This window comes from Urocitellus parryii, chromosome 10, assembly GCF_045843805.1.
Source record: "Urocitellus parryii isolate mUroPar1 chromosome 10, mUroPar1.hap1, whole genome shotgun sequence".
Classification (NCBI taxonomy): Eukaryota; Metazoa; Chordata; class Mammalia; order Rodentia; family Sciuridae; genus Urocitellus; species Urocitellus parryii.
Genome location: NC_135540.1, coordinates 32247478 through 32352480, shown reverse-complemented (window position 1 = coordinate 32352480; position 105003 = coordinate 32247478). Strand labels below are relative to the sequence as shown.

The following is a 105003-nucleotide window of genomic DNA, read 5'->3' as shown; positions in this document are numbered from 1 at the left end:
AAAAGGGAATTTTGCCTGACACCCATTGAACTGGGAATTGGCTCTTCCTGGTTCTACAACAATTTCCCATCCTTCAGACTTGAACTGGGTCATCAGCCACCAAAATCACAGGAGTCAATTCCTTGTAATTCTTTCAAATACACACAATTTAGATGCATATACATATATATTTTTTCCTACAGAGAACTTAGTAATATACTATTCAAAAATAAAATGGTTGTATTTGTATAACATTCAATTTTTCCCTGAGATGACTTTATTTTTGAGAACTCTAAAAACCTATAAGAATCACTTGATGAAATAAGAGCTTAAGATACAAAGACTTGTTAAAGATATTTGCAAATATCCCCATGAGACATGATGGTCCAAAGTAGGTACTGGAAATTGGGATAGACAAGTGAAAAGATTTAGATGTTTTGCAAGGTTGCCCAGGCAGCCTTCAAATCTGTGATTCTCCTGTCTCAGCCTTCTGAACCACTGGGATTACAGAATGCATGTACTACCTGTATTTGAATTAACTTGGTGCTTCTATTGCACTTCCTATGGAAGCTAGTAGAAGCTAGTTATATGGAACCTTAGTAATTACTTATCAAGTTAAATATAAGTTACTCTGGGGGGGGGGAAGGGTGACATCTAGAAAATCCTCTAAAACATTTTAAATATAAAAAGTTTCAGATGAATATTTTTGTAAATCCTTTGCGTTTCTAAGACATTTAAACAGGTTAGGTTCATGATTTTTGTAGGATTAAATTTTTTCTGCCTTTTTTCCATGATTATTGCTTTTCTTCCATTTTAGAATTGTGTGTGTGTGTGTGTGTGTGTGTGTGTGTGTGCTCGCGTGTGCGCATGCGCACACACTTTAGGGATCATTCTCAGGCTCTCAGGCATGCTAGGCAAACTACCACTGAGCTACATCTCCAGTCCTAGATATTTAAAAAAAAATTTTAATATGATTTAGAACTTTTCTATTATTTAGAAGTTCTATTTAGAAGTTAGAACTTCTAAATAATGAGTAATGAATAATCCTAAAATAATCTTATAAAAGAATGTAAATGTGTTAATTTGTAGAGATTTTATTATTTTTTGTAGGCTATTTTAATATTTATTATAATTAAAATACTAGTAGTTATATTATTTAATGTTATAAGCAGAACTATAGCTTTCTAATATGTTCTGATTTTTGTTGAAAGTGTTTCACATTTTTCGTATAGAAAATTTACTGTGATCATTCTGAGATAGGAATTTGGGGATACAAAAAAAGGGAGAAATACTGAATCTCAAAGTAAGGGCCCATAAACCATTGAAAATGCAGAAAACATCCTTGAACAGTTGCAATTCCTGAGCAACCCAACCCTTGCCCTTGACCCAAGAGATGGCCTGCAAAAAGTAACTGGGGCAATGCCAAGTGCAGGGAAAACAAGTGAGATATTGTGTAACTTGGCCATGACTCCTCCTTTAGTCCAACCCCTAGCAATTGTCCCTGTATAAATATTAACATGATATACTGACAGTTTGCTGTTTCTCCTTATTGAGATGGTCCATATTCTGCTTTGAATGTGTATTCCTTGGTTTACCTCCAAAAATTCTTGCTCTTACGATAGCCCACATTATGCCTTGAAAGTGCCTCTGCTTTCCTAAATAAATGTCTCTGACTGGCACATGCTGAAATTCACATTTTTTTTGTGTGTGTTTGTTTGTGTTTTTGGTACTGGGGATTGAACCTAGGGACGCTTTACCAGTGAGCTACATCCCAGCCCTTTTTATTTTTTAAATTTTAAAAATTTTTAAATTTTTAATCAGCATCTTGCTGAATTGCTTAGGGCCTCATTAAATTGTCCTCAGACTTTTAATCCTCCTGCCTCAGTCTCCGGAGTTGCTGGGATTATAGGTGTGTGCCCCCTGGCTACGTGTTGAAATTCTTTCTAGAACGAATGCCAAGGACCCCACTATCTTGAGTGGAGTTTCCCCTTCTCTCCAGGAATTCCTCAGACTTTCCCTCAGAAATATCTCTTCTCCTGTGACAATTCCAAGTACAAACAGTAGGAACTCCAAAGTAATCCACGTTTTTAGGTAGTTTATTTTCAAAATGATTCTACACAATTATATATTCAATAAATGCAAATATTTTTGCTTCCCATATTTTTATGTTTCAATCATTTTTGCTGTATTTAAAACTACATGAACATTCCAACTTGTTTAAAGGTTTCAAATTATGAAAGCAAGAAATTCTAATAGACCAATTAGAGACCACAGAAGAACAAGTAGCTAAAAAGTTATATCTTATGAACTGGTTGTGCAAATAGAAGGTAAAGCTATCTTTTGATGACAACTATTTTCTCCTTGGTATGAAACATCTAAGTGCAAACCTTTCCTGAAGTTAGGTTCCTGAATCAGTGCAGTCTACCTCTTTTTTTCTTTTAACCCTTCTACTGAGACATAATTCACATACCCATAAAATTTACCCATCCAAAGGATACAATCCAATGGCTTTTAGCATAATTGCAAAATCATTTATCCATCCTCACAATCTTAGAACATTTTTTTTTTAAGCCCAGGAAGTTATCCTGCAATTCTTAGCACATTCTCAATCCCCACCCATCCCTTAGCAATCTTTCTGTCTCTTATGAATTTGCTTACTCTAGATATTTCAAGTAAGTAGAATCATACTGTACTTGTCCTTTTATATCCAGCTTATATTCTTCATGTTGTAGCATGTATCAGAACTTCATTTCTTTTAATGGCTGAATGATATTCCATTGTATGTATATATACTACATTTCGTTTATCCATTCATTGATTGATAGGCACTTGAGTTGTTTCCATCATATGACTAGTATTAGTAATGCTGCAATTAATATTTGCATGAAAGTATATATTTGAGTCCTCTTTTAATTTTTGGGGGAGGTTTGTATCTAAGAATGAAATTTCTGGATTATGGTAATTTTAAAAAAATATATTTATTTTTTAGTTTTAGGTGGACAAAATACCTTTATTTTACATTCATGTGGTTCTGAGGATTGAACCCAGTGCCTCCTGCATGCTAGGTGAGCACTCTACCACTGAGCCACAATCCCAGCCCCTGAGTTATGGTAATTTTATTTTTAAATATTTTTGAGGAGTTGCCAAGCTTTTCCATGGGGGCTGCACCATTTACATTTTCTACATGCCTCTCCAACACTTACTTAATTTTTATTGGTTGATAACTATCCATTCTAGTAGGTGTGAAGTGTTTTCTCATTGTGGTTTTAATTTGCATTTCCCTGATAATTAGTGATGTTGAACATCTTTTCATGTTCTTATTGACCAGTTTTTATGTTTCTATGGAGAAATGTTTATTATAATCCTCTGTCCATTTAAAAATTTTCATTGTTGCATAAGTTGTAAGAATTTTTCATGTATTCTGGATATTAAGCTCTTTTCAGATATATAATGCTCAATATTTTCTTTTATCTTGGAAGGTTGTCTTTTCACTGTTGATAACCTTTGATGCACAGCAAATTTTAAAGTGGATGAAATTCAAATTATTTTCTTCTTTTGTTGTTCATGCTTTTGTTGTCGTATATTTAAGGATCCTTTGCTGAATTCGAAGTCTTGAAGATTTACCCCTATGTTTTCTTGTAAGAATTTTTATGGCGTTAGCTCTTACATTTGGGTTTCTGATTCATTTTGAATTGCTTTATATATATTTTGTGAAGTTTGGGTCCAACTTTATTCTTTGGCATGTGAATATCCAGCCAGTACACCATCTTTTGTTGAAAAGACTGTTCTTCATGTGACAATCTTGACACTCTTCTTGAAAATCAATTGACTAAATAAGTGAGGGTTTATTTGTGAACTCCCAATTCTGTTCCATTGATCTGTTTATCAATGCTAGCTTTCCGCCTTTACTCCTTTGCAACATTCTCATTCCTCTTCCAATCCCACGCGATGACTTTCATTTAAACCAAAGCACAAAGTGTGCAGGAAGTGACAGAGAGGTGCTGTTTTTGGATTTATAGCAAAACATCCTTTGTTTGAAATAATAAAGGTGTTTTATTGGAGTGTATGAAGACTTGAGAAATAATAAGTATTCTTTTTTTCCCCCTAGTGCTGGTGATCAAACCCAAGGCCTTGTGCATGCCAGGCAAATGCACTACCAGCAAGTTATACCCGCCCCCCCCATCAAGAAGGATCCTTAAAAAAAATACTAATATTTTGGAAACAATTAAACATTTTCTTTGATGCTGTTATATTGAGTATTCCAAAGCCTTAAATCTTTACTTAAAAATGTCTATGATTCTTAAGTTTGCTTATGCATGACAGATGAAGCTCTAAACTAGGAACGGCTGACGGGCTTTGTGTGGCCTTTGTAGTTAAACACAATTTACAGATTGAAGAGATTCTGTACTGTCTACTTCTGGCAATTTACTGCAATGCAATGTGCACTGTGGGTACTGAATAAATGTATCTTAGAAGAATTAATCTCTCTGAGTATATATCTCTTAATTTTCTGTGCAAAATGTATATCTAATATGTATGCAATATAATTACCTCCCTTTGTATGAGCATTAGCTTCTTTATTTTTCCTTGTGTCCTTGTATACTAATTTGTCTTAGACATTATTATAAATTATTAACTTTTTGGTATTTGTTTCACACTAGAAAATGCCTCCTGAAGCATTCTACAGTATTCTCTGAGAAGAAGTGGGTTTCAGGGTTGGTTAGGAAAAGGAATTGAGTCGAGTTGATTGAGAAATTAGTGACATTTCACAGGGGTCTGTGAAAGCAGCAGGCCTCTTTGACTCAGGTGGTATCTCCCGCAGTGGCCACATTTCCACCCAGAATGAGGAAGTGTATATTTTCTGACTTCCTTTGCTCTTGAAAGACCTTCTTTGTCTGTAGTTATACCAAAACTGATGGATCATTTCTTTGAATGGTCTTGTGGTCAGAGTATAAAGAATTGGGTTCAAAGCACTGTTGATAGGCAGAATAAAAATCACAACCCAAGAATTTATGGTATCTGGAAGAGAGAAATTAAATAGACTGAGTGTGTATATATGTTTACAAGGTATAGAAACCCCCTTTCCAGTATCTTCTACCCTCAACCCCTTTTGAGTCTTATTTTTTTCCTTTGATGACACATAATTAATTATCAAGTGCACATTGTTTTCAGGTGTATTTCTTGAACACCAATATTTGATGGGGGTGCTGGTGACTCAAAGAAACAGTTTTACTTGCTAAGTAGCTTTTCCCAGGTAGATCAACAGAAGTACTCCAATAGGTAGGAAAATTTGCCACAAAGTCATGACATAGTAGTATGATTCCATTTTAGGAAGCACTAGCCTTCAGTATTTAAATTATACCTTTTCAAATGTTTTAATTACTAGGTGGCACATACAGTATTCCTCAGAATATGTAGACTTTTCTTTAATAGATTCCTTTTGATTATTTGATTTAAAAACTAGATATGAATGTTTAGGCTTTTGACCAAATATTCATTCCAGTAAAAACATCTCTGGATAAACTCATTGTAAAAGTCATCTTAGCAGCTGGGATGTAGCTCAGAGGTAGATTGCTTGCACAGCATGCATAGGCTCTGGGTTTGATCCCTAGTCCTGGAAAAAATAAATCACCTTAGCATAAATGCAACTACCAAATACTCATTTTCTTAAAACTATTTTGTGGTACTGGGGATTGAACCTAGGGCCTTGCATATACTAGGCAAGTGCTCTGCCACTGACGTACATGCCTAGTCCTCAGATGTTTATTATAATTTAATTGATGTTGTCTTTTTTTTGGTTCATAAATACTATAAGATAAACAAAATTAAAATTTTATGTGCATATCTCTATGCATTTATATAAATTTCAATTTTATAATTTAGTATATAAAACACATTTTAAAAACATGAATATATATGGCATATATTACCATTAACAAGGCTTTTTAAATTATGGTTAAATATGCATAATGAAATTTACCATTTAAACCCTTTTAAATATATAGTTCAGTAGCATGAAAGATGTTCATGTTGTTGTACAATAATCACCACAATCCATTTCCAGAACTTTTTCAACTTTCCATGTGAAAACTACCCCTGTTTAGCAATGACTTTCCATTCCACATCCCCAAACCCTGGCAACAACCATTCTAGGTTCTATGCATTTATTCATGTAAGAGGGATGATAAAGTATTTGTCCTTTTGTGTTTGGCTTATTTCATTTTCCATAAGGTCTTCAAGGTTCATCCATATTGTAGCCTGTGTCAGAATATCCTTCCTTTGTAATGCTGCAGAATAATCTGTTGTGTATATCCATTACATCTTGTTTATCCATTTATCTATGTATGGACACTGGTATTGCTTCTTTTTTTGACTTTTGTCAATAATGCTGCTATGAATGTAGACATACAAATATCTATTTGGGTCCCTGCTTTATATTATTTAGGGTATTTTTCCAGAAGTGGAATCTCTGGACTATATGATATATCTATGTTTAATTTTTGGTAGAATCACTACATACTGTTTTCTATTTCTGTCGCACCATTATGTTCCTGTCAACAATGCACAAGTGTTCCAATTTCTCCACATCCTTGCTAACACTTGTAATTTTCTATGTGTTTGAAAATAATAACCACCCTAATGGATGTGATATACATTCTTTTAAAATGATAACAGTGTTTTCTTCTATTATTCCTCACACTCTAGGGTAATGTTCTCTAAATTACATATATTACAGGATAAAAAATTTCTTACATTCTGAAAAAAACGAGGTAATTATTTTGCTATTTCTGTTTTCCTTGTTGGGCATGTGATTGATCTCAACCTTGCATGTCATAGATATTGGTTATTGTCCCTTGTTGCCCCCACAGTCATTTTATTGAAACCGGAGATTGAACTCAGGGGTGTTTAACCACTGGACCACACCCCCAGCCCATTTTTATTTTTTATTTTGAGACAGAGTCTTACTAAATTGCTTAGGGCCTTGCTAAATTGCTGAGGCTGGCTTTAAACTTGTGATGCTCCTGCCTTAGCCTCCTGAGCTGCTGTCCCAGGCTTTTCCCCCTAGTAACTGTATCATTAGACTTTTATGGAAAGAATGGAACAGCTTCCTCTCAGGAAACATTTTAGTGATGAGCGGAGTGTAAGTACATAAAACCTTCACTCATAATTCTTGAAACTAGTTAGTGTTAGGAATTTTAATTGCCTTTCTCAGAAGAACACTGCACAGATTTATTATTTCTTTACAGAAAGAAAAAAAAAAACTTTGTACCTGGTATTTCTATCTGAAGAAGTGAAAGAAATTTCAGTATAAAAATGGGTATCCAGCATAATGCATCAGTAAATACAATAAAGAAAAAACGCTTGGCAAGAATCATCTCTTTTTTAACTTGATTCCGTAATTCAGTTGCTGTTACAGTGCTTTGATGAACACTGTAAAACATTCTTCCATAGGAAAAAACTATAATTATAAATGCCACCAAGTTAATACCTGTTTAGAAAACAAAGAATAGTAATAATGTATATGAACATTCTTTCAAAACAAGCAAATAAAACATGCCCTTAGGTGTTATTACTGAATATACAAAGGCCATGCTTTTTTTTTTTCCATACAGAATTATTAAGGTGCACAAAAACCTTGAGTTTCCTTTCTTGCAGCTCTGTGTATGAAACCCAGGATCAAGCACTCTGTTGATGAGCTACATCTCCAGTCCATCATGAATTTTTTTTTAAGTTGAAGTATTATTGAAATGATAAAGAATGATAAGATGTTTAATTTTAAAATGGCATATTGAGGTAAAATTCTGGTTATTCAATAAATATCTTGGGCCTTTAACTTTCTGTATTAGTAATTTTTTCATAATTCAATTACATTGTACTACACTCAAGAATATTTTTATATTGCTAGTTTAGAACAGTTGTATGTATAATCTTAGGCCAAGATTGTGTGGCTACAATCCTGAATTTGAAAAGATAATAAATACCATTATGTTCATATTGTAAATCTATGTGTCAAAGAGCTCAAACATTTTGCTTAGTGATATTAGGGTGAATACATGAAACTCTAGTGTTTAGTTCCTTTTACTGAGTGCATCAGATTGACAGTTATATGATAAAAAAGCGATTTGGAGGAAAAAAGAACACCTATTGGGGATTCTGATAGAATTTAAATCCTCACTAAGAAAAACGAATGAGAGGATTTGAAATAAAAATTTGGAAACATTAGAAGGCACAATGAATTTCTTATTGTGAATTATCTCAAAATTTAATAAAGGGGCATATAAAATAAAGTTTCTTACCAAGAAAAATTGTCACTGAATAAATCTGGGCTCCAATATTTTCTGTGTCTTCTGAATGGAGAGGGAAACATACTCCATTGGTGCCATAGTAGTTTTTGAAAAAGTCCTTATTGCTTAGTGGAATGAGAGCCACTATGAACCCAGTCATCCAAATGAGAATCAGAACTGTAACTGTTCTGCATTTTCGAGGTCCTAAACATCTAAAAGGATACACAATGCAGATGTACTTTTCCAATGTCAGAAATGTTAAGAGTAAAACGGATACTTCTGTGGACAGAATGGCCAGAGATCCGGTAAGCTGACAGTGAATACTTTCTCTCCACAGCTGAGCATGCTTATTGTATTCTCCTCGAAACTTGAGATCAAATGCTCCGATCACAAATAAATAGATTCCCATTAGGCAGTCAGCACCTAGAGGGATCAAGAGGTTTCATAAATTTAGAGAAATAATAGGCATAATGGATTCATCAAGAAGCAAGAATTTTTTGTGTGTAACGTTGGAGTGGAACCCAGGGCCTGAGTCACAAACCCATCCCAGTAATAATATTTTTAATATTGGAAAAAATAAACCATTTTTTTTCTGTCTTAGGAGGAGGTAATTTTCCTCTCCTAATATTTCACCAGCTGGGGGTGTAGCTCAGTGGCAGAGTGCATGCTTAGCATGAGGGAGGCCCTGGGTTCATTTCCAGCCCCACCAAAACCAAAATTCATTTACTGATGAGGACCAATTCATCAACTGCCTTTGTTAACCACACTTAGAACCATCTACTGTTAATTATCAAAGCATTTCTCCATTTTCCTTTAAAACACAAATCAATAACAGCAAGAACTTGTCTATTTTGTTCTGCATTATAGACCCATCACCTGAAAGTGTAGAATAAATGAATAAAGTCCAATTTTGTTGAATGTTCAGTCAGGGACTGGGGTAGGGACGCATTCTTTGTTTCAGCTTTTCCACTGAAATTGTCCTTGCTCAACAAGCTGAGGATATTATCCAAAAACTCAAAGAAAGTAATTCAGGAGTTTCTGGGATGGAGTTATGACTATGAATTTTGAAGTCTATCAATTTAGAAGATACAAATAATTACAGAGGGTTTCATAGTCGGTCCAATTTAGGAGGCTTAAATTACTTACTAGAGCTGTCCTAAGCAAAACTGTCCTCTCTTCCCATTTTACAACCTTCTTTGTCTACTTTTAGGTTCTCTCATTCCCTAAATCAGCTCTCAGTGTGCATACTACTTGGCATTTTTGCTTTTTAAGCAAATAGAAAGTGCTTGAAATATTTTGACTGTGTAAACATTCTGCACTAAGTCCCTAAAATCACATCATTATATAAATCACAAGGCTAGCCCTAATTCTTTAACACTGAAGTTAGACTGTAGCCTTCATTAGGAAAATTGAACTTAACTCAAACTTTTGTAAAAGAGTACAAGGTGGTAAACATTTGGACTTCTGCTTCCTACATAGTTTGTAAGGAAAAAAGCAATTAGCCATTAGACTTTGAATAAGCTTGGGGGTAGTTCATGTGACAGAACACATAAAACAATGAACATCTTGACATTTTACTTGCTTAAGGGATCCTAAATAGGTTCTATACTATGTGACCCAAACTGTAAACATCCTGAGGGCAGGTTTCTTGCTTGTTTTTCTTTGTAATCCTCATTAACAAAATATCTTGTAATCATATTTCAAAAACATTTTAAAAGTTAGTACTTATCTGAAAGCATTTTTATTTACATATTTCAAGTTATAAATGGAAAAGCTTCTAGTAGCTCAGAGACCAGAAAAAGAACTAGCTGCTAAGTCACTGTCTATGAACTAGACATGCAAACAAAAATGTAAGCATCACTGTGGGTGTAAAAATGTGACCATAGAAGGCTACAATTTCACTTGTAGTAAAAGATTCTAAATGCTTTAACAAAATATCCCTTCAGAATCACTATATGAGAGAAAACTAGTGAATGAAAGCTTCATTAATCTATGTAAGGTGACTGAATATTTTTACTTTAAAACCTAAAGCTTTCTTATCACTAAAGTAATTCTATTTTTATTGTAGAAAATGTGAAAATGACACATAAACAATAAGAAGAAAAATTAAAATTCCACAATTATATCAATGCTTTTGTTTATTTCAAAACTATAATTTCTCTTTAACCAGGATATACTCACAGCACAGAGAAATGATTGATATGGCATGCAGCTTGTTCTCAGATCTGATATAAGGTCGCATACAAATGACAAAAATATTTCCAAAGCAAGTAACCACAGATACAACCCAGACAAACACTCTCTGAATGATGCTTGCCAAAAGATTCTCAAGGGATGAGATTCCATCAGTGTTTGGTTTACAGCTGCGAACATGTGGTGCATATCCACAATATTGGAATTTCTTAAAATATCTGGTATACAAAGGCAAGACAAAATAAGATTTTAGATTTAATTCAGTGTCATCATACACTAACATTTATTTTCAGCATTTTCTCAGTAGATGGAAGATATCTTAATATGAGATTCAGAGGAACGCAAAGCACTAGAGATCCTGAAGTTTTAAATTTAATTCTCTTAAACTTGATTTCACTGTCAAAGAATATGTGAGTGAGAGTAGCAAAGAAGCATGATGAATATACAAGTGTTAAACATGTCTTAGAATATAAATGAAGTGTTAGCTTGTGAGCAAACTAATTTAGTCAAATAAACTATCAGCATTCATTCTATAAATGCACTGTTTGACAGCTCCATTGCTTACTCCATTGCATTGATCTTGCTTTTTAGCCCACAGGTGAAAAAATTAAGCGCTTTCTCTTTTGTGCACCTGTGTCCTTCCTTCCTTTCTTCTTTCTGTACTGTGCACTGAACTCAGGTGCACTTCTCCACTGAGCTATATACCCAGCTCTATTTATTTTTTATTTCAAGACAGAGTCTCACTAAGTTGCTTAGGGTCTAAGTTGCTGGCCTCAAACTTGGAATCCTCCTGCTTCAGCCTCCCAAGCCACTGGATCACAGGTTTGCTCCAGGCTTCCATGACTTTTCTGTTGTAGAAGTTATTATGGTATCTGTAATTACCTGGTGACATGCTTATCTTTCACACTGGAACAAAATTAAGGGTTCAATGACTATTTGTTGAGTAAATGCTTTCATCAGTAGAGAACTCGCTTCTTGATAAAGACATCACCTGGGGCTGGGGTTGTGGCTCAGTGGTAGAGAGCTTGCCTAGCATGTGTGAGGCACTGGGTTCAATCCTGAGCACCACATATAAATAAATAAAATAAAGGTCCACTGACAACTAAAAAAAGAAATTGAAAAAAAGGACATCACCTGGATAATTAATAAGTACTACTGTGTTGCTAACAACTCCAACACCATTTATTGAGCATTTTTTTAGGCAACAGGAATGCATTCTCAAACAAACTCCACATATAGGTGTCGGTATTCCCATGAAAGGAGATGAATCTTCAACAGAGGCAAATTATTTCCTAAGAAATTTTCTAGTAATTGTAGAAATTTGGATTCAAATTAGATCTATTTGGCTCTAAAGCCATGTGTGCTGGCAAAACATAGAAAGTATCTTTACACTTTAAATCTATTAATATGTTCAATGAATTTGCCAGCTATATACTGAACATTTGCATCCCCCTCACTCCAACAAAATTCATGTGTTGCTTTCCTAACCCCAATGCTTTTTGCATTCTAAATACACTTTCAAGAGCCATAGTAATGAAAGACAAAAACTTGATGATTACCATTTATCCCATCTCACTCAAGTTTGATTGCTGATAGTTCCATCCTGTGAACTTTTCTCTGTGCACTTTGATGGCAATGAGAGCAGAATGTGAGGGAAGAAGGAGTGTTGACTGCCCTTTTCCTTTGCTTTATGTATTTTAGGCCTAAGTTTTGTTTTTAATCAATAACATTATTGTAGATCTTTGTTTTCTAGTTTGGGAGCTTAGCCTGAAGTCACCCATCTAGTAATAGTATACTGATTTCCTTTGAGGGAATTACTTCTTCTCCCTATGAGAAGTCATATGGAAACTTCAATGAGGCATTCCTTTATCCCCAAGCAAGATCAATTAGACTCTTTCTCCTGGAAATCTGAGTCGCACTGACAATATTTAGACAGATCAGCAGTGCCTGGAGGAGACTGCTGTTTAACTCTTCTGCCTTTGGTTCCTACCCAATTCAAGCTTGCTTTTTTAGTTACTTCTTAGCTTTCATGAGCTACACTATTTTTTTCCCTAATAAACTGTTTTGGTTAATTTAGCAGACTGTTTTGTGGGCAATCAATACAGAGCACTCTCTGAAGAATCATGGAAAACAAAAACAGTACCCTGTGTAGACTTAAAGTATAAGCAAAATTACAGAGTTGGTAGTGACTGATAAGACACTTCTTACTGAAAATTAATTATCATGGTATGGAGATTATTTTAATGCTTTCGATAAGGTGGAAATCAATTAAAAATATTTTTAAAGCATATAATCAAAGGCACAACCAGACACACCATTTGAATAAAAATTTTCAAGGTTTCCATTTCAGGTATGCTTGCTCTGATCATGCTTGGACATTGGGGACCCTTTTCAATGAGAAGTCCTCCCTTCCTTCTTTCTTTTACAGCAATTATTTATTTATGATTATTTTATATTGTTATATATGTATATGTATACACACATATATATTTCTACTTCTTCTGATACCATGTGTACAAATTCTTAGCTCACTAGGCCAATGTCAATGTCTCTGACTGTATTATCAGAGCTAAGAGCTTCTTACAAGAATGAGTAGGTTCCTCCTATACTCATGTTCTCTGATGCTCACAAAGTCTCCTATGAAATTCTTTATGACTGTGGAAAACTAAAAATCATCCACCCAATGTCAAAGTTTTTAGGGTTAATTATTGTTTGTATATATGTGAGTCTGTTTAGGCTGCTGTAACAAAAACGCTACATATTGAGTGGCTTAAACAATAATTTCTCATAGTTCTGGAGGCTGGGAAGTTCAAGATCAAGGTGCCAACAGTTTCTGTGTCTAGTGAGGGTGAGGTTCTGCTCCCTGGTTCATAGATGGCTGTCTTCTTGCTATGTTTCACATCATGGAAGGGGCAAGGGAGGTGTCTGGAGTGCCCTTTTTAGGAGCACAAATCTTATTCATGAAGGCTTTGCTGTAATAACCTAGGAATATATATATATATATATATATATATATATATATATATATATATTTTTTTTTTTTTTTTGGCGGGGGGCAGTGCTGGGGATTGAACGCAAGGCAAACACTCTACCAACTGAGCTATATCCCCAGCCCCTGCCTTAATAACCTAATCACCTCCCAAAGGCTTACCTCTTAATACTGTCACATTGGGGTTAGGATAGCAACACATGAATTTTGTTGGAGTGAATGGGATGCAAATGTTCAGTATATAGCTGGCAAATTAACTAACATATTAATAGATTTAATGCATTGGGTACAGATATATTATCACAATACATGTGCGAACTTAAAGAGTTAAATAAAGTTGAAGAGCAAGAATATCAACTTACATGTGAGAAAGATTAAGAGGTCTAAACATTCTTTGTTGGATATTTGAAATTTCAATTCCTTCTAGGCTGCTAAAAATACCAAATTAATAGTCAATCAAAAAACATATGTTAAACATGATATAATAAAATAATTTTTTTGAAGGACAACTTAATAAAATGTTTTAGTAAACACAATATAAATGAAATATTCATAATCAGCTTATCCTAGTCACCTCCCCAGCTCCTCCTTTTGATTGTGTTATGCATAAACATATATTTCCCCTATTTGAGTGTTTTGGATCCTCACAAGTCATGGCACAATGCTTTTTGCATTCTAAATACTCAATAAATACTTGTAGAATAAGTGAACAAGCACTACTGTCTGGAAAACATTGCCATAGACTTTAGCATTTGAAAATTTTCTAATAATTTTTGGTAACAATTTTTTTTCTAAAAAATATTTCACTGAGAGCACACAAATTAAATGAACTAAAGTTGATATTTTTAAGGCAATTCTTAGATGTTAACAGAATTTTGTCTTTTTGTGTGTGTGTTTGGTGCAAGTTATGATTTACATGATATAGAATATTCCCTCTTAGAGTAAGGATGCCTTTAATAAATTCTTAAACACCCAGAACTAAAAGAGCAATATGCACAGATACCTTCATAAAGTCAAAGCAAACAATTTAAGTTCTTAGTGACTTACAGAAAAATATAAAATGAGTTATCATTACTCATTTTTTTTTCAGTACTAGGGATTGAACCCAGGGCCTAGCATATACTAGGCAAGTGCTCTACCATTGAGCTACATCCCCAGCCCCTTATTATTTAGTTTTTACTTTAATTAACATGTAATACAAAAGTAATGCCTGTCTGCTTGTTCCCATCAAACACTCATCTTTATATTTTTATAGAGATTTACTAAAATCCCTGAAATAAAGCTCATAAGAAAGTTTCTAAAACATATACGTTGTTAGTACTGAAATAATGATTTTATCATAAAACTATCCCCAATGTGTATACTTACAGAGACTTGAGTTTGACTAGATAATCAAATTGATCTGCTTGAATTTCCTGGATCGGGTTGTAGGAAATATTCCTGTTTTTTAAAAAAGGCAACATTCTAAAAATGGCTGAGTAAAGAAAGTATATCTATTGACCTCAAATTACTAAATATTCACCAAGAAAATAAAAAGTATAGCACCACTCAGAATGAATAAAAGGCTTAAATGTAACACCTGAAACTGTAAAACTACTAGAAGAAAACATAGTGAGAAGCTCCATGATGTTGGTCTGGGCAATGGCTTTTTGGATATGATCCCCAAAACATAGGCAATAAAAACAAACATAGACAAATGAGACCAATTTAAACCAAAAAGCTTCTGCACAATCAAGGTAAAAACTCATCAGAGTGAAGAGACAATCACTAGAACAGGAGAAGATATTTGAAAATATGGGGAGAGGTTAATATTCAAAATGTATAAGGTACTCAAACAACTCAACAGCAAGAAAACAAATAATTGAATTAAAAACAGACAAAGGGCCTGAACAGACACACAATTGGCCAACAGATACATAAAAACACTTAACATCACTAATCATCCGAGAAATGCAAATTAAAACCACAATGAGATCTATAACCTCACATTATAGCTCATTGTGTCTTTAAAAAATGGTAAAATTAGGGCTGATGAGGATATGGAGAAAAGGGAATCTTTTTACACTGTTGGTGGGAATGTAAATTAGTATGATCATATGGTAATTAGTATGGAGATGCCTCAAAAAATTAAAAATAGAACTATCATATGATCCTAGCTATATATCCTAAGGAAATGAAGTACCTATGTTGAAGAGGCATTCCCAAGTTCATTACAGCATTATTGACAATAGCCAAGGTACAGAATCAATCTACATGTCCATCAACAGATGATGGATGTTTGGTATGCTCTAGCCAATTCCATAAACCAAAGGCTGAAATGTTCTCTCGCATAAGTGGATGCTGATTCATAATGGTGGGGGTATGGAAAGAATGGAGGAAATTTTTTTTTTTTAAAGATTGAATTTTTTTAACATTTATTTTTTAGTTCTCGGCAGACACAAGATCTTTGTTTGTATGTGGTGCTGAGGGTCGAACCCGGGCTGCACGCATGCCAGGTGAGCGTGCTACCACTTGAGCCACATCCCCAGCCCGAATGGAGGAAATTTGATTGGGCAAAGGGGAGGGACAGGGCATGGGGGCAGGAAAGATGGTGAAGATGAGATGGACACCATTACTGTAGGTATATGTTTGACTGCACATATGGTGTGACTCTACATGGTGTACAACCAGAGAAACGAAAAGTTGTGCTCCATTTGAGTACAATGAATTGAAATGCATCCTGCTGTCATATATACCTAATTAGAATACATTTTTTAAAAAAGAAAATAGTATGGTGTACATACACAATTAAATTCCTTAAGAAAGAAGGAAATCCTAGCATTTGGAACAATGTGGATGAACCCGGAGAACATGACTCTGAGTGAAAAAAGTCAGGTACATGATCTCACTTATCTAAAAAAGTTGAACTCACAGAAGTAGAAAGTAGAATATTGGTTTTCCCAGGGGCTGAAAGCAGGAGCAGGCAGGGGGAGGGAGGGATTGGGAAGGCATTTGCCAAAGGGTACAGAGTTTCAGTTAGAAAGAACAAGCGCAAAAGATCTGTTGCACAACATGGTGATGATAGTAATGATGTATTGTGTTCTAAAAATTGCTGAATGTTTTTGAATGTTATCATTAAAAATGCTAAAGATTTTGAATGTTATCTCCACACACACTCACCAAGTGATAAGTACCCAAGGTAATACATATGTTAATGAACTCAATTTAGCTGTTCCACAATGTACACATATTTCAAAACATCATGTAGTACATGATAAATATGCACAATTTTTATATATCAGTTAAAAATGTGTAGGAAGTACACTTGCCTCATATAGTTGATTGTACATTTAAGTGAATGGATGGAGATAAACACTTAGAACAATGCCTGGCTGATAATAAGTACTTCATGGCAAGAGCTAATACAACTTGGGAAGAGGCGGAGCTGTCAAGAGGGCCTGGCCAGAGAAGTGATGGGCCACCCAGAGAGAGCCATACCTACTTCATATTTTGCCTAGGATTCGATGTGGTTTATATAAAACAAAAAGTATTTCATTTAATCAAAATTTGAATTAAAAGAATCACATTGTGTATCTTTTACAATAAATTTTATGTCAAAGAGTGACATACTGTATTTGCAGTTTGTGAAGCATAAAATGAAAACTAGGCTTTTCACTTCATGTAGCTACTATTAGGCTATATCTAGGGACAAAGAGAGATAAGAGTGAAAGTATAGCTGAGTCCATAGGGAGGACATATCAGAATCTGTTTTCCCCTCCAGCTGCACTCCCACTCACCATCAAGATTCTTTGTAAAATACTTTGAAACAGAAAGCATTGATTAAGGGAGTTTCTCAGAGAAGTTCTAAGTTTAAGAAATTTACTCAGTGCTATAGGGACACAGCTACAACAATGTTCATAGCAGCACAATTCACAATAGCTAGACTGTGGAATCAACCTAGATGCCCTTTGATAGATGAATGGATAAAAAGAATGTGGCATTTATACACAATGGAGTATTACTCTGCACTAAAAAATGACAAAATCATGGAATTTGCAGGGAAATGGATGGCACTAGAGCAGATTATGCTAAGTGAAGCTAGCCAATCCCTAAAAAAATAAATGCCAAATGTCTTCTTTGATATAAGGAGAGCAACTAAGAACAGAATAGAGAGGAAGAGCATGAGAAGATCACCACTAAACAGGGATGAGAGGGGGGAGGGAAAGAGAGAGAGAAGGGAAATTGCATGGTAAAGGAAGGAGACCCTCATTGTTACACAAAATTACATATAAGAGGAAGTGAGGGGAAAGGGGGGAAAAACAAGAGAGAGAAACGAATTACAGTAGATGGGGTAGGGAGAGAAGATGGGAAGGGAGGGAATGGGAGGAAAGGTGAGGGGAGGGGAGGGGGGATAGTAGAGGTTAGGAAAGGCAGCAGAGTATAACATACACTAGTATAGCAGTAGGTAAAAAAGTGGATGTGTAACCAATGTGAATCTGCATTATGTATATAGGGTAAAAATGGGAGTTCATAATCCACTTGAATCAAATGTATGAAATATGATATGTCAAGAACTTTGTAATGTTTTGAACAACTAATAAAGAAAGAAATACTATTAATGTTATAGATTGCAAAGTAACATCTATAATATTGATTTTGACTTTGACCAAATTCTAGAATTCGAGTTTTTAATTGGGGAGCAGTTTAATCCCTTTATATTTCTTATAGTAACTGATGAAGAGTATTCTTATTTTTGTGATTTGGTTTTTTTTTTGTTGTATGCTGTTTTCTTGTCATTTGTATCATGCTTTATCTCTTATTTTGATTTTATATCCTATAGTGTTTAAAGATAGAAATCTTATTTTTAATTTGATTTTATAAATAATCAGTCTGATTTTTAAAAATAAATAAATTGCATTTGGCAATGAGGAACAATTAATGACTTTCAAATTCTTGTAGACATAAGAATTGTCACCTACATTTTTTTATTCATTACAGTTCTGTATTTCCTACAGTTCATGATTTTCTCCTGAATAATATAGTGAGCCGCAGTTCATCCAGCAGACTCCTGTGTACCTGGAATGGCTGGTGTCCAATCTCAGATCTCATTACTTTTAAAACTAGTAATATCACTGAGTATGGAACTATATTATTACTATATTATAATAGATTTATAATTAAAACTATCCCCATTAAGCATCAGTTTTAGCTTTTACAATGTAGACCTGCAATCATCGTATCAAGAAAATCCCACACACACATCATGTGCTTTAGGTTGCTGTCATTTCATATGTCTTTCAGTCCTTTCAGGCAAAACTAGACTGGAAACACTGGATAACACTTCTAAATTACTTGTTTGTTTTAGGTCAGTTTAATAGTAGTTCACTATCTTTTAAGATGAGAGAGAATACCTTATTGTTGCCTTTTGACATAAGGAACAACGTGACTTGGCAAGGAATCCCCTTTGTGTTTAAGGAAAGAAATATTTGAGAAGACAAGTGTTTAAGAAAAAAGTAAGCCTGATTATAGTTCACATTATGAAACTGATTTACTTTGCTGTTATGCATCTCTCCTTGCTCCTTAAGATGAAAAGCCTTGACAGAACCTGACTAGTCGTCTTTTCCATTGCATTTATTCACTATTCAATAAGTCTATTTGTGTTACAGAGTCACACTTTCCTTTTGTTCAAGGACAACTTGTACATCACCTTCAATACTTGCCTCTATTTGTATAATATGAGCTTCTTTCTTTAGAATAAATAAAAATTTGGCTTAATCTCTAAAAAAAAAGAAATTTACTCAAATGTCATGTATAACAAAAGGAAGTGGACTCAGCAAACTAGGAATAAACAGAAACTACCTCACATAATAAAGGCCATAGGTCAACTCCATAAATAATAGACTGGATGGTGGGCTGGAGTTGTGGCTTAGCGGTAGAGTGCTTGCCTCGTATGTGGGAGGCCCTGGGTTCAACCACATGAAAATAAATAAATGAAAATGAAGGTATCGTGTCCAACTACAACTAAAAAATAAATATTTAAAAAAAATATGGGCTGGTGTTGGGGATTAGTGGCAGAGTGCTTGCTTGCACATGTGAGGCACTGGGTTGATCCTCAGCACCACATAAAAATAAACAAAATAAAGATATTGCATACATCTATAACGAAAAAATATTTTATATTTATACCCAAATGACTTAAAAACAGCCTACTACAGGGACAGAGCCATATCAATGTTTATAGCAGCACAATTCACAATAGCTTAACTGTGGAACCAACCTAGATGCCCTTCAGTAGATGAGTGGATAAAAATAAAGGTGGCATATCTACATAATGAAATATTACTCAGCAATAAAAGAGAACAAAATTGTGGCATCTTCAGGTAAATGGATGGAGTTAGAGGAGATAATGCTAAGTGAAGTTAGCCAATCCCCCAAAAAACAAATGCCGAATATTTTCTTTGATATAAGGAGTCTGATTCATAGTGAGATAGGGAGGGAAGCATGGGAGAAATAGATGAACTCTAGATAGGGCAGAGGGGTTGGAGGGGAAGGGAGGGGGCATGGGGTTATTAATGATGGTGGAATGTGATGGACATTATTATCCAAAGTACAGGTATGAAGACACGAATTAGTGTGAATATACTGGGTATACAACCAGAGATATGAAAGATTGTGCTCTATATGTGTAATAAAAATTGTAATGCATTCCACTGTCATACATAAATAAAAATATTTTAATAATATTTATATATTATATATATTTTATTTTTTTAAGTTATAGATGGATGCAATATCTTTATTTTGTTGGGAAAATACCAGAAGCTTTTCCTTTAAGAACAGCTTCTTTCTTTTCATCACTTCTAACTCACATCATATTCAAAGTCCTAGCCAGAGCAATTAGAGAAAAAAAGAAAAAAAAAAAGGATCCAAATTGGAAAAGAAGATAGATAATTTCTGTTCACAGATGATGTGATCTTTTATTTATTTATTTATTTATTTTTATGTGGTGCTGAGGATAGAACCCAGGGCCTCATCGGTACTAGGCGAGCGCTCTACCGCTGAGCCACAACCTCAGCCCAGATGCTGTGATCTTAAATGTAGAAAACTCTAAATACTTAACAAAAACAACAAAAATGTCAACACTACTAAATCCAGCAAAGTGGTAGGACACAAAATCAACACATAAGAATCAGTTGTGTTTCTCTACCCAGCAAACAATCCCCAAAAGGAATTTAGGAAAATAACCTCATTTACATTAATATCAAATGAGTAAAGTACTTAAAGATACTTAAGAAGGTGAAAGATATGTTGTATACTGAAAACCACAACACATGGCTGAAAGAAATTAATGACATTTTTAATGACTGTTTCCTCCAAAACTTAGGTTGAAGTTTAATTGCCTTTGCAACAGTGTTGAGAGATGGGGCCTTTAAGAGGTGATAAGTCCATGAGGGCTCTGCCTCAAGCATGGATTCATTCCATTATTGCAGAAGCAGGCTTCTGATTGCAGGATAAATTTACCTTCAGCTGCTCCCCCATCCACTCTTTTCCCATGTGGTACATTCTGCTATGTTATGTTGCTGCAAGAAGGCCTTCACTAGATGTGGCCCTTCAGTTTTGTATTTCCCAGTCTCTAGAACTGTGAGCCAAAGAAGCTTCTATGGTTTATAAATTACCCAGTCTGTGGTATTTTGTTATAAGCAGCAAAAAATGGATTAAGTCAACATCAATGGAAGGAAAAACATCCTATGTTCATATGGAAATTCAAGGGAGCCCAAATGACCAAAAATCTTGAAAAAAAAAAAAGAAGAATAAAGCTAGATATCTCATACTAACTGATATCAAAACAGTATAAAGAGATAGTAATTAAACACTATGGTACTGGCATAAAGACAGACATGCAGAGCAATGGAATAGGAGGCAGAGCCCACGAACAAACCCACACATAAATAGTCAAATGATTTTTGACAAGAGCGCCCAGGGCCAGTCAATAGGGAAAGGAGAGTCTTTTCAACAAATTGTGTTGGGAAAACTGAATATTCACAACCCAAAGAAAGCAGTTAGACTTTCATCTTATACCATATACATAATTAACTCAAGATTGGTCAAAGGCCTCAACATCAAACCATAAATCTCCTAGAAGAAAATAGGTGGAAACATTTCATGATTTTGGATTTGGCAATAATTTCTTTATTATGGCAGCAAAAGCATGGGAACAAAAAAAAATTGTAAGAACTGGATGATATCAAAATGAAAATCTTATGCATCAAAGGACAGTCTAACAGAAATAAAATACAAATAAAGGGCTTGCAAATCTTATATCTGAAATGGGGTTAATATCCAAAATGTATGCAAAGAGCTCCAAAAAATCAGTAACAACAAAATAATTCAATTAAAAGATGGGCAAAGGACTTGAGTACATCTTTCTCCAAAAAACTGTACAAGTGATCAATAAACACATGAAAAGAAACTCAGCATCACTAATCATTAGAGAAATGCAGATGAAAACCATAAGGAGGTTCAATTTCATATCCATTAGGATGTCTATTATCAAAAAACCAAAATTATTACATGTTTGGAGGACATAAAGAAATTGGAACCCTTGTGCACTGATAACGGAAATGTCAAATGGCTCAAATCCTATGGAAAATAGAATCAAAGGTAGAATAAAAATGGAATTGACATATGATCTAGCAATTCTACTTCTGGGGGTATACAGGTGGTCTCTGACTTAACATGGTTTGACTTGTGATTTTTCACTGTATATAGCATAAAAGCAATTCACCTTTGAATTTTGATTTTGGTCTCTTCTTGGGTCAGCAGTATGTGGTAGGGATAATTGTAGTGAGCTGCAGCACCCATGCATTCACAGGGTAAAAAAAGGATAGTCTACAGTTTTTAATGTTGGTAAATGATGCTGTGTAGTAGTTTATGTGTATTAAGTGCATTTTTTAACTTACGATATTTTCAATTTATGATGGGTTTATTGGGATGACATATAACCTTATTGTAACTGAGAAACAAAGAATTTTTTTTTTTAGAGAGAGAGAGAGAGAGAGAGAGAGAGAATTTTTAATATTTATTTTTTAGTTCTCGGCAGACACAACATCTTTGTTGGTATGTGGTGCTGAGGATCGAACCCGGGCCGCACGCATGCCAGGCGAGCGAGCTACCGCTGAGCCACATCTCCAGCCCACAAAGAATTAAAAGTAGAAACTCAAACAGGTATTTGTACACCCACGTTCATAACATGATTATGCACATAGCCAAAAGGTAGATGCAATCCTTTTCCATTAATTGATGAATGAATAAACACAATGTGTGGTATATAGGTACAATGGAATATTATTCAGCCTTTAAAAGGAAGGAGATTCTGACACATGCTACAAGATGAATAAAATTTGGAGACCTCATGATAATTGAAACAAGCCAGCTACAAAATGACAATTACTGAGTGATTTCAACTGGATGAGGTACTTAGGCTAGTCAAATTCATGGAGATGGAAAGTAGAATGGTAGTTTCCCAGGGCTGTCGGGGAAGGGTGAATGGGGATTTAGTAATTCATGGTTACGGAGTTTCAGTTTTGCAAGTTGAAAAAAATAAATTCTGGAGGAGGTTGGTGGTGATGATTACAGACCAATGTGAATGTAGTTGATGACATTCAACTGTACACCTACCAATGGCTAATTTTACTTTATGCTTATTTTATCACAATTAAAAACATAATAAAATAAAGCAATGAGGTGGGGAAATTAATAGAAGTCTTACAATTGTGACAGCTCCTTCAGATCCTTAAATATACGTGGTGGAAGATTTTCAATCTTATTACAACCTAAATCCCTAGGGAAACAATTGCAAACGTTATTTTCTGAAGATTTTATTTGTTGTTCTGATGTATGTTATGAAATCATCATATAACTTCTCAACAATGTTGTTGGTGAGTTGTGTTAATTCACAAAAGTTTAAGAGTGTATTTTTGGTGCTGGGGATTGAACCTAGGGGCCTTTTGCATGCTGAGCCTATGACTTACCACTGAGCTAAACCCCCAATCCTGTGAAGCCAAAGTGATTTTAAAAAATGGATAAAATGAGAAAATATTTAACAAACATTTTATCCCATTTCAGCACTTCATCAGAAACAAATACTTACGATTATTTAATCTGGTTTTAATAGTTTCAATGTTCTGAGTTTTCACTGTACAATAGTGTAAAAGCAATTTACCTTTGAGTTTTGAGTTTGGTCTCTTCCTGGGTCAGCAATATGTGGTATGGTACAGCAGTGGGCTGCAGCACCCAACCGGCCATGCAGTCACAAGGGTATGTATGTATCACAATCTTTATTCCTCCCCTCCCCTTCTTTTTGTGTTAGAGTAAGAATATGGTTTGGAGTCTTATTTTTTTTTCTTCTGCTTGAGTTTATTGTGATTATCAAATGGAAGTCTATTATTTCAAAAGCAAGTTTCTTTCCCGGTGAAATGCATGGGATCTCACATTCTCCTGGGTAGGATTCTTTGTGATCTCATGTATGTCTAGGAGGTCTCCCTAATAGGGTAAGACCTTGAAGCTTAGTTGTAAGATTTTAACTGCAGAACCTCTCATGGAAGCTTTGACAGTGGCAGATTCCATGAGAAAGGACTCAGATTCTTGGAAACAGACAGTTTCAGCAAGCTTGAGCTCTCTAAGGTGATGGGGAGACGGAAAAGGAAGCCTACCCATTTCCCCTCTCCACCTCCAAATTAGTTACCATGGTGATTGATAGGAGAACAGATTTACTTGTTACATATACTGGTTGGTTTATAAATCAAAATTCAGGTTACTCAACTTTGGGGGACAGGATGATTTTAGGTAGAGTTCTAAACACTAAAAGTAAGTGGATAATACAATCTGACAAATGCTAATTTGCCGTGAATGCCTATTTTCATACTGCAAACTAAACCTGGTGATTATTTTTGTCGTTTACATATTTATGGGCAAATTGTCTATGCAGATGAGTTGTTCTGCTTTGATGATCCAATGAATCTTTCTAAAATTTCATTCCTTTCATAAAATCTCACAGTAGCTTCTTGTTGCCTAGATGATAAATTCAAAACTGCTTGGTGTGACATGAGATGTATATCAATATCTGTCATTCTGACGTCAGTCTTTCCAGTCTCCTTTCCCATCACTTGCTGTTCACTGTAACTTACACCATGGTCTGAAAGCACTCCAGTGTTCTGACCTCTGCACTCTGGCCTGGGTGCTTTTCTTTTGCCTATCCTGGCCTTTCCTCCTTGCCCTTTTGGTGATCTCAAATCATCCTTCAAGATTCCATTCAAATGACATTCCCTTTTAACCTCCAGTGCCTAGGAGGTTAGGTCTTCTGTCCCTATGCATTCTCCTACATATTCTATCCCAGCATACACGACACATATGGTACATGGAGCATCAGGTGAACATTGCTTCTGTATACACGTCTGCTTCCCTTCTGAAAGATTTGTGAGCCCCTTGAGGATACGAACTATACCCACTCAGTGTGGGCTATCCCGTGCCTCACTCAGTTTTGGACTAGCTGTTTTTTCCATCCTGGTAAGAAGACTCTTAATAGGCTGAGTCTGCCTCATATTTAGGTAAGAGTGGATATGATTAAGTTCCTTGAACAGGAAGCCAAGTAAAATATTGATCATCTTAGAAAGGCGACGTGCAAAATTTAAAGTAGTCCTCTAGGTATTAAAACTCAAAAAATACGTTTAACAATTTCTGGTGGAAGTGTGAGTTTTGGCTCTCAGAGCAAATTCTAATATATAGTTTTTTATAGCGGGAATTATGTAATGAGATAGTATTGGCCTCAATCCTAAGTGACATGTAAAAGTTTAATTTTCTTAGCTTTAATTTAGGACAGCTGGGATAAACTTAATTGGACTCAAGGTTCATTTCTGAATGGGTTCGGGAAACATCTACTGTAGTTGTTGACTTTATTTATTTATTTATTATTATTATTTTTTGGGTGCTGGAGATTGAACTCAGGTCTCACCCATGCTAGGCTAGTGCTTTGCTACTGAGCTATGCTCCCAGCCCATTAGCAGTTCACTGTAAACCATAAATAAAAGTAAGCACACGGCAAAGATTTCCTGTCACAGGAATAAGTTCAAGTCCTCTGTGACAAGTGAATCCTGTGTTGTCAATATATTTACCTTCATTAGCTCTATTGATGTGTTAAGGGCCTGGGAGAACACACAGTAGAGCCCAACCCTCCTATGAAGGGGAAGTTGAGACCTAGACAGAAACCTTGCCATTTTTCTCCTTATAAATCTGAATTTTCAAGCAAGTGTCTACTATGGGATCGGGCAGGCCACAGGTAGGACTCATCATTGGCCTGTTACCCTCTTTGCAGCTTTGGTTATTCTTTCTTTTACCTCTGAACCTAGATTAGCACTGGTTATGGATTAAGCTACTTGTGTTCCATATTCTTGGTCTTTAGGGATATATAAAATCTGCACCTGGTTGCCACCAGGAAGACTAGGTTGTGTAGTAATTGTCCTCTAGTGCTTTCAAGTTGGATAAAACAGGAGAAATATGGATCCCTTGACTAGCTTGTATTTTAACAGTTAAATAATATCTTTGGATCATCTAGATGGATTTTCCCTGTTACTGAAAATAATTTCCTATGTGCTGATGATAAGGTTCAGTTGCCATATGCCAGAAGTCCTCACAACAGGCTGGTTCTAATTATCTATTGAGATTTTCTTGCATGTTTGTGAATGATTGGGTATTGCCTACTAAAAAGTGTTTCAAGCTAATAATTACAGAAAAATGTTGGATTTTTTCTTTCCTCCTTCCCCCCTCCTTCCTTTCTTTCATTCATACTGGGTGTTAAACCCAGGAGTGCTTTACTACTGAGCCATATCCCCATTTCTTTTTATGTTTTTATTTTGAGACAGTGTCTTGCTAAGTTGCTGAGGGTCTCGTTAAGTTGCTGAGGCTGGCTTTGAACTTGTGATCTTCCTGCCTCCAGAGTCACTGGGTTGACAGTGTCCTACTAAAAATGTTTGGTTTTTCAATGGCTTGTTTGAACGTGTTTTGAAGCAGAATGCAAGATTGTTTTCTGATGGATGCTCCTGCTCAGGAATAGGTATTCTCTCTACCTGTTTCAGTGCTTAGCTTAGGTATCCAGGTGTCATTTCATAACATTCTAGTTATGTTCATTATGTTTCATGAAAAAACTTTAATAAACCAGTATTTTGCCCAGATAATTGTCAAAACACACAGATCTGTCCATACTTTGGATTTTCCCCCAGAAAATTGATATTAAAAAATAAACATTTTTCTGAAGGGTGTGCACTTCATTCATTGTTCCATATTTATTTTATCTTGACAACCAACTATTCTGTGGTTGGGCCATAAGGCTTTGCTTCACCTTTATTTAGTCATTGGTATTTAAGCAGAAACATTATAAAAATACTTTTAAAATTATCTCTTTCTTCTGTTATTATAGATAGGGATGTTATTCATGGCAGTATCTAGTTTCCTTATGAATCCAAGGTTATCCTTTAGTTTCAGAATCAGCAAATTGAGGACTTTTAGTCTTTTTTTTTTTTGTACTGGAGATTGAATCAAGGGGTGCTTTACCACTGAATCACTTCCCAGCCCCCTTTTTTTGAAGCTCTCGCCTAAGTTGCTTAGGGCATCACTGAGTTGCTGAGGCTGGTCTCAAATTTGTGATTCTCCTCTCTCAGCTTCCTTAGCCACAGTAATAACAGGTATGTACCACCATGCCCAGCTGGTGTCTTTTAATCTTATGATCCCTGAATACTAACCCTCTAGGAAACTTAAATACAAAATTGTGTCCCCTTTGAAACATTGGAACACGGTGGTATAGAATATATTTATTTATTCATTTTTCCCTGGCCTTATACTTTCTCTACAGCTGTGTTTCCTTTATCCCACTTTTCTCAAATATTTATTTCATCTTTATTTTTGAAATCTGAATTCCTTTGTGACCCAAGGTACATATAAATAACGTTCAGAGAGGATGTTAATATGTTTAAAATATTTTCATGTATAACAAATATGAAATAAAATAATGGTAAAAAATTCTTAACAATTCTTTTAGTCAAACTTACAATTCATCTAGTTTCTGGAGATGTGCAAAACTATTTTCACTTAAGTGATTAATTTTGTTTTTCCTCATTACCCTGAAATAAAAAAAGAAAAATACATTTTTACATCCTGAGGTACTTATTGCTTAAATTACTAAAGACATTATCAGTATGCAAAGATAAAGGTAATGAATATACAGTGCATGTTTCACATGAGATATTTTGAAGTAGTATGATTAATGATCTAATTCAATTTTGATATAAAGTTCCCAAGTTATCCCTACATCTCTCCCTACTTCTCTTTTCATTCGTCCTTTCTGTGCTGGGGATTGAACAGAGGGCCTGTTGCATGTTGGGCATGTGCTCTACCAGTGGGCTACATCCCCAGGCCTGCCATCCCAAATCTTTTAATGAGGATAATAAAATATACTTCTAATTTTTTTTAAAAAAATATTTTTCTTACTTGTAGATAGACACAATACCTTTTATTTAACTTTTTTTTTATGTGGTGCTAAAGATGGAACCCAGTGCCTTCCACATTCGAGGTGAGTGCTCTACCACTGAGCTACAACCCCAGTCCTATACTTGTAATTTTTAATTAGAAGTATAATTATAAGCAGAAAAGTGTGTCTAACATAATACTCTAAGCATGCTTACTCATTTGGAAGTTGATGGGATTTAGGGTGGAGCTGAGTAAGGATGGGAAAGTGATCTAAGTTAGATGATATCAGAAGAGTCTCAAGTTTGGCATGCTGAATGCTGAATCAGACTGTAACTCTTGATGGTTTCTTTTCCTTCCTTCCTCCCTTCCTCCCTCCTTCCCTCCTTCCATCTCTCTCTTCCTCCCTCCCTTCCTTCCTTCCTTGCTTCCTTTTTTCTTCTTTCTTTCTTTTTTTTTTTGGTACTGAAGATGGAAGCCAGGGTATCGTGCATGCTAAGCACACTCTTTACCACTGAGCCACACCCCTAGCCTCCTGACAATTCATTTTGCACTGATCTCATGTGTTACCAACTAGCATAAAGGACTACTCATGGGAAATCTTTAAGGGGTTTCAATTCTTTAAACACTGTGTGACATGCCTTAAATTTGACCTTGTCTCATCTATAAATATTTAACTCCTCCTGGTACTCCAAACCATTACCACAGTCTCCTAATGACCCTGGGCCAAAAAAAGCACAAACACTTGCCAAGAAGAAACCCACAGATTATTTCTTCATACAGAAGTTTCACTAAAAAAGAAATGCAAACAGAACAGAAAAGATGTTATTAGCATTTCAGATATCTATTTGTTCTGTGTTCTTTAGGTGCTCATTGGTTTCCTTTTGGGTAATTAGTATGAATGTCTTGCATAGCTGAATATGAAGCATCCTAAATCTGAAGATTAACTCAGTGGAAGAATTAAAAAATTTCAGTGACTTTGAACCCATATGGATGGAAGGGTGTATAATTGGATAAAACACATTGTTACATTAGTGGTAGCTATGGTATAGCTTATATACAGGGTCCTCTAGGATGATGGTTTTAAGAGTTTTCTCATGGTAACCTCTAGTGAAATATGTTTACTCCTAGTAAAAATGCATTTTATATTGGGACATAAAATATGTATACACACCCATAGCCTGAGTCTCATTTCATGCTACATTATCTACATTGTACTATGATATAATCAATTAAATTCTATTTTATTTATAAATGCTGATCAGGACATTCTAAATTGATTGAGCTATACTGATTTCATTGCCTACTCATGAGTTGCAACCAAGAGTTTGAAAAATATTTAGGCAAAGTAAACTGTGAATAAAGGAATTGGATTTTATTTTTGTGTATGTATATATGTACACCACTGGGTACCAAACCCAGGGCCTCATGCATGCTAGGCAAATGCCCTACCACTGAGTTACACCCCCAGCCTGGAAGTTGGATATTTATATTGAAGGAAGTCTCCCTGTCCTTTACTTTCACAGGAAGGAAAGGTCATGTGAACTTAAAATAGGCAAGAGGAGGAAGAAGAAATTATACTCAGCAATATTCAAAGCTTTATCCTGGGCCTGGGGTTGTGGCTCAGTGGCAGAGCACTTTCCTAGCATGCATGAGGCATTGAGTTCTATTCTCAGAACCACATATAAATAAATAAAAAATAAAAGTACATCAACAACTAAAAAATATTAGAAAAAAAGCTTTATCCTTATGTTCATAATGACATCCTCAGGGGTTTCAGATAATACAGTGTCATTGTAATGCTTCATGTATGGTTAAATCTGTGGTTACCCTTGATTTGAACTTGGAGTCCTTCAGTTTCAACAAATGTGAATTCCAGGGTGGATGTTTGCCATAATCACAACGCATGTGTTGGGGCTCAAAAAAATGATACCCCGAAGTATGGCACTTTGGTGTGCTGTGTACTTGAACTGAAGGACATTAGAAGGATCTCGGAAGCAAGATCTTAACTGCCATTCTTCTGCCCTTCTGTTGCTCCCTTTTTTTCTCCAAGGTGGGCCATAGAATTTAGAGCCCGTCTCCCCCAATTCAGCCATAAAACCTAGAAATACTACTCTGGTCTTCTGCCAGCTTTCTGTGTAGGAGCTGGTCTTAAGGACATTCTCTGACCTGCCTTGTCTGATGGAAGGTCATAAGATCCTTGTTCCAGGAAGGGTACTGCCCCACACCTGACAGGAAGGAATACCAAATACAGAAGCAAAGAAGAATCTGGACAGGCCTGTCTGGGTTTCCTCTCTCAGTCTCTTACTAGTAGGTCACACCCTTTCATCCAATCACATTTCTATACTGCCGTCTGGTTTTCACTGAACCTAAGCATTAAAAAGGTCAGTTTCCCCACGGATCTTTGGGTCTTCCTAAGGCTCCTGGGCCATGCTAAATTTTGATTAAATAAGGTCTGTTCTACTTTTCTCCTGTTAATTTGTATTTTGTTATAGGAGCATTGGTAGAGGCTGTTGTGGTGGACAGAAATCATACTTTTCTTACCCTACAAGTGTTGAGGCTGGCTTTTGTCCATTTAAGGGCTTCATTTGGTTTGTAAGGAGACATAATACCACTTCAAAAGCACAAAAATATTACTTACAAAACAGTTAAATTACTGCAGGAACTAAACGTCAAATTTCTTAAATTATGGATATGGTTGCCTTCAAAGTCCCTGAAATATAAAACATAAAACATGATCAAGCTAAATTTTAATTGCAGATAGAAATAAGTTGATTAAGAATTATTTGTGTTCTAATAAAACATATTGTTCTTTTACATTCTGTTTATTTCATGTAGACCTTCACTTGTAGCCACTTACATAATACCATAAATTATAATATGCATGTATGTAGGCATATATTAGCACTCTTACTGTTTTTTTCTTTATTAATAATAACAATGTTTTGAGTCACTCCTGTATCTTATGTTCTTGGAGACATGTTATTCTGAGAAATTAAAGAGAATGAGAAATCAAAGTGAAAACCTTTATTATGATAAATACCTAATTTATTAACAGATATTTAATAGTGAACACATTAAACAATTATTCAGAGTTACCAAGTGGCATTTCCCTAAGTGATATGATTTCATTTTGCTATAGGCTGTGTGAGATTCTATTATTGCTGCAAAGCTGCTACTGCCAAGATAATATTAAGCACCCGCCTTGTTAGTCTAAATACTCCCCAGAAAAAAAATCTTCAGTAGCTTTTTTGCCCCTGGGATTATACTCTTTTTATTTTTTTTCTTTCTTTTTTAATATTGTCACAAAGAGCACACCTTACCACCACAAGGAATCCTATCTGAACAACAAAATCTTATCAAAAAGTTTATTTATTTGTTATGGTGATAATGATCAAACTTAGGACCTCTTGCATTCCAGGAAAGTGCTCTACCATTGAACTATATTCCCTACCCTTTCATTTACAAGCAGATATATGTTAGAAGTTTGTAGAGACGACAGCTGAGGTTTAAGGAGACGCTGCATTTCCAAGTTAAATCCTGGCCCTTAAGTCTACTTCGTGTGTCCCAACACTTAATTTACTGGTTACTAAGCTATTCACAAATTATTGTGATTGAAATACAGGGGTGGAGGTGTGATATAATTCCTAAAATCTCGAAGGAAAACATGGGGAGCATTAATAGATATGCCTGTAGTCTGTCAGTGAGTCTGTGGTGGGAATGCTCAGTTTTATTTTGGGCACTGCATTAAAAATAGACACTGACAAAGCAAAATATATCAGGAAGATTTGTAAAACTGGGATTAAGTGATCTTGAAACCATACCAACTGAAGAAAAGGGAGTATGTATTACAGCAAAGAATAAGTTAAGAGATATATTTGAAGTCAGGCTATGAAAGAGATTAGAGTTCTTCTCTGTTTCATCAGAACACAAAATTAAATTTACTGGCTGAAGATACAAGTCATTTCAAACAGAAGCTCAACCTCTGTAGCAAGTTATGGCATTCCGAGAATGCTTCTCACCGGCATCTAGCAAAGGCAATATATCATATCTTGATAATTTTGTAGATAAGATTTCTGTACTGCAAGGAATATTGTATTAGAATCAGAAATCTTTATTCTAGATAACACCTACAAAGAAAAAGTTTTGATATTCCATTAAAGTGAAGGTAAGTGCTTATGGTATTACTTTCTTGGTCTTGGGTTTGGCCCAGGCTTTTGGCTTCTCAATGTCTATGGTCAATGACAAAGGCTATGGTTTCCTTTTATTTTATTGTTGTTACCATGAAACTCCCACCAGGTGGCGATGTTCTTTCAAACTTCACAAAGTGTAGAGTTGAGCTACATAGGTAACTGCTTTTTTTTGCAAGGGGGGGATAGATTTTTTTTTAATTACTTTAAGAATTTTGTTCTAATTAGTTAAATATTTTTAATGTATATTCTTAGTTGTATATGGACACAATACCTTCATTTTATTTATTTATTTTTATATAGTGCTGAGGATCCAACTCACTGAATTACAACCCTAGCCTATGTAACTTTTTTAAGCTTTAAGCAAAAATATTTATTAGTACTAATTTACTACTTTGTAAAATTCAATAAGAGGCGCACACTGAAGCACTAATTAGGAAGTTTTTTAAAAAATATTTTTCAGTTTTCAATGGACCTTTTATTTATATGCAATGCTTCGAATCAAACCCAGTGCCTCACATCTGCTAGGCAGGCGCTCTACCACTGAACCACCACCCCAGCCCCCAAATAGGCAGATTTGATTACATTTTTGTTTAATTTGATTTTGAGTTTATTTTAACCTTGAGTTATAAATTTGCTTTGGCTTTGTTCCTAAAATAAGGGAATCTGGTTTGTGAATATATATTAACCAAGGCAACAACAGCAACAACCAAAGAACAAAACAAAACAAAAATCTGCTTCTTGCTTCAAGGTCTAAGGGACAAGAGGTCATTTTCCCACAGAATGTCTAGACCACCTTTCCTCATTAGCAAGTCTATGAATGTGACAATTTTATTTTTCCCTTTTTACATTGTAGAGCTGTATCAAAATGAAAAATTCACTATTTCTTTTTCTTTAAAATTTTTTTTTTAGTTGTTGATGGACACAATACCATTTTTTAAAATTCATTTTTTTTGTGTGGTGTCGAGAATTGAACCCAGTGCCTCACACATGCTAGGCAAGCTCTCTACCACTAAGCTACAACTGCCTACTCCCTTCACCAGTTCCTTCTTCCTCTCTCTCTCTCCCTGGCATGTGATGTAAATACTTTTGCTCTGCGTGTACTCTCACCATGATGTGCCACTACAGAGCCAAAAATGCGACAATTGATCATGGACTGGAAACTGTGAGCCCAAACAACCCTTTTCTCATTTTATAAGTTAATAATATCATGTATTTTGCTACCAGGACAGAAAGCTAACTAAATATAGGGAGTTTCTATTTTTATTTTTTTGAGCAACATCTATCCTATTTTCCACAATGGCTTTGTTCCCTTTTCTCCACATCCTTGCTAACGCTTATAGTCTTTTGATCAGATTTCCTAAGAGGTGTCAGGTAATATCTCATCGTGTTTTTAATTTGCATTTTCTGATATCTGGAAGCCTTTTAAAATTTTTTTTGGTACTGGTGATTGAACCCAGGGATACTTAACTACTGACCACATCCTCAGCAATTTTTTTAATGTTTTATTTTGAGACAGGGTCTCACTAAGTTGCTGATGGCCTTGCTAAATTGCTGTGGCTGGCCTTGAACTTGTTAAAGGTTTGATAGAGCCCTTTCTGCTTCTGCCTCCTGAGTGGCTGAGATTACAGGTGTGCATAACCATTCCTGGTACCTTTTTTTTTTTTTTTTAAAGAGAGAAAGAGAGAGAGAGAGAGAGAATTTTTAATATTTATTTTTTAGTTCTCGGCGGACACAACATCTTTGTTTGTATGTGGTGCTGAGGATTGAACCCGGGCCCCACGCATGCCAGGCGAGCGCGCTACCGCTTGAGCCGCATCCCCAGCCCCCTGGTACCTTTTTGAGTCTTGAGAAATATCTATATGAGTCTTTGCCCAGTTTTCTTTCTTTTTAATATGACTAATATAGTTGGCCTTAGTTTGTTATTTTAAAATACATTATTATATGCTTTCATAGGTTAAAAACTTTCATTAGATTTTTTTAATGTATTTCTTCTGATATTTAGCCAAATTTGAAAATTCTTGGTTGCCTTCATCATAACTTTACCCAATGCACTGAATCTTCGGTTTCTTTCAACAATACTATTTAATTTCCTATTATCAGATATGATGAGATTAGTATATATTGTCTACGTTTTTGGTCCTCTACCTCTCTCTTGTCATATGATTTTGGTCATTTATATGCTATTCTTTTTTGGAGTTCACCTTCAGAATATCAAATATTCTTTCTAACATCCATCCATCTATGCATCATCTTATTTTCAAGGACATCTCCTGATTCCTAGCTAATTTCTTTATAGTTCTATGGTTTTCATTTTCATTTTGTGTTTTGCTTTATAAATTTTTTTACTCATCTAGGATTAGTATGTCTTTTTAAACAACTCTTTTATCCTTATATTCTTATTTATCCTTAATATTCTGAAATCTACTTTTCCCATATTAGCATAGGCCCTCTAGCTTTTTTTTTTTTTTTTTAAATCACTGTTACATTTCCATCTCTATTTTGCAGTATGAGATATTTCTATTTTATTTTCTGGTTGCCGTATGAATTTTTTCTTTAGGTTTTTAGCAGTTTGGTGATGGTTTTTTTAGTGTTTTTCCTACTCTGCTTGAGGTTCCTACATTCCTGGATTATTGTATTACTTTAAGTTTGGAAAATACTGGGCCTTTCTTTCTTTCATTTTTTAAAATAGTTTGCTTAGTTGTAAATGGACACAATACCTTTATTTTGTTTATTTATTTGTATGTGGTGCTGAGGATCGAACCCAGTGCCTTACATGTGTGAGGCAAGTGCTCTACCGCTGACCCCAGCCCCAGCCCCTGGGTCATTATTTCTTTAGCCATTTCTTCTGTCCAGTTCTTCCTTTCTTCTTTTTCTGTGGTTTTACCTATACTTTTGTTAGACATTCTATATTTTCCTGCAGCTTTGGATTCTCTGTTTGGACTTTAACCACATTTTTGTTTTGATTTGAAAGTTTTCAATTGGCCTGTTTTCAAAGTCATTGGTTCTTTTCTCAGCTGTGTTCTACTGCTAAGCCTGTTGATATCATCTTCCAACGTAATTTTATAATTTCCGTCTCTTTGATGACGTTTTCCATATGTTCATACATTTTGTTCGCTTTTCCACTTATTTTATTAATCATAAGTATTTTACTATCCCAATTTGGAAACTGTAATATCTGAGCTATTGCCAGGTTGGGTTTTCAGTTTATTGATTACTTTATAATTTTACATTGGACTTAGTTTTTCCTTTTTTAGGAAGTGGGACTTTCTCAGCATGGCTTCCTTTCATCCCCAGAAGCCAGTCTTATAAGACTATGGCTTGGATAGCATCCCCCAAAAGCCCATGTGTTAAAGGCTTGGTACCCAAGTGATGGTGTTATTGGGAGGTGGTGAAACCTTTAGGAGGTGTGGCCTAGGGAGAGGAAGTTAGGTCTTTGGGGGTATACCCTTGGAGGGGATATTGTGACTCCAGTTCTTTCCTTTTTCTCTTTTGATTCCTGGCTACTATAAATTGAGTAGCTTTGTTCCATCAAGTATTCCCTGCCATGACATACTGCCTTGGTGCAGGCCCAAAAGCTATGGAACCAACTGACCATAGACTGAAACCTCTGAAACCATGAACCAAATAAAACTTTCCTCTTTGTAAGTTGATTCTCTCAGGTATTTTGTCACAATGACAGGAGGTTGACTAACAGACAATTTCCTGCCCTGACCTAGAAGCTTTGTATCAGTGCGAGATCCTGGGATACAGAGGTTTGCTGCCAGTACCCCAGGACAGAGTGTTCTAGTCTCTCCCTCTCCTTTTGTAACAGTGGATCTTTCCCTAATTCCTGGGTGCAGGAGGGTTTCCTGTTACTCTTCCAAAACTTCTTAAGAGATGGTTTTTAGTCAAGAGAATCGGGTGGGGGAGGGGAGGATAAGGTTATATCTCCTGGGGGGGTAGGCAGGTTTTATATCTGTGTGTTGTCAAGGAGAGCTGTCTAGTTTTTTGTGTGAGCTGGTGAGGCCAGTCAAAAGCAGCCTGTTATGGATAGTGGACTCCCCTGAATGCAGGGTTCTCAGTTACTCTAAAGTGTTACACTAACCCATGCTTAACTGTATACGTTTATTAAAATTTTAGCAGTTTTCTTTGCACCTGCTCTCTTGATAGCCAACTCTTATCCCTACACTCTGCCAAAGGTGAGATACAATATATGTCCCAGCTCTCTTTGTAACTCCTTAGAATTCCAGTTACTTGGTTGTCTTATAGCTCTCTGATGGGCTCTTGAAAATTAGGATTTTGTAGATTATAAAGCTCTTTCTTATTGGGAGAGAGAGAGCAATATTGTCTTGTAGCTTTCTAAATCCTAAGCACAATATTGCTGTAATGGAATTGCAATCTAGTATATGTACTAGTCTGTGAATTTCTCTCTATGAACCATATTATGTTCTTGAAATTGAGCCATGTTGACTGAAGTAGTGCTGTTTTATTAATTATCATGCTGTGCATGTGTGTGTATCATGTTTTATTTCTCCATGTTTATCTGTTTTCTACTGCCTTCCTTGCCTGCATTTTCAAATTTTTCATATTGGCTTAGTCTGCCAATGGATAAATGACTTAGCTTCATCTCAGGATAAAAGTTTACTTCACTCTCTTGACCTTTGGGAGAGTACATTGGCTATTGCCCTATGTTCATCTGTTTTTAATTAATTTTATGTTTTACTTTTTGAATTTTCCAAACTTTATTGAGGTTTTTACATTTCATCCCTTTGAGAGAACTATATTAAAGATTTTAATCTATTATCTGTCAAGTATTGTGAAGCTAATTTCCTGAGCTGTTCTGTGTCTTTTTATTTTAATGTATTTTTTTCCCTGAAATCTGAGTTAAAAATTTAGTTTTGGCCAACAAATTGGTTTTTTAATTGCTTTGCAAACTGGAAACTCATATGCAAAATAAAGATATTGTAATTGGTTTTAAAGTAGATGAATGTTTATGAAGCAAAAAACTATTAATAATATTAAAATTGGGCTAATATTTACTATCAGTTACTTTTGATAGCTAAAATTTATAGATAATAACAAAAATTATAAAGTTCATCCTTTTAGTAATCAATCTTAATCATTTTGATTATCTGATACATGATATATATATTTTGCTGCCTTTTTAAAGGCAAAAGAAATATTTATTGTGATATGCATATAATAACTCTCATATTTGTTTCTGATCCTAATGCACAAGTTTTTTTCTTAATGATGGGGACAGAACCCAGGGCCTTGCTCATGCTTGGCAAGTGCTTTACCACTGATCCACACCCCCATTCCCACAACGCACAAATTTTTAATTGCTAATTTACTTATGTGAATGCTGATCAATTGTGCTTCATTATTAGGTTTGGATTGCTAGGCATGTAATAGCTGTTAATGTACTTCTCTGAAACAAAATTCAATTACAATGAAGAATACTGAATAAATTTGCCTGCCCTTTTATGACTAGCTTGTCATCAATGTTAACTGTCATACCAAGGTATCTCCTGGACTTAAAACTCCAAAAAGACTTTTTTTACTAAAATCATCTCTTAATCAAATTTCTAAGGCTATTTATAGTTCTAACAATTTTTAAAAATTGTAGTGGACACAATACCTTTATTTATGTGGTGCTAAGGATCAAACCCAGGGCCTCACATATGAGAGGAGAGTGTTCTACCAATGAGCCACAATCCCAGCCCCTAATTCTAACAATTTTATAAAACATTTTGTTATCTACACTGTCAGGCCATCAAAACCGAATATAGTCTCACTATTGCATTTTATGGAAATGTTTTTAAGTACATCATTACTGCCGTATATTACTCTCAGTAAAGGGAAAAATCATTCATGTTAAAATCACCTCTCACAACCCATTGTAGATAGGCCCATGATGATTGGCCAGTAATTATTTTTGTGAAGTTTCTTTTTCCCAAAGTGGTTCCAAGTTAGTATATTTTGAAAAAAATATCTTTGCTTTTCATGCATGTCTCACTTGTGTTCTATTATCAACTTGAGAGTTGATACTTCTCACTACCATCAATGTTTCTGACTCTAACTTTTACCCTTCCTTTTATTGGGTACTTCTAAACTGCTGTGAAGATAGAGATCAAACAACCACTTCTGGGAATTTCTTATAAAACAAGAGGCAGAAGGAGTTTTTATATATGTAAATTAGTTTGTTGATTAGCCTTTTAAATAGTTATTTTGGTTATTTTTAAAATTTTATATTTTTAGAGAGAGAGAGATGAGACAGAGGGAGAGAAGAGAAAGAGAGAGTGAGGGAGAGGAGAAGGGAGAAAAAGAGAGAGAGAGAGAGAGAGAGAGAGAGAAGAGGGGGTTATTTCTTTATTTTTTTTAAACCTATATTCTAAGTAGACCAATTTACTGGATAATAAAATTAAATTCTGGATAGCAGAGTGACACTCATTATTAAAAGCAAAGCTATTGTATAAAAGTCCCACGGAATGCGATGGACATTATTACCCTAAGTACATGTATGAAGACAAGAATGGTGTGACTATACTTTGTATACAACCAGAGACATGAAAATTGTGCTCTATATGTGTAATATGAATTATAATACACTCTGCTGTCATATATGACAAAATAAAAAAACCAAGCACCAAAAAAAAAAAAATGTTCCATGGCACCTATTCTAATTAGCCTTGAAAGATAAGTACTACATATCATATTCTCAATATTCAGATTAAATTCTTAAATGAATGGAACTAAAATGATCTAGTCTTTTTGTAACAACTTAATAGGTAAGATTGGTGGGGGAAGGGAGAAATATTATGTAGATCCCATAACATCCCTTTTGCCTTTCTTTTTCCTGGTTCTCAAGTTGTTGTTTTGAGATATTTCATTTTGGTGAGAGTTTAGAGAAGTTAGATCATGGGGATATAAAATACAAAAATAGGCCAAAGTAATTTGAAAAAATGTGATGTGATAATAGCAGTACAAGATGAATATACAAGATGAATCAGGCAACGTAGAGATTTTAGTCGACTTCTTTCAAATGAGATACCATCACTTACAGCCAATGTAGCTTTGGCATGTGCTGACAAAGTTTATCTGGCAAATGTGTCAGGACATTATTCATCAGCACCCTGAAAAAGAAAAGAAACCAAAGATGTCACATTTTTTTTTCTGGTTCTTTTCTTAAGGTACACATGGTATTATAATTATTCTTATAAAACCATGCAAATCTACGAAGTTAGTTGTCTTCTCTATTTACTCTGTGAGTCTTGTTATATTTAAATGCTTGATACTAATAAAATTTCTACAAATAGCAGTTATCATATGGAGGAAGCAACAAAGTTAGTAACTGAAAAAAGATGATTTTAAGTGAATTTGCTTTTCTTTACCGAGATCAATGTGTGGTGGTAATGGTATGCTTAAGAATAGTTCAACAAAATGTGATAGACTATATTCAGTTTTGACAGACTGACATTCTAGAATAAAAATGTTTCTTTTTTTTTTTCCGGGGGGTACAGGGGATTGAACTCAAGGGCACTTGGCTATTGAGCCATATCCCCAGCCCTATTTTGTATTTTATTTAGAGATAGGCACTGAGTTGCTTAGTGCCTCACTTTTGCTGAGGCTGACTTTGAACTCGTGATCCTCCTGTTTCAGCCTCCTGAGCTTCTAGGATTACAGGCATGCATTACTGTGCCCAGCTTAGAAGACAAAAATTGTTACAATTATAAATAAATAGCCTTAGAGAATAATAATAAGAGATAGTTTTTAGTTGGAAGAGCTTTTTTTGGGTTTTAATAATTCCAAGTTTAATGTTATTATGTTTAAAGCATTATTTTTTTATTAATTTTTAAATTTATATATGACAATGGTATGTATTACAATTCTTTTTTCCCCCCAGTCTGGATTACTTTATTATTAAATTTTTTTCATATCTCTGGTTGTATAGAAAGTATATTCACACCAGTTCATGTCTTTATACATGTACTTTGGATAATAATGTCCATCACATTCCACCATCATTTATAACCCTATGCCTCCTCCCTTCCCCTCCAACTCCTCTCCCCTATCTAGAGTTCATCTATTCCTCCCATGCTCCCACTTCCTACCCCACTATAAATCAGCCTCCTTAGATCAGAGAAAACACTTGCATTATTTTTTTTTTTTTGGATTGGCTAATTTCACTTAGCATTATTTTCTCTAACTCCATTCATTTACCTGCAAATGCTATGATTTTATTCTCTTTTATTGCTGAGTAATATTCCACTGTGTATATATGCTACATTTTTTTAATCCATTCATCTATTGAAGGGCATCTAGATTGGTTCCAGAGTTTAGCTATTGTGAATTGTGCTGCTGTAGTCAGAGAAATGCAAATCAAAACCACCCTAAGATACCATCTCACTCCAGTAAGATTGGCAGCCATTATGAAGTCAAACAACAATAAGTGCTGGCGAGGATGTGGGCATAAGGGTACACTTGTACATTGCTGGTGCGGCTGCAAATTGGTGTAGTCAATTTGGAAAGCAGTATGGAGATTCCTGGGAAAGCTGGGAATGGAACCACCATTTGACCCAGCTATTGCCCTTCTCGGACTATTCCCTGAGGACCTTAAAAGAGCATACTATAGGGATACTGCCACATCAATGATCATAGCAGCACAATTCACAATAGCTAGACTGTGGAACCAACCAAGATGCCCTTCAATAGACGAATGGATAAAAAAAATGTGGCATCTATACACAATGGAGTACTATGCAGCACTAAAAAATGACAAAATCATGGAATTTGCAGGGAAATGGATGGCATTAGAGCAGATTATGCTAAGTGAAGCTAGCCAATCCCTAAAAAACAAATGCCAAATGTCTTCTTTGATATAAGGAGAGCAACTAAGAACAGAGCAGGGAGGAAGAGCATGAGGAAAAGATTAAGATTAAACAGAGACGAGTGGTGGGAGGGAAAGGGAGAGAGAAGGGAAAGCATATGGAAATGGTAGGAGACCCTCAATGTTACACAAAATTACATATAAGAGGTTGTGAGGGGAAAGGGGGGGAAAACAAGGGAGAGAATTGAACAACAGCAGATGAGGTAGAGAGGGAAGACGGGAGGGGAGGGGAGGGGAGGGGGGATAGTAGGGGATAGGAAAGGTAGCAGAATACAACAGTCACTAATATGGCATTATGTAAAAATGTGGATGTGTAACCGATGTGATTCTGCAATTTGTATTTGGGGTAAAAATGGGAGTTCATAACCCACTTGAATCAAATGTATGAAAGATGATATGTCATGAGCTTTGTAATGTTTTGAACAACCAATAAAAAAAATTGTGCTGCTGTTAACATCAATGTGGCTGTGTCCCTATAGTATGCTGTTTTTTTAAAAGTCATTTGGGTATAGACAAAGGAGAGGGATGGCTGGGTCAAATGGTGGTTCCATTCCCAATTTTCCAAGAAATCTCCATACTGTAAAGCATTAATTTTTATTTATGTCTTTCCCTTAAATGAAAATGTTTCCTTTAATTTAGTACTTACAAGAGAATAAGAGAATTTAGTCCATAAAATGTTAGTGGGGAAATTCGACTGAGGTGATTATCTTCAATTATCCTGCCAGGCAGAAGAAAAAAAAAATGGATTCACTTATCTATTTTTAGAACATAAAAACTAATACTACTTAATGCTACATAAATTAAACATACAGCCATTCTAGTCTGTGAAGGTCTTCAAAAACACCTGGCTTCAGGAAGGTTATTCGGTTATGACTGAGGTACCTAGAAAGGGAGAAATGACTGTAATAAATCTGTACCTTTTCGACACTTCATAATTAGGAAAGTAAAATAGCTATCATTCATTTTAAATGTTCTCATCTAACATTCTTACCCTGCCATTTCCCTGCCTTTGAATCTTTAGGAGTGCCGGTTAATTACTATCCAGCTTTAAATTTCCCCCATAATAATGAATCAATTTCTTTTCATTGACCTCATTTATCCATCAACTTGTTTTGAGTACCTACTCTATGACTACTGTGGTTTGGAGAAGTTTTCCCCAATGGTCCATATGTTAAAGGCTTTGTTCCCAGGGTGGTGCTTTTGGAAGGTGCTGGGGATGGAAGATGGGGCCTAGAGAGAAGTCCTTAGGTCATTGGGGGGTGCGACTTTGAAGGGGATTGGGGGACCCATGGCTCCTTCCTTTTTTCCCCCTCCTTTTTCCCTAGCCACATGCACCTACCATGATGGCTTTAGGGAGGCCTAAAGCAATGGGGGCCAATCTATCCTAGATGGCAACCTCTAAAACTGTGAGCCAAAATAAACCTTTCCTCTTTGTAAGTTAATTGCCTCAGGTATTTCATGGTGGTGACACAAAGTTGAGTCACACAGTGATACTGTGCTAGGTTTATCATCCTATTCTCTGTGAGGCTTGGAATCTGAAGAGGAGACAGGATGTGGATGGGCTACTAGGCAACATACAGAAAACAGAGGGAAACGTATCCTGTAGGGTTGGTTGTTCTGACATTGCAGAGCAGAAAGCACCTGATTTGCGAGTGTGAGAACTAAAGGGCACAGAGGAACGAGGAGACAGAAAAGTCTCACTAAAGGAAGCACAGCTGAGCAAGGTCTTGAATGAAGGCCTGGCATTCACAAAGCAGGAGTTGTTTTAGACAGAGGAAACAGCTTATGCAAAGACAAGAAGGACAAAGAGTAACAAGTTAAGGCAGCCCCAGGTAATGTAGTGAGGCCTCACCATGAAGGAAGACAGGCAAGAGATGGGCCTGGAAGAGCTGGGGGCCTGTTCTGGGGAAAGGTCATCGCATGTTTTCTTAAAGAGCTTGACGCCTCACCCATCCAACTTGATTTCTCCCCTGCAAGTGGACAAACTCTCTGGCATATTGTGTTCATCTCTTCCTTTAGCCATGTTCCTTTCTATCTCAGTCTCTCTAGTGTGATTATCCATACTTATCTGCTATGAAACAATTTGATTCCTTACTCTTCTGTCTATTAAACATGACCTTGACCAAGCAATCGATTCCTGTAAGCTTCAGCTTCCTCGACTCTAGAATGGGCACAGTATCAACATTACTTCACAGGGTTATTGTGACATTTGGGGCAATGCGTGCCATAGCACTCTGTAGATATTATTTATTACAACAAAAGTCTCTGAATTTTCCACTCCAGTTTCTTTCTTTTTCTTTTTCCTCTTTGCTTGTGGTTAATATACAAGTTATTAGTTCGAATTTCACTCCTGTGGATATATGGAACCTATAGATTTCTTTTCTGTACTCTTACGTATCAGAGTTGACATCCTATAAAATCTTGCCAGGAATCTGTTCTTCATTGCCAGATTTGACTTTTTTCTTGGCTGACCCCCAGGTTAAAGCCACTTCCTTCCCTCCTTTGTAAACCTGGAGCCCATCTGGCCTAGGCATGGGTAAGAAATAGCTTTAGGAGCCAGGTGCAGCGGCGCACACCTGTATTCCCAGTGGTTTGGAAGGCTGAGGCAGGAGGATCATGAGTTCAAAGGCAGCCTCAGCAATGGTGAGACGCTAAGCAACTCAGTGAGACCCTGTCTCTAAATAAAATACAAAATAGGGCTGGGGATGGGGCTCAGTGGCCCAGTGCCCCTGAGTTCAATCCCCAGTCCAAAAAAAAAAAAATAGCTTTAGAACCTCCCCTGAACACTTCTGAAAGCTGTTTTATGAACCAACAACCATCCCTTCAGGTAAAAGTCAATTGATCTGCTGTTTTACTTCATGCTCATCTGTGTAGCCCAGTCCTGTTCATTTTTCAGAGTCATCCTTTGCTTTGAGCCCCAAACCATCACTTTTTACAGCGAACCCTAATAGCGGTTTAGGTCTGAACAATGCAGGTTTAGGAATAATGTTTTCTTCATCCGTCTCTAGTTATGGTGCACATGTTAGTGTTGTTTCCTCATCTTAGATCATAAGCTTCTAGAGAACAAGAGGACTGAACCTCCCCAATCTAGCTCCGCGCTCTGCCTGAACTACTCAGGTAGCAACTCCTTGAGGCAGCGTGTCGGATTCATTAATCCTATGGCCCCCACGGTGTCAACCTGAAGACCTTGCACCCTGCAGAGGTGAATGAGTACTTTTAGATAAAAGAAGAGTTGGTATTTTATGATGATTTATGAAAAAATAGAGTTAGGTGGCAGCTTTAACCCTCAAGCAATATTCCCAGTGCCAAGGGACAAAAAGATGGAAAGAAACGGAGGACACTTTGACATGTGTTCTCCAGCTTTTGTGCTACCTTTCTCCTTATCCATGGAATATCCACCAAAGAGATTCTGTTTAGAAAGTTTTGCACAGATTCATGGAGAGAAAGATAGTTAGGAGCCAGATGAGACTGTGTCCTATACTGACTTTGGGCACTTTCATAAGAAGGGTAGGGGTGAGGGAGAAGGCAGGATGACTCAGCCACCGTGGCTCTGTGAGTCTCTGAGTCTCCTGTGGCTTCCCTCTCCTTTGTATATCCTTGCTAGATATTCTTGGCCAAATTTCACTCTCTGCCATTATGAACTAGAAATAGGATGGGAACGAGTTTCTCTGGTTAGGATAGAGAATGGGGTAGGATAAAAACCAAAGGGACAGAAATGGGACTCCAGGGAGTTATTTATGTGATTTCAGGTTGTATTTGCTTCTTCTAAGAGGCTGCTTGATACCAAATGGATGAATACATGAAATACATGAACTTTGAAAAATTCTATTTACAAAAGCTTTGCTCTTAAGCACAATGATGTACCGCCACTTCACACTTATTAGGATAGTTATTGTCCAAGCAAACAAAACCAGAAAATGACTAGTGTTGGTGAAGATGTGGAGAATTTGGAACTCTTATGTGCTAGGAGCCACAGCAAAGTATTATGATGCATGGCACCTTTGGTTAAGGTGACTGCCAGCTAGCCATTGAGATGATATGATTATGTTAAGATTTACATTCATATGGAAATTGGACTCCTGCTGTTCACCTCTCGGCCTGCTACGGGACTCATGTTACGGGACTCCCGGAGAGTTCCCATTGGTTGGGGAAGGATAGTAGGAGGGATTTCCGGGGGAGGTCTGGGCCCCCTGTCCGGGTAGACGCACCCACGTGTGTGGACCAGCTTGCTAGCCAGATGCCGATGCGCACAGGGTATTGGCGGCTTTTTTAAAAATAAAGTTTTGTTCCTGCTTGAGTGGCTTGTGATTCTGTGCCCAGCCAGGTTGCGGCACTTATGCATTGCTGGTGAGAAAGGAAAATGGTGCAAGCAGCTGTGGAAAACAGTATGGAAACTCCTTAAAAAAAATCAAATGTAGAACTACCTTGTGATCCATTAATTACATTTCTGGGCTTACAGAATTGGAAGCAGGGACCCAAACAGATTTGTACTCCCATGTTCATAGCAGCATGATTCACAATAGCTGAAATGTGGAACAACCCAGATGTTCATGACAGGTGAATGGATAAGGGTAAGGTGGTCTATACATATAGTGGAATATTCTTCATCCTAAAAAAGGAGGAAATTCTGACACGTGCTACAGCAGGGATGGACATCAGAAACATTACATTAAGTGAAATAAATCAGATACAAAACACACATATCTTATGATTCCAATTATATGAAGTTCTTATAATAGTCACTTCAGAGAAACAGAAAGTAGAATGGTGGATGCCAGGGGCTAAAGGCAGGGGAAATGGACAGTTTAAACAGATGTGGAGTTTCTACTGGAGAAGATGAAAAGTTCTGGAAGAAGATGGTTGTGCACAACAAGGTGGGCTGTGTCTAATAACTAAATTGTACATTTAAAATGGTTAAAATGGTAAATTTTATATTATGTATATTTTACCACAATAAAAATCTTTGATGATGATGATGATGATGATGATTTGGTACTGGGGATTGAACCTAGGGGCACTTTACCACTGAGTTACATCTCCAACCTTCAATTTTTTTTTTTTTTTTAAATTTTGAGACAGGATCTCACTAAGTTGCTTACAGGTGTGCACTACTACACATCTGGCAAAGTCTTTGTTTTTTTAAAACTTATGGTGCTTTATGTATTTATAAAAGCAGGATTAGTGAAAAAAGAATAACTGAAGGGCTGGGGGTATATTATTCAGTGGCAGAGTGCATGCTAGCAGGCACAAAGTCCTTGTTCAATCTTTAGCACCAAAAAAGCAAAAATAAAACAAACGAAACTGAGTAACTGGGGAAGTCCTTGCATTTTTTATTCTTTATGAATATGCCATTAGGCTTTTTAAATTTCACTAAGTTCATTCAACCATCATGTCTCCATGGCTAATTTACACAGAGTGCTTACTATGTATTAGGCCCAGAGTACTTAATGCTGCCTAGGAATTTTCTCATTTGTTTTCAACCATGATCCCGAGAGGAAGGTACTATTATCATTTGTACTTTACAGGAGAGGGAACTGATGCTTAATAAACAAACAAACAAACAAATAAATAACTTGCTCAAGGTCACTTGTAGTGAGTGATGAAATCTGTCTGACTCTGAATCCCATGCTCAGTCACAATGCCCTGTGTCCCTTGGCATTGTCCTGAGCAGTGGGCTGGGCTGGATTGGAATAGGTCAGACTGATAGAGCTCTGTGGTGTGGGCAAATGAATTAGCAGTGGTACTTACAGTTTAGTAAGGCTGTGCAGTCCTTTGAAAGCAGAGATGGATACAGACCTAATCTTATTGTGTTGCAGATACCTGAAAAATGATTATTAATAAGGAAAACAATGAAACAGTTTCAGTTTTGCAAGATGAAAGGCATTCTGAGGATGGATGGGGCTGATGAAGCATAATAATTCACATGTTCTTAAGGCCTCTGAATATACATTTCAAAATGGTTAATATTGTAAATTTTATGTTATCTGTATTGAACCAAAATTTAAAAATTGGAAAAAAGTTAAACATAATAAAATAACATAGAGAAAGTGGATATCATGTCTTTTTTTAAAAAAGTTTTTTAGTTATAATTGGACACAATACCTTTATTATTTTATTATTTTTATGTGGTGCTGAGGACCAAACCCAGGGCCTCATACGTGCTAGGCAAGTACAGTATCACTGAGCCACAACCCCAGTTCCATGTCTTTTTGTTTTGCTACTAAATTCATGTATGCTTTGGTTAGTATTTATTTAGAAATTCTTGTTATAAAGATGTAGATATTAACTAAAATTTACGACTTGAATTTACTAGTGATAAAACTTTTATGTGTAGTAAAGCAGTCACTAATGAGTTAAGCCTAGATGCCAGACTTTTTAAAACATGTCCTGCTATAATTATTCAAATTTTTAAGTAGTCAAATTTTTAAGTAAATTTTTAACATAGTGCTGGCAAAACTGTAAGTGTATGACAGCTTTAATACTACACAGAATATTCCATGTTAATCACAAATCATCCAAGCCAATCAACTTTAATTTTATTAGACACCCTAAGCCTTGTTCCAAAAGTGTTTGAGGCAACTTACAAGGAATATAAATGGCAAAAGTAAAAAATATAAATTAAAAAAGTCAAGTCTGAAAGAATATAAATTAGACTGGAGTGTCGAAACAAGAATGCAGGCTTATATAGGCAACTCAAGTAATGCTGGCAGTTTGACCTTCAGTTAACTGGAGGTCAAAAGAAAGAGGTATCAGTATATAGTCTATTGTAATGCATAAGCCCACATAAACCTTTGCATTTCTATGTGTATTTGTCCTAGGTTGTGGGAAATGACAAAATAAGGGTAGCAAGGCTGCATTCTTGTTTGGAATGTGGGTTGCCTTTGTTCTTTAGGGTGTTCTAAATTTATATATAATTCATTATAAATTTTAGGAACAATAGAGGGGAAATCAATGACCAGAATAGACTTGCTATTCTCCAACATGCAAAAAAAAAAAATGTAACTTTGATTGTAAAATGTCTTATGAAATTTACTATGCATCTAAAAATTTCATATGACATGCTGTGGGCCTAATCATGTAACAGGTAATTAATCTTTCTCACTAATTCAAAGAAAAGCTTTAACATATTTATATGTTTATTGTAACTATTGTAATGACTTAGTCAAGCTATACTTTCAATAATCAAGTAGAAGCTTTTTTCTTCTTTTTGTTATAAAATTATTTTGATCATTTTGTTAGTTGAAACAAATTGGCTGTTTAAGATTTAATTCAATGTTTTTTTTGTGCAAAAATGCTCAACTTCTGTGTTATGTAAACCTGCATTTGAAAGACTTGTAGTCTAACTCCTTTTAAACATATGAACATAAGGTGGTGCTACAGTTCAGAAAAATTCTTTAGACTTCAGAAATTAGAATCTAAAATAAGAAAGTAACTTCTTGAAGTTTTTGTATTAGGTCTAATTTTAAAATTTAATTTATTTAATTTTTTATTGTTGTTTTTATTTTTGTTGGTGTTTCGGATCAAAGCCAGGGCCTCTAGTAGAGGGTTAAGTTTGAAAAGCTCTTCTCTGTATATTGATTATTGTTCAGCAAGAAGTTCTTAAAAATCATTTGCATTCAAATTTTAATTTTCAAGTATAAGATAATTTTTTTTTCTGCAGATTATATAAGGTTTTAGAACATTTAACTGAATGAAGTAGTTATTTTTTATTTTGATTCTATTCTATTTTCACCTGTTCTCTTTAAAAAAGTACAGATATGGGGCTAGGGTTGTGGCTCAGTGGTAGAGCGCTTGCCTGGCATGTGTGAGGCTGTGGGTTCGATTCTCAGCATTGCATATAAATAAATAAATAAAATAAAGGTTTGACAACAAGTAAAAAAAAATTTAAAAAAGTGCAGGTATGTATTACTACACCAGTTTTCTCTAGTATAAAAAGAAAACTAAAACCAATACATCTATAAAAATGATCTGAGGAACTCTGAGATGTTTTCTAGAACCTGTGATTTAGTGACATAGTTAACACAATAATTCAAGTATATGACAATAAGATTTAATCACAAAGTTAACCTGAATCACAGTTAAACATCACCTGGGTCACTGTGGATGGGAAAAATCAAGTCAGATACCACCTGAGGCCAACATAAAATGACGTACAAGGCCAACGTGAAATGGAATGAAGTCCCCCCAGAACATGCCCAGAGGTTTCAAACCATGACTTGCTGTGTTATGTAGAGACCAGATTTATGAACATATGGAAGAAAATTCTTCACTCTTTAGTCTTGATGGCAAATTTGGCAAAAGATAATTGCATTGTTCTCTAAGCTGGGCATTGAGGGGATCCACGCTAGGCTCATACAGAGTAAAAGCACCTGTGTACGTATTTCCACTTTGGGGAAGTGTGGTAGAGAATTCACAGCACACATGCTCCCATTTTTTTGGGAATAGGTATCTCAGGTTTTTTCTGGAATGCCTTCTAGAACTATTCAGAAAAATCTCCAGGTAACAGCTAAATAATTCCCTGAAGGGAAATTAGATTTAAGCGATGGTATAAATGTTGGGTTCTACCACCCCAAAATATTAATTTTAATATCATGAATTTAATTTTTTTCTTACAGCTTTTGAAGATAGTGGTACTTCCTGAAGCCATCAGGAGGAAGCTTTCTTAAGATGTTCCACTGGAGTGACCTGAAATAAATGTAAAATGTACATAAAGTTTTTTTTTTTTTAATTTGATTTCCCTCACTTTATTACTTTTAAATTACAACATAAATAACTATAAACTGTACTTACTTTAGTACTAGATTTCAGGAAACATTTTATTTCACTATGTCACTCTCCTATCATTTGAATTAGGTTTGTCAATTTTATATTGTTAAATATATTCAGATTTTCTTAAATTTAGATTACATTATAATTCTGACAAAAATTAAAAAATAATAAAATTTGGAGAAAATTGATTTTAATTTATATACTTTATTTTTAAATATTTTTTAGTTGTAAATGGACAAAATATCTTTATTTACTTATTTTTATGTGGTGCTGAGGATTGAACCCAGTGCCTCACTTGTGCCAGGCAAGCACTCTACCACTGAGTTACAACCTCAGTGCTATATTGTTTATTTTTAATTAATAAATATCAGAAGGCATTTGATTTTAATGACAATGAAAACAGTGTTTTGGGGGGCTGGGGTTGTGGCTCAGTGGCAGAGTGCTTGCCTAGCATGTGTGAGGCACTGGGTTAGATTCTGAGCACCACATACAAATAAATGAACAAAATAAAGGTCCACCAACATCTGAAAAAATTAAAAAAAAGAAAAAAAAAGAAAACAGTGTTTTCTGTTTAAAATACACTCAAAAGCTCAGTTTTGTGATTTTAAATATATCATTGCCTACATTCACCACCTTAAAATTAATTATTAAGGGAACTGCTAATTAGTATCTATAGTTGAACTATGTTTACTCAAGAGGTGGTCATTTCCACTTCCAGTAAGTTGTTTGGAAAGATTTCCCTTGTATCACAAACTTACGAAGTTGTTTGTCATACACCAGTGCCCCATAATTGTGGCTCTATTGGAAAAACTCTAAATTTTAATTTTTTTTAAAAAAACAAAAGCAATGTACTGTACTAGAAACAAAACAAGCCAAGTTAAAAACAACAACAACAAAACAAAAATAAAAAAGCCAAGACAAAAGAAGCTGCATGAACCACTGATAACTTTTCCAAGTCAGTTTCCATAACTGGGAAGGGAGAGATTCGGATCAGAAGAGTGGTCATGTGATGGAGCATCAATGATTGCTTAACTATCTGAAGTCATCCCCTGAGCTACTGGCTGTCATCCTAGCTGAGAATCCTTTCTAGTAGTGATTCTAACTTGATTTAGATTCCAGATTATACTTCATGTCCTGTTTAAATGTTTGTATTATGTAAAGGTAAATTGTTAAATATTTGGGTTTAAGATCTAGGTGAAAGTTCAGTGTGTTCTTAAAAATGCATTCATTCATTCTTCCATTCTTTTCTCAAAAAGCATGTGTTTTTGAGGCACTGGGTTCAATTCTCACCACTTGTACTCTGTCCTTAGTATTTGGAGGACAAAAGACATACTTTATCTACAAAAAGAGTCTTTTTTTTTTTTCAGTCAGGACTTAAAAAGTAATCAGCATATTATATTTTTATTATATTTATTTACTTATAAATGCATTTCAACAACATTTATTTAGAGATCATTAAACTGTTAGAAATTTTGGAGGACATATAGGAAAAATCATGGTGTAGGACCCCGTAGAAATTATGGCATTTCTGTTTTTTCAGAGAGAGACATTGAGAATCCCAAGACTGCAAAAGGGTGGGCCTGAGGGAGGCAGCATTCTGTATCACTCTGTGACCTGGACTCAAGAAGTGAGAATACTGCAGGAATCATGGCCGCAGTGCCTGTGCAAGGCTCCAGGCCTCAGGGTCAGAGTAGGTCTCCCAACTACTCATCCACGCAGGACTACTGGGTGTCCAGGCGGGACCATTGGCATCAGCACCTGTGCAAGACTTTCCGCCACCCACCAAAGCAGAAATCTCAGATGCAGCTCCCATGCAGGACACCTGGCAGCTACCCACGTGCAGGATCTCCAGTCACCACTCCTGTATGGACCCCCATCAACCAACATGGGGTTCCCCTGTTGCCTCCATCTTGGGACTCTGCAGCAATGGAGATAATCTCCTACCTGCAGTAGCCCACCTGCACCAGGGAACTTCACACAGGCTCTGAAGACAGCCACAGCCACATGCTGCATGCCACAGACCCAGTCTCTGAACTCATCATCCAACACCATTGCCCGGCTCCTCTGACCGGACCTGACACCCCATCACTGAAAGCAAATGTTTCCATCTTGGGTCACCTTCATTACCATCTTTACTGGGGGCAACTCCCAGTTTGGAACTCAACTGGCCAGGTACCTGGTTTCTAACTCCCTTCTCTCCCCTGCAACTGCTGGCCCGGTGCAGTATCTGCCTAACAAAAACCCAGCTCTCAGCGGGGCAGGTGCACAGCATGCCCAAAGCACCACAATCAGGAGCCCAATAAAAGGTTCCTAATTAGAAAGCAGTAATGGAGAGGGTGAGTGTGATACAGTTTAGAGACTAACAGAGACTAGGAACTGGGAGTCTTCAGGTGAAATAAGAAGACCAGAAGCTCACTTCATAGGAGCAGTTCCAAAAAGAGATCCTTGAGGTGCAGTCTCCTTTTGGGGGACCAGCGAGTGCCACACCCCACTTCCAAATGCCCTCAACCCAGGACTAACCCACTCTCCCTGGTTACCTTCACCATCCTGAGGGTAGAAATACCAGCTAATAAGAGATGACCCCATTTATTAGATGAAAAAGGAAGCAGGAAAGATACTGATCTCCAACCAAAACAATCCTTGTTTCTTCCTTTGAGATTTTTTTTTTCTTTCTTCTCCCACCCTCACATCCCCAACATATGTGAAACCAAGTACTTTGCATGAAATATGGTATTGAGGACTGAGATGACTGAACAGTATATTATAGTTGTGTTATGTATTCTTTTATTTTTCTCCAATTTTTACTATTTTAACATTTTTATTTTTCTTAATATATATGTATTTGTTTTATGTACTCTACTGTATTCCCACTTACTTGTCTACCCCAAATTTCCTCTCTACTCACCTGTTACTAATCTTGTTCTTTAGATTTTTCTTTCACACTTCCTATGATATAATAACTCTATATCCTCATCTCCTACCTCCTCTGCATATCTTCCTACACCTCACACCCGGTTCTTTGTCCACCATCAGAAACTATAAACCCTTTTACAAACCTACTGATTATATTATAGATAATAATTGAGTTTACCATTTCTGAATATTGTGACAAAACCCTAAATGCCTATTAGCAACTATTTGTTTTTAGGTGGTATTTATAGTGGGACTTGCTAACATTGTCCTACCTGGCAAAGGAGAGGTATTGGAACCCTACAGGGGCACTATAAGCCTATAGGGTAAAAACGGTAACACCTCAGATCCACAGTGCTAGAAGGGAAGACACATGAGCAACATGAAAAGACAAGGGACGAAAGTGGCTCAAACAAATCAAGATACCACAGTATTAAAATTCATGGCCAGCACAGCAGAAGGAATGACAGAGAAATAATTGGTGATGTACATAATTAAAATGTTCTGTGAATTAAAGGATGATATAAAGGAGCAAATACAGGCAGCAAAAAATCATTTTGACAAAGAGCTACATAGGGCAAATGCAGGAAGCAAAAGATTACTTCAATAAGGAGATAGAGGTTCTAAGGAAAAACCAAACAGAAATCCTTGAAATGAAAGAAACAATAAACCAAATTAAAAGTTCAATTAAAAGCATCACCAGCAGATTAGAGCACTTGGAAGACAGGACCTCAGACAATGAAGACAAAATATATAATCTTGAAAAGAATGTGGACCACACAATGAAAGTAGTAAGAAACCATGAGCAGAACATTTAAGAATTATGAGATAACATGAAAGTACCAAATTTATGAGTTATTGGGGGTACAGGAAGGCACAGAATTCCAAATCAAAGGAATGAACAATCTATTCAATGAAATAATATCAGAAAAATTTCCAAACATGAAGAATGAATTGGAAAACCAAATACAAGAGGCTTACAGTATGCCAAACATACAAAATCACAACAAATCCACACCAAGGCACATTATAATAAAAATTCCTAACATACAGAATAAGGAGAGAATATTAAAAGCCATGAGAGAAATGAATCAGATTACATATAGGGAAAACCAATTAGGTTATGTACAGATTTTTCAACCCAGACCCTGAAAAGAAGATCCTGGAACAAGATATATAAAGTTTTGAAAGAAAATGGATGCCAACCAAGAATCTTGTATCTAGCAAAATTAAGCTTCGGATTGAAGCTAAATCTAAATGATGAAATAAAAACCTTTTATGATAAACAAAAGTTAAAAGAATTTACAGCTAGAAAACCTGCATTACAGAACATCCTTGGCAAAATATTCTATGAAGAGGAAATGAAAACAACAATGAAAATCAGCAGAGGGAGGTATTACACTAAAGGAAAAACTAATCAAAGGAGAAACAAAGTCAAGTTAAATAACAAAAATATACAAAAATGGCTGGGAATACAAATCATGTCTCAATAATAACCCTGAATGTTAATGGCCTAAACTCATCAATCAAAAGACATAGCCTAGCTGATTAGATTAAAAAAAAAAAAGACCCAACAATATGCTGCCTCCAAGGGACTTATCTCATAGGAAAAGACATCCACAGACTGAAGGTGAAAGGTTGGGAAAAATCATACCACTCACATGGACTGTGGAAGCAAGCAGGGGTTTCCATTCTCATATCAAATAAAGTAGACTTTAACTACAGTGAATCAAAAGGAAAAAGGACATTTTATACTGCTCAAGGGAACCACACACCAACAAGATATAACAATTATATATGCCCCAAACAATGGAGCAGCTATGTTCATCAAACAAACTCTTTTCAAATTCAATAGTCAAATTAACCACAACACAACACAATGATTTTGATTGACTTTAACACACCTCTTTCACCACTGATAGATCTTCCAAACAAAAACTGAACCAAGAAACTATAGAACTCAATAATACAATCAATAACTTAGACTTAACTGACATATATAGAATATTTCATCCATCAATGAGTGAATACACTTTCTTTTCAGCAGCATATAGATCCTTCTCTAAAATAGACCATATATTATGTCACAAAGCAACTCTTAACAAATACAGAAAAATAAAGCTATTACCCTGCATTCTCTCAGATCACAATAGAATGAAAGAAGAGATCAATGATAAAATAAGAAATAAAATCCACTCCAACACCTGGAGACTAAATAATATGCTACTGAACGAACAATGTGTTGCAGAAGACATCAAGGAGGAGATTAAAAAATTTTTAGAGGTGAATGAGAACTTAGATACAATAAATCAAAATCTCTGGGACACTATGAAGGCAATTCTAAAAGGAAAGTTCATTTCATGGAGTTCATTCCTTAAAAGAAGAAAAAGTCAACAAATAAATGATTTAACATTACATCTCAAAGCCCTAGAAAAAGAAGAACAAATCAACACCAAAAGCAGCAGAAGACAGGAAATAATTAAAATCAGAGCTGAAATCAATGAAATTGAAACAAAGAAACAAGTGAACAAATTGACAAAGCAAAGAGTTACTTCTTTGAAAAAATAAATAAAATTTAAAAACCTTTAGCCATGCTGACAAAGAAGAGAGAAAACTCAAATTACTAACATTTGTGATGAAAAAGGAAATATCACAACAGACACTACAGAAATACAGAAGATAATTAGAAATTATTTTGAAAACTTGTACTCCAATAAAATATAAAATATTGAAGACATTGACAAATTTCTAGAGTCATATGATTTGCTCAAATTGAATCAGGATGATGTACACAAGTTAAACAGGTCAATTTCAAGCAATGATATAGAAGATGGCATCAAAAGCCTACCAACCAAGAAAAGCCCAGGACTAGATGGATACACAGCTGAGTTCTACAGACCTATAAAGAAGAACTAATACCAATACTCTCCAATTTATTTCAGGAAATAGAAAAAGAGGCAGCACTTCGAAACTCATTCTATGAGGCTAATATCACCCTGATTTCAAAACAAGGCAAAGATACATCAAAGAAAGAAAACTTCACACCAATATCTCTAATGAACATAGATGAAAAAATTCTCAATAAAATTCTGGCAAGTCAAATCCAAAAACATATCAAAAAGATAGTGCATCATGATCAAATGGGATTCATCCCAGGGATGCAAGGTTGGTTCAACATACAGAAATCATTAAATGTAATTCATCCCATCAATAGACTTAAAGATAAGAATCATATGATTATCTCAATAGATGCAGAAAAAGCATTCAACAAAATACAGTATCTTCATGTTCAAAACACTAGAAAAACTAGGGATAACAGGAACATATCACAATATCATAAAAGCTATCTATGCTAAGCCCCAGGCCAACATCATTCTAAGTGGAGAAAAATTGAAATCATTCCCTCTAAAAACTGGATCAAGACAGGAATGCCCTTTTCACCACATCTTTTTAACATAGTTCTTAAAACACTGGCCAGAGCAATTAGATGAAAGAAATTAAAGGGATACAGATACGAAAAGAAGAATTCAAGTTAGCACTATTTGCTGATGATATGATTCTATACCTAGAAGATCCAAATAATTCCACCAGAAAACTTCTAGAACTAGTAAGTGAATTCAGCAAAGTAGCAGGATATAAAATTAATACCCATAAATCAAAGGCATTTCTGTACATCAGTGACAAATCCTCTGAAAGGGAAATGAGGGAAACTCCCTCATTTACAATAGTCTCCAAAAGCATAAAATACTTAGGAATCAACCTAATTCAAAGAGGTGAAAGACCTCTACAATGAAAACTACAGAATGCTAAAAAAAAAGAAATTCAAGAAGACCTTATAAAATGGAAAGATCTCCCTTATTCTTGGACAGGCAGAATTAATATTATCAAAATGATCATAGTACCAAAAGCACTACACAGATTTAATGCAATTCCAATCAAAATCCCAATGACATTCCTCACAGAAATAGAAAAAACAGTCATGAAATTAACCTGGAAAAATAAGAAACCCAGAATAGCTAAAGCAATCCTTAGCAAGAAGAGTGAAGCAGGTGGCATCACTATACCAGAACTTAAACTGTACTACGAAGCAATAATAACAAAAACAGCATAGTATTGGCCCCCAAATAGCCTAGTAGATCAATGGTCTACCAGAATAGAGGACCCAGAGACTAACTCACATAATTACAGTTATCTTATGTAGACAAAGGCACCAAAAATATACATTGGAGAAAATATAGCCTCTTCAACAAATGGTGCTGGGAAAACTGGAAATCCATATGCAACAAAATGAAATTAAACCCCTATCTCTCACTATGCACAAAACTCAACTCAAAGTGGATCAAGAACCCAGGAATTAAACCAGAGACTCTGCGTTTAATAGAAGAAAAAGTAGGCCCAAATCTCCATCTTGTCAGATTAGGCCCCAACTTCCTTAACAAGACTCTTATAGCACAAGCATTAAAATCAAGAATCAATAAATAGGATGGATTCAAACTAAAAAGCTTCTTCTCAGCAAAGGAAATAATCAGTTAGGTGAAGAGAGAGCCTACATCTTGGGAGCAAATTTTTACCACTCACACATCAGATAGAGCACTAAACTGTAGGGTATATAATGAACTCAAAAAACTAAACACTAAAAAACCAAATAGCCTAATCAATAAATGGGCCAAGGAATTGAACAAACACTTCTGAGAAGATTATATACAATCAATCAACAAATATATGAAAAAGTGTTCAACATCTCTAGAGATTAGAGATGCTCTAAGATTTCATCTCACTCCAGTCATAATGGCAGCTATTAAGAACACAAACAACAATAAGTGTAGGCGAGGATGTGGAGAAAAAGGCACAGTCATACATTGCTGGTGGGGACTGCAAATTGGTGTAGCCAATATGGAAAGCAGTATGGAGATTCCTTGGAAAGCTGGGAATGGAACCACCATTTGACCCAGCTATCCTATTCCATGGTCTATACCCAAAGGACTTAAAAACAGCATACTACAAGGACACAGCCACATCAATGTTTATGGTGCACAATTCACAATAGCTAAACTGTGGAACCAACCTAGATGCCCTTCAGTAGATGAATGGATAAAGAAAATGTGGTATATATACACAATGGAATATTCCTCTGCAATAAAAGATAATAGAATCATGGCATTTGTAGGTAAATGAATGGAGTTGGAGAATATGGTGCTAAGTGAAGTAAGCCAATCCTAACAAACCAAATGCTGGATTTTTTTTCTCTAATATAAGAGGCTGATTCATAGTGTGGTTGGGAGGGGGAGCATGGGAGGAATAGACAAATTCCAGATAGGACAAAGAGGTGGGAGGGGAAGGGAGGGAGCATGGTGGTAAAAAAGATGATGGAATGAGATGGACATCATTACCCTAAGTACATGTATGAAGACACGAATGGTGTGAATATACTTTGTATACAACCAGAGATATGAAAAATTGTGCTCTATATGTGTAATATGATTTTCAATGCATTTTTCTGTCATATAACAAATTAGAATTGAAGAAAAGAAAAAAAAAGTGAATCCCAAGACTAAGGAAGCATGTTTAACATAACTAAAAGAGATGTAAGACCCTGTGCCTAATAGAAGAAAAAATAGGTCCAAATCTTCACCATGTTGGCTTAGAATCTGACTTCCTTAACAAGACTCCTAAAGTGCAAGAAGTAAAAATTAAGAATCAATAAATGGGATGGATTCAAATTAAAAAACTTCTTCTCAGCAAAGGAAACAATTAATAATGTGAGGAGAGAGCCTACAGATTGGGAGAAAATCTTTACCACATGCACTTCTGATAAAGCATTAATTTCTAGGATATATAAAGAACTCAAAACACTTAACACCAAAAAACCAAATAACCCAATCAATAAATGGGCTAAGGAACTGAACAGACACTTCACAGAAGAAGAAATACAATTGATCAATAGATATATGAAAAAGTGTTCAACATCTCTAGCAATTAGAGAAATGCAAATCTAAACTACTCTAAGATTTCATCTCATTCCTGTTAGAATGGTGAAAATGTGGCGAAAAAGGTACACTCATACATTGCTGGTGGGACTGCAAATTGGTGCAACCACTATGGAAAGCAGTATGGAGACTCCTCAGAAAACTAGAAATGAAACTACCATTTGACCCAGCTATCCTACTCCTTGGTTTATACCCAAAGGACTTAAAATCAGCATACTATAGTGATGCAGCCACATCAATGTTTATAGCAGCTCAATTCACAATAGCTAGACTATGGAACCAACCTAGGTGTCCCTCAACAGATGAATGGATAAAGAAAATGTGGTACATATACTTAATGGAATACTACTCAGCTTTAAAGAAGAATAAAATTATGGCATTTGCCAGTAAATAGTTGGAGTTGGAGAATATCATGCTAAATGAAATAAGCCAATCCCACAAAACCAAAGGCGGAATGTTTTCTCTAATATGTGGATACTAGTTCACAATAAGGCAGGGGGCACTAGGAAAGAATAACATTACCTTAGATTAGGTAGAGGGAAGTGATGGGAGGGGAGGGAAGGGGATGTGGGGATAGGAATGATAGTAGAATGAAACAGACATTATTACTGAATGTATATGTGACTACATGACCAATATGATTCTGCAACATGTACACTTAGAAAAATGAGAAATTATATCCCATCTATGTATGATATTTCAAAGTGCATAAATGCACTCTACTGTCACGTGTAACTAATTAAAGCAATTAAAAAATAAAAAAGATATGCAAATTAACTTTTATGAGAGGACTCAAGAGGAAGAGGCTAATTGTACCTACACAGGGAGCTAGGGAGGGCTTCTGAAGAGGAAAGGGAAATTCATTTGAGAATTCTTAAGTAATATTTCTTAGAAAGTGTGGCACCATATTAATCAAGAATACCTACAATTTATAGGGTATGCCTTTCTAAATACCAAATATTCTAACAAATAGTATTATTTATATTTTCATAATATCCTATTGAAATGGAAAAAAGTAGATTCTATTTTCTTTGATGAGAACAAACCAAAATAATTTTAAGCGTTGGGGTTGTGGTTCATGGTAAAGTGCTTGGCTGGCATGTGTGAGTCCCTAGGTTCAATCCCCAGCATCAAAAATAAGATAAAATGGGAGTTCATAACCCACTTCAATCTAATGTATGAAATATGATATGTCAAGAGCTTTGTAATGTTGTGAACAACCAATAAAAAAATAAGATAAAATAAAATAAAATAAAATAAAGTGCTTTTAAAACATAATAGATCATTATACTAAAAACTGATATTATAACTTTGACTTTTTACAAAGGCATATATATGAGTATGTATATGTACATATTAATGCTCATGTATCCATATATATATACACATGCATATATGTATATATATTGTGTATGACAGAGAAACTGACTAGTTTTGTCATTATCAAAGCTAGCTTTGGTTTTTATAAAGACAGCTCTGAGGATTGTAGATGTAGTTTTAGTGATTAAATTTTAGGATTATTTAAATTTTTTTTTTGTAATTATAGGTGGACAGAATGACTTTGTTTATTTTTATGTGGTGCTAAGGATACATCCTTGTCCCTTACACATGCTAGGCAAGCACACTGCCACTGAGCTACAGCCTCAGCCCAAATTCTAGGATCTTAAAGTCAATTCTCAAACAATGTTTAGAAAGCCAGAACAATGTATAAATATTCATTTCTATCTGTTTGTCTGTTTCATTCTTTAGCATTTATGTGAAACACTTTCAATAAGTCCCAACTTCAGTAAAATGCTCCTTGGATTATAGGCTTCTTTGATACTTTACTTATATATGATTTAGTTCCTTTTGACATTTTCCTCCAAGAGTTCCAACTTAAAATCTGGAACTAACTCAGTAATGAAATTTGATATTTAGTTTTTTAATGTATTTTCTGTAAAGCCAAGAGTTCTTTTTCCTTAGGGAATTGAACTAGCAGACTGGGCAAGGTATGAAGCTGAGCCAGTGTTCTGCAGAGAAAAGTATGGGACACTGGATTCAAGTGGTCCAACCCAAAGTAATATATTTCCTCCCCACTCCCAGTGCTGTGGATTGCACTCAGAGCATTGTGCATGTAGGTAAGTGCTCTACCATCAAGCTATACCCACAGCATAAAAATGCTGTAGCTACATACTCCTGAGCATTATTCCTGTATCTTTCCAGAATTTCCAATGTCCATCTCAAATTGAAAAACAAATAATTGTCCTAATTGTCCCCAGTTATGGCAACCATGCCTTCCCATTCTCAATTATTGGGCATGGGAAACTTGAAATCAGTGTTGAGCCTGCCTTCTTCTTTGCCTTCTGGTAGATAAGCATTCACAAAGATCTGGTTCTAATGTGTTTAATACTGGGGTTGAAAACTGGCAGGTCAAAGACTGACACACATGTCTTTATGTATGTGTGTATGTATTGGGCCAGAATAGTTTTTAAAAAATTGAATCAGAATGAATTCAACTGAATTATGCACCCTGTGGGTGGGCATGCTCTTTCTAGGAAGTTGCCTCACCCCCCTCCATTTCACCAGTTTTCTTCTTCTGTTTCTTTCTTTTACAAAGATTAGTTGAATTGTTGAAGAATGGATGCAAATCTTTCTTAGGGGAAAATGAAAACCAATATTGGCAGCATTGGGATATTTTTTGATTTGGATTTTCTAATAATTTGATATTAGGCAGTGAGGGTGATAATGATTTTTTTTTTCTGAAGATAAGATGAAATTATAAATTCTTATACCCTGCATTTTCAGTTAAGATTTAAATCACAGAAACTCTCCACAGGACCTCAGTTTCTTTGGGGAAGTCATTTTTTTTTTTTTTGTAAAGTAGGACTAATTACTATGAAAAAGAGCTGTGCGGAGGCAAGGAGAGAACAGGATGTTGGAGAGCTTTTCTCTTTCCTTAGTTCAGGTGAGATGTTGGTTTCTTTGGAAAACAAGTTTTTGTGGTTTAACCTCCTGGTGTTTTCAGTTCATGTTCTCAGGTTGCTATCTCCCCAATTTCTGGCCAAATCCCCAGTTTTTATGATTGATATCACCCTGTATAAGACCTCTGCACTGTGGCTCTTCCATTCCTTATTTGTCAATCATTTGAGTTGTATAAACAGTTTGGTTTGAGAAAGGCAAGACTTGCCAACTTTGTAAACTCACATTTTGTCCCCTTTCACCCAAAAGTCAGAGCCAGAAGGCATCAAAACATCTGGATGAAAAAATTCAGTAAAAATATTGATTTAAAATATCCATCTTTCACTGATTTCTTTTTAAAAGTCTCAGCCAAATGCATGTGTTTCTGTTGCTGAGGTCTGGTTGAATTCAAATTAGTACCACCAGAAACTTAGAACCACAAGTACTAGAAATCAACAGACCATTTATTATGAGAGTGATCTTTTATACACACATAAGTTTGAATAGTTAGGAAAAATCAATGTCAATATCTCTGATTCAAATGTGATTTGGAAGTATTAATTTAGATATAAAATTCTGGGAATATTTATCAAACTTATTTTGCTTGTTTTTATTTGTATCTGAGAGTATATTAAAACTTATGTCTAAGAAATTCTAAAAGAGGTTTTGAATAAGTTTCAAGTAAAAACTCTATGTAAAAGTCAGATGTGGTGGCACATGACTAATCCCAGCAGCTTGGGAGGCTGAGGCAGGAGGATTGCAAGTTCCAGGCCAGCCTCAGCAATTTAGTAAGGCTCTAAGCAACTTACTGAGTTTCTGTTTCAAAACAAACAAACAAAGTAAAAGAAAGCCCTATATAATGGTATAATAAATAAGTGCCTTTTTCCCTCTTTAGTAGCACATGCAGTTGATGACATCTTTCATTTAGATAAAATATGGTGAGTTTAAATATTTCATGGGATTAAATAAGTTGGGATAATTTAAAAAATATTTTTAGTTGTGGATGGACACAATACCTTTGCTTATTTATTTATGTGGTGCTAAGAATTGAACCCAGTGCCTCACACGAGCTAGGCAAGTGCTCTATCACTGAGCCACAACCCCAGCCCAAGTTGGGATAATTTAAGGTGGGATCTAGCATTTAATAAATGTGAAATAAATATGAGCACTCATAACTGACCTAGGAAACAATGACATCATCTTTGAATAATTTTAATAATGACACGTCTTAATTATGATACAGTTTTACAGGTACTATTCTGGCTGTAAGGATGAGCCATTCTTTTCTACTTACATTATAGTCACATTTGAAGAAACTGATGGAACAGCTCGTAAATTGGCTTCATCACAGTCAAGCTGTAGACCTCTGCAAAAACAATGCCCAGGCACAGAACCAAGCACTGAACAAACAGGAAGGGGTAAGGGGTGATGAAAGTGGGGGACCAGGAAGAGAAGGGCAATGAAAAGAATTACTTAGTACAAGAGTATGTCATTGCCTTACTTGAGCAATGCTTTAAATTAAGGTTCCAAAGTTGACTTTTAGGTTATCTTTAAAAGGATGCTAGAACATTAGCATTTGGAAACATACACACTTACCAACCCATCCATTTTTTAAAAAATAGAATAATGTTCTTTTCCATTTATTGCAAAATGAATGAAATCATGTTCCTATGTTACCCAAGGAAAATGTGATATATTGGGGTCTGATGATCATGGAAGGTTCTATTTAAAAAGGAAGTACTTATTTATAGCATCATCAAAACTTTTATAGGACTAAGTCACTTTTAACCAACAGGAAGAGGAGAATTAAACACTAAATGATTAGTGTGGTTAGATTTTTTTTTTCCTGGAAAATTCAGGAGTTCTTCAATAGATTTTTGTTTTAAACAATGAAATTTTTAAAATATATTTTTTAGTTGTAGTTGGACACAATACCTTTATTTTTATGTATTTATTTTATATGGTGCTGAGGACTGAACCCAGCGCCTTGCATGTGCTGGTGAGCACTCTACCGCTGAGCCACAACCCCAGCCCCTCCCTTTTCAATAGATTTTTTAAAAAGAATGCTTCTTTAGCCTATGTAGAGATGATGGATCTCTAAATCTTCATTTATGTGAGTGGACATTTTTTTTCTGCACAGTCATCCTATTTTTACTCTTTTTGGTGTTGGAATAAGAAAGAATGAGATACACCCCTTTGGCCATCTGGCCTTGAGGCTTAAGGATGTGATTCGATGAATCTGAAGTCTATTAGAGCCTCATATGATGTTTTTATATAGCATGATAGGATTATTGTTCAGTGTAATAAATATAGTCTGATTCCTGCCATGATGGGGAATGGACAATGACTGAGAGCAATGAGGAATACTTCCCATATGCATTTACTTCTAGAGCCTTAAGCTTTTTAGCAGTTGCTATGGACTCAAAGAAGTGAATAGAAGGTCAGGAAAAGAAGGCAATGAAACTAGCATTCATTGCAGTGTTTTTTCCATATATATATATAGACTGAATGAAGACAATACATATCTTAAGTACAAGGTTATCTGTAATAGGGAAAAATGAAAAAAAAACCATACAAATATTCAATGACAAAAGAATAAGTAAATTATGTCCCTTAAAAGATAACATTACATATATTATTTCCCAAGAGCTTATAATAACATGAATAGCTAATTATGCTAAAATGCTAATTGAAAATATGATAAAACTGATTGGTACAGGAAATTATTTGAAATTTTATTTCAACAAAGTAAAAAAAAAAAAGACAAGTAATGTACCAGCAAATGATGATAATAGCCTCTCAGTGATAAAAATGATGATTGGTAAAAAATGTTTTCCAAATCTTTCAAATTTAAACTTTAGACAGTGTATTGGTGAATCATAGATATTATTATTTTCCATGATATTGATCTTGAGGAGTGATTTTTAAAATGTGGATTCCTCATATTCTTTCATCTAGCCAAAACGATTATAAGCCATCTTCAGTTTAATTTCCAGTAAGTCCCTATAATAATCTGATTTAAAGAAAGTGGCACAATTAGGAACCTTAATTTAAGTTTCACCCCCAGATATTATTTGTCACTTTTCATTTCATTTTATTTACCATGTTTGAATCTGAAAAAAGATATTTAATTATTAATTGCAGTTCCCCAAATTATCTCAAGAGGACTCTAATGAAAAATTATGTGTTTATATTATATTTATTGTGTACAGGAGTTTAGGATTCTTCTGTAATTGTACTTGTAACAAATTTTCTTCCAGAGTGCCAGATCAGGTAAAAACTTATTTCTGTTGCTGATTTGGTCTGTTTTTTCCCCCGTTTGTTTTCCCTTTACAAATGAGACTATGTGAATTATATAACCTGTTATTTTTCCTCTTTGACTTAATGACTGCAACTTTCAGAACTAAGCTTTGTGTGTGGTTGCTGAGCTTTCTCAGTGAGGATTTAGCCATACTTTAATTGTAAGTTGCTGAAAATTTTCTTGGGAATAACATGAGATATAAAAAGATTCAATTAAAATTTAAGAAATGAAAACAAAATAATAAAGGGAAAATGCATTTTAAGATAACACAGCTTAATTTGTCATTATTACTTTTTGGCATAATATTAGTTGTTAAATTATACCTGTTAACTCTTTTCTTTGCTAAAATCTCTTCTCTTAGCTGGGTTAGTGGCATATTCCTAGCAATTGGGAGGCTGAAGCTGCAAGATGGCAAGTTTGAAGCCTACTGCAGAAATTTTGTGAGGTTCTAAATAATTGAGCAAGATCTTCTCTCAAAGGGCTTGTGGTGTTGCTTAGTGGTAAAGTCATCCCTGAGTTCAATCTCCAGAACAAAACACACACACAAAAAAGCATGTAGCTGGTTTTTTTTTTTTGGAGGGTGGGTGGGTACAGGGGATTGAACCCAGGTGTACTGGACAACTGAGCCACATTGAAGGGTTATGGAAAATAATATTCCTACAAGATAGCCCCCAGGAAAAAAAACAGAGACAGTGTGGCTCAGGAGGATGGAGGGAAATTAGCCAAATGTTACACCTCTCCCAGTAAATCCTTTCCCAATAACAATGGGAAAAAGCAAACATTCACCCCTTCCCAACCACAATGGGTTCTGCAGGGAGGAGGAGGATACTGAAAGGCTGGGCCCTAAACTTTGACCTTCCCCTATTGCCAAAAAGTCCTGAAGGAAGGCACAGTTAACTCTGGGAAACAATGAATCCCAGAGGAAGAAGAAAAGCAGTGGGTGGGATCTGAGCTCCTGTCTCCTTCCACTAACAGTGCGTTTCAAGACTACTGCCTTCTGAGTTAAAGTTTTAAGCTGCACAACTAGTTCCCTGACTGTCCCATTCGCCGCGTGCACGTTCACAGTTTCCAATGACTAATTCACCCTCATTGTAGACTATAAAACTCAGACTCCTTCTGTAACCCGTGGGCTATTTTTCTACCCAGAAAATGAGAAAATCTGATTGATTGACTCCGCTGCGAATAAAGGAAAGCTTCTTGATCCAGTTGAAGTCTGCTTCTGTCCTGGTTATTTGTGCCTTCCTAATGGTGCCCAAACCCTGTTGGTTATTTTTGCTTACATACATCCTCAGCCCTATTTTTAATTTTATTTAGAGACAGAGTCTCACTGAGTTGCTTAGCCCCTCAATTTTGCTGAGGCTGGTTTTAAACTCGAGATCCTCCTGTCTCAGCCTCCGGAGCTGCTGGGATTACAGGTGTGCACCACCCTGCCCTGCGTTTTTAGCTTTTTAATGATGAAATTATTTGGTCTCCATCCTCTTGGAGGCAGGTTCAGGGATGCTAAGGTAGATTGATGAGTAACACAGGAGATTCCCAGGGAAGGTTATCTGCTTTAATTCAGGACTGTTAGTCTTTTATCTCATTTGGATAGTGAAGACAAAAGATATTGAAAATTTGAAAATCTAGGCTTTATAATTTGTGATAGACCATAAGGGATTCCCCTCCTAATGCTTGTTGTCTGCTCTCAATGCTGGGGATTGAACCCAGGGGATGCTCTACTATCAAGCAACACCCTAGCCCTTTTTATTTTTATTTCATTTTGAGTCTGGCCAAGTTGCTGAGGCTGGTTTTGAACTTTAGATCCTCCTGCTTCAGCCTCCCGAGTAGCTGGGATTAAGGAAATCTGCCACCTGGTTCAACCCTCCTTCTTAATCAAGATTTTGAAAAGCTGAGGTCAAAATTGCAGATGGAAGGCACAGACCTTCATTTGCATAATTTATTAAAATAGAAAAAAATATTTAAAAGGAATTATTTTCATGATATAAAGCGTTATAGAATCAATCCTCAAGTTTATAGCCTTCTACATCCTCTCTGGTGTTTTTGTGAGTTTTTGAAATATTGACTAAACAGAGGTTATAATCAATAGGTTTTCATAGCTCTGAAATACAGCTTAGACACCAGAAGATTTTTCACTTGCAGCCATTAAAATCAAACAGCTTCTTTGCTTTTCTATTTTCTGTTTCCTTTGCATCAGGTTTTATAGTGATGGTGAAAGGGAAATTACATAATATAGTAACCTTGACTGACATTAATTTTACTCACAATACCTGATATGATTGATGACTTTCATCCTTAAGATTCCATGAGTTTATTTTAAAACAGAATTTCCAGATTTAGGATGCATCCCTAATAAAGTTTGAAACTGGAAAATTACAAATAACCTTTTCATAAAATTATACATAGAATCCAACTTTTAAAAGTTTCGTGTCTTATAAAGAGTTTACGGAAAAGGAGGCTCAATTGCTCTGATTACTTACAGCATTCAGATGTTTTTGTCTCAAAGGAATATGAGGAGGTCATTTCATTGTGGTTGCCAAAATATTTGTCGAATTGCAGAGACCATCCATTGTTGTCTCCTGGGGGCAGGTGGGGAGGAAAGATCAGGAAATTAAGAATAGAACAAAACAGATATATTCTGGTGTGCTGGGGGAAAATAGGTCCTTAAAATAAGCTGGCGAGTCTCAAACTTAGCGAGAAAAGCATCATCTAGAAACCTACCAATGTGGATTTCTGGATCCCCTATGGGGTGCTGGGATGGGCTTGTGGTGTCTAACAAGCTCTGTAGTGATTCTGCCATAAGTAATACTTGGGCCATACTTGAACAAGCAGAATTTTAGGCATACCAGAATATGGCACACTGCTTTTAGCATTTTAATTGTTTCTCTAAATCTTCTTCAATCATTAAAACCGACAATGGAGATAAATAAACATGGGTGGGTGGCCATGATGATCATATTTAAAAATCAAAGAAAGCAATTGCCCAAAGCAATGGGGCCAACTAGTCACGGACTGAAACCTCTGAAGCTATGAGCTAAAATGTTATGTTTCCTCTTTTTAAGTTGATTTATCTCAGGTATTTGTTATAATAACGGAAAGCTAACCAACAGGAAGCTACAAGGCTACAAGGAAAGAAGATAATGTTTTAAAGAATTTTATGATCTTTTGTTTTTAAACATAAGGGACAATGAAACTAATCATGTGATGAAATGGAGATGTAGGAAGCAGCTTATATGGAGCTCTTTCTGTATGGAACAAATCTTTATCTTCCTGATGGGGATTTGAATGGGATCCTCTGTAGAGCTTTAAATTATTTTCCAAATGCCATGACTTTTTTTTTTTTTTAGCATTGTAGATTGAAGCTTAAATATAAAACCACATCCCCAGCACCATCCCCCTTCCTTTTTTAAACAGATTTTGAAACAAGCTCTCGTTAAGTTGCTTAGGGCCTCACTAAGTTGCTAAAGCTGGCTTTGAACTTGCCATCCTCCTGCCTTGGCCTTCCAAGATGCTAAGCTGCTGTGACTACAGGTGTGTAACACAGTGCGTGGCTGCCATGACTCTTTAAGAATGCTCAAACATGTAAAGACAGACAGACAGACAGATAGATAGAGATTGATAGATAGAGATATTGATTCTACAAATTTGTTCTATTTCTGTAATTATTAAATCTGGCACTGCTTTTAGAAATTATTTCTCTTATATACAGTACAGTAGAGTTATTGGCCTTGTACCCATCCAGTTTTCTCCTCTTTTTTTTTTTTTTGCTGCAGTTTTCAAGGAAAAGTATAGAATATTCTGGAAGTGCAACATCCTGAGATAGGGAGGAATTGCCTGAAACAGCCCAATCCTTTTTCCTATCCTTGTAGGGAGTGTTGACACCTTGAGTTAGGCAGTAACTTCCTGGACAGTCAAGGCTTTGTTCCTCCCTTCCCTAGAAATGGGATGTCTTCAAAGCTTTTCCCAGGGAGTCAGGTTGCCCCTGAGATTCATAACTAGAGCAGTTGCCTCCCAGGGTCCCTCAGCCCTGGTACACGTAGGGCAGGTGTAGTCAGCAATTCATACTGTCGGCAGCTTTCCCAGCTCACTATGAACCTCAGGTGTCTTTTGTCCCTTGCTACCTATTTCTATGTAGAAAATTTGCTCCATGTAACGTGCGTAGATGTTTTATCTTCTTGGAGTCAGACAAGTTGGTAACTAGCATACAGGGAGTCTGCGTTGAATCATTTTTGTATAATTTATACCTGAGACTTGAATTCAGATATTACAAACCTATTTCGTTACATGGATTTGATACAATTGACTTCCTGGTACCCATGGTTTCTACTCTGATCAGCAGATTTTCAGGTTATGTCTCTAGTCCACACTTTTTTCTACTTTCTAACACATACACAGTTTACCTCAGGTACCTCAAACCTCACACTTCCAGAATGGAACTCATTATCTTTTCCCATATAAACTTGTTACACCATAAATTATCTGGATTTGTGAATAGTCCCCACAGTGTATCCAACCGCACAAATGAGAAAGGTTAAATTTACCAGAGTTTGCTTATAAAGTGCATGATTTCCCTCGTTTTGTAGATTATTTTCCTATTTTTCCGCTGCTCATTCAGACCTCCATGAAAATTTCCTTTGGGAAAGTGAAGGAATCTTAACATAAATGCTATCTACACTTGTAAAATCAAATGTCTTTTTAGCAGCCCTACTAAAAGTGAAAAATTAGAAGATAGATTATTTAAACAGTGCAATTATAACATTCCCCTTTCTTTTGCATTCCTAGTGGGTTTCAAAACTTCTTTACTACAGAAGATCTCAAGTTGAACAAAAGCAGCAAAGTTTTGTGATATCTCAATTCAGAGGGAAATGATGAATGGACCTCAAGTTTACCAAACATAGACTTCAGTGTGGGTCTCCGGCAGGCCACCAGTAATGAGGCGGACAAAGGACAACAACCAAGAAAAGAGCAAATACCAGCCATTGAGCACCCAGGAACCAGTTCAAGGTGCCTATCTGACTCCTAACATAAGTGGATGATATCATAGGCTTAGAATAAGGAGGAGGGAAGAGGACATTTGAAAGACTGAGCATAGATAGCTAAATAGAGACTAACTTCTTGAGACTATGGTGGAGTTTCTGGGTTAGTTCTTCCTCCATTCTACCTTCAGTTAACCATGCTTCCTTCTTTGGAAATTGGTAACTTAAATATATATTTTCCAGATCCCAAACAAGTAGGGTTCTTGTTATTGATAAACCTCTACTAATTGGCGGCAGACTCATGAGACTTGAAGTTTGTAAATGCTAGCTTCCCCCAGTACCTAGTGGCAGTGGGGGTAGTTATTGCCTCCTGCCCAGTCTCAGGGCTTCAGCTCCATTGTGCACAGATTTAACAAGAAAATGGTGGATACAATCTGCAAAAAGAGGGAAATCACACAATTTATAAGCACACTCTGGTAGATTTCAACTTGATGTTGAACTTGCAACCACAGTGGAGTGATTCTCACCTCATACTTCTGCTTCTGCAGACTTTATATGGCATTCCCTGGCTGAAATCCCCGCCCCCCGACTTTTTTTTCCTAACCTCTTTCTTTTTTGTTCCCTCTGGAAGGGGTTTCGGATAACAGACTTTGAAGAAACATTAGATGGGTTATCTAAACTGATTGGTTTTGAAGACAATGGGAATCCTGTTACCATTAGAAAATGGGACTTTCTGGGGAAAAGGACCCTGCACAATATCCTCTTCACCTCCTTGCACCAGGCTAAAGGTCAAGTGTTTCCAGAGAAACTGTCCTTGTTCATGGGCCAGGTGGCCCCAGCCCACGTGCCCCCATCATTCCCTTTCTGGAGCAGAGCTTCTTCCCCTGACCCCTGCAGTGCTGTCCATTCTGTGTGCCCTTTGTGTAGTGACAATCCCAGTTAAGCTTCTAGAGGTGGCAATAGAGGTGTGTTGCTCTCTCCTGCCCATTCATGCACCTCCAGGATTTTAAAGTTCTTAGATTTTAATACAATTTCTATTCCTGACCCTGAAAAAAAAAAGGAAATGGGACACAGTGACAAAAACAGCCATTTAAATGATTTAAATGATCACTTATAGCTTCCTGGAAAGATGTGAGGTTTAGATTTTGGCAAAGTGGTTGCTGTGATAAATCATTAGACTAAAAATAAGAAATTGGAAGGGTTGTAAGATGGGATGGCTAAGGAGATAGGCTCTGGAGAGATTAAAGAAAGAAAATGATAAGCTCAGGTTTTTACATTATCAGCTTCAAAAAGTTCAGAGAACCAGGGAACTTCCATGATGACTCTATGATTATCTTTTATCTCCCATGGCCTTAGGTCACACAGCCACAAATCACATAGAATCTGATCCAAGGAGTCACTAAGTTACACTATAAGTTGAATTCACGTTTTGCCATATTTTAAAAGTGAGCATTAGAGGATTGATTTAGAAGAAACCCTGTGAATTTTATTATTGGTGGATTGTGTATTCAGTTGGATTTGAGAACTCTAAATCCTGGTTCCTCATAACCTCCCTTGTCAGCAGAAGCAGCTCCCTTTTGCTGATGAGTTTAGATGGGGTTTGTTTGAAAACAACCTAATTACTTTATTTGAAGTAATAACTCACCAACTTTCCTCAGGTCCTTTCATTATTACCATGTTTCTTTGCTTCTTAATCAATTATAAGCAGACTCAGATCCCAGAACACCCCAGAAGATAACAACAAGTTGCACTTGATTTTTCTTTTATATATGCAGAAACCCAGGGAGTTTGTGAGGGACTGGTTTATCGGTGTGCTAGACCAGGTGGCAGGACAATAACCCTAGATCAGGCACAACTAATTCACATCTCAGAGTTTCTGGATTCAGTGTGATGGCTCAAGACTAATTTGCTGGATTGGAGACTGAAATATGAACCCAATGTTAGTGCTGTAGTTTGGTCTTAAATATCCCACAAAGGCTTGATCTCTAGCTTGGCAATATTGGGAAGTGGTGGGATGTTGGAGAGGTGGGGCCTAGTGGGAGGAAGTTGGGGAGTTGGAGGTGTGCCATTGGAAGAGATGGTGGGACCCTGGCCCCTTTCCCTTTCTCTCACTTCCCAACCATGAAGTGAGTGATTTCACTCTGCCATGGACTCCTTGCTATGGGTTCTGCTTTGCCACAGGCCCAAAAGCAACAGGGCCAACTAATCATGTACCAAATGCTCCCAAACTGTGAGCCTAAATAACAACGCTTTTCTTTTCATAAGTTGATTATGGTATCCTGACTAACACAGTTGGCTTGGAACAAATGAAGTTAGAGGCAAATGCATGTGCAGACTGAGGAACTGAGTGGGTAGATTATACAGGACATGGCCATTGAATATGGGCGTCTGGAGGAATATACTATAGATTGACTCAACTGGCCTCTATTTGACTCCCTGCCATCAGTGTGTGTCTGTGGCACAGAGACTGAAAGGCTTAACCATTAAGTCCCAAGTTTTCAATTCTGCAAATATTTTAATGAAACTGACACAGGTGCATTAAAATAGGTTGGGGGTCATAATCTAGGGCTTATATATTATTGTTATAATTTTTGTACTCTAATTATATATGTAATTGTTGTATATCATATACTTTTTTATAGGTGTTCCATATCTGGGACAATAGGACAAAATAGGTAAAAACAGCAGTTCACATTTTCTACATAGCCAGGATTTGAGAAACATTGACACATACTTTGTTTGGTAGAAGACCTTGGGGAGTACAAGGTCATTTTCCTGCTGCCGTGTCTCAAACTGAGATGCTTCCAGAAGCAACTGTGGCAGCAGCAGGACACTGCAGGTACTACCCCTGCAGAGGAGTCCAGAGGCATTTGTGTTGGGACAGGCATGGGTGGTGGCCACAGCATCTCTGCTTCTCTACCCTATCTGTGGTTTAGTCACTGATGGGAGGGCCTTGTTGACTTCTGCTCCCCAGCCCCTTTCAGAATTTTGTAATAAATATGTAATTCCTGTTTAACATGCCCAGAGTGGATTCTATTGCTTGTATTAAACCCTGACAGTAATTACTGCATTAAAATTTGGTTTAAATATGGACATTTAGTAATTTTGGGAGCTGAGGTGGGATCTCCAAAAGTAGTGCATTTTTTTTTCCTGGGCCCATGAGTTTCGGTGTGGTTCAGTTGCATGGTCCCAAGACAGCAACGGTGATGATGCTTTTTAGCATTTTCCCTATGGGTTCTGGAGATAGTGCTGGGAGCCTTAGAAAACACCCTGTTCTGGCTGGGCTCCAAATCCTAAATTGTTTCTTGGGTGTCAGGTTTTGAAGCTTGTGGTGTTGGATTTTCCCCCTTTCCTGGCATGGAAGTTTGTTGACCTCTTGGCAAATGATTACTACTTGTTTCATATCTTTATTATAAGAAAGTGGAATTCCGTGAAAGATTTTAATTTTTTCATTTTAACAGAGATGTTAAATATAACATTTAGCACTGAGAGAACTGGTATTTAGTGTATATCTACTATTCTGTACTAGGTACTTAATTTTATCCTTATAATAACTCTGGCCATATTTATCATCTGCATTTACAGATGAGAAAAACAATTCTGAGAAGTTTAGTGATTTGTATTAGGAGCAGAATTATTGAAAAAGAACTAAAGCATTAAAATAATAAACTAAATTTGTATTTTCTTTTCCAGGCCCAATAAATTATTTAATCAGTTTATAGCTCACTTATAGAAGTTCAACTTTCAAGTTATATCAGCTTTAAATATTTAGCTATTACTATTTGTTGTACATTTTTCTGTTATTTGTTTCTTTTTTCTTTTTTGGGGGGAGAGGTACTGGGGATTGAACTCAGGGGCACTCTACCACTCAGCTACATCCCAACCCTATTTTATATTTTATTTAGAGGCTGGATCTCACTGAGATGCTTAGTGCCTCCCCATTGCTGAGGCTGGCTTTGAACTTGTGATCCTTCTACCTTAGCCTCCTGAGCTGCTGGGATTACAGGTGTGCACCACCAAGCCCAGCACTTTGTTTCATTTCTGTTATTGAAACTTGTTGGGGCTCGGAAGATGAACCCCAAATAGCACTTTGGTGTGCTGAGTGCTTTTGACTAAATAGATTGGATGACCTCAGATGCTGCTTTAGAGGCAAAGTTTCATTCTGAACGTCTTCTGCCCTCAGGTCTCCCATTCTTCTTCCTCTCCTAAAGTCGTAGAAACCAGAGTTTCTCTTCTCCAAGAAAGAGCTTTGAAACTAGAAACCTTTCTTCAAAGAGTGGCCTAAGACCTAGAACTATCGCTCTAACCTTTCCCTGCTGTTCTGCATAGGAAGGAGCTGGTCATAAAGGAATTCTTTGACTTGCCTTATCTGATAATAGATTATAAAATTCTCATTCCAGAAGGGTCCTGCCACATTCCTGGGAGGAAGGAATGCTACACAGAGAGGCCAAGAAGAATCTGAGCAGACAGTCTTGTTGAATTATCTCTGTCAGTCTAGTAGCATTAGGACATAAACTTTGTCCAATCACAATTCTATATGACTGTTCTTCATTGACTCTAAGCATAAAACCAGATAGGTCTCCCCAGGTTTTGGGTTTTTATTTCTGAAGGCTCCTATGTTACATAAAACTTTGATCAAATAACTTGTTATACTCTTCTCTTGTTAGCCCTTTTTTCAGTGGGGGTTTGGAGATTGATCCCAGGGGTACTTTACCACTGAGCTAAAGTTCTTTTTATTTTGAGAAAGGATCTTGCTAAGTTCCTGAGGTTTTCATTAAGTTGCAGAGGCAAGACTGGAACTTGTGATCCTTCTGCCTCAGCCTCCCAGGTTGCTAGGGTTATAGCTGTGTGCCACCTTGCCCAGAAGCCTATCTTTAGTTATAGGGGTATTGGCCAGGATACCCCCTTTCTGCCCCTTATATCAGAATTGTGTGAATTATACAAAAATTCATTTAATTAACAACCAGAAGGAATTATTAACTGGAATTGAAGTTTATCATCATTTTTATTCCTAGAATCAGTGAGAGTATTGCAAACCATTGAGGTATTACTGGGAAAAAATGTACAAAGAAATTAATTTTCATAGTACTATGAATTGTTATACATTTATAAATGTTATAAATGAAATATGTAAGTAGATGAATCATTTAGCTCTGGCTGTGTCTAGGCATTGATGCTTCCTATAGCCAAGTTCCCTGTGTACCTGCAGAGGATCATTTGAGAAGTGGGCATGCGTGGGTCTGAAGGATTTGACCTCACGGGCTGCCAGGGGCTCATGTAACTCTGAAAGGAGCAGGTCACCCCTTTTGTGTTCATGTTTATGTTCATATTCCTGACACTCCCCTCTATGCTTCAGAAACAGTGAGGGAAACAGGTGGGGTGACAGCATTCTAGATCGTGGGGCTGTAATGTGGGCAGTGTGTCACTGCTGATATAAAACGGATGGCTGCCAGAAGATGCTGAGTTTTTCCACTCTGCTTCTTTAGCAGGCTCTATATTTAGCTTAGTTTTTATAAATGAGCTATTTCAAGTTGTTGCATTTTTAACACTTATAGTGCAGTAACTTTAAACCAAGGCTTGGTTCCCTTTCCTGGTCCTTTGTCCCTCACCATTTTTCTTTCTTATTCAAAGGACTACAATTAGTGTGGCCTTAGCTGCCAAGTTTTAGTCCAACCAATCAAAATGATGTAGTGTTTCTGTTTTCTTCTTTGACTTTCTTGTTCCTATTCCCTTTCTTTCCTTTTCTATTTCATTGTACACACACACACACACACACACACACACACACACACACACACACGGGAATGGGGGAAAAAAACCAGGGAGACAGAGGGAGGAAGAGAGAAAATGTCAGGATGGAACTGGGGAATTTTTGATCAGCAGAAAGAAACAGGACAAACCTGCTTGTACTTTCCCAGGTAAGAGCACTTATTTTGTGGAGAAATTTCTTTTTAAGAAGTCAATGAGAGATTTATTTTTTTAAAATAGCCATGTCATCAAACAAATAAACTTTAGTAATTAGTTTGTACCTTCCTTCTGCCTTCCCAAGGCATTTTCTTCTCCTTACCCTTTACTTCCTCCCACCAGAAGGCAGGAATATAGAACAGGAGAAATGTTGCCAAAATCACAAAGTTGAAAAGTTAGCATTTTTAAGAAAACAGCTTTTGGTATATGTGTTTCTAAATTTTAAATCCTGTATCCTGGATATTTTAAGGATACATGGGGCAATGAGTAAAATGATTTTTTTCATACATTAGTAAGTGTCTTGCTAAAAATTGATTCTCTGATTTTTCTTGAGGCAAGCCAGGATAATGTAAAGAGCACTTTCTATTAAAAAAAGAATTTTCACCTAAAATGATATTATGATTCTGTAAATAAAAGTCGGAAAATAGATCAAGAAAAGTCTGTTTTTGCATGCTGCCTCAGCTTAATATTTACTGAATAAATGGTACTGAAAAAATCAATCAATGAATCATTGGAGCTCTTTCCTTAAACATATTTTGAGGAAGTGAATCATTTCACAATTTGATGATATTCACCTTGGATATTTGTTTAGAAAAGGGAAGATTTCTGGGCTTTACTTCTTTTCCTTAGGTCAGCATCATATTTGTGAGTGGGGCTTAGGACTCAGTCTTTTCCAAGTCCCCCAGGTGGCACAGATGCAGGTGGTCCTCTGCACACTTCCGGGGTCATGCCTAGATTTCATGATGTTTCAGTTTTTTTTTTTAAATTTTAGAGGTTCTGGGGATCAAACCCAGGATGTTGTGTATACAAGGCAAGCAGTGTAGCACTGAGCTACACCCCCAGGTCTGGATTTTGAATAATCGAAAATTGAGAGACTTACCTCTTCATTAGATGGGGTGCCAGAACAAAGGAGATTGTGAGATGTTGTGTGCTAAACGGTCTGTTCTTTCATTAAAAAGAGGGAAAACATCTGCTAGACTACAAAGCATACATACTATTGGCTCATGAATGTGAGCCAATATATAAAGTTTGGATCTATGCAAAGTGGATCATTCCTTATTCCTTATTTGCTCAACTTTCAGCACCCATTCCTGGAACACAGTGGAATATCTTTTTTCTCATAAACTAATGATCCCCAAGAATAGAGATGAATTTGAGCAAGGTGCAGGAAGCTTGGTTGTGGGGGGTTGGGGAGCAATTCACCAAATGAGTTATGGGGGTTCTCCATGGATTTTAATAACAATGGTGGTTTGCTGGACAAAATACATTTGTCTCTTTCTGGGGTCTTACGGCCATTGGAGGCAATGTTTTGAAGAAATTAAGGGCTGTGACACTATCCTGGGCATCTTTTAAGGCACATTGAGGCTGCTCAAAACTGTCTTTTGTGTCCTATTTAGTAAGACGTATTCGGATAGGAAAATCTGTGTGGAAGTAATATAAATATATCTACATGGAGGTAACATCAACATCATAAACATGATTAAGCATTGTTGCTTTCTCTCTCTCTCTCTCTCTCTCTCTCTCTCTTTCTCTCTCTCTTTTTTTTAATTGTATTCTGCTATGTTGCTCACGCTAGCCTCAAATTCCTGGGCTTAAGCAATCCTCCCAACTCAGCCTCTCAAAGCTGGGACTAGAGGTGTCCACCAAAATGTCCAGCTCTAAGCTTTATTAGATAAACATATTTGAAGTTAAAACCAGGCCTGCCTTTTTGGAAGAATTCAAGAATTCAGTTACTTACATTATTTTGAGAATAGTAAATAGAAAACCAGTAATTTTTAAAATGTAGAGATTTATGACCCATGTCACTTTTTAGCTTTAAATGACAAACTACCAACTTTAATGGAATTTTTTGAAACGAGAACAACTAACTTCTATATCAAACTGCTATCATTCTGATTGCTATATAAGAAGCTTATTTAGGGAATGATAGAATATTTAGTGCTCCAGAATTTTAAATGCAGGACCAATTAAAAATTGAAAGTGTCCTTGAACATACTTCAAACAGTCTTCTAATCCTATTAAAAAATATATATATCATTGCCATCACACCCATAAATAAGTACTGCTTATCTAGTTCTCATAGATTAGTAAATGCCAAGCTAGATGCTAGAGAAATACACTGAGGTATTAACAAAGTTTTTCTTCCCTTGTATTCCTTGTACTCTCTGCCCTTTTCCCTATCTTAAGCAGCTAGAATTTTCCATTTTCCTTGCCTGAAATCAATGACACAGAAGTTCACAGGTAACAAAGGAATCATATTCTTTGATATTTGACTTTCATATGCTAAAGTTTGATCTATAATAAATTTGTAAAATCGAAAGAGCTGAACTTTGCTGTTCACAGACTGGACAAAATACTTGGACCAGAAAGGGAGAGTGGAGAGTCTTTTTCCCCTTCTTCCCTGACCTGAGTTGAATCTGGGGGAAGCTACACATTCCCTGCACTGGTTTCTGGGTTCTGGGAACTGAGGTGTCGTGTATGTGTGTGGCAGGACCCATGGAATCACTGCACAGCCTGGTTTGACAAAGGAGGAATAGAGTACGAATGGCCCTAAGGGCCGAGGCAGATGAAGTGAACTTGACTGTGAAAGTTCTGCAGGGGCTCAGTCTGGCTCAGGAGTAGCAGAACGTTTCCCATGAGCCCTGGAATGCCAATGATGTAGGCGGGGAGGCACGGGATGTGATAATGTCTACAGTAGGCAGGAGATGACAAAGCAATGACTTATGGCAACAGACCAGATGGATTTATGCACATCCCAGGGGATGCTGTGACACTGCATGATGGCAGTCAGCTAGACTCTCTGCCCTGGTGGCCCCACCCAATGTCCTGGCTTTACATGGACAGCTGAGCTCAGCAGCAATCCCAGGAGAAGGGAGATAAATAAGACCTTTCACTGACTTGGTTAATGTTTTTTACCACTTGGAAGGATGAACACTTGCAATAGACAATAGCTACACTCCCAGGCTCTTGAAGCTTGTAATAGAAATAAATTTTGGCCATAGAAAAAATAAAGATTATATGAGTAAAGATTTTTATTCACATGAGAATTTGAACTGATTGTCATATCTGTCATGTGTGGTGCAGAGCTTCAACTTTCCCCCAAATAATACTTTTCTTATGGGTTGTCATGAGGATTGAATGTTGTAAAATATACGAAGCAGCGAGAATAGTACCTTATATATAATAAGTGCTATAAGAATAAAATTGTTATTTTAAATTAGGAAGTTCATCTAATTTCTCAAATACTATTTTCTAAAAAGAAAATAGATGCTTAATTATGATTTAAAAGGAGGCCCCATAGAATTAAAATTTTATCAATAGGAGATTTATTTGAAGGTGATACCAAATAATAATGATTATTAGCATGGCCCTTGTCTTTCCTAGCCAAAAAAGAACAAAACAAAAACAGCTGCTATGGTTTAGGTAAGTGTCCCCAAAGGTCCATGTTTTAAAAGTTTCATTCCCAGCCCATGGCACTACTGGGAAGTCTTTAGGTCAGTGGGAGCATGCCCTTGAAGGAGATGGTGGGACCCCATCTCTGTCTCTTTTTCATTGCTCTCCAGCCATGATGTGCTCAGCTTTGCTTCTCCTCACGCTCCTGCCATGCTCCTCACCCCAGGCCTAAAAGCAACAGCATCAACTGGTCATAGACTGGAAACTTAATTGTGAGCCAAGAAAAAAAAAGTCTTTTTTTTTTAATAACTTGATTATCCCAGGCATTTCTTATAGTGATGGAACACTAACACATAAGCTGAACAATTAGGTATATATTCTGACCAAGCCATGATTTCAGAACATTTATGTAAGCTCTCTGTACTTCCATTTTCTCCATTTGTAGAGTGGATATAATTTAACATCCAATTTACATTGAGGATAAAATGTAAGAATGTATTTAAAGGATTAATACTGTGTCTGGAACACAACAAATAATCAAAAAAAAATAGAAGATGCTATTAATTTTATTATTAGAACTCTTATTAAACAAAACCAAATATTCCTAGGAAAGTTAAAAGGAGATATCACAGGGCTGTGGATACAGCTCAGTTGGTAGAGTGCTTGCCTTGCATGGGTTCAATCCCTGGCAAAACACACACATGCACACACACACACACACACACACACACACACATAAAGGAGGTGTCACAAGTAGTCATGTTTGGACTATGGTAGATGGACCAAAATGGTTTTTCTAATGTAAACTATCCTGTGCTTAGCAGCATTGCCAAATAAATAACAGTATTAATAATAGACATCTAATGGAGTGGGGAAAGGCAAAGCATTTAAGATAAAATTTGGAAGGAGCTTGCTATAGTTTGGATCTTTTTTTGTGTGTGTGTGAAAAAGGAAAAAGAATCTTTATTTTTTGCTAGTAAAGGAGAAACACGAGGATATTGTTTAGCTCTCCAGTGTCTTTTAAACATCCATGTGTTGAAGGCTTGGGTCCCCGGGGTGGTACTATTGGGAGGGAGAGGAACCTTTCTGAGATAGGGCCTAGTGGAAGGTTTTAAGTCTTTGGGAACATGCCTTTGAAGGTTTCAAGGGGATTGTGAAAACTGGTTCCCTTTTCTCTCTTTCTTCTTCTTTTTTGCTTTCTGGTCATGCAGGGAGTGGTTTTGCTCCACCATGCATTCCCACAGTCCTTGATCACAGGCCCACTGATCAAGGACTGGAACCTTCCAAACTGTGGACCTAAATAACCCTTTTCTCTTCATAAGTTGATTTTCTCAGGCATTTGTTGGCATGACAGAAAGCTAGCACAGAGCTGGGAGAGAAAACTTTGTGTATAATCATGTTCATCCCTCCCAAAGAAGTTTTGTAAGCCAAGGGTTGTTTTTGCTATGATAGCCAAGTTGACTTTGTACTTAGTAAAGTTTGTTCTTTCGACTTTGTATGTATTTGTGAGGAGTGAGGCATATTTATAAGGTAAGTGCTAATTAAGTTGAATTTGAGAAAGCCTTTGTGTATTATATATTTAAAATTCTTTTCTGTGCATTGTCATGTTTTGACATCTTCATCTTTTGGCTAGGGAGAGATGGCCCCCTCCAGGGGCCAGCCAATTCTTACTGAGAACAAAGAACCTGGCTAGGAGTATGCCTTTCATATGCAAACTAACTAGTCCAGAGCCAGACCTTCTTATGGGGACTGTACACCCAGGAGGCCATATTCCTCTGCCTTTATCATCCCAGGGCCAGGTACCAGGCAGTAAAGGACTATAGTTTAGAGCCATCCAAAATTATTCAGTTGTAACCTGTTCACCCTGCCTTGCCTTTCCCATGGAAACCGCAATAGAGACTCTTCCTGTCTTCTGACCATCCTGGTATCTTTCCCTTGTATCCTGTGTGGTATACCCTGCCTCCTATCTCTGGGACCTAGGAGTATGATAAACTTGTTCCTCTGAGCCCCTCCTACATCTTCTTTTTGGCTATATTTGTTTGGCTATTATATAGAAGAATACAGAATACCTGCTGAAAAGCTTAGGACAGCTATTATACGAACAGCAGAGAGAGCTGTTAGGACAGCCATATGTGAACAGCAGAGAGAACTCATCTTCAGGGAGTTTATGCCACCTGCAATCATGCATAAGAATGGCTCTTCAGAAGTGGTATCTGACTAAAACCAGACTGTTCTAATCTGGCCCAGGATTTGTGTTGACCTTTCTCTATTGTTTGTTCTACCTATATCAGTTTTCTTGGGCTACTATAGGAAATCACCCCAAACTTGGTGGTTTAAGATAACAGAAATTTATTCCCTCACAGTTCTGGAGCCTGAAGTCTGAAACTGAGGCATGGGCAGGGTCACACTCTCTCTCAGCTCTAGAGGAGGATCTTTGCCTGCCTCTTTTGGCTTCTGGTGGCTCCTGGCATTGCTCAGGGGTAACAGCATAACTCTAACTTTTGCCTCTGCTTTCACATGGCCTCTGCCTCTGCTTCCCTCTGTCCTGTCTCTATGTCATTTTCTGTCTCCTGCAAGGATACTCTCATTGGCTTTAGGGCCCACACTAAGCTGGGAATGATCTCAATCCTTGCCTTCAATAAATCTGCAAAGATCTTGCTTCCAAATAGGGTCACATTCTGAGACTCCAGGTGGGGCATGGATTTTTGGTAGATTCTGCCCCAAAATGTATTTGAATATGTTTTCCATTTTCCCTATGGATTATAGAAATGCTAATGAAGACCCAAAATATCTTCATCCTTTTCCTACAGATGAGGCTGCTAGAATGCAGAGGAGGTGCGGGATGTTCAAAGAACAAGTCTACAGAGAAGAGGAATCAGATCTTGGGTCTCCACATGGAGTAAGTCAAGCTGTCTCCGGGATGAAGTTGGGTTATTGCAACTGCGAGGGGGAGCTTGGCTCAGTCATCTGTTTATAACACAGAGGACGGAAGGCTGGCAGGTTCTAATCTGGAAATGTAAAGGGCTCCTTTTAAATAAAAATCTATATGTAGTGAATTAATTCAATATCATCTGAGAATGGGCAACTGCTCTACCACAGAACTATATCTCCAGCCTGCATCTCAGAATTTGATGCTATTTAATATTGCATTTTTCCTACTGAGTTACCATTCAGTTTGAAATGAACATAGATAATTCCTAAATGAAAACCCTCATATATTTGTAATCAGGTTCCCTAGGTATTTTCCCAGACATATTCTCCCAAGTATCTGAGAGTTCTAGCTAAAAAATGAAAGATCTCAATTTTTCCAGTTTGTTATAGTCATACTGAACATAGTTCTGATGACTTAAAAATTTGTTTTGGCCTCTACTCTGATTGCATCTGTGAAAGTTCTGAATAAAGATGGGTCAGTGACATGTAGCAAAAAACATGCAGAAATTATATGGGACTTGTATTAAATAGTAAAACTCATTGTACTTTTGCATGTTGAAATTTTTCTGTAAGAATCAAAGTTATAAAAACAGTACAGTCAATTTTGACACAAGTATGTCTATATATGTATATAAATTCTATATTGCCAAACATTTTAGAAAGAAAGGATTTCTATGAAATCAACTGAAAAAATTAAAATCTATTGCTTTTGTTTGCATTGTGTCCAGGAAAAGTGTTCAGTGTTTTAATGTCTTAATGGTTTTTACACTGAGATTTTATTTTTAAAGCTTATTAAAGTTACAGTTATGGAGAAATTACTTATGGGTTTTCTGAGGAAACCGGGACTTTAAACTTAAATAACTGTACTTGTTTAATATGCCTGTGATAGTTCAAAAGCAACAGCTCTTTCCAAACTAAGTAGTTCATCCATAGTTCAGTATATGGGAATCAGATGGTGGTTTTTTTGTGTGTTTGTGTGTGTGTGTGTGTGTGTCCCTCAAATTTTGTTTCCACTATTCCTATTTGACCTATTTTTCCATTTTAATGATCATTGTTGGTGACAAGGTTTACATAGTTTAAGAGAGTAAGGGAGAAGTTTTTGGAGTTGATTTACCTTAAGAGGTCTGATTAAGGAAAGTTTCTCTTTCCATTAAAAATAGACATTTTATTTGACAATATACTGTTTAGTTCTAAATCATTCTGAAAGTGATTTTTAACTGTGTTTTTTATAAGTGTTAAAATATTGTATTTTACATGTTTGTAAGTGTATCTAATACTGCTTATTCAAATATGCATGACGTTTACATATTCTGCAAGAACCAGTTTTCTGACTTAATTTAAATAACATTAAACAGCTGATCCATAATGGGGGGAGGGGATATGGGAAGAATGGAGGAACTTTGGATTGGGCAAATGGGAGGGGGGTCTTTGGGTAGGAAAGATGGTAGAATGAGAAGGATATCATTGCTCTAGGTATATGTATGATTGCACAAATGATGTGACTCTACATTGTGTACAACCAGAAAAATGAAAAGTTGTGCTCCATTTGTGTACAATGAATCAAAATGCATTCTGCTGTCATATATAACTAATTGGAACAAATAAAAAATACTCATTAATAAAAAATAAATAGCATTAAACAGAATTTAAATAAGCCTGACTTAAAATGAACAGCCTTGGGAACACAATTCATCCAGATACTACGAAATGAAAAAATTTAAAAACCCCCCACAAACTACACAGCTGGCACAGGAAATTGAATCAATGAGAGGCAAACAAAAATAACTCCACTCATAATTTTTATCACCTGGACTCTAAAGATGGTGATGAAGTCTGCCACCTTCCCTAAAAAGTTCCAGCTTTCTCAGGCACAGACAGAAGCAACATGCCAACTGGCCATATCTGAGGTTTTGAGCAGAGTAAAATTGCTTTCTATTTCCAGATGGCTGCCACAACACATTAGGTATAGGATTTCAACATACTAATTTTGGGGGGATATAAGCATTCAGTCCATAACACCTGTATCCTGGTAAACATCTTAAATAAAGTATCTCATTGAGTCCTCTTAGCAACCCAGATAGTCTTAATATTCTCTTCTTACAGAAAAGAAAAGAGGCATTTTTATTTTCCTTCATAGCCAGAATGTGAAGTCCAGATCTCCAACCCCTGAGCCCGTTCTTTTAATCCAAATGCCCTATCCCCTCCCTCTGAATCCCTCATTGGGGACTCTGGAGAAACTTTTGTGACTTGAATGATTATTAAGGTAGGGATTGCTACTCTTGTTACTTGGTTCCTTTAAACTTAGCATTGAAGCCAGAGTTCCCCAACTTTTTCTTTTTCTTTTTTTTTTTTTCCCATAGAGAACTTACTTTGGATGGTGAATTTAGAATAGCTACCAAACTCCTTTTCCAGCTACCTGTGGCCATTTCAATTGATGCAAAACTCACTGTGGTTCTGTCTAGGACATTGTCTCAATCACCAGCAGGTTGAGAGGGAAGTGGATGGCAGCGTACAAAATGCTGTTTGAACCTAGTTTCTTTTTAAGATGTACTCTTCAGTTATTTTAGCAATATGCTGTTTAAGTAATTTTATAACGTTCCAAATCAAAGGTAATTGTAGCTTTAGCTCACCAGTTTAGAGATGGTAATTACTATAGAGTTACCACCACCACCTCGAGACAGTGTACCAAAAGGAGAGTGCTGAAAATACAATAAGATCAAGTTAGAAAAATGTAAAAGTTTGGGATCAGGAGTGTAGCTCGATGGTTGAGCACTTGCCTATCATGCTCCAGGTTCTGGATGCATCCATACTCTACAAATAACAATAGCAAAACAAGTCAAGGTTTATTGTCATACGATAAGAGAAAGTATAATTTACTATGGGGGGACTTTGACCCAAGTGGTAAGAAGCTCAGAGGCATATAGAGTGGCTTATCAAACAAAGATGAAGTTGTCAAGCCTTTACAATTATGGAGTACTACAATGGGGATTCCATATGGCAGGGGATTGGTTAAAAGTGAGTTCTTTATATCAATTTAGGGAGATGATTTATGTTTCCTTTGTGCTTATCAGAAGCATTTATAAGAAATAACTAAATTTGCCTTAGTTACAAGTGTTATTTACAGGAGTTAAATTTTGCTTAGGTGGCCTGTGGTTGGGGAATTTCAAGCCTGGTCTCCATCTTATTTTGTTTTAACTAAAATGTAATTCCTATGAGGTATGCCTCTAAAAGCCTGCCTGCTACACTTGTGTGTGTGTGTGTGTGTGTGTATGTGTGTGTGTGTATGTGTGTGTGTGTGTGTGTGTTGGGGGGGTGGGGAGTGTTAATAGCAAGGATTCTTCAGGGAATATTATTTGTGTAGCACTTCAAATATTGACATTGTTATGCACGTTTTTGTCCTCCAAAGATAGTACCATATTTCTCCATGAATAGAAATCTTATTATTTTACATTATTGACCAAAAGCTTATTTTTTTTCCCTCTAGTGTGCCACCTCCAGGAAATTCAAGTTCTTTTTAAAATTTGTGTTTCTAATATTGTGGGTATGTGAACAAAATCCTAACTAAGAGCTATTTTCTCAGGTATTCTATTTGTCTGTAAGCCCTACTTACTGGCCTTGTTAAAAAGTCATAAGTAAGGTCATTCTTGGTAATAGGCAACTTGCATTTACATATCTTCTTTTTCTTTATTAGGAGGTGTCACTTTTCTCCCTAACACTACTGCTAACGGTAAGAAAGGAACAGTACCTAACACTTACGAAGCATCTACCAAGTGTCTGGCATTCTTTAATCCTTTACACTTAATCTCCCCAAATTATCAGAGTGTGGTACAATCATCAATCTATTTTATAAAACAAGAAAACTGATGCACAGAGAGGTTAAGAATTGTTCCTGTATTTATGTGATTGATTCTTGTGGTACCCAGGTTCTGGGCAGCCTGGTTCCAGAACAACAGTCTTAATTTCTACACCGTGACGACTCTAAGACATGAACCAGGCGTGTTCATGGTGACAACACTCTGCACAAACACTGCTTTCCTGAGATATTGACCGTGACACTATGATACATAAAAGAAAGGATATTTAAAACCAAGGAAATAAATGTAAGATCCCTCCAGTAACCTGTGTTTTGTATTTCAATGGAATGTTTCCTTGTCTATTTCTTTTTCTGTTGAGAGCAGTCTCAGCAATGTCACTGTCAGTCCTTTGAGCCCCCTTTCTTGCTAGGACTCTGGGGGCTTCACTCACCACAGTCGTCCTCGTCGGCCTGATTCCCACAGTCGTCCACGCCGTTGCAGTGGAGAAACTGAGGCAAGCACTTTGTGATGTTCCCACAGGGAAAATGTCCGAGGGAGCACTGGACATCCTGTCCACTTCCATGAGTGACTGTGATGAAGAGAAGACATAACATTTGGAGAAGTTATCACAATGGCATTGCAAAACATGCATCCTGCTGGTATTTTCTAGCCATATGGCTTTCTCATCCCGGCTTGTACAATCTTCCACGTGGCAGCTTTACCTTTCCATTCCAGTGCCCACTATTTCCCGAGGACCTAAACTTCAGTGTGATGCTCTTTTCCATGTCTCTAGAAGATTCTAGAATTTGCTCTCTGTGCCTCTGTTCATGCTGTTTCTCAATTGGGAAGTCCTCTCTCCAATAATTCTAAAAAGCATGAATTTACTATAGTCTTATTATGGGCTCAGAATAAGGGCTGGTCTGATATCAGAGGAAGAAGACATGGAGGACAACAGGAAAGCACATGCCACGGGCTCATGGTGTTCCTAAGCGTGAGGCCCCATGTCGGATTTTGGGCATTAGCACTGAATGAAACAGGGTTCCTGCCCTTGTGGAGGTTGCTGTCTATTGGGAAGACACACTGTGAGAGGAGCAAAAAGAACAATAACAGGCTCTAGAATGGAAACTTGGTACTGGGGCTTAGCTGGGGTTTTCTCTATGAAATTGTGCCATTTAAACTGAGTTTGGAAGGAAGAAAATGAAATCACCTTTGGGGCTGGGAAGTGCTGGTAGTTGAAGTGGTTATGAAGAGTTTTATGGCTGGCTTTGGGGAAAAAGGGTTCTGGTTTCTATAACCAGCAGTGGAGGAATGTCCCAAGAGGGCAGGAGAAGGTTAAGAGAAGCTTTGCTTCTGAGATCTTCACTTGGGGGTATCATTTTCTGAGCCCCAACAATACAGTAATTGTGAATACCTGTAAGTACACATTCATTTAAAACCCACAGAAGGTGTAACGCCAAGGATGAGCACTAATGCAGACTACAGATGACCATAATGCGTCACTGTGGTGGGGGATGTGGAAGGTGGGGAGGCCATGCATGTCAGAGTACCTGGAAAGTCTCTATGCCTTGCACTCTATTTTGTTATGAACCTAAAATGACTCTTAAAAAGTCTGCGTTAGCTGGGCACAGTGGCACATACCCGTAATCCAGAGGCTTGGGAGGCTGAGGCAGGAGGATCAAGAGTTCAAAGCCAGACTCAGCAAAAAGTGAGGTGCTAAGCAACTCAGTGAGACTCTGTCTCTAAATAAAATACAAAATAGAGCTGGGATATGGATCAGTGGTTGAGTGTCCCTGAGTTCAATCCCTGGCACCCCTCACCCCAAAGAAATTTGCTTTAAAAAAACCGGCACTGTTAAACCTTCAAAGTCAGAATAAGATGGTTATATAGAATGTTATAAATAGAATAAATAGAATGAATAGGACTGTAAGAACTTTGAAATTACAAAAAGCAGTCTATAAGAGTCTCTCCCTACCAGACCTCCAATCTATTCCAAAAGTCAATTCATTAAATATCATCACACATAGGTTCTCCAATTTTTTCCATTTCTTTAATTTCATCTCCCCACTGCCAGAAAGAAAAATGCATTATAGATGAAGTCTTTGCCATTGTTTGTTTGTGGTCCTGGTTAGGGATGCTGAAAATTATTTGTTGAAAATAAAAATTAGAGATGCAAATATAAGAAGCAAAAGTTGTTCCATGAGTTTTTGGTGGAAACCTCAGATCTAAACCATAACATGGGGCATTATCACTAATAAACTCTCAACAAACAGACTAAGGTGTATATATATATATATATATATATATATATATATATATATAGTTATTAATAACCATACACATTTATGTAAATACTTCTTGATGTATCTGTAGATATTACAAACTGTGAGCTAGTCTCCAATTCCTATTCCACACTATAAGGGGCTGGGGATATAGCTCAGTTGGTAGAGTGCTTGCCTCACACACACAAGGCCCTAGGTTCAATCCCCAGCACCACAGAAAGAAAGAAAGAAAGAAAAAGATCCAGTCTAGGTTTCTCCTCTTGCATTTCTATTTCTCCCTTTTCTGACAGTGAAGCACCTGCTTTCTGTTTTCTTTAACATATTTATTGTCTTGATAAATCCCCTTTCCTGTGTGGATGCTCTCTTCCCCTCACTCCCTGCAATGGGCAGCATTCTCCCATGAGCATGCTCCTCACCCTGTTTGATACCAGGCACTAGGGGCCACTATGGACACCCTCTTCCCCCAGTGAATCTCTGAAATTCCCATCTGGGCCACTGCAACTCCTCTTTCACTCCTAGCACAGAATACCTTCCTCTGATCCACCAAATGGCTTTAGGACTCAATTGTTCAGGACAAGAAGTAGAAAGGCACAGGGCCAATAACTGATCTTAGTGGGAAAATGTTGGAGAAATCAAAAGCAAAATATAAAGGAGTAGAAAAAATGTTTCCTTTTACTATGGAACCATATCTTTAAGACAGCAATAAGCTACCCTATAATAGTACTAATAAATACAAAAAGTGATATTGTGTCCCTCCCCAGCCCAACAAAAGTAATAAAGTTATTCCTAGAGTTACAAAAGTAATCGTTCGCAGAGGGACAAGTAAACATGGTGTGGTTGTGTAACCTGGACACCCATTGCCTCTGGGTGCTGTTTCTGTCCTGGGCCAATGATACTACAGGAAAAAATGTGAAAGTTTGAAGTGGAACAAAAGAGAAGATTCCTGTACTAGATTATCTCTAGCTCACATCTTCTTTGAAATATTTTGCAACTCTGTTGGTTGCAGCAAACTTATAATAATGTAGATAATGACTGTCCATGAAAATGTAGATTTTGTGATTGAAATGCAGATTGTGGATACATTGAATTTTGTCCCATGGATAGTGGGTTCATTTTGGTGGGTATAAAGCAAGCTTATTTCAGCCTTCATGTTGGTGCTTTATGTGTGTGCTTTGATTTTTCCTTTGAATTATTTGTAGCACCTTACTGGTTTCCTCATTATTCATGTGAATCATGGCTTTATCTCCTCTTTCTCTGCCTTCTCCTAATTATTTTGAGATTATTCTTAAAAAGATGTGGGGACTCATGTGGAATCCCAAATTGAGATTATAAGGTGAAAACATTTGAGAATCAACAGATACAGAAATAAACCTTCTCAGAGCTTTCCTTATCTGACTAAAAGCAGAAACTTTTGGGAAATAAATCTGGCATACTCCCTCTTTAGGGGGAGTTTACTCTTAGGAGAGAGACCAAGAGTAAACGTACCATAAATCCCTTCCTTAGGAAGATTCATAGTCTCAAAGGAAGGATAGAGCATCCACACCTTCATGCATCAAACATCACAAACTTTATTATCTTCTATGCATTCTCCTAAAATCCTCTTTGCCTTTTCTAAAGAAATCTACTTTTTTATTTTTCCCATAGAAACGTTTCCTGTTCCATTTCCCCTATTAAGTTAGCTGTATTAGCCTCTAACATTAATCATTTAGTGAGCTAGCAACTTTTTTTTCTTAGCTTCTGAATATGATCTTTTTTCCTCCTATTTTATCAGCCTTTTATTTAATTTGCAGGTCCCTTTTGCATAGAACCTGACAGTAGCAAAGTTCTAAATTGAATACAGGGGATGTGGGCTTTAAGACCTATTGACATCAAAGAGTATGCACTTCCTTATTGTTGAAGCTTAGGGAAGAATCATTGCAGGTCTAAGAAACTTGAGATACTATGTTCTGCTAATAGAGTTGTTGGCTAAAAATAACCTGGCTTGTTTGAGATGAAACCCCTGCTGATGTGGTATGGTAAAATTCTCCCATTAATGGATATGTGTATTTGCAACTATGACAAATTTTAGAATTAAATATAGAGATGATAAAATTAATCAAATCTGTAACATTGGCACTGTATCTTAATGTAGGAATAATCTGCTTATTAGGAATTTAGAGTACTTTTAACGTTTAATAGAACTAGACAATTTAAAACATCAGATTAGAGATTCAAGATGGCAGATTAGAGGAAGGCTGCATTTCCAGTTGCTCTGTGGCTCTGGGTTCAAGCAGCAGGAGTACTGCTTCTCAATGAGACTCTGGGAATCTACTGAGATACTATGAGTTCATTCTGCTGCTCAGCTATATCCAAAACCCAGCTTAGAGATGGCACAGCATGCTTCATGCACAAATTAACCATACTCAAACTTCAGTGATACTTTAAAGAAAAGGGGAGAAAAACCCCAAACCAACAACCAGGCCCCAAGTAGAAACAGCTAGGTAGGAACATCAGTTCCCACTCATGGACATCCAGTCCTACACCAAATCCCAGAGAAAATTATCCAAAAACTATGGATACCACTCCTGTGAGAGAGTCTCAATCTAGATTGCTCTTATACCCCTTTAGAATATACCGAGTTGTTAAGTTGTTAAGTGTTAAGTTGTTAGGTTGTTAAGTGATAAAGGGTATACCTTGTATACCCTTTTATATACAACACAATTGCTGGGTCTCCAAGAAGAAATTAAAAAAAAATTCTTAGAATCAAATAACAATTGTGATATAACACCCCAGAACCTTGGGACACTATGAATGTGGCACTAACAGGAAAAATTGTAGCTTTGAGTGTTTACATAAAAAATCAAAACAATCCCAATAAACAAACTAATGATGCAATTCAAGACCATTGAAGAAGAATAAAATAACAATTACAAAAAACATTAGAAGAAGAGCCAAAATTAGTAAAATAGAAAATGATAATAAAAAAAAAAAACAATGCAAAGGATCAATGAAACTAAAAGGGTTGGATTTTTGAAAAGATAAACAAGGCAGGTTAAACCCTTAGCCAAACCAATCAAAAGAAAAACGGAGAAAAAGGAGAAATCTCCACAGACATCACAGAAATCTAGGGGATCATTAGGGGCTATTTTGAAAACTTGTACTCCAATAAATTGGAAAACCTAGGAGAAATCGTTACATTTTAAGATCCATATGACCTGCCAAATTTTATTAAAATGGATTATACTTTCAGGTATAACTAAGAAGAACCAATAGAATTAAAAAAAAAGATCTAGAAAACCCAAACAACCTAATATCAAGCAATAAAATAAAAGCAGCAATAAAAACACTTTCAACAAAGAAAAAGTCCAGGGCTAGATAAATTCTCAGCTGGATTCTACCAGAACTTTAAAGAAGAAGTAATGCCAATGCTCCTCAAATTACTTTATGAAACAGAAAGGGATGGAAGACTTCCAAGTCCATTCTGTGAAGCCAGTGTCACTCTCATACCAAACCAGATAAGGATACTGCTAGAAAAAACTACAGACCAATATCCTGATGAAATTAGATGCAACGATCTTTAATAAAACATTATCAAATTGTATTAAACAACATACTAAGAAGGTTGTTCAACATGACCAAGTTAGTTTAATTCCAGGGATGCAAGGGTAGTTTATTATAATAAGCAAATAATAAATTATGTAATTAACCACATCAGTAGAATTAAGGACAAAAGTATTCAGTCATTTTGATGGATACAGAGAAATCCTTTGGCAAATTTCAACACCCATTCATAATGAAAGCACTAAAGAAACTAGGGATAGAAGGAACCTATCTCAACATAATTAAGGCCATATATGACAAAACCGAAGTCAACATAATAAATAGTTAATAGGGAAAAACTGAAAGCATTTCCTTTAAGATCCAGAATAAGATGAGATGATACTTTCACCACTCCCATTCAATACAGTCCTAGAAATTCTGGTCAGAGCAATTAAGCAAGAGAAAGGAAATATAGGGATAAAAACAGGAAAAGAAGAAGTCAAATTATCTCTATATGCAGATGATATGATCCTATAACTAGAAGATCCAAAAAACTTGCCAGAAGAGAGCTAGAGCTAATAAATTCAGCAAAGTAGCAGGTTAAAAAATCAATATACAAACAAATCAATGGCCTTTCTATTCACCTATAATGCCAATAATGAAACTACTGAGAAAGAAATTAGCAAAGCAATACCATTCACAATAACCTCAACAAATAAAAACAAAATTAGAAAAAGAATCTAACCAAGAAGGTGAAAGATCTCTACAATGAAAACTTCAGGATACTGAAGGAACAAAACAAAACAGGACAAAACAAAAACAAAAACAAAGCCAAAAAAAAAAAGAAGAAAAAGATGCAAAGACCTCCAAAGTTTATGAACAGAATTAATATTGTTATAATGACCATGTTACCAAATTGATATACAACTTTAATACAGTTCCCTATTAAAATCCAAGAACATTTTCCCACATAACTAGAAAAAAAACCCAGTTCTAAAATTCATTTGGAAGAACAAAACACCCAGAATAGCCAAGTCAATTTGCAGCCAAAAAAGCAATGCTGGAGGCATCATAGTACCTAATTTCAAGTTATACTACAGAGCTATTGGAACAAAAACTGCATGATACGGCATAAAAATAGACATGTAGACCAAAGAATAGAAGACACAGAGACAAATACATTCAATACATTCAGATACAGTCATCTGATACTTGATAAAGGTGTCAAAAATATATGTTGGAGAAAAGACAGCATTTTAAACAAATGGTGCTGCGACAACTGGTCACCCATATGCAGAAGAATGAGACTAGATTCCTGTCTCTCTGGACAAAAGATGTAGGAATAAGACCAGAAACTTTGCATCTTCTATAAGAAAACATAGATCAACATTCCAGCATACAGGCACAGGAAATGACTTTCTCAATAGGAATCCTAAAGCTCAGGAAATAATACCTAGCATTAATAACAGGGGTGGCATCAAATTAAAAAGCTTTTGCACAGCAAAGGAAACAATGTGAATATAGTACCTACAGAATGGGAGAAAATTTTTGATAGCTACTGACAGAGGATAAATACACAAAATACATAAAGAACTCAAAAAACTTAACACCGAAAAACCAATAACCCAATTTAATAAAGGGACAAATGAACCAAACAGACACTTCCTAAGAGAAGAAAAACAATTGACTAACAAGTATATATATATATATATATATATATATATATATATATATATATATATATATATATAAATGTTCAACATCTTTAGGAACTTGGGAAATACAAATCAAAACTACACTGTGATTTTATCTCATTCCAGTTAGAAAGGCATCCATCAGGAATACAAACAATAATAAAATTTGGAGAGGATATGGGTTAAAAGAACACTTTTACATTGTTGGGGGAATTATAAATTAGTGCAACCAGTATGGAAATTGGTTTGGAGGTTCCTCAAAAGACTAGGTACATGTGACCCACCTATAGCACTCCTTGGTTTTATCCTAAAGAATTAGCTGGGCGTGGTGGCACATGCCTATAATCCCAGCAGCTCAGGAGGCTGAGGCTGGAGGATCTTGAATTCAAAGCCAGGTTCAGCAACTGCAAGGCGCTAAGACTCTAAATAAAATACAAAATATGGCTGAAGATGTGGCTCAGTGGGTGAGTGCTCCTGAGTTCAAGCCCTGGTGATCCCTCCCTGCCCCCCCCCCCAAAAAAAATAAGAATTAGAGTCATCATACTACAGAGATTCATGCATACTCATGCTTATAGCAGCACAATTCACAATAGCCAAACTATGGCAGCAGCCTAGGTGTCCATCAATGGATGAATAAATGTTGGCAGCTGCCAGGATGCAGCTGTCCTGATGCACCAGGTTCTGAACAATTATTGCCTTCAGTCTGGCACGGTAGTGCCAGGTCGCAGTAACGAGGGTGTTAATAACACGTGGCTCCAGGAGTAGGAGTCACACGCTGGGGTTGAGTTACACTCACCTGTTCCTTTGGAATCCTACCCCTTTGTTCTTTTTGGGATAGAATGTTACATGGAAACTCCTCTTGTGTGTCCCCTATATAGAGAATTCCAGTGGCTCTCTCTCTTTCCAAGGACCCTTAAAGTCAGAGAGCTGTCACGGATTTTGAAAAGGTACTTCTGTGTGTTTGTGTGCTTTCTTTGTCGTTTTCTTAAGTTATTGGAATAGTTAGATTTTGTGAACTCATGGAAATTGGTTTGGAGGTTCCTCAAAAGACTAGGTATGGTATTTATCTAGTATTTGTCACTCTTTGGTATTTATCCTAAAGAATTAGTTGGGTGTAAGTGGTGCATGTCTGTAATCCCAGCAGCTCAGAGGCTGAGGCAGGAGGATCTTGAATTCAAAGCCAGGTTCAGCAACTGCAAGGCACCAGCTAGGATAGATGGAAATAAATGAATAAATGTTTTCTCTAATATGTGGATGCTAATTCACAATAAGGCAGCGGGCACTAGAGAAGAATAGCATTACCTTAGATTAGGTAGAGGGAAGTGATGGGAGGAGAGGCAAGGAGATGTGGGTCTAGGAAAGATAGTAGAATGAAACAGACATTATTACTGTATGTATATATGTGACTGCATGACCAGTATGATTCTGCAACATGTACACTCAGAAAAATGAGAAATTATATCCCATCTATGTATGATATATCAAAGTATATAAGTGCATTCTACTGTCATGTATAACTAATTAAAGCAAATAAAAAATTAATAAAAATATTATACACACAGTGCAGTTTTATTCAGACATAATGAAGAATAAAATTTTGTTATTTGCAGAAAAATGGATGGACATAACAAAATACTAGAGAGTATTATGTTAAGTGAAATCAGCCACATTTATAAGGTGGTGGGTTGCATGTTTTCTTTCATATGGAGAGAGGATAAAGGAAAAGAGAGGCAGTGGTGGGGATCTCATGAAAAGTAAAGGGAGACCAGTAGAAATGAGGAGAGGGAGCAGGGGAAGAGAGGAGGGAACAGAAAGGGGAATAATATTGATCAAATTATATTGTTATATCATGTGCACATGTGAATATGCAACAATGAATCCCACTATTATGCACCAATAAAATATGAAAATTTATCAGATTAGCCTACTAATTTCAATTAAAAACAGGTAATTGAATTTGAACTTGTGACAGACATATAAGAGAATTTGACTACATTTATAAGCAGCACTGGAATATTTAAGAGAACTTGACATATACTATATTTAATTATGTTTTGTTAGATTTTCTGGAGTTTCAAAGCAAGCATTTAAAATAAAATGAGTCAATATATGTAAGATGCTTTTCAAAGTAGTTTGGTTATTTAACTAACAGTGTTGAATGGGACCGATTGTTACCGGGAGTTCAGTTTGTCCAACTTTAGTTAAACACATAAAATAAAAATTAAAGGTGATTGGTGTTATTTGATAAAATTTATAGGTAGAATGATAAGATTTGTAATTCAAAATTAAAAACCTAAACTGGGTATTTGAATTTGTTACTGTAAGGAATTTGTTATAGTTTGTTATGAGGTGTCCTCTGAAAGCTCTTGTGTGAGTCAATGCAAGAAAGTTCAGAGGTAAAATGATTGGATTATGAGAGCCTTAACTTAATCAGTGCGTTAATCCATTTGGATAGATTAATTGGGTGGTAACTGTAGGCAGGTAGGGTGTGGTTGGAGGAGGCCTGTCTTTGGGTCATGACCTTAGGATTTGTACTTTGTTTAATGAGTGGACCTTTACTTTTGCTTTTTTGTTGCCATGAACTGAGCTGCTGTCCTCCTCCACACCCTTCTGCCATGATGTTCTGCCTCATCTCTGACCTAGAGCAAAGAAGTCGGCCATCTATGGACTGAGACCTCTGAAACCATGAGCCCCAGATAAACTTTTCCTCCTCTAAATTTGTTCTTCTTAGGTCTTTTGCTCACAGCAGTGATGAAGCTGACTAAAATAAAAATCATATCAATATTAAACCCAAGTGTGATACACGCTGTTGATTTGCTGATTAAGTAGTAATTCTAGAAACCCTTCTCTCTTTTTTTTATTTGTTGTTTTAGGTATACATAATAATAGGGTGTATTTTTTTTATTGATTGTTCAAAACATTACAGAGCTCATGATATATCATCTTTCATACATTTGACTCAATTGGGTTTTGAACTCCCATTTCTACCCCAAATACAGATTGCAGAATCACATCTGTTACATACTCACATTTTTACCTAATGGCATATTAGTGACTGTTGTATTCTGCTACCTTTCCTATCCCCTACTATCCCCCCTCCCCTCCCCTCCCATCTACCTACATGGAGTACAACCCATTCCAATGTTGATCCCATTGTTATGTTTGTACACGATGTGGAGTTACACTGGTCATGTATTCATATATAAGCAGAGGAAAGTTTTGTCCAATTTATTCTACTGTCTTTCCTATTCCCATCTTCCCTCCCTTCCCTTTATTCCCCTTTGTCTAATCTAATGAACTTCTATACTTCTCCTTCCTACTTTCATTGTTATGGGTTAGCATCCACATATCAGAAAGAACATTTGGACTTTGTTTTTTTGGGATTTGCTTATTTCACTTAGCATGATATTCTCCAGTTTCGTCCATTTACCAGCAAATGCTATAATTTCATTTTTCTTTATGAGTAATATTCCATTTTGTATATATACCACATTTTCATTATTCATTCATCTCTTGAAGGGGCACCTAGGTTGGTTCCATAGTTTGGCTATTGTGAATTGAGCTGCTATAAACGTTGATGTGGCTGCATCACTATAGTATGATGATTTAAGTCCTTTAGGTATAAGCTGAGGAGTAGGATAACTGGATTAAATGGTGTAGAAACCCTTCTCAAGGAAAACCTTGTCTTGGTTTCCTTGCTTCTTGTGGCTAACGGGCACATATCTGGCCATTGGGGCAGCATAGCAGCCCATGGAGGAAGTCCTGCATGTGTTAGCTTTTCTGATGCAAGAAATAGATGGAGCTGGGGCTTCGTGTCTTGAAGCTAATGTGATGTGTGGAACCCAAGTGACTATGAAGAAACAAGCATGCTGACCTAACACAATCAAGAAAACACACAGGTGCCAGCCCAGAAACCATCGGAGGACTCAGACTCCTTCTTAGGTGCGAAAAACCAAACCCTCTTGGTTTAGGCTTTGTAGGTCAGATTTTCACTTGTTGCAAGAAAATGCATTTCTCAGTAATCAAGAAACTCAAAGGTGTCTTTTCTGCACGGAGAGTTTCTTTCCAAAATAAGGAAAAATCTCAGATTGGCAATTTATTTGAAAGGATGATTAAATGAATGAGGGAGAGACTGACGGGGCTTGCAAGAATAGCAGTAGCAGGAGGTCCCACTTGCAGAGCCTCAGATAGGAACTGTCACACATTTCTTCAGAGTTGGTGGGGCTGGAGCTCCCTGTTGTGCTTATTGGATGAAGTGGGAATCAAAATACCACTGAACTATAAAATCTTTCCCTAGCACCTAGTCTACTGGAAGCCCCAAAGGAAATAATGTGGGAAGTAAAAAGAAGGTGTAGGGTATGGGGAGATGGGAGACTGACATCCAGCCAGCATGATGTGTGATGTGCTCAGTGAGAAAGGATGGTCTCCAGCAGCCCTGCCAGCTTCATCCCCTGTGGCCACCTGGGCTTGCTCCCTCCAAGTCAATGAGGGAGGAAAACCCAAGGAAAAGCTGTACATTCTCTCACTTCCTGTAGACATTATGTTAACTCTTCTGGAATTGAGCAGAGCTTGTCTTTACTCTTTGGGAGAGAAAGTCCTTACCAACTAAAATAGCTTGTAAGATTTTATTTTATTTCATTTTATTTTTAACTCTCCTCTAATTGCAACTTAGTATCCATTTCTCAGATTTTCCCTCTCCCTCCCTGCTTCCTATCCTCCCTAGCTTCCTGTAATTGCTTTTCTACGGCCAGTTTCCAGGAGACCAACTTTTTAACCTCCTACCTATGAGGGAGATGATGAGGTACTTTTATTTATTTTTTAAAGAACACTTTGTTTCATTTGTTTATTTTTATGTGGTGCTGAGGAAGGAACGCAGTGCCTCACATGTGCTAGGCAAGCACTGTACCACTGAGTCACCACCCCAGCCCCAGTACTTTTCTTTTTGTGCCTGTCTATCTCCACTTAACATGATTATCTCCAGTTTCATTTGTGTTATTACAATGACAGATTTTATTCTTTTTCTAAATGGCTAAATCCAGGCATCTTTTGATTGTAACAACTATTTTGAAATTATAGTGACTTAACGTGATTATGAAAATTAGAAGAAAAGGAACAGAAAATATACTGTTAAAAATTCTAGGCTTCATTACATTCCTTCCTACATGTTAAATTTTTGATATCCTACTTTATATCTTTCCACGTTGCCAGTGTAATCCTTATTATTACTTTTAATAGTTGTTTGTCTTCATTCTAAAGATACCAACACTTTATGTATCATGTTTACAAGATTCATTCTGAATTTGTCTGCAGATTCTTATCAGTGAGCGTCATACCTTCTAATGTTTTCTTCTGTTTTCTTTTTAAAAAATCTGTTCTAATTAGTTATACATGACAGTAGAATGTATTTTGACACATTGTAGATAAATGGAGCATAACTTCTCATTCCTCTGGCTGTACATGGTGCTGAGTCACACCAGTAGTGTAATCGTGTTTACATATAGGGTAATAATATCTGTCTCATTCTACCATCCTTCCCATCCCCACTGCCACACCCCTCCCCTTTGCACAATCGAAAGTTCCTTCATAAGTGGATCAGCATCCACTTATCAGAGAAAACATTAGGTCTTTGGTTTTTTTGGGATTGGCTCATATCACTTAACATGATATTCTTTTGTTCCATCCATTTACCTGCAAATGCCATAATTTCATTCTTCTTAAAGACTGAGTAATATTCCATTGTGTATATGTACAGTATTTTCTTTATCCATTCATCTGTTGAAGGGTATCTAGGTTGGTTCTATAATTTAACTATTGTGAATTGAGATGCTATAAACAATGATGTGGCTGTGCCACTGTAGTAGGCTGAATTTAAGTCCTTTGGGTATAAACCAAGGAGTGGGATAGTTGGGTAAAATGGTGTTACCATTTCAAGTTTTCGGAGGAATCTCCATACTGCTTGCAAGCTTTTTATAACAATGTTTTATATGAAGGTATATTATCAGTTCTGAGGTTTCTCTGACTTAATGGTAATTTAATTTTACTTATCAAACTTATGGTAATTCACTAATATCAGCACAACAGACAGAAGTATTTAAAAAGTTATTCTAGAAATTTGCAAGAACATTAATTTGCCATAGAAAAGACGACTATATCTTGCCATGAATGAATTTCTGCCTTCTTGATTTGCATGACACAGTCTGAACTTCCTATTAAAGTAGAAAAAAGAGAAAGCACCTTTTCTTTCTTTCTTTCTTTCTTTCTTTCTTTCTTTCTTTCTTTCTTTCTTTCTTTCTTTCTTTCTTTTGCTGAGGATTGAGCCCAAGGCATTGTGCATGCAAGGCAAGCACTCTATCAACTGAGCTATATCTCTAGCCCTTATGCTCAGTTTTGAAGGTTAAATATATTTTAGACAATGTACCTGAGGGCCAGATGTCTTTCCCATAGCATTAATATGTATTTTGCTAAAGATTATATATATTTTTTTGTGGTTCCCTATCAACCAAGAATATTTGGCCCAGCTTTATTTTTTTTGTAGTCATTAAGGAAGAAATTAAGAATAGTTTTCCAAGAATAAACTTATATTAAACTATTGGATAAACCATGTTGAAGTATATGTGCCATACTCGACCCATTCCTTTATTCTGTCTGCCTATTCTTTACTGAGAAGCTCTATTTAGAAGGTTTTGTGTTTTGGGATATAAACAAAGAAGACTCAATGATTTTGTGATGTGAAGTATCAATGTAGGAAGCAACTACTTTTCTCTCTGTGTTTCTTGTGTGTATTGTGTATGTGCATATTCAAATGAGCACAACAAGCATTAAATTACAAAGGACACAGAGTGTGATGGGAAAGGAGATAGCTTCATTTGAATCTTTTTTTTTTTCTGTTTTTTAAGTTTAACTCATTTAGTCCCAAAGGTGACAGCAATCTCTTTTCAGATCAGGAATACATGGTTGGGATAGGAAAGTTTAAGAAAACAGAATATGCTGTAGATATTTTGCTAAGTTTGAAGGGAAAATATGTGGCTTAGGTATAAATGTATTTCTCAATAAGTTTTGGAAGGCTTTCTGACTACCTGAATAAAGTATTTAATATATCTGGATTTTCTATGTGCTGGAAATTTGCATGGCACTGGAATCAGGAAATTAATAATTTTGACAGAGATTGGGAGACAAAATAGAATCAGAATTCAACTAAAACACTTTGCAGAATTTCAGCTGTGCAGTGGGAAGTTGATGAAGGTGGACTTGTGACACGGATGAGAAATTTGGCTTATGAGTTAATACTTAATGTTGATATAAATGCAATTGCTCTTAGTTGTACTTGAAATTAGATTGTCATGATTATAGCTTTTTAATTTGAATATATATATATATATATATTTTTTTTTTTGGTGATGCTGGGGATTGAACCCAGGGCTTTGTACATGCTAGGCAAGCGCACTACCAACTGAGCTATAGTCCCAGGCCTAATTTGAATATTCTTATCTCATACAAAACTACACCTAAAACAATTTATTGATTAATTAAAAAAAAAAACCTGAATAGCTGAAGAAAACTCCCATGTGTAAGACCTTAAAAAAGATTAAAGTTAAACATTTGAAAAGACCCAGAATAGCAAAAGCAATTCTAAGCAGGAAGTGTGAATCAGGAGGTGTAGCGATACCAGATTTCAAACTATACTACAGAGCAATAGTGACAAAAACAGCATGGTACTGGTACCAAAACAGGCGGGTGGACCAATGGTACAGAATAGAGGACACAGAGACCAATCCACAAAATTACAACTATCTTATATTCGATAAAGGGGCTAAAAGCATGAAATGGAGGAAGGATAGCATCTTCAACAAATGGTGTTGGGAAAACTGGAAATCCATATGCAACAAAATGAAACTGAATCTCCTCCTCTCACCATGCACAAAAGTTAACTCAAAATGGATCAAGGACCTTGATATCAAATCAGAGACTATGCGTCTGAAAGAAGAAAAGGTTGGCTCCGATCTACATATTGTGAGGTCGGGCTCCAAATTCCTTAATAGGACACCCATAGCACAAGAGTTAATAACAAGAATCAACAAATGGGACTTACTTAAACTAAAAAAGTTTTTTCTCAGCAAGAGAAACAATAAGAGAGGTAAATAGGGAGCCTACATCCTGGGAACAAATTTTTACTCCTCACACTTCAGATAGAGCCCTAATATCCAGAGTATACAAAGAACTCAAAAAATTAAACAATAAGAAAACAAATAACCCAATTAACAAATGGGCCAAAGACCTGAACAGACACTTCTCAGAGGAGGACATACAATTAATCAACAAGTACATGAAAAAATGCTCACCATCTCTAGCAGTCAGAGAAATGCAAATCAAAACCACCCTAAGATACCATCTCACTCCAGTAAGATTGGCAGTCCATTATGAAGTCAAACAAAAACAAGTGCTGTCGAGGATGTGGGGAAAAGGGTACACTTGTACATTGCTGGTGGGACTGCCAAATTGGTGTGGCCAATATGGAAAGCAGTATGGAGATTCCTGGGAAAGCTGGGAATTGAACCACCATTTGACCCAGCTATTGCCCTTCTCGGACTATTCCCTGAAGACCTTAAAAGAGCGTACTATAGGGATACTGCCACATCGATGTTCATAGCAGCACAATTCACAATAGCTAGACTGTGGAACCAACCCAGATGCCCCTCAATAGATGAATGGATAAAAAAAGTGGCATTTATACACCATGGAGTATTACACAGCACTAAAAAATGACAAAATCATGGAATTTGCAGGGAAATGGATGGCATTAGAGCAGATTATGCTAAGTGAAGCTAGCCAATCCTTAAAAAACAAATGCCAAATGTCTTCTTTGATATAATGAGAGCAACAAAGAACAGAGCAGGGAGGAAGAGCAGGAGGAAAAGATTAACATTAAATAGAGTCATGAGGTGGGAGGGAAAGGGAGAGAAAAGGGAAATTGCATGGAACTGGAGGGAGACCCTCATTGTTATTCAAAATTACACATAAGAGGTTGTGAGGGGAATGGGAAAATAAACAAGGAGAGAAATGAATTACAGTAGATGGGGTAGAGAGAGAAGATGGGAGGGGAGGGGAGGGGGGATAGTAGAGGATAGGAAAGGTAGCAGAATACAATAGTTACTATTACGGCATTTTGGAAAAATGTGGATGTGTAACCGATGTGATTCTGCAATCTTTGTAATATTTTGAATAACCAATAAAAAAAAAAACACATTTGAGAGTATCTTTGAAAAAAAGCTTAATTTTAACAGCAACAGCAAAAATATTGTTGAAGAAGAATTTAAATCTTCCTTTTCCAGGAAATCCTTTGAGATAAGAGGTTGGAGAAACAGGAACAATCACCTATGTTGATTGCCAAGTGAGACCCGAGTGCTGATTTTCGGTGGTCTTTTTCTGTCAGAGAATGAGTTATTGCCATTCTTCTTGACTAAACAAATGTGTGTGTGTGTGTGTGTGTGTATGATGTGCCTGTGTGAATTGTGGTGCACAGAAAAGAAAAAAGTAGCCTTGGCTTTGAATAGTTGTGACTTTTTCATGAGTCCCAGTGTAATTCAATTGTCAAAGTCAGAGAACAAGAACAGAGAAAAACATTTTTTTTTTTAAATTATGGAGTTTTGAGGAAATTGCCAATCCCATATAGTAAGGACTAGCTATCATTTTTGGGAGAGACTTGATTTGACCTGGATTACATTCACACCTTGAATTCCTTTTTCAGAGCAAAAACCTTAAGGCTTTTATTAAAAATTTCTTGGAAGCTAAGCTCCTAGTGATTTATCATTAATGGGAAAATCTTAACTTTTTACTCTCTGATAGACCTTTAGAAAAATGTACAGGCATTTAGAATCCTGTTTAGGGAACTCACGAAAATGGCAACTCAGTGAAATTTTTATTGTCCTCATTCTACAATAACATTAAGCCTTAATATGGAAAACTAGGCATTAGGCATTAATATGGAAAAATTGCTCTGAAATCAATACAGTCACTGCATTAAAGGCAGTTTTGTTTATATAAACTTAAAATAAAGTAGATTAGCATAATTGGCACATGTAATTAAAATGTTTATAGTATTTCTGTACAAATATGACTTTTAGAAGCACTAAGATATGAGTTTCATTGAATTATATGACTGATTTCCAGCATTTAAAATACTTTTGACTATCTATGGAAAATATACAATATTCCTATTTTCTTAGATAATTGCCTGAAGTCTTAAAAGTGTATAGGTAGTTTGCTAAAATTTCTTGTTAGGAAGGTTAAGGAAAAAAGAAAAAAAGCAAACCAAACTTAACAAACAATAACAAAAAAAGTCCACTAAAACTAAACTAAGAATACCATATAACAAGGACAAACTTTCCCTATATTCAACTCATTTATTTTTAAATTTTTATCTTCAGGATGACTAGCAATAACTATTTCAGATATAGAGGAACAAATAAACATGAACATAAGTATTAATGAGATTATTAAATAAATTATATAGTACAATTAAATAACTGTATATTCACATGTACATATATGTCAAGTTCAAGAATTTGAAAAAATTGAAGATACACATCTGGTATGAAAAGATATTTAAAGTTATGCCATAAGTTGCACCAACCATGCTGAAGAAGTCAATATAATTTGAATTAAGGATGCAATTTAAGATCCAAAGCCAGTGAGCAAGTACAGAGAAACATTTTTATCATGGGGTTTTTAGGAAACTGCCTGTTTCCATAGAGTAAGTTGATCCTATGGCTGGTTATAATTTTGGGAGACACTTGATTTGACCTGGCTAATACTCAAATATTGAATTCCTCTCTCATAACACGAAACTTTAGGATTTCAATAAACATTTCTTGGAAACCAAGTTCCTAATGATATACTTGAGCTTATCCAATTATAATATGTTAACAAGAAATTGTTAACAGTGGTCATCTGTGGGAAGGTGGACAGTATTTGTGAAGGTGAAAGAGGGGCCTACTTTTCACTTAATATCTTTGGGAAAATTTCTGTTAATAATAAAAACTAGGGAAGATCCAAGATGGCAGGCTAGAGGGAAACTGCATTGTGTGGCACTCTAGGACCTTGGATTTAAGTAGTGGGAATACTGTTTCTCTACAAGTGATCAGAGGACCCCCCAACAGCTTCTCCCACCCAGGAATTGGCCACCGTGCTGCGCACATTTACAGGCCTCAATGTCAGCACAGGACTCCTGGCCACTCATCCACACAGATCCTCCTGGTGCCTGAGTAGGACCACCAGCATTAGTACCTGCAAAGGACTTCTGGCTGCCCACCCATGAAGGAATCCCAGTCACTGCTCCCACTCAGGACACCCGGCTGCAGCTTGTGCACAGGAACTCCAGCTGCTACTCTTGTGGGGACCCCCATCTACCAATGTGGGGCTCCTCCTGTTGCCTCCATCTTGGGGCACTGCAACCACTGCTGCAGTTCCCTACACCTGGGGACACTGCCCTGGGTACAGTGACATCCGCCAGCCACAACACTGCGTGCCACAGAGCTGCATCTCTGAACACGCT

At 36.4% G+C, this 105003-nt stretch overlaps 1 protein-coding gene across 3 annotated transcripts; it reads right to left on the bottom strand.

Annotated features, from left to right (window-relative positions):
- Positions 1–4699: 4699 nt before the first annotated feature.
- On the bottom strand, positions 4700–86541 carry Rxfp1 (relaxin family peptide receptor 1). 3 transcript variants are annotated; one of them, XM_026395950.2, is made up of 18 exons: positions 86412–86541; positions 67379–67481; positions 63947–63951; positions 62899–63076; positions 49615–49686; positions 46750–46821; positions 41812–41883; positions 41648–41719; positions 39176–39247; positions 30581–30652; positions 27525–27596; positions 23195–23266; positions 14815–14886; positions 13809–13877; positions 10446–10675; positions 8277–8687; positions 7250–7468; positions 4700–4998 (listed from the first exon to the last, which is right to left on the bottom strand). In XM_026395950.2, exons 2-18 carry the CDS (start codon positions 67423–67425, stop codon positions 4700–4702), a joined length of 2106 nt encoding a protein of 701 aa, XP_026251735.2. In that variant the 5' UTR covers positions 67426–67481; positions 86412–86541. The 3 variants fall into 3 exon arrangements, with proteins under 3 accessions (XP_026251735.2, XP_026251732.2, XP_026251734.2); XM_026395947.2 differs by lacking the exon at positions 63947–63951 and having other exon boundaries at positions 62899–63004; positions 67383–67481; XM_026395949.2 differs by lacking the exons at positions 14815–14886; positions 23195–23266; positions 63947–63951 and having other exon boundaries at positions 62899–63004; positions 67383–67481.
- Positions 86542–105003: the final 18462 nt, after the last annotated feature.

Coding starts and splice junctions, on each gene's coding strand:
- Rxfp1 (XM_026395950.2), bottom strand. CDS start 67,425: ATGACCTCCTCATATTCCTTTGAGACAAAAACATCTGAATGCTGTAA. Junction 41,720..41,811: donor CTTCACAGACTAGAATGGCT/GTATGTTTAATT, acceptor TCTGCCTGGCAG/GATAATTGAAGATAATCACC. Junction 8,688..10,445: donor ATCAATCATTTCTCTGTGCT/GTGAGTATATCC, acceptor TGATCCCTCTAG/GTGCTGACTGCCTAATGGGA.